The sequence below is a fragment of the Ambystoma mexicanum genome, chromosome 11 (assembly GCF_040938575.1).
Source record: "Ambystoma mexicanum isolate Mex_15411 chromosome 11, UKY_AmexF1_1, whole genome shotgun sequence".
Classification (NCBI taxonomy): Eukaryota; Metazoa; Chordata; class Amphibia; order Caudata; family Ambystomatidae; genus Ambystoma; species Ambystoma mexicanum.
In genome coordinates this window covers 358362004-358506182 of record NC_090934.1, presented here as the reverse complement: position 1 = coordinate 358506182, position 144179 = coordinate 358362004, and the positions used below count along the sequence as shown (strand labels likewise).

The 144179-nt window shown below is 46.0% G+C and overlaps 1 protein-coding gene and 1 long non-coding RNA gene across 2 annotated transcripts; both read right to left on the bottom strand.

Annotated features, from left to right (window-relative positions):
* Positions 1–12151: 12151 nt before the first annotated feature.
* LOC138504709 (uncharacterized) lies at positions 12152–12690 on the bottom strand. The gene is made up of 2 exons (XR_011279916.1): positions 12620–12690; positions 12152–12509 (listed from the first exon to the last, which is right to left on the bottom strand). It is a non-coding gene; the product is annotated as an uncharacterized lncRNA (long non-coding RNA).
* A 57342-nt stretch (positions 12691–70032) lies between these two features.
* On the bottom strand, positions 70033–122588 carry ATP5IF1 (ATP synthase inhibitory factor subunit 1). Its single transcript, XM_069623080.1, has 3 exons — positions 122431–122588; positions 82129–82208; positions 70033–70328 (listed from the first exon to the last, which is right to left on the bottom strand). Exons 1-3 carry the CDS (start codon positions 122521–122523, stop codon positions 70172–70174), a joined length of 330 nt encoding a protein of 109 aa, XP_069479181.1. The 5' UTR covers positions 122524–122588; the 3' UTR covers positions 70033–70171.
* Positions 122589–144179: the final 21591 nt, after the last annotated feature.

The window sequence follows — 144179 nt, the reverse complement described above, 5'->3', positions numbered from 1 at the left end:
GACCTCCGTACAGCTAATGTATAACTTGCCTACAGGCCACTTGTTAGGGTCGTGAACTGAGACCTTGTCCTTCTGTTGACCTGCATGTAAATGGATTACCTGTATCAACGGAACTGATCTATGCGCATACTGATGTATGTATTAGAAGATTGACCTGGCAGAGACCCTAGACCAGTAATACATTCATGGAATGGTTAACCCGCGAAGGGGTTGGACAACAGGCTGGAGAAATGTATAAAAGCCTGACTGTCCCAATGTACAGTCTCTCACTGAATACATCGAACCTCGTTGAAGTTCGTTGTGTTGTACTGAGGGCCGATAGCTATCTGACCTGTCATTGACTTTGTCATTGCTTGACCTTAAAATAAAGTACTTTGTATGTTCCTTTGTAACCAGTGTTTGGTGCGTTTCCTTTGGGTTTCCCGGCCTCATATTATTTTCCTCTTTTCACAGTTGGCGCCCGAATAGGGACCCTCAAGATTGATGCCGGACCATTGAAGGTTGACGCATGCTATCTGACCGGGATCGGACGGTGTGATATTACGGGCCCAACTGAACGAGACGCGACACCTCAACAGCGCTGCACGATCCGATCCTTGGACGATAGCCGTGCGGTCTGGGACGGCATCTTGACGAGGGTCCACTTTTGAGGCAGGCAGATTTTCCGAAATCACCAAACACAAGGTCGAATTTGTTAGGTAAGTTCTTTGATAAACCGTACGGGCCTCCTTAGGTTTGGTCAGGTGAGTCGTGACCCGACTCTTAATTTAACCCTGACAATTTGAATTTGGCGCATTATATCTGCAGACACAATTATTGACCAGGTAACACCAAGTTTTTGAGAAATGCCTAGGAAATTGTCTGGCTGCTTTAGGACATTATTCCACAGCGATCAACAATCTTTGGAATTTAGCCGCCCGGCACCTCAGGAGGGGTCGCCGGCATTTACTGTGTATTGTAAACATGGCATTGGAAGTGTAGTATTTAATGATATTTGGCACAGACAAACCAGACATGCCTCCGAACTTCAGTGGCCAATCAATGATAGTTTTGAGATCCCTCGTATTAAATACTTAGAGTCGGTCTTGTTAAAGAAAAAGGCCAGACCCGCAACATTTGATGTTCTACAGAATTGGAAAAAAGAAGCGTTGCAGCAGCTTAAGAGTAGGGAAAAACATGCACACCGTCATAAAATGAACGCTGAAAAGGCGTTGTTATATGATCAGGACAAACAGTCTGAGTCAGTTAAAAATGTGGATAGGGCTTTCTCACTCGGTATTCAGAAAATCCATCCTTCTAAAGACCTTCATGTTTCTGATGAGTTTCTTGACAAATTGTTAAATGAGCGAAGGCCTGGTGCCTCTGCACCACCTCCGTATGACCCTCTTCCTGTTGCTTTGCCTCTTCCTGCTCTCCCTGCTCAACCTGTTGCTCCTATTATTCCGGCTGTTGTTCCTCTGCCTGCTCTACTACCTCTTCCCATCGCACCAGTAATAACACCTCCATTGAATCTGCCTGCACCTCCACTCCTGAGTGGTTCTGTACCGACTATAGTTGATCGGGGTGCGGGGTCGAAGGTTGTTACTCGTAATACTGTCCCTACAGATAAAAAGCGGGATTTGTTTGCATGGGCTAAGCATTGTATGGAGAGAGATGATCGAGCTAATGTTTTTGCCGCACTGTCTAATATGGATAATTTTCCTGAGAAAAATATTTTTATTGAAGATTTAGGGATTCATTTATGCGTAATGTGGGGTAAATTAAATAATGTGGATCTCCCACAGGGGCTGAGGGATCTGAATACTTTAGCACTATCAAGAGATACTGTGGAGAAAGTACCTGAGCATGTCGAGAGGTTGTTTGAGTATAGGAGAGATTTGGAGAAGTTACGGAACAAGGGTGACGAAGAGGAGAGTATGTATGTACAGAAACGATTTCTTCCGTGTCGTAAATGGCCATCTGAGGAAGCACAAATTTGTACAAAAGATGTGACTAGATGGATTTTGGATTTATCGATAACTCCGGTTGAGGTATATGACACAAAGTCAATATACGCTAGAAATGCAGAGGAAGGTGATTCAGGTAATGGTAGAGTACCTGCAGGATGAATGTGTGAGGAAGAAGGTTAGTTGTCCCACAGAGTTACTGGGTATATAAGAGAGCTTTTTCACTTGACACTTCTTCGACTGCTTTAGCGCTCTACTTAGCTCTGTTGCTTAGTAAGCGTTCGGAGTTGCCTACATCTCAGTTGCCTATGAGAGAGGTACCTCTGACATTTGTCCCAAAAGTTGAGATTGCCGCTAATGCTGCAGCATGTATAGCTGCTGTGGACATTCCTGCACATTATGTATCACAGTTTGTTCACGTCCCGTTTTCACGACAGGAAGGGAACACTATTAGGCAATCTATTCCCGACATTAGGAAAAATCAGACAGGATTCTATAAAGAGATAGAGTCCGTCTTGCAGTCCTCAGTGTTCACCCTAGGCGATATTGACTTGTTATTCCCTGTACTCCTGCCCGTAGATTTGTGGAAGCAGGTTAGAACAATAGATGATGCACCTGGGTTGGGAGATACGTGGGCTAATATAATTAGACTTGACGGGGAAAGGCCAGCTGGTGAGAGACCGCCTCAGGTGATACTCAGTTTGCCTGACAGAATCATTGTGAAATTAAAAACTATAATTCACGAAAAAATAATTATTTGGGACAAGCTTACGGACTGTGTCCAAGGGAAATCTGAGGGTGCCACCGAGTTCTTTAATCGGTTCGAACAAGTATTCTCGGACTTCAGTGGACAGTATTTAGGCACAGAATCTGGGAAAAGGTTATTTGTGGACAAATTTGTGCGTGGACTGCTGCCTGACATCCAGTCACAGATTATGTCTTCCGAGAGCGCTTGGCAGGCGAAATCCCAATCAGAAGTACTGCACATGGCTCAGTACTACGAGAACCGTGTCAATAATGAAAGAGATAGAGTAGAAAAGAGAAAAGGAGACTTAAAGACTAAAGTATTGTTACAACAAATTGTTAGAGGCCCCAGAGGGGGTAGTTCGCAGATTAGAGGTCAGTATGTTCCACAAGGGAATGTGCCCTTGGGTCCTGTGAACATTAACCAGTGTGCCAATTGTCGCCAGGAGGGTCATTGGCGTGCACAATGCCCCGTCCTTCGACAGAGGTCGAATAACACATTTGCGAGTATGGGTAGACGACCCAGAGGTTGCCCCGGGGTGGGGGACCCTGGTAAAGGTCAGTTTTCACAGGATCCTCAGCAACCTTTTTCACAGGACAATCAGACTTCGAGTGTGGATACTAGAAACATATTCGATCACCCTTCTGCTGCTTACCTCTCTGAGGAGCTTCCGTCTGATGATATTCTGTTTCGTTAGGATTGCCCGACGCAGGGTTTGGAACCTACACCTATTCCTGTTAGTCAGAAAGGTCCCTACGTTGAAATGGTAGTGGGAAATAGGAAACATCAGTTCTTGATAGACACTGGAGCACAGAAGTGCTCCATTGATCATTCTCGGGTTCCAAACATTCCACTGTCAGGGCAAACCAATGTCTCCATAGGGTTTTCTGGCACACCAGTCATTTGTCCGGTTTCTTCGCTGGTACCTATTTCTTTGGGTCCCTTTACGGACCATTGTCCCTTTCTTTTGACTTTGAATTGTGGAGAGAATTTGTTGGGGTTGAATCTGTTGAAGGAATGAAATGTGGTAATTCATTGTTCATCTGATGGAGTGTGTTTGACGATTTCACCACAGCAGTTTTCTGTTTCACAATTTTTGACTAGACCTTTGCCACCAGAATTCAGTAATGTCCCAGAGTGTTTGTGGGCGGCTGATGACAATGATGTCGGTGTTCTACAGATTGAGCCTGTTAGAATAGTCTTGAAACATGGTATTAAGCTGCCAGGTATTCCACAGTATAAGATCTCGGTTGAAGGTGAGTGAGCTTTGAAGAGCATTGTTTCCGATTTTGTGCATCGTGGAGTGATTGAGGAGATTACAGGAAGTTTGTGCAATAGTCTGATCCTACCCATGTACAAAAAAGGCGATAATGCTATTCCGTTTCGTTTTATAATTGATTTGCGTGCCATTAATAGAGTTGTCGCTCCACACTTTCCAATTGTGCCTGATGTGACGACGATATTAACTATGATTCCAGCTACGGCTACTTACTTTAGTGTTGTGGACCTGAAGAATGCTTTCTTCAGTATTCCTATACACAAGGACAGTAGATATTTGTTCGCGTTCACCTTAGGGGGACGCTCGTTCACATTTACTCGTGCACCTCAAGGTTACACCGAGAGTCCTAGCATTTACAGAAGGGCCTTGAAAGAACAGCTTGATACTCTTGAATTACCCCCTACTTGTACGCTGCTTCAGTACGTTGATGACTTGGTTTTAGCAGCAGATTCTGAGAGCTCTTGTAAAGAGGGCAGAGTTGCTCATCCATCTAGCTAAGCATGGTCACAAAGCTTTGCTTAAGAAGTTTCAATATTGTTGCCAGGAGGTCGCCTATTTAGGCTACCTCCTGTCAAAGGAGGGAAGAAGATTGACACCTGAAAGAATAAAACACATTTCTGGCATGTCTGTCCCAAATACACAGAAGGAAGTCAGAGCCTTAATAGGTATGGCTTCTTACTGTAGGTTTTGGATCCCGAACATTTCACTAGTGATAAAACCGATGTTGGCTTTGACAGAGAAGGGCATTTCTTCGCCATTGCCATGGAAATCGGAACCTCAACAATCATTTGAGCTTCTCAAGACTGCATTATGCTCTGCACCGGTTTTGGGTACACCAAATTACAACAAGGCCTTTGTGTTGTTTGTGCATGAATGTGATGGATGCGCTTTGGCTGTATTAACGCAGGAACATGGAGGGAAGAATAGGCCATGCGGTTACTACTCTTCCGCCCTTGATCCTGTCGCATGCGCTTTGCCAAGATGTTTGCGAGCTGTCGCTGCTGCTGCCGCGTCTGTAAAACAGAGTGAGGGAATGGTCCTAGGCCATGATCTAACCCTGATGGTGCCTCACTCTGTAGATGTTCTATTGAACAAAACTCAAACGCAACACCTCACTTACGCACGATTGACGAGATATGAATTAATTTTGTTTGCTCCCCATATACAAATTAGGAGGTGTTGTGTTCTTAATCCGGCTGAACCTTTCCCGCAAAATACTGTTTGCGGTGATGATGAGTCACATGACTGCCTGTATACTACTGAACAAGAAACAAAGGGCAGAATTGATCTTAAGGACACTCCTTTGGATAATGCGCAAGGGGAGCTATTTTGTGATGGCTCCTGTTTCAAACTTCCGGATGGTACATCCACAGCTGCTTATGCAGTCACTGCATTGAGCACGGTTGTAGAGACCAAGCGAATTACACATAACTCCGCGCAGGCCGCAGAGATTATAGCATTAACCCGAGCTTGTGAGCTTTCCAAAGGGCTAACAGTGAATATATATATACTGACAGTCAGTATGCATTTGGGGTGGCTCACAACTTTGGGAGACTTTGGTCAGAGAGACCAAAGTGGGACCAAGATTCAGCATGGCCCCCTGATAGTACAATTGCTCTTGGCGCTTGCGCTCCCTAGTCAGTTAGCGATCATGAAATGTGCAGCGCATCGCAAGATCACAGACGATGTAGGAAAAGGGAATGCTTTCGCTGATCAGATAGCCAGACACAATGCCACAGATCTTCGCATAGAAATGTATGCTCTAAGAGAAACTAGGGATGTCTATGTAATGGACGAGGATATTGGATCTGGGCGGGATATCCAAGCTGATGCCACAATGGAAGAATCTAAGAAATGGGCTGAAGGCTTGGGGAAATTAGATGATGATGGGTGTTGGGTGGACACAGTTGAAGGGAAATGGTTACTTCCTAATGCCTACATAGTCATGATGGTTACTATGGGACACAGTCCCACACATGTGTGTGCTCAACAGATTACGAAAATATTAGAGAAAGTCTGGGTAAATGATAAGATTTTGAAAATTGTTCAGCATTATGTCCAGAATTGCATGATTTGCCTACAGCACAATGAGGGGAAGGGGACGGTAACTCCAAGGGGTAGCTTTGGGCCTCCTTCTGACCCGTTTGAAGTGATTCATTTTGATTTTATTGAGATGGAGCGGTGCAATAGTTTAAAATATGTCCTTGTGGTCATTTGTGCCCTTAGTAAATGGGTTGAGGCTTTCCCTGTCAAAGATGCTACAGCCATGACCACCGTGAAAGTTATGATAAAGGAGTACTTTCCGCGGTTTGGGTTGCTAAGAGTCATCTGGTCAGACAATGGTCCACATTTTGTTGCTGCTGTAATTTTACAGATATGTACGGCACTACATATTGATAAGCGATTTCATTTGGCTAGACATCCTCAAAGTGCCGGGTTGGTAGAGAGACATAACGGTATCCTAAAGAACAAACTCGCTAAGACGTGTGCCGGTACCAAACTAAAATGGCCGGACGCCTTACCGATCGTGTTATTAGCCATGCGCACTACCCCTCAAATTAAGACTGGGTTCTCTCCATTTGAGGTGGTGATGGGGAGACCTGCCAATATTTGGGGTCTTCCGAAACCTAAAGCACTGAGAAATGTTGAGAATGTATTGCTTTCAGACTACTGTAACCAGTTGACTAAAAATCTGTATTTCATTTATCATCAGGTACGATCAGCTTTACCTGTACGTTATGAGGGCCCAGGACACAACATCTGGCTTGGAAGCTGGGTCCTGGTGAGAGCATACGAGCGGTCTTCTTGCCTCGCGCCTCGCTGGTGGGGACCATTCCAGGTCTTGTTGGTCACCCAAACGGCAGTGCGGGTGGCTGGAAAGAAGAACTGGATACATGCAACGCATGTCAAGAAACTTCCTCACCCGATGCCGCACATTACAGAAGAAACAGAACCCCTCGCTAACGCTGCAATCGATGATCCTGAAGCAGCAAATAGCACTGTGAGTGAGTCGGAGAATCTCTCTGAGCCCGTGGGGTTTGGGTAACCATTCATTTTGTCTCCACACTCTTTGGAAAAGTCATTTCCGGAAACCATTGCTTCGAATTCTGCAACTTCCGTTGCCTCTGATACGTTGCTTCCCTCAGGGAGTGACGTTACCTTATTTCCGGATCAAACAGTACCGGGAACCACCAGATATAATCTTCGGTGGAGAAAATAGACCTACGGCACTGTTCGACTGTGCATTCAAAAGAAGGAAAGGATCATCAAGGGCTTGCTTTTGCCCAAATTTTGAGAAAGAGGTCTCTGTTGGCTAGGGTTGGGGAAGGACTAAGAAGCCGCGCGACCGGGGGTCGCCAGCAACGAACATTGGGGTTTCCATCCGAAGACTACGATGCCTGCCACCGCTACTGCCCGCATTGGACTTGTAAATAAGGGGGTGACCAACTTGAACAATGAATAATGTGCCTGGGCCCTGAGAACGTATTGCTGTGTTTTGATGATAATAATTGGGGTTTTCATAGTAACTGTTTTAGGATTCTGGTACGTTGAGATTTATCCACTAGAGCCTCTTTTGCCAACTGAAATTGCACCTACTGTTTTTACTCCTTTTGTACACCTGCATACTCTGTCACCTAGGGTCTCTCAGCATAGACAGAAGTATCACAATAATACTATGATGCTGATTATGAATTCGACACATGGCATTTTTAACAAAACCAATTGTTGGGTCTGTTCACATTTACCGCAACATGGGGATAAGGGGCTAGGTTGGTATATTCATCCTTTACCTTTGACGACTGCTTGTTATGCCTCTCTTAGAGCACTGTTCTTTGGCCGATGGAATGATAGCATCTCGGGGAACTTTGATGGAACTAATTTGAATGATTTTGAGAAACGTGTTCTGACTCCCCTGGGATGCTCGCTTTTCGCAAATAGGAGCAAACTCAACGTTGCTTCAATTAGGCCTTCTGATAGACTATCCCGTCCTTTCCAATCTTTAGTTTCCTTTAAAATGGCTCCGATAGGCAATAAGGATGCCGTGCCTCCTTCTTACTCTGTTAACCATAGCCCTGATTCAGTTACTTTCTGCATACAGAGGAATGGTATCTGGTCAATGGGAGATTTTAAAGGCTGTGCCAATGTTGCAAATTTGACTGGGGAAAACAGACCTTTGTTTGTGGGCGAACCTGTCTATTTCGTTTGCGGTAATGTAGCATTTCCATGGTTGCCCAGGGATTGGCAGGGAACCTGTTATTTAGGGATCCTGTTACCTGGGGTATTCATAGCAAGCACTTTGGAAGTTTCAAAGGCTCGTCCACTGCGGGACGAGAATGGTGATAACCCCGCACAAGTGATGGGAGATATAGCGAAATCAGTTGTGCCATTTTGGGGGCAGATAGCAAATTCCGAAGACATCAGGAGACTAGCGAGAGTACTGGAGAGAACCATCAACCGGACCATAGATATACTTTATAACATGACATTAGAGCAGAAAGCGATAAGATTAGTAGCACTCCAGAACCGGATGGCATTAGATGTCATTCTGGCTGAACGTGGTGGAGTATGCAAATTAGTGGGGTCCGCTTGCTGTGTTTTTGAACCAGACTCTTGCCCAACCATTTTCAAAGCAATTCAGAATCTGCATGTCCTTAGCTCAGAAGTGCATGTTCCCGAGGTGAACTGGAATCTTAGTGCTTGGTTTTGGGATTTCTTGCGATCTTGGGGTTGGAAGGTACTTTTCAGTTTTGGTGATCATTTTGGGAGTTCTGCTATTCCTTTGTTGGTGTATCCAATGTCTGCCTAGTATATGTTCGATGCTAGGGGGATGTTGTGTTCAGGCGATAGGTACGATAGGACACAAAGTATATGCCCCGGATAAAACTTCCAAGGAGTATGTGTTAAAAGAGATCTTAGTGAACGACCTGATGGCCATAGATATCTCTGACGGCGATTCAGGGTATATGGACGATGACGTATGGAGTTACTTAAAAGGAAATCAGAAGTAGTCTTAGCACTTGGCATAGACCAAAAGGAGGGTTTGTCAAACTGGATATTAAATTATACCTCCTATTGTAACGATTGTATGTATATTGGCCTACGCCAAGTTGCTTAAAACTATGCGAATAACTCTACGGCAAGGTCTTGACCTTAGAAATTGATGTAAGCCGCCATCTTGAATCAAACCGCCATTTTAGGTTCTCTTGCTGTGTAAAAGTCACCCTGTACATCAAAATGGTGGACAATGCCATTCTGAACAGAATCTGGTCGACATGACCTCCGTACAGCTAATGTATAACTTGCCTACAGGCCACTTGTTAGGGTCGTGAACTGAGACCTTGTCCTTCTGTTGACCTGCATGTAAATGGATTACCTGTATCAACGGTACTGATCTATGCGCATACTGATGTATGTATTAGAAGATTGACCTGGCAGAGACCCTAGACCAGTAATACATTCATGGAATGGATAACCCGCGAAGGGGTTGGACAACAGGCTGGAGAAATGTATAAAAGCCTGAATGTCCCAATGTACATTCTCTCACCGAATACATCGAACCCCGTTGAAGTTCGTTGTGTTGTACTGAGGGCCGATAGCTATCTGACCTGTCATTGACTTTGTCATTGCTTGACCTTAAAATAAGGTACTTTGTATGTTCCTTTGTAACTGGTGTTTGGTGTGTTTCCTTTGGGTTTCCCGGCCTCATATTTTCCTCTTTTCACAAAGCGGGACATTACATTGGCAATGAGGAGTGAGGGCCCCCGTACTGACGGTGGCGTGTTCGCCACAAGGAAAGGAGGAGGAGCCTGCCCGACCGCTGTGGCCGTCTGGTGCTTTCCTGGCTGGGCCCTGCAAGTGGTCTGCGGCGGGTTCGGTGAGGAGAGAAGGGGGAGGTGGATCTGATTCTCCCACCCCCTCACCAAGGAGAAAGAAGATGCAAAGCGGCCTCTGCTGCATGGTGGGAGTGGCCCGCTGTTGTGCTCCGGACACCTGAGCGAAGAAGAAGAAGGTGGGTGTGCGGCCTGACCCGGTGGCCCCATTGGAGAGCAGCGTGTCTGGCTGCGCCGCAGCGTGTCTGCTTGGTGAGGAGAAAAGGGAGATGCTTCCTCGCTCTGGGAGGGAGCAGACTACGCTGGTGAGTCCACACCCTGCAAGAGGCGGTACAGGCTTGCATGTGGCCACTGTGGACACATGTAGCTTCAGACGCCACAGATCTTGTTGTGGGAATGCAAGGTAGCACTCCAGTCTTGCAGCGCAGCACCGTGATTTTAGCAGATGCGCGTGCCGACACACACACTCACCCAATCACGTGGTGATGCCAAGATGCATCACCAGTGCAAATAAAGGTGGTGAATGAGCGCACAGGCTCAGTGTGAACGGAGGACAGCACAGGGGCAATGCGATTGGTCTTGGAAGCAAGACCACACAGAGCAACAGAGGTTCAAATCCCAGATCCATGCTTAGAAACCAAACTCGGGTACGGTATTAGGCACGTTAGAAAAAAACTATTAAAAGTTCTGGTGTGTATCTCCTTTAGTAGGTGCCATGTCCCTGCCCAGAGGGCATACATGTATACTGAAATATATATACAGACCTGAGACCCCAGGCCCTGGGTCACTGGGTTAAGGGATAGGACTACCCTGCTGGTACTCGTGAGCACCATCTCCCCCAAAGAACCCCACAAATGGCGACGAGGATGGCTTATTTCGAGGATGAGGTCATCACTTGCGTGGCTACTTCAAGGCAGCATGCGGCCATCAAGCAAGGGTGGTTGTCAATTCCCATCGAAGAGTTTGATATTGAGGGGACACCTTCAGCACTTGGGCCCAAATTGGAAACCTGGACCAAAAGATTTGAACTGTACTTTCACCAATGATGATTTTGATAATGACAGACGGAAGAAGTGCAGGTTCTGGCGTACACAAAATCTTCAAAACTCTTCCTACGCATGACGACTCGCACGACAGTGCCAAAAGAACCTTGGCTGAGTATTTAAATACAGAGGTGAATGCACATTTTGAGTACTTCCAGCTACAACAAGCGAGGCAGGCAGCGCTGGAGCCGATTAGCACATTCCATGCACAATTGAAATCCATGTGCGCTCTGGTGGATGAAACCAATGAAGTTAGAGCTCAGCTAATCCAAGGGTGCCACTCTAACAAACTTCAAAACCAGATCCTAAGGGAGCCTGGGATTCCACTACAACATATCCTGGAGCTGGGCCGGTTAAATGAACTTACAGAAGTCAGAGTCTGGAAAACGGAAGCAGCATTGCAAACCCTGGATTTCCAAGAGGTACAGGCCATCTTGAAACGTCGCCCTGGAAGGGCTGGTGCCAGCAGTCCACTGCAGAACAACGGCTGAGAGACAGAGCGGCAGCCTGTTTTCCCCACCACATGGTCCTGTGAGTACAATGGATGTATCCTATCGCATCGCAGTCGGTGCCCAGCCTCGGGTGTGTAGCGCAGCAAGTTATGCAAGGTTGGCACATCTGCAATATCATCCAGAAGCCAGGCAAAACGTCTGGCAGGTAGGCACCGAAGAATTCTGCGATCCCAAAGACTCGAACGACAATCGGGACATTTTTATCATCTCAGCATTGGGGCACAAACAATCGAAGTGGCAGCAGCCATGTTGCAGGATTCTGATCGGAGGGGAATCAATGCCGGCCATCATCGACACAGGAGCTTCAGTCAATGTCATGAGCTGGAATGAAGAGCCGCCCATCCATTGGGCCCATAAGAGTAGAAATCTTTGCATGCAGGGGCGAGACTCCCAAACATTTACAAGGGGTTGCACGGATGAAGTTCCAGCAGGAGGACGCCATGATACATGGGAAGGTCTATGTCACTGATATGAACACTGCCACTCTGTTGAGCTACAACACCACCAAAGAACTGGAACTTGTCAGGTTTGCTTTGGCAGTGCACATGGAGAATGATGACGTTTGCTAGAAGAGTTCACCAATATCTTTGAGGGGATTGGCTGCCTTCGCTCACATGAAAATACACCCCCACATTGATCCCACAGTCCAGCCAGTAGCGCTCAAACACTGCTGGGTCCCATTTCACCTAAGGCCACTGGTGGAACAAGCACTGCCAGATTATAAAGGGAGACAGAACTAGGAGAACAGGTACTGGTCACTAAAAGTAAGACCAAAAGTAGGACCTAACACATATACAAATTACCAAACATATTTTAATAGTAATCAAACAATGAGTTAAAACATGAGTACATTCAGAGGTCCACAACAAATCACAATACTTGACAAAAGAAACATAGGAATACGTACTAGGCAAACAAATGCTAACTAAAACAAATACACAGACTTAATACACTTCAAAAAACTTTTTGTGTATCACAATCCATCTGGATTATTATGCCATTCTTATCACACTCTGTTTTTAATCCAGAGGTATGTCTCGACATGTTTCTGTTCAAAACCAAGTCACGAACATTCATCAGGAGAAAACGATTTCAACGTAAACACCTAGTTCTTAAAGCGTCACAGACTTGATCTGAGTCAGTTTCATAGCACCTGTAAAATTTAAAAATACATAGAAAACCAAAGTGTAAGCTGGTGGGTAGCTAGTTGATTATGCGAAGTTCTACAAATGAACTATAACACAAGAAAGACAAGTAAATTACCTTTTGGTGTACTCGTGGGGGCTCACAACTTCAATACAGATCAGTTGGACGTAGGTGGCTGAATCAGTCCTACAGAAAAATAAATATAGGAAAAGCCACTCAGTCAGCTTAACTAAAAAAAACAATATCTTGACTCACAAGACAAAAATTGAACGCTAAGAGGACACGCAGTTGGAGATTAACATTCAAGTATGTCGTGAAGGAGCATTGACCTGCCCAAACCATTAGGAAACAGGTCCTCTAGGTCAAAAGTTTCAGAAGGGGTATCCACAGTACTCCAAGAGTGCGTTGCTACACAGGGGAGAAATTCTCCTATCAGCAATCCGTCTGGGTTCCTAGGGGCAAGCAGTGCTAGAGGGTCAGTGGCAAAGCACCGCTGACGACGCTTAACTTCATAAGTAGACAGGAGGGGAAGAAGCCAGGATAGTGAGTGCCTGCTAACACCAAAATGTGAACAAATAAGCAGTTACTAGTCCGAAAGTATCAGTAGATATTGGAGCACTACAAAAAGTAATAGGCACAAAAGGAAGTGTAACTAGAGTCAGTCTCAGAAAGTCAGAGGTGAAAACACTCTCTAACCCGTGTCCCAGAACACCCATAGTCATCGATGGACTAACAACCGATCAGCGTTAATCAAGAAGCCCAAAGTGAGACAGAAAGCATAAACCCATGCTGCAGACAGGTCCGTATAGCATAAGTGACTACAGCACCAATCATAGAAAATGGAACCTCAGTGCGCAAACATACAATGTAAAATGTAAAATGTAGCCCGAACATACCTCTAAATAAACTTCCACGGTACAAAAACCGGGCTATAATGCCACATGGACTGGAAGCGGCATCGTTCTTGCATTCCCGTGATACAAAAAATGTAGAAATTTCGCATAGGGAATCGGTAGCTAAAAAAGAAGTGTTATAATGGGGCAATCAAAAAAATGGAAAGCGTGAGAGCCAGGGTGGCTATCAAACTAGTTCAGCATCAAGAGAAGGCACACCTTAATCAAGCAGGTCGGTCCCGGATAGTGCTGTGTCATGCAAAGCAGTGCGGCGTCTGCGGGTGGACAGCCGGACTAGAGGGAGCAACGGACGCGTAGGCATGGAAACGGCTAAGTCTATTTTCCATGTCAAGTCGTCCGTAGGAAACTCGCCTACCAAGTAAAGAGAAAAGCGACACGTGGCGGCCATGTTGGAACAGAATTGTGCTCTTGAGTCGAAACGTAACTTCCCTATGGGAAGCAAAAAACGAACCATACTTAGACTACACTGTCATTACAATGAACCGATCAAGGTGGTGCAAAACTGCTGTACCCCGTGCCAGTAAGGCTAAGTAGAGTAGACAGTAATCACGGACCACGGGTGAGTAGGTGCTGCAAAAGAAGAGCATGCACTAGTACCGTACATGGGGAACAAATAGAAACCTCCAGTTAGAATGTAGTAAGCCACTCAATGTTAATGGTAGACCCAAAAGGGCACCACAAATCACAGGAATAGATCACAAGTCTTGTCCTGAAGGGCAAAGATGTCCAAAAGAATTTAAATAAGGAGCCTAATGTGGGAGAAACAACAACAAACCCCCCACATATATTAGTAGCCGCCTCGGGGGTGGGTACAGGAGCACAGGAGGGGGAACCAGAATTTAAAGCCCCCAGAGGAATTATGGCTGGATTTTATGCCATTCAACAGACTCGTTGAAGCCTGTGACATCACTACCCAGCATGTAAATCAATTTTTGTTCACATTTAAACAGCTTTTTTTGAAGTGCAGAGGAGTTGCACCCTTTCGGAGCCACTACAACAGTCCATGTGAAATCCTCGTGACTATGTTTAAGAGTACAAAAATGTTTCACCAAAGGTGCGTTCTCAGTTCTGTTTTTTAAACAGCTACGATGTTCCATTATACGTGTTTTTACTTTCCGGATGGTCTTTCCTACATAAAGTAAACCACATTTAAAATTAATCAAATAAACCACATGCTCAGTGTTACAATTGGTTAGGCTTTTCTGAATCCAGGGTTTGGAACCCCCTATGTCAATTTCTTTACTCCTAGTGGTAAGTTTACAGACTCCGCAAGACCCACACGGGTAGTGACCCATGGCTTCGGGTAGGCCCCACAGGGTAGTTAGTTTAGGGTTAGGGGCAGTGATCTCTTTCAATCTGCTGTTACTCACTCTATTCCCTACTGTCGTGCTTTTTTTGTAAGCAAAGATCGGTATTGGGAGAGGGGGAGAAGATGTGTTAAACATGTTCCAAATTTTTTTAATAATGTTCGTGATCTTTAGGCTCTGGCCCGTGAAAGTGCTTACACAGACTAACCGTTCATCTTTGTCTTTAGCCAATTTTGGTTCCAAAAGGGCGTCTCTGTTATTATTAAAAGCCCGTTTGGCGGCTTTCTTAACTGGCTGTTTAGGATAACCTCTTTGCCTCAATTTTCTAGTTAGTTCGACAGCTTCTTTTTCATATGTATCTTTATCAGAGCTATTCTGTTTTAAACGAATAAATTGGCCAAAGGGCAAGTTATCACGCAAATGTTTTACATGATGGCTGGAATAATCGGTTTATGGTAAGGTTTAACTTTCAATACACCATTATGGGAATAGATGGTAAGATCCAAAAAATTAGTTGATACTTTGCTTGCTGTCATAGTAAATTGAAGGTGAGAATTAAGACTGTTCAACCATGTGAAAAAATTGTCAGCCGAGGTCCGTGTAGCTTCCCAAACTACTAGAATATCATCTATATAGTGGGTCCAATTTTGATGTTATTAGTGAAAGGATTGTTAGTGCTATATATATATATATATATATATATATATATATATATATATATATATATATATGAGTTTTTTCAAAGGTTCCTACATATAGGTTGGCCACGCTAGGGGCCATCGTTTCCTCCTATATATTATGGAACAAGCACTGCGCAACCTGGAAGAGGTTGCTATCATTGAACATGTGGTTGGCCCTACACGGTGGGTATCTCCCATCGTCATGGCCCGGAAACCCAAGAGCCGTCACAAAGTTTGTATCTGCGTGGACATGTGCCTCCTCAACAAGGCTGTAAAAGGGGAGGGGCCTCTCACCCTACTATCAATGATCTGCTGACATATATCCCGATACTTCTACAAACTGGTCCTAAGAGCAGGCTATAACCAGCTGCCGCTACATGAGGAGTATTGATACATCACAACCTTCTCATCTCAGTTTTGCCATCTTCTAGGCTGCTGAGGTCTTCCAGAGCACCATCAGAGGAGTAATAGCCGGCATTCTCTGGGTCATCAACGTCAGCAAGGATATTCTGATTTTCACACCCACATACGATGAAAACAAGTTGTGGCTAAGCGCAGTCCAGTAGAACGGTCTCACTTTGAATAAAAACAAGTGCAATTTTCTGAAGGATCACCTGGAGTTCTTTGGTTTTGTATTCTGCAAAGATGGTATGTCAGCGGATCCACAGAAAATCAAGACCATCAAAGCGGCCATGGCCCCAAAGGACCAGTCAGCAGTGCAGAGCTTCCTAAGCCTGGTCAACAATTGTGGCTGTTTCATCCCCCCCTTGGCCTCCATCCCCGAACATTTGAGATGTTTGACAAAGGCCTTGACTCCATGGGTGTGAAATGGAGAACACCAGGCAGAGTTTGAGGTGACGAAAGATGCTCTAGCGGACAATGAAACCATGGTGTATTTCAATCCTGCATTGCCGACAGAACTGGTGGTGGATACAAGCCCCCATGGTCTGGGTGTGATACTAACTCAAGGGACGACAAAAGGGGAGATTCTATCCATTGCGTATGCCAGCAGGGCTCTGGCACAGCCAGAATCAAGACACTCAAAGATCGAGAAGGAGGCGATCGCCATACTATGGGGCTGTCGCCACTTTCACCTCTGCTTACCCAATGCTCTGATGCTAGAAGTATGTGCGATCTCTCTGCAGGATGAATGTTTTGGTGCAATCAAGGAGGCCCTCATGTCTGGGCACTGGAAAAACATTCTGCATGAGCAACGTCACAGGATGGAGTCGGCCCTTCGGAGGTTGCAGGCTCTTTTTTGGCGACCGGTAGAACTCTTCCTCTCCCCTGGGTGCCTTGCTCCACCGGGGCTCTCGGCTGGTGAATCCAGCAGAACTGACTGACAAAGTGGTGTGCTGGCTCATGCAGGGCATCAAGGAGTCTTGAAAAGGAAGTCTTACCTTATAAAGAAGGTTTGGTTACCCGGGACTAAAGCCCGCAATAGAGGCCATTATGTTGAGATGCATTCCATGCCTATCGCCAGGAGTCGGCGGGCCTCTGGCTTCCATCCAGTTGATGCCAAGTGGTGAATATCCGTGGGAGCCAGTCAGTGATGACTTCGGATACCTCCTGGATGGGAGATACAGTCTTGTTGTCGTGATTCATTATTGACCTACCCAGGAGCGTCGGCTATCATCCCGAAACTGGAGAAGATCCGTTCGGCCCATGGCCTTCCAGCTATTCTGAAGTCTGACAACAGACCCCCATTTCAGGGTTCGCACATGAAAGAATTTGTGGAGAGGCTGGGAGCTCAACATAGAAAAATCACTCCCGGCTGGCCTCAGGCAAACAGGGATGCAGAGAGATTCATGAGGACTCTGAAAAAGACTTTGCGCATTGCCTGGGAGGAAAATAGCGATACTGAGAGAACAATACACAAATTTATGAGGAAATATCGATCTTCACCCCATGCCGCGACAGGGTTTGCTCCTGCTCTGCATACTCAGTTACCTATGTGGAGGCCAGTGAACCTGGACAACAAAGTGTACCTGGCCAAGAGGCAACAAATTAACAAGGTCGAGAGTCAACAAAGAGATGCCTCGTCATCCTCGCTGGAGGTGGGAGATTTGGTACATGTAAATAACAGCAAGCTAAAAAGCAAGTTCACCTTACCGTTTGATCCCTCTCCCCTGAGAGTGGTCGCCTGGGATGCAAGGTTACAGCGCAGAGGGTCGCTGTCAATCACCAAGTATTTCTCTTATTTTAAACAGATGCCAGGCCAGCCAGAGGAGACAGTGAGAGTCCACGTGCAGCAAGCATTGTCAGGAGAGGAAAACCAGAAAGCAGGATTAAAGAAGTCGAGAGCAGCAGTGGCCGAGAGTTCCAAGCACTGCCATGGGAAGAAGTACAGATGACACTAGGGCGAGAGGTCCACACACCCTGCCAGCCAAGGAGGGCAGCGACAGCCCCAGCAAGATGGAAGGACTATGTATTTGACTGAGTAAGATGGGTTGCCATTTGGTGGAGCTAATCTTGTGGGAGGAGAAGGGATGCAGGAGCACAAGGTAGCTCTCCAGTCTTGCAGCGTGGCACTGCGAAGTCAGCGGGCACCGCGTGCCTACTCACACGCACGCACCCAGTCATGTGGTGACACCAAAAAGCATCACCAAGGCAAATAAAGGCAGTACATGAGCGCACAGGCTCAGTGGCACCAGAGATCCTATCCGGTATGTGTCTCCTTTTGTAGGTTCCGTGTCCCAGTCCAGGGGACATAAACATATACTAAAATGTACATACAGACCTGAGAAGCCAGGCCCTGGGTGACATGGCTAAGGGATAGGCCTGGCTTGCACACACCCCTGAAGGCCAGCTCCCCTCCAGGACCCCACACTTGGTAAAGGCCTTTGCTTCCCTCTGGCCTGGTGGGTTGTTACCAGCTGCTACCAACCACTGACTAAAGGGATATATTTGAACTGCTGTGCTCATAATTTGTTACACCATGTTCGGCAGTCTGTTTTGATTGATTGGAAGTGTTGCAGCATAGTACGTCCATCAGTTTTGGGTGGACTGTACTACAGCACTTTGTAACACAGCAAAGGCAGGAATGCATTTAGTCTGCGTATGTTGATTTTGCTGGTGATTGTGACCTGGTCTGTGCTACTTTTTTTGTCTCAAATGTCAGCACTAATGTATGGTTTCCACAGTCTCTAGGCATTGTTTGCATTGTTCTACTCTTTTGTGGCTATTTAGAGTGGGGGAGAGATGTTCCTCATTTGGGATATAGCAGTAACAGAGTCATTGTGGAAGTGTGAGCTAAGCCATTGCTTGGAAGCTCTTTTTCTTTGGTTGACATTTCCACTTATTTTTTCACTTATTATTTTTCATATGTCTTGGGTGACATCTGTGGTACATCAGCATTTGTCTTCTGTGGTATATGTGCCTCTTCGTAAGTCATCTGAGTGGTAGCGTGGGCACAGAAGTGTGATTTCTATGCTTGCATTAGTAATAACTGACAAGGAAGCGTTGTTACGGACTGTGTAGCAGCTTCCAAGCACAAGAGGAGACACAGCAAGGGATGGATAGCCCATGTGAGGGTTAATATGTTTACAATGTCAGAAGCACAGGTCCTTCAAGTGGGCACATACAACATGAGTATGAAAGTAAACTGCATTTTGGCAATTCCGCACCTTTCTGCCACAGGTTTCATTCAAGGAATGGTGAATTTCAGTGCTGGAACTCTCTGGCCTATAAAAGCAGGATTCTATTGAATGACACTTCCCGAATGTTGTTGGAGCCATTGATGGCATGTATGTGCAATGGTATGTTAATGTTAAAGGACATTTGTACCGCGCACTATCACCACCGTAGTGGTCCCTTGGCGCTCTGGCGGCTCTGAAAGAGGAGGGGAGGTTGAGTTAATGGGAGGAAGCAGGAAAAGTGCAAGAGAGCAGTGATGTGCTGTTGGCGGCCTCAGCCCGGTGGGTCCGTTGGCTGGGCCTGGGGTGTTTGCGGCCAGTAGTCGTTGTGTACTGTTGTGCAAGGCTATGTGTGTTTTTGTTTTGTTGTTGCAATGTAGTGAAGTTTGTGCAGTTTGTTGTGCTGTAGGTTTTGGTTGTGTTTGGTTTGGAATTTGAGAGGTGTATGCAGAAAGGGAAATTGTTAGTAGTGTTGGTTAGTTTGCGTCTCTATGGTACCATTCGGGGCATTGTTAGGAAGCAGGGGCGATCGTCCCAGGCCCCCAAGAGGATTCGAATGCGGTAGAGGCCGAAGACTGTGTTGTAGATGTCTTGGGAGCGCATAGGGGTGAGGGGACGCCAATAGAAGCTGCATTGGGGGTGTGGGCACCGCATGACTACTCACACGCACGCACCCAGTCATGTGGTGACACCAAAAAGCATCATCAAGGCAAATAAAGGCAGTACATGAGCACACAGGCTCAGTGACACCAGAGATCCTATCCAGTATGTGTCTCCTTTTGTAGGTTCTGTGTCTCAGTCCAAGGGACATAGACATATACTGAAATATACATACAGACCTGAGAAGCCAGGCTCTGGGTGACATGGCTAAGGGATAGGCCTGGCTTGCAGACACCCCTGAAGGCCAGCTCCCCTCCAGGACCCCACACTTGGTAAAGGCTTTTGCTTCCCTCTGGCCTGGTGGGTTGTTACCAGCTGCTACCAACCACTGACTAAAGGGATATTTTTGAACTGCTGTGCTCATAATTGTTATGCAATGTGCATGTTCACCAGTATTTGCCGGCACTCTTTTTTGATTGATTGGAAGTGTTGTAGCATAGTACGTCCATCAGTTTTGGGTGGATTGTACTACAGCACTTTGTAACACAGCAAAGGCAGGAATGCATTTAGTCTGCGTATGTTGATTTTGCTGGTGATTTTGACCCGGTCTGTGCTACTTTTTTTGACTCAAATGTCAGCACTAATGTATGGTTTCCACAGTCTCTAGGCATTGTTTGCATTGTTCTACTCTTTTGTGGCTATTTAGAGTGGGGGAGAGATGTTCCTCATTTTGGATATAGCAGTAACAGAGTCATTGTGGAAGTGTGAGCTAAGCCATTGCTTGGAAGCTCATTTTTTCTTTGGTTGACATTTTCACTTATTTTTTCACTTATTATTTTTCATATGTCTTGGGTGACATCTCTGGTACATCAGCATTTGTCTTCTGTGGTATATGTGCCTCTTCGTAGGTAATCTGAGTGGTAGCGTGGGCACAGAAGTGTGATTTCTATGCTTGCATTAGTAATAACTGACAAGGAAGCGTTGTTACGGACTGTGTAGCAGCTTCCAAGCACAAGAGGAGACACAGCAAGGCGTGGATAGCCCATGTGAGGGTTAATATGTTTACAATGTCAGAAGCACAGGTCCTTCAAGTGGGCACATACAACATGAGTATGAAAGTAAACTGCATTTTGGCAGTTCCGCACCTTTCTGCCACAGGTTTCATTCAAGGAATGGTGAATTTCAGTGCTGGAACTCTCTGGCCTATAAAAGCAAGATTCTATTGAATGACACTTCCCGAATGTTGTTGGAGCCATTGATGGCACGTATGTGCAATGGTATGTTAATGTTAAAGGACATTTGTACCGCGCACTATCACCACCATAGTGGTCCCTTGGCGCTCTGGCGGCTCTGAAAGAGGAGGGAAGGTTGAGTTAGTGGGAGGAAGCAGGAAAAGTGCAAGAGAGCAGTGATGTGCTGTTGGCGGCCTCATCCCGGTGGGTCCGTTGACTGGGCCTGGGGTGTTTGCGGCAGGTAGTCGTTGTGTACTGTTGTGCAAGGCTATGTGTGTTTTTGTTTTGTTGTTGCAATGTAGTGAAGTTTGTGCAGTTTGTTGTGCTGTAGGTTTTGGTTGTGTTTGGTTTGGAATTTGAGAGGTGTATGCAGAAAGGGAAATTGTTAGTAGTGTTGGTTAGTTTGCGTCTCTATGGTACCATTCGGGGCATTGTTGGGAAGCAGGGGGGATCGTCCCAGGCCCCCAAGAGGATTCAAATGCAGTAGAGGCCAAAGACTGTGTTGTAGATGTCTTGGGAGCGTATAGGGGTGAGGGGACGCCAATAGAAGCTGCATTAGGAGTGTGGGGGGTAGATTACAGTGAAATTGGGTGTAGCGGGTACTAAACATAGAGCACATCTTAGAAAACAGCAGCCATCTTTAAATTGAGGCCTGGCGCTGTGCTGCAGCTATGACAGTAGGCCCAAGCATAGAACATAGAGATATGCGTGTGAATGTGGGAACAGGCTGCAGCTTGGGCGGTAGTGGGGAAGGCCAAATCCATGAGGATCCATAACCCGTTCATTGTCTCATACTGTTAGCACATGTAACCAAGAAAGAATGCGCCCTGCAAGGCCACGAGGGGGCCGAGAGCTCCCTGCAAGAAATTATTCCATGAGAAGGAGGGCACAATCCTCTGACCTAGTCCGGCCCAAACCCTATGTTATAGGGACCAGCTGCCCCTGTCCCAAGACCCTAACATTCCAGAGTACCAGCCAGCCCAAGACCCGAGACCCATTTGTTGTAAAGATCACAGCAAAATATCCAAGGCCTCTGTGATTTCTGTTGCAAGGTGCCAGGCAGTGAGAGTAACACATTTAAAGTCCAGGGTGGGAAGACCTGGAACGCGCCGATGATTCTGGGATCGAGCTTGGGTTTGTAAGATAAGATGACCTCCAATGTAGCCTCTGCGCCAATATCTGCAGTACCAGGTGAATATTAGGCCACTGATAGGGCATGCTATGAGTTATATACTTAATTGCAAATTTTTGTGCCCGGCACCCGATGACGTGGTGATTAGAACCCCACATGGAAGAGGATGGGCTGGAGAAGCTGGGACCAGTGACCTGGCATCCCATATGGATCAGGCCGCCTATGTATAGGATCGCACCAACCAGCTACCTGGATTTGTACCATGTGTGATGTAGGTAATTTATAACACTTTGTTGATTTATAAGCCATTGTCCATGTTGTTTTCATCAGATCGCTCCATGGCAGCAGGGTCCTCTGCCATAGTGTCATTGTCTTTTTATGTGAACAAACCTTGTTCTCCTTGCAAAAGGTGTGCTGGGACTTTTTCCCTAGTGGGTAGTATTTTTTCTGTGAGAGTTGAGGGGCTTCTCTACAGCATGCTGGAAAAAATCAGAAATCGTAAAATGCACTATTCTTTGAATGTACACATTATTTGCACTGCCGACTTTGTGTTAACCTAATGTTATGCAAATTTCCCAGCATTAGCTTACATTTTTATCATACTATGCAGTAGCAATATTACAAGGACCATAATAAGCCTGTAAGATAGCCCCAACTATCTTATTGGTCACTGTCCCCCCTGAGCCCTTGCAGATCCCAGAAACTTGACAGTGCTTACCCACTAAAGCCATGGCTGTTCATGCCAATATGGGATCACACAAAAATACTGTACATAAATGATCGAATTTCGGCTGTACCAAAATTACATACATCTGAAAATGTTGAAGATTTTAACTATTCGGTTTTCATTATAGCGAACAAGGGAAGCAGGGGTCTCCCCCGCACCTTTGTTCGCTATAATGGAATTGGGGGGACCTAGGGGTTCCCACCGCATCCAAAACGAAGTTTTGGGGGAAAAAAAGAAAAGGACCATGCAGCGCCGGTTCCCATCCACAGAAGTGAAGGGAACTGGCACTGCAGTGATTCGGCAGCACACAGCGAAGTGTGCCTCCAAAAGGTAAGTAGGGGGTGGGGGGAGCTGGGTCTACAAATGGGATTTAGCTGTGGGGTGCTTATTTGGAATACAAACATTTAGAATACGACCTTTTCGTCTTCGAAATGTTTGTATTCTAAATAATGACATACATCCTCCAATACTATATCCACAAATCGAATCAGAAGAACATTACAACTTGTCACAATTAACGTGAGTATTTGGAATTTTTAAATCACGATGGGGTATCCGCGTATCATTGCTGTGATCTGTTATATCCCTCTAAGAAGGTGTGCCGCATCATAGTCTTGTGTTCCATGTCACATGATCGTGCAACAAAATGGAACACCCCCTCACAAATGGCTGTCACAATCACTGAATAATTAAATCAATTTCACCCTATATTATTGTGAAGAAGACCAAGGTTCGTTCAATGATGGAGGCATAGCACAAAGTTGTGGTTTAAAAAAAATAATAATTCATTAACAGAAGCTAACATGGGTTTGCTCCCTAAAATATATGATGATGGGCTACGCGGGATGTGGCTAGACAGCACGCCATGAAGACGTGTCTGTTGTGAGCTATGTCTCGGGAGGCCCGATTGCACTGATTTACACCTTGAAATGAATCCTGTGTAATTTAGCAGAAGTACCGTAAATAAGGTACCTCCATTCTTCTTACCGTGTATTAGGCAGGCTCAGTGCGCGGTACGCTTCCTAGCTCTGCCTGGTCCGGGAAGTGGTTGAACCCCAAATCTGTGTTTTCTTTATTGGAGCAGAACATTTGCTTCAGTTCCAGGGGGTTTAGGTTGGTTGAGTGAGGTGCGCAACGGAGGTCAGGAATTCCGAAGTTATAATTTGTGGTTCGTAATAGGGTAGAACATGCCGGCAAACATTGTCCTTTCAAGCTTTTTGTTTATAGGCATTTCTAAGGAGGTGCTGATTCACAGCGGGTCCTGCATTAGTCTGTGGGTGCCAATTCATTAGTTTGCGTCTGGTCCCGTTTTTGTTTTCGTTTACATCTGCGTTTAACATACGCGCAGCAGGATTATTAAGTCATTAAGGACAGTGCAGCAGGCTTAAAGGGGCCGCGCCAGTATTTGGTGTCTGTCAGTGCGGTGTGTGTTTCTCGCCGCCTGGGGGGCAGTATAATCCGTTTGTTTTCTCGGCCCTATTTGATTGTGGGCTTCTGGTTGTGTGTTTTTCCTTTGGGGCAGGTTAGGTGCTAAAGGGGGGAAGGGAGGTTTGGGCAGGGGTATTATTTTGGTGGGGGGTATATAAAAAAATGAAAAAAATAAAACAAATGTATCCTTTTTATAGAGTTTAATTATCTCTTTTCAAGGATATCAATGTTATAGCCCAAGTTTCTTTTCTGGGTTCCATTTAAGGGTTAGTTGCCCTTGGGTAGGTCCTGGTTTCGGGGGCTTAGTTTATCTAGTGGAGTTGCAAGGGGCATATATTTTGGTGCATTTCAGATTATTGGTGCATGATGTTGGGAAAGGGTACTAGTAAGAAGGGCATGGTAGATGCCAGGGCTCTGAGGGAGGCCCTAGAAATTATTAGCAGGGCATCTAAGGCTCAATTGCAAGGGGCGATGATGGAGGTCACGGGAGAGGGGGAAGTAGGTCGGGGTAGGCCGCAGCGTAGAGCAGTGGCAGATGGGGCTCTCACAGCATTGGTGGCTTGCACCCCTGCGGCGGGCAGAGGGGAGATCTGGGAATCCAGGGGCAGGAAGATGAGGAGGGAGATTGATATGAGAGCATCTAGGGGAGAAATGTTTCTGGCTGGGGAAGGAGACAGTGATGGTTTGCATAATGAAAGGGAGGAAGTGGGGGATGTCAGGAGTGTCCAAAAAGGGGGAGGACAATGAGGCAGGGATGTTTGGGGGTGATCGGGTGCAAGGTGGGGCATCAGGCCAGAGGGGAAAAGGGAGAAAATACCTGCAGAAGAGTGCTGGTGGGAGAAGGAGAGAGAGGTTCCCATCAATTAGTGATGATAGGGAGGGACGCGGAATGGCCCCGCCCCCAGCAAAAAGGAGGTCAGCGCAGGATGCTGCGCAGCTCCCGCTTTTATTGAGGATGAGGATGGAGAGGGTTTAGGAATGGCCCCTCCTCGGTCGCCGCGAGGACAGTCTAGAGGGCACAGCACGGCCCCTAGCGATGAGGACCACAGGGTGGAGGAGTGTACACCTTGTCCGAGAGAAGAGGACCAGGAAGGGGTTTCTGCGGCCCCGCCGAGAAGATGACAAAGGAGTGGCGAGGCGGACGCCCCAGGCTCTCAAGAGGAGGAGCTAATCAACCCGAGCATGAGCTCGCATCAGCAACGGTATTTCAGGGATGATGAAGTTGGGTTGGAGGAATATGTGGGGCAGTGGGAGGATGAAGGTTATAGGGTGGTAAGAAGGAGGGGGAATGGGAGAAGGGGTTTGAGTTGGGATCATGAAAGACAGGAGCAGGAGTTTGGGGGGCAAGAGGTCGGGGGAACAATTGGCTGGATGAGACTGCTGACATGTTTTGTCCCCGCAGTAGGAGCCCAGTAAGAAATGAGATGAGGAGCATCGGAGTGGAGGCTAGATCGCAGACAAGCGATGGCAGGTCGGAAAGAGGTGAGCGGGAAGGGGACTGGTCAACTGCATGGCAGAGGGGGGGATAATAGAACGGGGGCAGAAAATGAAGGGTCTGGTCTGCAAGTGGTAAGGAGCGAGATTGGTGTACAGGCTAGCTATCGGAGCATTGTTGGGTGAAGAGGGAAATTGCTCAGTGGAAGTACAAACGGACAAGGTAGTTGAGCTATTGGTGCTCGAGGTACAGGTTTCAAAAGAAAAAGAAGCTGAAGAGAAGGGAAAGGAGAAAAAGCTGCCTTACATGGGCATCACTAAACCTTTGGGGGCACACTTGATGGCAGCGACTAAGGATAAGATTCAGGCAGGGGAATTTGTGGACGTGTTTAAACTGCTTCGTAGGGAAGTGAGAGAAAAGGAGGGTTCTAAAGAAGAGGAGAGACAGTTGGCCTCGCGCCCAAGAGTACCAGTGACAATTGAAAACTGGACGTCAGCGTTTATTATTTATGCCAGTGTATATTGTGAGAAATTTCCGGAGCAGTGTGTGGCTCTGTTAAAATATATGGATGTGATCAGAAAGGCGTTTACAAGTTTCGTGTGGGTACGTTATGATGAGGTTTTCAGAGCAAGAATGGCTGAGGACAGTCAGGCTGTTTGGGGGGAGATAGACATGGATTTATGGTTGCAATGGATGGCGCCAACGAGGCCTGCCCCGACGTTGCACACAGCAAGTGGGCTGCCTGTGCCTTTCCGGCCCTTTCTTGGTCGCCCCACCCAGGAGGGAGTGGGGGAAAGAGGTAGAGGGCAGTCCTCAGCAGCGTGTAGGGCATTTAACAAGGATGGCTGCACAAGGAATTTCTATAGGTTTAGACACGAATGTAGCAAATGTGCAGGGAAACACTCTCGCACTCAGTGTTTCCAATAAGGAGACGGGGGGGGGGGCTGGCAGAGGGGTTGTGGGGAAAGGCTTTTACACCAGTTAAGTTGGATGTGCTGGTGAAGTGGTTGGATTTTTATCCGGACAGGGAAGGGGCTAAGATTTTGAGTGAGGGTTTTTGTCATGGTTTCAGGCTGGGTTATCAGGGCCCAAGGGTGCGCCAGTGGGCAGAAAATTTGAAGTCAGCCAAAGAAAATGTGGAGGTGGTAAGACAGAAATTGGGCAAGGAAATAGCATCAGGGAGGATAATAGGGCCATTTGATGATCTGCCGGAGACTTAGTTGTATCTCCGCTGGGTGTTGTGCCTAAGAAAGCTCTGGGGGAATTCAGATTGATACACCATTTGTCATGGCCCGAGGGCATGTCTATTAATGATTTCATTGATCCTGAAGAATGAGGGGTTGTATATGCAAGTGTAGACCAGGCAGTGGATTTGGTGAGGAAAGCAGGGTGTGGGGCCTTCATGGCCAAGTGTGACATTAAGGCAGCTTTCAAGTTGTTACTGATGCACCCAGAGGATTTTTGGCTGTTGGGTTTGCAATTTGAGGACAGGATATACATAGACAAAGCTTGTGCAATTTCCTGCGCCTTGTTTGAGCGTTTCAGTTCATTCTTACAGTGGGTTTTTTCATACAGTTCCGGTTGTCAAAGTGTGCTGGATTACCTAGATGATTTTCTGTTTATTAGCGGGGTGGAAGGAGAAAGGGAGTGCGCAGGGATGCTAAAGTTGTTCCAAGATTTGATGGGGGATTTGGGTGTGCCTCTAGCGGAAGACAAAACAGAAGGGCCTGCAGTGGTGTTGACATTTCTATGGATTGAACTGGATTCAGTAGCGATGACCTCACGCTTGCCACACGACAAGGTGTGCAAATTGGTAGGATTGCTGGAGAAAGCGGTGGGGCCAAGAAATTGATGCTAGTGGGAATGCAGAGTTTGTTGGGGCATTTGAATTTTGCATGCAAGGTGGTGGCCCCAGGGCAGACCTTTTGCAGAAACATGGCGCAGTCTATGGCAGGAGCAAAGTACCCACATCATCGGATAAGAGTATCAGGTGCAGTGCGGGAAGATTGTAGAATCTGGGTGTGTTTTTTGGAGAGCTTTAACGGAGTGTCCATGTGGCTGCAGGGAGATCCGGTGTCTTGGAAAGTTCAGATTTTCTCAGATGCAGCAGGTGCAGGAGGTTTGAGTGTTTTGGGGAGGAAAATGGTGAGAAGAGAAGTGGCCAGCGCTTTGGTTGAGAGAGGGAAGGAGCATTGCATTCCTGGAATTCTTTCCTTTGTTGGTTGCATTGGAGTTGTGGGGGAAGGAGTTGCAAAACAAGAAAGTCAATTTCAACATCGACAATGAATGTGTGGTTCATGTAGTGAATAGGCAGTCAGCGAAGGATCAGAGGGTGGCGAGGCTGATGAGAGTTTGTTCTGCTTTGCATGGAATGGAATGTGGTGTTCAAAGCAACACATCTGCCAGGGAAGGATAATGGCATCGCTGATGCATTATCTCATTTTTAATGGCAAAGATTCCATGGATTGGCTTCAGATGCGGATCAGGAGGGGCAGCGGATTTTGGAGGAGCTGTGAAAAATAGGAGGCTGAGAGCACTTGCATTGGTGGAGGGTTCTCTTGCTCGGGCATCTAGAGAGGCCTACAGGAGAGCTTGGAGGACTTTATAGGAGGGGGAACTTGTAGTTGGAAAGGATAGGGGGACGCGGAAGAAAGGAGAAGGGACGATGTCACAAATTTCCTCTTGAGGTGCATGGATAGGGGCTGGTCTAGGGCAACTATAACAGGGAAATTGGCAGGGATTGCTTTCTATGGGAAGTGGTTTTGGGGTTTTCAGCCGAGCGGTGGAGAAATGGCAAACGGGATGTTGGAAGGGTGGGTAACGGAAAGTAAGAGGGAAAAAGATAAAAGGAGACCGGTATCGGCGGAATTGCTAACTAGATTGTGTCAGGCGGTGGGGGGGGTTTGTTGGTCGGTCTGGGAAGGGGAATTGTTTGCAACCTGTTTTACTTGGCTATTCTTTGGGGCCTTTAGGGTTTCTGAGCTGGTGGGGGGAAAAAGTCGGGTAGGTGGGCTGCGATGGGAGGATGTCCAGTTTACCGAGTTAGGTTTCAATATCAAGATCAGGAGGTCTAACACGGATCAAAAAGGAAAGGGCTCTTGGGTTTTGCTGGGTCGTGGGAATAAGGAGCTATGCCTGGTTCAGACAGGTTTGTTGTGGAAGGAACGTTGTGGGGGGAGGAAAGGTGTGGTTTTTCAGCATGAGAATGGGGAGCCAGTATCGGTGCCACAAATTTTGGGGGTACTTCGAAAGGTTCTGGTAGCACTAGGGGAAGAGGGGGAGGAGTTTGGAACTCATTCATTTAGGATGGGCGCATCATCTGAAGGTAGTAGGTTGGTATTTTCAGAGGAGAAGGTGAAAGGTTTGGGGCGTTGGAGGTCAGGGAGATACAAAGAGTATGTCAGGGATTTGGGCAAAGGGGGTGTTTGATAAACATTTTCAGAAGTCAGCAGGAAAGTTGCATTTATTAGGTTGTTGTTGATTTCTAAGTGATTTTGTAAATTCTTTTTCAGATGCTGCTCGGTAGCCGAGTAAGATCGCACAAGTCTGGATTGTTGGGCGTTCTGTTGTTAAGTGGGCGGGGAAAAAAGTGGAGAAAAGGGTTTTTGGCAGGCAATTGGGTTGCAGCTATAAAAATGTTTTGGTAAGATGGTCCGGTTTAAGGGGGCTTCGATGGGATCAGTTGCTTCCTATGTTGGCTAGGTTGAGGGAACGCTATGGGTCTCCAGATGGGGTGATTATTCATGCTGGGGAAAATGACTTGGTAAGAGATACGGGTGTGGCTCTTCTGAGGAAAATAAAAAGAGATTTGTTATGGGTCCGAGAAATGTGGCCTCAAGCATCTGTAGTGTGGACTAAGTTGTTGCCGCAGAGAGGTTGGAGGGGAGCGAGAAGTGAGGGAGCGATAGAGCTGGCAAGGAAGGGAATAAACAGAGAGGTGGTAAAATGTTGTTCCTCTGTGGCGGTACAGGTTTTGGACCACAAGGAAATAGTTTATGAAGGCTTCATGATATTTAGAGAGGATGGTGTACACTTGTCGGTTTTTGGGAATAGTAATTATCTGGCGGACTTGAGCTCATTGCTGGGAGATATGTTAAAGAGTTGGAAGTAAAGAGAACTGGGGGGGTGGGGCAGAAAGAACAACTCGGTGGAGTGTTTTTCTGGTGCCGGGGCATGGCCCCTTTAGATGTGGGAGGGGGAGCATAATGGGGGAATGGCGCGGGAAAGGATGGGGGTGGTGCTGTTTGCACAAATGGGCTACCCTGTGGGAACCGGTATTGAACCTGAAGGGGCATGGCCCCGGGGAGAAACGGGACACCTGGAGCAGTGGTAAGGAGACGGTAGAGACCAAGGGATGGTTAGGGAGGAAGCAGATTTATTTATTTAATTATTTAATTGTTGGGGAAATGAAAGTGTTAATTATGAATTGGTTTGTTTAAAATAGTTTGTTAGTTTGTAAGGCCAGGGAGCCAGGTAAGCCGTTATTTGTAAGCTTTGACATGTCACATTAAAGCAACCTTTTCTAAACAAGTCTGGGTTATTTTGACGCTGCACAGGCCAGCGTTGTGGCCTGCGCGCGGAGCGCCCCTCCCCTTTACGAGGACCATGAGCCCCTGTCCTTTGTAGAATGTAACGGAAAGGTAAACTGCCCGAATTGGAGGGGTTCCACCATGCACAGCTCCAGCACTGGTTGACTAACACAGCCGCCAGGGCCCCCAACAGGAATAGAACTTCAAATCCTTAAAGGACAAAAGACGTTCAGACTGGCCACATGTTATAGGCGCCTTGAAAGCGCCACAGTGGAAGAAAAGCTCACCTATATGGCAGCATGGGAAAGTGAAATGGGTGTAGAAATCTCGGTGTTACCCAAATTGACCTTTTACAATTGACCTTTTGCACAATTGACCTAATCATAGTGGTCCTAATTGACCTTTATATTATTTTAGTTATTTTATATATGTATTGGGTTGGCTTTGGATTATAAATAATATAAGGGGATTGGGTGCAATGTTACAGGGGGTTTTGGATTGGGTAGAGGGTTTCGGGGGGTTTTCCCCACGCATTTATGTCCTAATTGACCTTCTACTTTAGGTCAATTCTCCCGAGGTCAATTGTGAAAAGGTCAATTAGTATACAACCGAAATCTCAGGGGAATCCTGGCAGAGGATATACACCAGAGTCCGAAAATTCTCCCACTGTACCATCGTGAAGGTGGGAGCGCTTAAACTCTGTTTCCATTGGTATTTGTCCCCACAGCGACTGCACGCGATGAATCCCGCCTACCCCGATCGATGCTGGCACGGGTGTGGGGAGCGAGGCGACTTGGCCCATATGTGGTGGTACTGTGGCATCATTCAGTCGTTTTGGCTGGAGGTTCGTTCCAAGATTAAAGAGATTACCGGCACCTTAATCCTCATGGACCCACAGGACTTACTACTGGGAGATGTCCTCGACGTGGGTCCTTTCCTATGACAGGTGCTAGGTCCGAACTGATCTCCTAATTGCTCACAGCAGCGCAAATAACCCAAGCACGCTTCTGGAAGGTCGTGGACAGACCACATGCTTCTTACTGGTGGGTGAAGGTGTGGGAGTTGTTGGGGATGGAGAAACTCATAACAGTTGTATGCTTACAAAACTGAAATTTCGATGTTATAATGCTTGCATCCGGACCACTGTATTAAGTGATATCTGTTTCATGCATATCTGAATTTCAATAAAAAATATATGTTTAAAAAAGAAAATATGTTATGATGGATTTATGTTCACGAGGTTTCAATCATTCCTGTGCATAGATGTAACGTGTTTTGGTGCTTTATCTACTACAGATCATATCACTGCTTTGCATGTATTTGTCACCTTTTTCATATTGAACCATTTGCATAGACACATGTGTTGAAAAGTTTCCCTTGTTGGTCCTTTACCATGCACAATATTCGTGATGCAATCTGCAGCCATGTTTCAAAGTAGCAATATGTAATGGTATGTTCTACATCAGTATGTTATGCATATGGTAGCTTTGAAATAATTTACAAACTGTGGATTTCAACCCATTTGAAGGACCCCATACATGATCATCAATTAGCTACTCAATGGCACGTCAGGTGCATTTTAATATGTATACTGAGCCTGTGTACAGCTTTATTCAATATTTGTGACTATAATAATGGTATGAAAAGTATTAGATATTCATAGAGTCTCTGCAACTACTCGAGATTGTGTGTAGAGGTGCAGTTAAGACACACTCTCAAAGAAGTTCATATAGATATGTATGTCTGCCATTTAAGGTATGTGTATGTATAGGACTTGTGACATGCCATTAACATGAACAGACTACCAACAGGGTCAGACTGAGACAAGAAATAGGTCCGGACACCCAAAAAAACAGTGGTCCACCCCTCGCCTCAAAAAAGTGGCCCTCAAACCATCATCCGTGAATCGCGTCAATTCACGACTTTACAGAAAATGCTACTTATGGAGGGTTCATGTGTCTGTTACATTACAACACAACTCATAAAATAACATAACTTTGTATACAGTTCTGTGACAGGGTCAACAGCTCTGAGGCGCAGGAGTGGCATGAACCTACCACCCCCACTGCAGTTATGGGACCTTCTGCAAGTCAATGCTTATACAAGGCTCCAAACCCCAGCATGGAAGGAGGGTTAGGGTGACGATGGTTGGATAGGAAAGGGTGTGGGGTGGAGTAGGGAAACCGGAATGAGGTTTAGGGAGAGGTTATAGCATTGTTCCTAAGTACACTATGAAAAATATGGTTATGATCTCACTAATGTGATATACATTTTATACAAAAATGGATCACCATATGTATCATTAATATCTGTGTGTATAGATCCATATTATCAAATTACTGTGAATGCAAGCAGGTCCAAGGCCAAATGCTATGTTATTGTATAGCACACTTAAGCTCTTTTTTGTAGAACAAATATGCATACAATATCACCCAGCCTTTGTTGGTACTCATTGATCGACCTCAGAAAGATGAAAGGCTGAGATGGCCTTTCTGGGATTCGAACCTGCAGATCACACACACATTGCAGCAGTGAGCGCTCAAACCACTGAGCTATCATATCGGCCAAAGTAAAATGAGCAATTATTCTGTAGTGGATACCATTAAACTGGTAACTGAGATTTAACAGCACACCAGTTAAGTGCATCTGCAGGTCTGGTGCAAATGTGGACACATGTCAATCCTGCGTGCATCTACTTTTCAGGCTTCAGAATCAAAGGTTGGCAAAATAGGGAAAGCAGCGCACTCACAGGACATCCCATAATCTGAGCACTCGTTACCTCATACATGCAAACAAACACCCTGAACATCATGCCAGGGAGATGGGAAAGACACACTTTACAACAAAGCATTCATTGTGGCACAACAAAGTCAATGTTTGACCATAGCACATCAAGTGGCCCGGCCACCTGATGTGCTATGGTCAAATATTTCTATATTGTACACGAGCTTTTAGGCACAAGGATTTTGTCAAGTGACCGACCGAGGGCCATCCCCCGGTTGCTGGCACTCTCACGTGTGGCCTCTATCACGCTCTGACCCGCTGCAGAGACGTGACAGCAGGGATCTGGAGTGATGGCACTGACTCTGAGGTGCCTGGCCCTAGAGTGAAGGAATGACAGGGTTAGGAGGCTCACAGGCTGGCCTGTTCATGGTGCGCAGGGGTGCAGCATGCCAGCGACAGCACTGCCGCATTTGGCCAGAGCGACTCCTGCTCTTGTGGTGGCAGATGGAGGGGCTTCTTTTTAACATTCTGATGTTTACATTTTCTGATTGGGGAGCAGAGGGCTCCCAGTATGTGCATCAGGCACGAGCAGGCAGGCAGGTCGGCTTTTGAGCACTGCTTGAGAGGCCCTCATCTTGAAAGTGTCCGAGGCCATGCGTGTTTGTTCTCTGGCAGTGTACCAGTAACTGCCTGATTGCTTCTCTGTAAAGCAGGCTGTCTTCTCACAGACAATGTGCACCTATGGTTTCTGGAGCGTGCACACGCAGGAGGCCATGTCTGTGATCGCCAATTATCCGGAGGTGTGTGCACGTGAGAAGTCATTTTAAGTTAGTGTGCATATGTCAGCACCGTGACTAAAGTATTCTGCATTGTGCACGTCAGAGGCCACATGTAAGGTGTTCTTCACTGTGTACACATGTGAGGTCTGAGGACACCGAGCTGGAATGTGTGATGATCGTAACAGACAACGGCAGAAAAAAAACCATGCTATACCTGCAACTTGCAAAAAGCAAAATACATATTGCAAAATGAATGCTTACAGTGCCGGGCTGTCACTACCCTGGCGAGCTGCTTTCTTCCAGCCACAGATGGCCCTGATGCCAACCTGGGGGGTGGGGGGACCATTCTGACAGATCACCATCGCCATTCGGACAAAGGCCAGCAGTTCTTCCATCTTATGCCACATGGCCCATTGACCAGAGAACTGTTGAAAGCTCTTGGGACTGGGGAGCCTCTGCTTGCTAATGCCTGCCCTCTTCCTTTCTAGAGAGAAACGCTTAACATAAATCTGCACCTCCCCTGCCGCCTCCCCCATTTCTGTTACTTTCTCGCCATGCCACGTGACACGTCTTCATTGCTCTTTCAAATTGGCCCGGCGCCGGCAGCCCCCAGACACAAGTTGCTTTGAACTTTGTAAAGAAGCAACAAATTTGTTGCTTCCTGCAAAGTTGAAAGCAACTTAATGTGCGCGCTGGCGCCACTGTGCTATGGTCCCAGCCCAGCGTGGGCAGAAACCGGCCCCCAGGCAGGGACTGGACCATTTTGCATCTGCCACTGGCTGATTGGCCAACAGGCCAATCCGATGCCGACTACCAAGGAAGAAGTGGTTTAGTGCTGATACATAAACATTGTGAAATTCAGCAACTAAGGTCACGTGATGTCACATGCACACCAGTGGTGGCTCATCCATAATGGCTGAGGGGCACAGACACGCCAGTACCCTTGCCTATTATGAAGGAGTTGAGTCAGCCCAGTTTAAACACGAAACACTCTCTAAGCTGTTTTCTGTAGCTGAGGGAGCGCTCATGGGCTGAGAAACTCTGAAAGGGAAACACAGCTTCCCTTGAAAGGTATTGTTCCCCAGTGTGCATGTCCAATGGAAAATTAAAAGCCGGGGACGTTATGCTTTCCCAGTCTTGCATGGCTCATCAGGGATTTAGTGCGGGGAACTGCACCTCTGAATGTGCGTAGAGAGCACTCGCAGGACCCCTTTCATGTTCAGACAGTCTGGGCCTGTGCCTTAGGAACGTTCTTGTGCCTGCGTGCATGTGAGACGATTTGGAACATGCAAGTGCTAGAACATGCAAAAAGTGGAACGAAGGAACAGAATCCTGGTTTGCAGCCGAGCATGGGTGAATCCTTGCTTGCAGCTGAGCAGGGCTCTACGGGCTGTGGTGCGAGTGGACCAGAAGGAGAGGCTCATACCAAGCAGGAGGCTAGCAAGGGATCACTGGGAGAGGTTTGTCTCTGTTTTGTCTTCATGTTGCTGGGTGTGCTCACCCCTGGTCGCACTGGCTGCCCTCGCTGTGATGGGCTACGCAGCAGTGCTGATCCTTTTTTGTGTATCCTAAGGTAATACCTATGTTCAAGCATAACCATTCAAAAGACGATGGGCCTGGTTGACGTGTTTTTTACTTGAACTCATTGTGCATCAGTATGTTTGTTAAGGGAGAGTGTGTGTATTTGCTCCCTAAATATAATCTTAAACGTGCTTGAAGTTGAACATTTTGCAAATCCATCAAGTCTCCACCTTGGATATGTGCCCAGTGGGGAATGGCAGGGACGGGGCAGAGGATCAACTGTGTGCATGTTTTGGCCAATTATATATTTATACGTTGAGGGTGTCTTTTTTCACACAAATAAATTGCAGTTAGCCATTCATTTATTGAGAATTTGGTGCGCGAAATGCGACAGCATACCAAAAGTCACATTCAAGTGAATAATATCTGCAGTAAAAAGTGGTTGATGAATATATATATACATATATATATAGTATACATTACTAACGGTAATCATATTTCTGATGCTTGTATATGCTTAGATTAACATACTGTGCATAAGCCGACCTCTAGTGGAAGCTGTGGAGTATTACAGTTGTTGTTTCCGAAACTCGAAAAGGGACGTCGACAGGGCCAGAAATACTATCCCTAGTGAACGTCCACTGTACCTATGATCCCTCACGCGTCGGGATCCCTCAGATTGTTATTTTTCTGACAAGGAGGTAGCATGAGGTGTAGCATGACTACAGTTGTATCCAAGCAGATACGTATCAGACAAGCTCATAAGCATCCATTTGCCTTCTCTCCAAGGGGATGAAGGGTGGGTCGCATGTGAATCTAAGCAGATACAAGAATCAGAAATACGATTACGGTGAGTAATGTATCCCTTCTGAGGCTTGTGGAATCTGCTTAGATCACATGCTATGCATAGAATAGCGAGCAGTGGAAGGAGGAGGTGGGATGTGAGAAGATTCATGAGCGAATAAATGTCTAAGCACCGCTTGTCCCACTTGTCTATCAGTCTTGGAATGAGTGTCAATGCAGTAGTGCTGAGTGAAAGTATGGATTGAGCTCCATGTAGTTGCTTTGCAAATACTGTCTAAGGGGACATTTGCAATGAAAGCCAGAGTGGCTCCAGTACCTCTTGTGGAGTGGGCCCTTGGCGTAAAAGGCAGTGTTTTATCTGATAGGGAATATCACAGTTGGATACATCTGACTATCCACCTAGAGATGGCATTCTTAGAGATGCCGTCACCTTCTCTGTCTGGCGCTATGGAGACAAACAATTGATCTGTTCTCCTTAGCGGTCTGGTCTTGTCTACGTAGTAGATGACTGCTCTCCTCACATCTAGTGTGTGGAGCTTTACCTCAGCTGAGCGGTTGGGTTCTTGGAAGAAAGCTGGTTTACATGAAATTTGGAGATGAATTTAGGTGAGAACCTAGGGTGAGTACGTAAAACCAGCTTGTCTTTGTGTACAACAAAGAAAGGATTGTGCACTGACAATGCTTGGTTTCACTAACCCTTCTTATGGAAGTGATAGCCACTAAGAAGGCAGTTTTATAAGTCAGGTGTTTAAGACTAGACTTGTGCATAGGCTCGAAAGGGGGTCCCATGAGCTTAGCGAGTACCACATTGAGGTCCCAACCTGATGGCGTGTTAGAAATTGGAGGGTGGAGTCTCTTCACTCCTTCCATAAATACTTTGATTACCGGTACTCTCCACCATGAGACCTTATTATGAGAGGATGTGTAGGATGACAAAGCCACCAGGTGGACCTTTAGGAGTTGAATACTAACCCTGCATCTAGCAAATGGAGCACATAAGTTAGAATGTAGGGTGGAGTACATTCTATGGGGTTGATCTGTTTAGCCTGGCACCAAATCACAAATCTGCTCCATTTGTCAAAGTAACAGTGCCTAGTGTTTGGTTGTCTAGCTTCTTTCAAGATATCATGCATCTCTGTGGCAGGTTGAGCGGTCTGAACTCTGCGACTTCAGGAGCCATGCTGCCAAGTTCATTGAGTGCGGCTGCGGGTGCACTATTAGTCCCTCGTGCTGGGTGAGTAGGTTGTACTGGCACAGGAGTTTGATAGGATCGCACATCGCCAGTTTGCGCAGATGTGGATACCATGCTTGTCTTGCCCACATAGGAGCAACTAGGATTAGCGTCATCGGTTCATTGTGTAACTTGTTCACAACTTTCCCCATGAGAGGTGTTGGGGGAAAAGCATAAGCAAATTTCCCTGACCAGTTCACCCATAGGGCGTTCCCCTTGGAGCCTGGCTGGGGGAACCTGGATGCGAAGTGTGGGCATTGACTGTTTTCGCTTGTGGCGAATAAGTCTATAGTTGGGAAACCCCATTGAGAGAAGAGTTGTCTACGACTCCTTCGTCTAGACGCCACTCGTGTTCTTCTGGTAGGTGATCTCTGCTCAATGAGTCTGCTAGAGAGTTGAGTTCCCCTGCAACAGGTTGTGACGACAGGAACAACGTTTGAGTGCCCCTTTTCCAAATTTGCAGTGCAAGTCTGGATAGATTTGGAGAATGTGTACACCCCTGTTTGTTTATATAAAACTTTGCTGTGGTGCTGTCTGTTAGGATCTGCAGAGATAGGTTTGCTACATGGGGTTCGAATGCCTGGAGGGCTTTGAATACTGCTAGAAGTTCCAGCAGATTGATGCGGTCCTGAGCTACAGTGCAAACAGACCCTGAGCTGTGTGGTGAAGGTAGTGAGCCCCCCACCCTGCCAGCGAGGAATCTGTTGTGACAACCGCCTGTACCTCTGGATCATAGAAAGTTCTCTCTTTCGTTAGATTTTCTCTCATCCACCAGCGACGATTTTGTACAAGTGTTGGCGTAACAACCACTAGATCGTCCCACTGACCACTTGCCTGAGACCACTTTCGCCAACCACTCCTGCATGGGTCGAACGCGCAGGCGTGCATGAGGAACCAGGTAAATGCAAGATGCCATCATGCCTATTAAACACATAGCTTTTCGCACCCTTATCTGGCGGCCGGCCTGATAATGTGGTATTTGCAGCAACACATTCTTTACTCTTTCCTCTGACGGAAAGACCAACCCATCTTCTGTGTTTAAGACAGCTCCTAGGAACTGTGTTGAAGTGCTTGGCAGTAGGCTTGACTTTTTCTCATTGATGAGAAGCCCAATTGAAAGAGGGGGTAGATTGTTCTTTGAATGTTTTGTGTGCAAATCAGGAGTGATTCCCCTGTAATGAGCCAGTCGTCCAGGTAAGGGTACACTGGGATTGCCTCCCTGCACAGGTGCACTGCCACCACCGCCAGTACCTTTGTGAATACCCTTGGAGCAAGGTTATTCCTAAGGGCAGCACCTTGAATTGGTAGTGCTGGTTCGCTATCTTGAAACGCAAGAATCTCCTGTGCGCTGGGAACATTGAAATATGAAAATAGGCATCTTTCATATCCAGTGTTGCCATGTAATCCCCCATTTTTAGTATAGGGATTACCTCTTGTAGCGTAGTCATGCAGAACATTTGTGGCTTGACATACTTGTTTGCAGGACGCAAATCTAATACCGGGCGCATTGTTAGATCTTTCTTTGCCACAAGGAAGTAAGTTCAATAAATAACCCCGTTTACCTGGTCACCCGGGACCACTTCGATGGCGTCCTTTAATAGAAGTGTGGCTATCTCTTCGAGAAGGATACACTGATGTTCTTCTGAGTGGATTTTCTGTTGTGGGGGTGGTTGTGGGGACGTTGGAGTCATTCTATACAGTATCCGCCTGATACTGTCGACATCACCAATCTGTCTGAGGTGACTCCCTCCCATGCGTGGGTGAAGTTAGAAATGCGTCCTCCTACTGGAGGAAGCACGGGAGGGCACCTGAAGCGGAATGTCACTTGCTCTGAGGTGGTGTGCCCCCTCGAGCAGGGCCTCTGCCCTGACCACAACCTCTGTGTTGTCCTCTGGGATAGCCCTGGAAGGACTGGCCTTGATTATTTCCCAAGGAGGAACCTCGACCTTGATTGTAGCTTGATCCTTGTTGAGAGTTTTGACCTCAAAAACCGCAAAAATTGCCATTACCCCTCTATCCTGCGAGCTTGTTAGTGAGTTCACCTAAAGATTTCAGCGTGTCATACTCGTCCTTTGCTGTTTTAAGGGCGTCTTCTACAGCCTTACTGAAGAGCACATTAGGTTCAACTGGCATGTTTATGAAAGTGGCTTGCATTTCTGGTCTAAAACTGACTTGCGCAGTCATGCATGCCTTTTAATAAATGTCCCTTGCGCAATGACTCTCCCGGCATTGTGTGCCATGTCAAAATTGGTTTTAAGGAAACTAGACACTGCCCTCCCATGTGCTAGTTGTGATTTGAGTGACTCTGGGGCAGACGAAAGTAAAGCAGACATTTCCTCCCACTTGTGGCTGTTGTAACTAGCCAAGAGTGTTGCGTTGTTCTCTATTCTTGTTTGATAGGCCACAGAGGAGGCAACCTTTCTGCACATGGCATAAATCTTTTTGCTCTCCTTATGGGATGGAGCCTCAGAGGAAGCAAGGTCCGTGTGAGATTAGGGGCTTCTAAAGATGGCTGTATTCTGCGCTGCACTGACTTCAGTAGTGGGATAAACTGTGCCACTGTCTTTTTGTCCCCAAGGATTTGTTCTGCAAAGTCTTCATCCTCCTCTACCTCCCGAGTGTCAATCTGAAAGTGCCGCTTTGGCTAGTACTTCATTAAGGAGGAGTTGATTATCAATATGAGAATTGACAACCGGAGTGTCTTGGTTAAGAGGGGAATCTATGGAGTACATATTGGCCTCTTGGTCTGCCAATTGGTACAGTACAGTAGTATGGGACCTTTTAGAAGGGGGTTGAATAGGTAAAGCAGGGGCTTGTGAAAGAGAGGGAGCTGCGGTGGGGGGAGTGGAGTGAAAAATCTGAAAGTAATCAGGGTATTTCTCCTAAAAATTGGCCATAAAGGCCATTCTTCTCATCACTCTGTCAATATCTTGATAACCCCATTCTTTTGAACTTGGGATCAGCACTGATCAAGGGGAAAGACCCAAGTCCCCATCAGTGGGAGGTACCACCTTAGGCCTAGAATCCTTAGGTTTCTCTATGGGCCTGGATTGTTTAGGCTTCTCCTTCTGAGGTGTCTTTTCCTTATGAGGGGTTTTTGAGGTCATTTTGTGATGTTTCCCCACCCCCCCTGAGGCACAGAGGAGTGTTTTACAGACTTCTTGGGGCCTGTTACCTTATCTGATACCGAGCGTCGAATTTCAGATGTGGGTAGGGCATAGGCCTGGTCTTGGGACGAATCGACCTTCGGAGGGAGTTTTGTGAGTGACACCCTTGCCGTCTTTCGACGGTTGGGCCCTGTCATGTGGCGATCTCGAGCGAGATTGCCCAGATTACCGGGACTCAGCTGACCTTTCCCTGGGTGTTGAAAGTTGTCGATCACTCGACCCATGTGTCGAGTCTCGACCTGTGCTTAGTGGTGTGTGTCTTTGAAGCACTACCACCACCGGTTATAGTCCCCACAACATGGCCGCCGGCCTGTCCTACGGGGTCGGGGACCTGCGCTTGAGTAGCTAGAGCTACTCCGTCACCCTCGCCGTCAGAACGGATGGTGTCGCTGCCATTGCTAAAGACGCCCTCTACCTCCATGGCCTCGAGTTGCCTGGCGTAGTGGGCCCAGCATTTCTGGGAGCCGTCCTTTACCGTCTTTGGCTTGAAGAGCCTGCACACTCTTCAAGACGTTTCAATGTGGTCTCTTGGAAGACACAAGTTACAATCTAAGTGTTTGTCTAACCACAGAAATGTGCAATTACACTTGGGGCAAAATTTAAAAAGGGGTATCTTTTATGGTTATGGCAGCTGGGCGAACAAAGTGTAGGAAGGGGAGTATATGCATCCTAAAATGGCCTCCCCCTCTCTCCCTACTGTCTGGGCCGAGGCCCAGGGCGGCCTTCCGAGGCCGAACTGTCCGTCGCGGTAGTCTTCGACAGGCAGTTCTTCCATCTTCCCCGGCATGGTGTTTCGGAGGTCGGTGAAAGGACAGAATAAAATACTATCACTAATTTTAAATAGTCAATTGCTTTACGTTGAAAGGAACTCCGCTATATGCGTCTGTCTAGAATGTCGGAAAAAAACAAACAATCTGAGGGATCCCGACGCGTGAGGGATTATGGGTACAGTGGACGTCACACTAGGGATAGTATTACTGGCACACCCCGTCAACATCCCTTTTCGAGTTTTGAAAACAACAACTGTAATACTACGCAGCTTCCACTAGATGTCGGCCTATGTACAGCATGTGATCTAAGCAGATTTCACAAGCCTCAGAAATTATATATATATATATATATATATATATATATATATATATATATATATATATACACACACATACATTCTAGTATTGATAACTCTCACAGGAGATTAATGGTGTCACTAATGACAGTACTACTGACTAGGAACAGGTTCATTATGGGAACTCGCACACAGTAATGTAGATGTGTTGCTTGTGTGTGTTATGATAACCATACATAGAACTGTGCTATGTTTACGCGGGAAGCCTGCACCCCCACCATCACAGGCTGAGCATCCAGGAGCCAGGCTGCGCTCTGTGAGATCAAGCCGAGCTACAGCAGTTCCCAGGGTTACAAAGGCCTGAAGGATGAGTCTGCAGGGAGCGAGGCTGTCTTGCCCTTCTATTTACCTACAGAAGCTACTTGTCCGGAGCACAGATATGGCTGGGGAGCGTGGCCAGCTCCTATCTCCCCGAGAGCCCCCGTTTTGCTTAGAGGCCATATACTTCCCATCTGAGGACCTGTGAACATTGAGCCTTGCTTGAATGGGTGCTGATGGGGTATGCAGGATTATAGAGAGAAATGCCTAATTGTCTACAGAAGGTGATCTCCTTTTGCCACGCAAATGCTCTTACAAGGATAAGGAGATGCAAAACGGTCTAAGTTGGCGAGCCAAACAACCTCCCCTGCCCCATCCTGGACATACTGGTTTTAACATACCCACGAGGTAAAGTTGGCCACTTCTCATGCAAGGTTTCAGGGCCTACTTCCTGGGAGACACATTCAATATGCATTTTTCCTGCATATTACTCTTGAAACTCGAATAACAAGTGCTGACAAAGCTGATAGGTTTGCCTTGAATGCTACTTGCAGTCTCGTGCCCAGATACAGCCATGATATGCCCAGGGAGTGTCTCGCACACAGAACTGCTGTAGTCCTATAACAGATACTAGATGCACTCTCATACATTGAGATACTCCTCTGATACGATAGGTGCAGTATCGATAGCCTAGATGCAGCCAAATACACTGATCTTCAGTTAGGCTTTGCCCAGGTGCAGCATTGTGTGGCACGTATAAGTGTCACATGCCAAGATGCAGCTCATATGCCAGATACAGCCGTGTACCCAAGGTGCAGCCTCAACATGCCAAGTTTTCATCATATACCTAGATTATCCAAAACACATGCCAGAATGCATGCTCCTTCACAAAGCACACAGGCACCTCAGCACTACTTTTTATTTCTATAAGGCCTTTCCTTGATTTACAGGTCCAAAGTTGATGAACAACCGAGAGGTCTTCTGAAAATTCTTAGTAAATGTCACGTAGAACTTCATGGCCCAAGCAAGGTCCAGCGAATGCAAGGCCCTTTCTGCTGGTGACTATGGATTTTGGAAGAAGACGGGTAACACCAAAGGCTCATTGAAGTGGAATTCTGAAGGCACCTTAGGCATGAAGGTGGGGTGTGTACACAGTAAACCCCTCGAAGATGGGAAAGACAAGTAAAGCTGCTGGCAAGACATGGCGTGAATCTCCCCAACCCTCCAGGCCGAGGTGATAGCCATTAAGGAAAGCGGTCTTCCACGAGAGAAACTTGAATGGGACCCGATGCATAGGTTTGAAAGGCACTCCCATGAGCTTAGTTAGCACCACATTGAGCTCCCACTTGGTGGGTCAGGGGGGACTTAACCAGCGGGAAAGTCCTGAAGAGTCCCTTGAGGAACTCCTTGACAAGTCTGAGACCACAGTGAAGGTCTGCCTGGAGCCGTGGTGTACATGGATATGGTGGCGAGATGTTCCTTGATAGAGGCATGGGCCAGCCCCACTTTGGCCAAGGAAAGCAAGTATGGCAGAAGCTGAGGGACCATGATCCGCAGCGGGATAATCTTCGGAGTCCTGCACCACACAGAGACGTGTTTCCATTCATGGCCATAGCACTTCAATGTTGACGAAGACCTGGCCCTGGCCAGGGTGTTCTTGCATTCGTCAGAAAGAGCATAGCCCTCAAACTCTAGGGCTGCAGGAGCTATGCCCTCAGGTTCAGGGATGTGAGCAGAATCGCCCCCCACCCCCTTTCTTTGGCGAGAAGGTCCGGGGACAGTGGTAGCCTAATGGACAGGGCCACTGACAGACACAGCAGGTCCGGATACCAGATTTGTCTCGACCAGGCTGCAGTGACGAGTATCATCCTGCAGTGGCACTGTCCGAGCGTGTTGAACACACGTAAGAGGCGGGGAAATTAAGTAAAAGTGTAAAGGAACCATCCCTCCCATGGGAACGAGAGCGCTTCCCCCATGCTCCTCAGTTGAGGGAACCTGCTGGCAAACCTCTGGCACTTGGTGTTTGCCACTGTCACAAAGGTCGATCTGGGGTTGTCCCCATTGGTTAAACAGAAGATCCACCTGGTCCTGTCAAAGCTCTCATTCGTGGCAAGAATGCAGTTCCATGCTGAGCGAGTCTACAATGGTGCTCTTGACTCCACCAGGTGAAACAGAATAAGGACCATGCCTTGACGAATGGCCCATTGTCACAAGTCCTGGGCCTCTTTGGAGAGTGCCCGTGAGTGGGCCGCCTCCGTTTCCGGATGCAGAACATGCTGGTGGTGTCTGAAGATCCTCAACACCTTGTCCATCAATGACAGCAGAAAAAACTTGAGCACGAATAGGGCCCAAAGTTCCAGGATGTTGATGTGGAGGTTGCCAGAGGCCTTTGGCGTGCAACTGTCCGGTGGGTGCTCCCCATCCCCATCCCTCTAGAGAGGCATCCGAGGTGACCATCTTCAGATAAGGAGGAACTTAAAATGGAGCTCCCAGGATAAGATGCTGCCAAACACCCCACCACCGTATCACTTGACGGAACTCTCGTTGAGGGAGATATTCTCTGTAAACTTCCCAGACACTTGCATCCACCTCGCATCCAGGAACTCCTGGAGATGTATCATGCGCAGTCTGCAGAGGCGAACGAGGCTGATGCCCAGAAGCAACTTGGTGGACCATATGTTAGGGGGAATTCTCATTTCTGTGCCAATTCCCTTCAACCCTAGAGACCCCCAAGCTCTTTTGCTGCCCTTAGGACATTTTAATTTTAACCCTGGATTGATTGAGACCTTTTTCTCACTCATGTGTTTTGACCTGATTTGGATTATGTGTTTTCACTGTTTTTGGAGTCTGACAAACTCCATAGGCATCTACTTTTTGTATGGTGACACACAGCACCTCTAAATTTCTCATAACGTTTAAATACCTTTTCTTGTGTGAACTACCATTCCCAAGAATAGTAAAGTGAATTTGGCTTTACTTACCTGTTCTCTTTGTAGGTCCAGCACACACCATCTTATGTGGAGTGCTGGAGGAGGGTGGGGTGTGGGGTGGGGGGGGGTTACCTAGTAGCCCCTTATCCTACCTTCTCATGTAACATTGTTACATTACCCTCACTATTTTAAATGGCTGGTGGCAGTGCTTAATTTTTTCCTACCATTGTGCTTTTCTACCACAGGCTGAACTCTCAGCTGCAGTACAGCACCCATGGGTGACTATTGTGTCAAAATAGCCCCGGTCTTTTTTAGCCATTTTCTGTTTCTGAGGCCTTTCTTGGGGTTTACTCTGTGCGTCGAAATAGATAGGATCCCTTTGTTTGTCTTGCCTTTGGCAGGATTCAGCCCTAAAGGCCGCCTCTGGCTCCAGTGTGCCTGGAAGGGCAAAACGTGAGGGAGGATCCCGAAACTCCCCTGTCCTTTGTTTCTAGGAATGCCTGAATGCAACCAGTCCACGTTGGCTCTGTGATTGACAGCCTAGGCTGTGCATGAATGGGAGAAACCTGCTTAAAAGGCAAGAGTTGACCACTGGGAGAAACACCCAACGAAGAAACCGTGAACAAAGCTTGCTGCATCCTCCTGAACCTTTCAATCGCCCAGTGAAGCTCTGCTGCTGTGCAACTCCTTTTTCAATTCAACAGAGAAGCTCCCGAAGGGATGACTTTTTCCCTTGGGTTAGTGGAACCAACTAACCCAGAGACAAACTCCACTGGACCATCTTCCTCGACTGGCTATACTTCTTTGCTGCTGCAAGAACCAAGTGCCAGGGGTCGACTAATCCATAGTAGAGTGCAATGTCTGGAATCCGGCTAGAAGCACCAGAGTCTCCTAAGGACCCTCTAGAAGCAGTACAACCAGATCTCAAGTCCCCGTACCAGAGTGCAGGACCCAAGGAGTGAAGGAAGCCCATCCGGTATCAGAGATCTGCGAAGGTGCTGTTTGCTATGCGCTGAAACCGCAAAGTGTTGCTTAACCGAAAAGAGCCCATAGGTCCAGACGGCGTCCCAAGTACCACCGCAGGAGCCCTCTAGGCATCCTTTCTCTGGTCCCCACGACTGAAGCTCAGGAACACTGGGTCTGCACCGCTGTAGCAGGACAGAATCCAGATGGATCACTTCTTCAAACCAAAAGGCACAATTAAGACGTGGGGTACTTACCTCATTGTCTTTTTAGCTGTGCTCCTCTCAGTTGGGAATTGCATTAGTTTACTTTTAAAGTTAAGTCCAACTCTCTTTTCACAGGCTTAACAGCTTGTGACCCTAAACGTGATTTTCTTCAAACTCTCTAACTATGTGCAAGACTGTTCCTAATCTAAGAAGTGCTTCAGCTCCATAGACTGTTTTCCAATTGACTTTGGCTGTCCTGGCTCCCTGAAGACTCTTCTAGTCCATTGACTGATATTCTTTGTCCCTCATAGGTGGTAACTTGTTTTAGACTGTTACTGCTGAGAAAGGCTTGTCTAGATTTCATTGGGAGATTTATTTGTCCTCACATTTACTGAGAACCCGTTTAACCTTTTGCCTTCCTTAAACCTTTCCTTTCTGCAACCTCAGAATCTGCAAAGTAGCTAGTGTGATATATACATGCCATTACTGTCCTTGTAAATTAAGTCACCTCAGGGTCTAGGCAGTGTGTAAGAAGCATATCTAAAGAGTATCCACTAACTGGTTCCGATTCAGAAAAGTAATTTTAAAGTATATTTACATTGTTACATGAATTGTCTTTTTAAAGAACGTTTATTTAAAAATGTATGTAAAACAAAAATAAATAACAATTTATAAACAGAAACAACGAGTGCAAGAGTTACTTGGCTACTTGGATTTACGGATTTCATTTGTGCAACTCCACAGCTCACATTTACCCCTCTTGAGATAGGCCTGGCTACTCAGTCACACTACCAATTTGAGTCTACCAACTTGTGTAATACAGACATATACCAAAATGTGGGTTACCTAATACCAAGCAGATAAGTGTTGTGTAGTCTCACACACTGACTACAATTCTTACTTAACACTGTACCATCGCCGTCTGGGCAGACGAAAAGCGCTACACCTTGCCTTGTACAGTTTTCACCCTCTCCTCCGAGGGACATGCCAAACATGTCACCTTGTTGAGTAGTGTAACTAGGACATCCTGAGATGGCTTCATGCAAGACTTTAGGTAGTTTGTAGAGAACCCTGACTGTCAGAAGACCTATGGTCTTCAAAGTGTGCTCGCTTGCCAGAGTTTGAGAGTGGGAACTCACCAGCCAGTCGTCCAGGTAGGGGTATACGTGACTGCATTGCAGATGGAGATGTGCCACCACCGGGGCCAGGACTTCAGGCCAAAAGGCAGAGCCTTGAACTTGTAGTGCTGACCTTGAACTATGAGCCCTGGAGCCACTGGGAAATGGGTTCCATTGCCCCTTTCAGTAGCATGGCCCGCACCTCATGAAGAGGCTGGTGCCTGTGTAGTTCCTGTCGCTGAATCTGATGGATAAGAGGACACCCGTGTTGGAACTCCAAGGTGTGCCCCTGTCCGAGAGCGTCCAGTACCCATCTGTCCGTGGTGATCTTTTCCCAAGTGTTGACAAACTTAGCCAGCCGCCCTCCCACTGGGGTGCGTAGGTGGGGGCCCAAAGCCACGGCCGGTTCAGGTCCGATTGGGGGTATGGGCTTTGCCCTGCAGACGGCGTCGCCGCTGGCATCCGCTGCCTTAAGAGCTCCCCCTGTACGTCTTGAGTGGAAGAGCATGGAGGCTGCCTGTATGGGGCACTTTAACTCTGAAGATCTCCTTTATTTCCTCTGGAATAGCAAAAGGACGATTGTCGCTGCTGCAAAGTTCCCAGGGAGTGTGCCGTCTCGTGTCTGTATTGATGACCTGCAAAGACTCGTCGACTGCATTTCTGAAGAGGTTCTCCTGAACGGCATATCCAGCACCTTAGTCTGAGCATTTTAGCAGAAGTCTGTCGCATTCAACCAACCTTGATGGCACAGACACAGCCCGTTTCCCATCTGCCGAAACCACACGTCAGCAATGTCTAACCCCACCATGATGGCGTGATCTGGGGCCACTTCCACTTGCTGAAAGTTCTAGTGCCTCGACCTTGTCTTCTGGTAGGCAGTCGAGGATAGGGTCCAGCTTGTACCAGAGTTCCCAGTGTTACACCAGGTCAAAATTGCTAGGGCGTTCACTGCCTTGATGGTGGAGGTGGTTGTGTAAATTAACCTCTTGCCCATTTTATCCAGCTTCTTCCCCTCCTGGTCCGGTGGTACCATGGCTGCCAAGGAGTAGTTTGCAGAGCATTTCCTAGCTGAGAACAACAAATCTGGCGAGGGCTGAGACCTTGGGCACCTGGGAGCTGAATCCAGCACCCTGTACTTCTACTCCAACCTGTCCAGATTGGTCAGAGCCATGCCCAGATTTTTCATTAGGGCTTTGCCTTCCTTCCAGATGTCGTCCAGGAAGGGAATGGACATTGTTCAGGTATACCAGAGGACCGGGGTTCACACTGCACATTGACTGTTCAGAGCACCCAGGGCCCAGCAAAACCTCCCCAGTATAGTCAGCCATGGGCAAGTTAGATCGATCCTTATTTTCCATAACAGACAAGGACCATACAGGAAATAGGAAAATCTCCAGCAATCACAGTTCCTGAATCCCCGTCAAGGGCTTTTGTTGTGGTTTGTTGTGTCAAGTCAGGGCTCTAACCCAAAAACATACGAGCTTACACCATTCGGTGGCTGAGGTGGTAGTGTCTATAGCTGGCACCTACAGACGTTAGCCGACTGGCCCTCTTCTGTCAGGTGGCTTTGCCTGAGCCTTCCCCAAAAACTATTACATTGTTGCATGATTATCATTGGCCTTTGCGCTTTGCCATCCACCACTGGATTTGTGTCCCCCAATTCGCTGGAGCGGGTCTCCTCAAGCCTGGGACCCAGCTCAGTTCTCAGCGCTCCGTGTACCTTCTCAAGGTGATGAGAAAGACTCTGTCCCCATTGTTGCTACTGGTACAACCAGTTTGCCTTAGAGAGTGCCTGCAGTTCGCAATGTTGTAAAACACCACATGTATCAGAACTGCTCCTCTTCCCACTGCGCGTAAATGGTCATTCTCAGCCGGACCACGGGGGTGAAGACTGCAAAATTGAGATTTTCTGTCTGCAATTATGAGGATTTAGTCTGTTATTTTGCATGTGGCTCCTTGTCTCTGGGGCCAGGAATGTTCTGTTCATCGCTGACCTTGACTGCGAGCAGCAGCCCTGGACAGTGTGCTGTTAACTTTGTTTTCCTTCGTCCCAGATTCTAAGGCCTGTGGCTTCATGTAATTCTACTATAGTTAGGATAGGATTTCTATATGTCTATATTGTATTCTTTTTCTTATGGGTTAGTGGTACCTGGTGCTTCCAGGTTCCTGATATGATCCTGTAGTTCCATATGGTTACCTGCAATAAGCGGCTGCAGGCTTGCTCTGCATCTCTTGCGTTTCTGCGTTTGGCTAATGAGAGAAAATAAGAAAGGCTTTCGACAGTATGTATATGCATCTGTCCTCGATCTACAGAACTGTGTAAGCATGTTCTTCGTGTGCCTTTGTGCAGGGATGAGAGTTTGCTTTGTGGCTAGCGTTACTATGTCGTGGTGTCTGGAATGACATCAGCACAGCTGGATATTTATCAGGTCCAGTGAGGCACCTGCGTGCATGATCAGTGTTGAGGCACCTGTATCCAGGTAGACGTCAGCTGTATAAAGTTTGAATGGTTGTCGAAGAGAATATGTTTGCATATGTATATGTCACTGGTCCTCCTGGGAGCTGGCCACACAGTGATTAGAATCTTGCATTTCTGGCTCTTCAGGCTGTCATGCTTATGGGGGGTCAAGAGGGGTATTCCAGGGACCCTCTCTGCAACATGGTATTTCTCCTTGATTCGCGTTGTTGGTACAGGAAACCCTCTTTGTCTCCTCAGGAACCAACTGAAACAGCTCAGAGGCCCTCAACATGACTGAAAGGATCCAACTTACTCTGGATGGGGAAGCCCCTTTGGGGCTCGTCCATGTGTGGGGTTTCTCCATCAGCAGCGATGAAATAGTCATCCTTGTCGGTACTTGTAGCTATGGTAGCTGTGTCTGTGTGCAGATCTGGGGCTCCGGATTAAGTCTTCTCAGGATGAGGTGGCAGTGGAGTCAGAGGATGCTAAGGACCATTGCCCCCATTTGGACTTTCATGTGGGGGGAGTTTTACCTTGTATCTGTCAAGGTTTCAATGTGGCTGAGATTTGTTGATTTAGAGGGCGTTGACCTGAAAGCCATTAGTAACAATGGAAGCCGCAAATTCCAACTAAATCCTGCTTCAGTAAAGTGGCTGCCATTTGCGCACTGCAGTCTGGAGCTGGAATGCACTCCCACCATTTAGACATTAGACAAATGACTGTCAGCATGTACCTGTTTCCCCTTGCTGATCTCCTCACGGGCGCCAATATAATCTACTTGGAAACCAGACCATGAGAGTGTCAAACCCCTTTTTATTAATGGTGCTCTAGGAGCTGGTAACGGAGGCTGAAACTATGCACACACTGAGCACCCTCTGGTGTCTAGCTCAACATCTTGAGCCATGCACGGCCAACAGGCATAATCTTTTAAAACTTCCAAAGTGTTCTGTGAACCTCTGTGTCCTGCAGTTATGGCATTGTGGGTATGATGCAACATCAAACGCCGAAATGACAAAGGCACTATCCATTGGATTTGGCCTGCCACAGATTTTCTAATCATCAGTCCATATTGTAACAATTATCTTTTTGTTTTTTAATAACACCCTCAATTCCGCTTTCCCTTTGCAGTCCTCTTCAGTCAGTGGATTTGTTCTGCATCTAGCAAATGGTTGTAAAATGGGTCTAGAATAAGATCCTCTTTTTGTACCTTAGTCAAGTCTTCATCTAGAGTATCAAAACTCCATTGTGCTACAGGCTGTTCAACTGTTTTCAGAGTCTTGGAGCGTTTTATCGCACCCACCTGTATTTCACCAAATGGGTGTTCAATAGATAATTCCCCCATTACAGCTCAAATTTTGGATAATTGATCTGCCTCATCGGGTCCTTCCTTATCCTCACCTGGTTTTTTCAAATGACCGCATAATTTCCTCCAATGGATTATCAGGTCATTTTCTGACAAGTTTGTCTATAGCTTGAATCATCTTGCCATGTTTAAGTGGCTTCCTGTTATAGGTGAGCATACCTTTAACTTTCCAGCCAGGTAAATACTCAACAAAACTATTTCACGCATAGTCAAAATCAGTGAATAAAACTATTTCTTTGAGTCGATTTTCTAATGCTGTAGATATTGCCTTATAAATAGCGGCCAAATCTGCCACTTGACTGCTTTTGGGGCCTATCCTCATGCTTACTCTTGGAATGTTATCAGATTTAAACCATACATTGCCTATTCCTGCTAGGAGTTCTTATTCAGTATAATTTTCAACATGGTATGCACATGCATTTACATACACAGTTGGTAAATCCCTACATACTTTATTGAAAGCCGTGTGCGGGGATTGCTTAAATTCATTCAAACTGGTCTCTAGCTCTGGGTCATCGGGCGCACAGACAGCTGCACAATCATGCAATTCTGCTAGACCTTGAGCAACTGGGCATTTTTTATTTTGTCCATATCTCACTTCTACCGGAATTCCTTCTGTTCATGAGGTGGTTCTTGACTGGGCCAAAATCCCCAATCTGATCATCTTACTTTGCAAAAATTGCAGAGGCTGGTGATTTGTTCACCAGCTCTCCATGAATTATGGGATGGAAATATTGTAATGCCCAGTGGTCAGAAGAGCTTTTTCACATTCACTAAATGTTGCCTCTACCTGTGACAATGCTTTGCTAGCATATGAAATTGTTTTATTTATATCATGTTTTTGATAGAACACCGCTGACATGCATTGATCTGTGAATCCTATTTCTATAAATAAAATCCTGTTTTTTTATTTTTTTTTATTGGATATGCCAAACATGGTGCTTTCATTAGGCACCATTTTAACATGGCCACTGCCTCACTTTGTTCCTTTTTCCCCCCATTTCCAGGGTACACCATTTCGTTGAAGTGGCTTTTCAGATCTTCATTTTGATTAGCACATCATCCACATGGACTGGTTTTCCTCTTTCAGCTGCATCCAGGAGTGCCTTATTTGGGAATATCCCAAACTCGCTCCCGCTATTGACATACCCAGAAAGGGTCCGGGACCAGGCATATTGTGATTTGTCAAATGAAAATGCAAATACATTTTTAATGTCTTCATCTAGTGCCACACACCAGTATCCAGCTGTAAGGTCTAAAGTGGTAAATACCTTTGACCCGTGAACCTGTGCAAGACCCTGATCAATAAATAGAAGATGTGACCTTGAAACAGGTACTGTTTTTGTTCAATTCTCGTAGATCTGCACACAAGAGCCATTGGGTTTTAGCAAACCTAATATAGGAGTAATTGATGTACTATGAATAGGCCCAATGATTCCTCTAGATTCTAAATGTGGTAACCTATATTGTGGCACAAATACTTGCTCCCTACCATGTCCTTCTGGTAGTGTGGTCACATGCAAATCAGTCAGCCCACGGTCATAGGCATCTTTGGCAAAAACATGTTTGAACTCCATAAATATTTTCCTCGATTGGTCTTTTTCCTCTTCATTTGTGCAAGCTTCTGCAGCTCGAATCTACTCTTCTACCATTTTAGAAAACGCTGGAAAATCCTCCAAAGGCGCAACCTCTGTACTTTCCTCTAACCATGTGGCAGTCTCTCTTTGGAGAGTCGATATACTGAAATATTTTGGAATAATGACCTCCAGTTCAACATGCTGCTTTTCTCTTTTAGAATCGCCTAAATTGAATAGGATGCAATCACCCTGATGGCAGCATACAATTTCGTTTGGCTCATATTGGTACACAGAGTGAACTTTAAAGATTCCTTTAGGCTTAGATTCCAATGACTCTGGATATTCACCCTGTGCAGTCACATATCTTTCAGGGATGTTCCCAGTCACTGGGTTACTGAAATCAGCCATGTACTAAGATTTCTGTACTGCCATTCCACATGCAGAATTCTCTTCCAAATGAATGTCCCCACACCTTTTATTGTCCACCAGGATATGAATGGGTCCATCCCCAATCTCGATCAGTAGTGTATGTTCGCATTCTGATCCTTGTTGCTTTATGGATTCATTTATGCATACAAATGCATCAGAATCTGAAATGATTGTTCCTTCCTGTATTTTAATGCTACTATAAATTGTCTGGTAAATGCGGAAATGGTAACATCCTTATTCACCTGAAGCTCATTTGCATATAGTTTCATTTGGGCACAATGGTAAGCTTGTCTTTTGTCTTAAAATTAAGATGCAGTTCCACCCAACCTGGACCAGACTTTTTGATTTAGAAAGTCTAATACCATTCACATTTTATGCATGATGTCATTTCCCAAATAAAATGTGCGTTGTGTCCCGCTCATGAGCCAAACATTTGGATGAATGCTCTTAGAGCCAATTGTGATCTTTAACATGCATCTTCCTATAATTCTTTGTCCCATCTCCGGGTCATCTAGGCCAGAGCTGTATTGGTTCTTCATTTTAAAACTTTGGGATCTTCTCTCAATTATTTTCCAGGGTACCTTTTCATTAATGAAACTCCTTTCATGTTCAAGTACCAAAGTGGCCTCAATCATTTCAGAACGCCCATTCGCATGGATAGGGATCCATGCCTGCCTTCCCCCATGTGCATTTCTGATTTAACTCTGGAGTAATATTTGGTTTGCATTTTTCTTCATTTCTGTTTGCCAGTTTTTCTTAGGGTTCAAAAGAATCTCTAAAGACTGCTTCTCATTTTCTCCTCGCATTTCATCCTGATGCATGAGAATGACAGTGACACTAGGCACACAGCCATTCAGAACATAGACTTCCAATGCACTTTGATTTAACAATGGTGTGGCATTCTTTCACACTGTCGCTTTGCGTCATTATTTTCTTGGGTATCAATGGCTTTTTAGCCAAGGACCACAATACTCCATTTACCCCATCGATGAGGGGCGATAATCTCTTCAGTCAATTCGTCCCTATGAGAAAGGGTATTTCATTAATGGGTGTGACCAATACTTCCCGTCTCATCCGATGATTCCCAAACTTTATGTCAACCTCAGCGACACCTTCGATGGGCATTTCTTCCCCATTGAAATTGTGCACATGGCCTTCATTTTGCCTTACCTTTGCATGATTTTGTGGGGATCCTCCTTCATTGATGCTTCTCACCAGTTCTTTTGACATTATTGTTGCTTGGGCACCTCTGTCAATTGCAAATGCATTACATTGTCTTCAATAGTGATAGGAGCATATAGTCTATCTTCAACCTCTTCTAGTATGAATATAAAAATGAAAATTCTTTGGACTTCCCTTTCTTAGCTCTTTTTTACTTTTTGCTAGGCAAGTGGGGATATGAAATGACATTTACCCTCCTTTTTGGCCACTTCATTTTCATCTTTCTTTGTCTATTCTCCTGGGCTCAGAACCTATTTGGAGTGTAGCCACTGATTGCCCCTCTGACCTGGGACCACTAGCATTCAGACTCCAATTTCCCATTGTGCCTTTTCCCACTGTCTGGGTCCCCTCTACTTACTTCCACATTGCAACCTATAGGCTGGGCATTTTCACAAGTCACAGCACATCAGTTTCTGGCATGTCACTTATCTGCATTTTGTACAGAGCCTGCCATTTCGGTCCCTTGGAATATTCATGGTTCAAAATACTCCTCAGGTGACTGACCTGCACCCGCCTTTTGGCCAATTGTTTCCTATGTGTGGGTATCAAAAGTATTTTGATCATCAAGTAAACTGTTTATCCTAATTCTTCATTTTGTGTTTCCTTTTCGCATTGGATATTCTTTTTAAATCTGCTTTCTCTGTGCTTTATATTTTCCCCTTTTTGTTCATCTTCACACACTTGAAGGTTCTGGTTCAACTCTAAATTGAACCACACTCCCTTTCTGTGTGCATTAAAATTCCCAGTCTCACTTTTGTTTTCTCATTTTTAAATCAGCAAGCAATTCAGTATTTTTATTCAAGGGTGATTCATGGGCATCTGTGTTTTCATCAGTACAGAGATGATTATCTAGTCGCTTGATCACTCCTATGGCCTTCGGCAGCTTCACTTGGCTGTTGCTTTTGGACTGCACAAAACATTCCCATCTGTTCAGACAACATTTTGACTTGGGCTTCTAGGCATTGAAAACTATCCATGTCTCTGAATTCCTCCATTTGTGGTCTGGGCCGGCAGCGATTGAACTCGCCCGAATTAGGCCTATTCCGATATCTTTCAGGAGATTGATTTAGATTTGTGTTACCTCTGAATTCACACGACCCAGGAGGTGGAGAACGAGCATTGACCATCCTTAGACCATGGTCGACCAGTGGTGGTGACCGATTATATTGGCGAGGTACATAATTCATATTTTGTCTTTCATTTGGTAGGAACTGTTTCCTATGCTGGTTTCTATTTTCAATATATCTATCCACAAATCTTGGTCTTTCTTGGTGGCCATACACCATTGTATTAGGGTCAAATCTACTCTGGGCCCCTAGTGCCTGGTATGGGCCATTGTACATTTGATTTTGATTGTTATTTAGTCCTGGCATATCATGATGAAATCCCATTCAGGGAGAACTACCAAGAGATCTAGGGTTTATGTAAGAATTTCTATCGCTGGGATCAATGGATTGCAACATAGGAGTTTGGGGTGATGTCCCCTGTGGAGGCACGCTCCTTTGATTATGTATCATGTCGTTCTTTGCCTGAGTTTGGGCTGATTCTAGTGGCATCTTGACAGATTTTACCTCCAAAATGGTTGGTGTGGATTCCTTAGACTTTGGTTATGCCTCTTTATTCTTAGGCCCCTACTCTTCCTAACCAAATATCACTTCATAGTTTGGTCACCCCATTCTATTTCCCATTCTAGTGGGTTTTCTCTGTCAAATTCACAAATTAACTGGGAGACAAGTTCTTTTTGGAGCCCATAAAATTTTGCCGTTTTGAATTCTAAAGAGTTGGGATTAAAGGTCACATCAAAACGTGAAAATGCTCTTTGTAAGTATTGAAAGAACTGGCAAGGTGACTCATTTTGCTGCGCCTTCATAGTATAAGTGGCTTTCATGGCTTGCTGTATGAACCAGTAAGGTGAGAATTGATGTCTAATCTCCTTCTCAAAGTCTGCCCATGACAAATGTTCCTGTTCATTGAGACCACGAACACTAGCAGATGCTGCATCTAGAGTGAGGTGAAAATACCATCTATATTGTTTGCTAGGGATCTGAAGAGCTTTGAATATATCATGAACAGCCTCTAAATGGTCTTCCATAAAACACTTGCCTCCCCTTTTGAATGGTTTAATCCAAGTCTTGACAGATTTAATAATTTTTAGGACTACATGGTGCATTCTGGTAGGTGTCATTTTGTTATTCATTCCCGTTTTCACATGGGCAAGAATGCGTGTGAATATTTGTAGGTGATTCAGACCCTACCATTGTGTTATAACCAGGTCTGGCCAAGGAGACAGCTGCTGGTACATTTTCTTGGCTAGGGCTGTGATGGAGTTCAGCTCCAGTGACTGTAGTACTATGTCGCTTTTCCTGAGATTTTAGATTAAATATTTGCTGTTCCAGGTTCTTGCACTGCCCATGAAGCTTTTCTGCTTTATGACAGAGGGCAGAATTCTCATCCCTAACCTTATCGATTATTGCTTGCAATTCATTGATCTGTGTCTGACAATGATCAAGTGCTTTGGCTTTTGCTTTCATTTTTTCCTTATCTTTCTTTCCTTTATCTTCTCTATGGGTTTGAATTTCAGAAACTGCAACATCTTATCTGGCCTTGTATCATCAGATATTGTTTTCAAATGGGTCAATTCTTGCTCACTCATTCATTTGTTTCTCTCTCGGAGCCAATTGAATAGCAAGGTCGCTACATTAGGCTTGCAGTTCCATGTCTAGCTCCATTTGTTCTAATTCTGCTTTCAATTACTGCACCTGATCACATTCATTGTCCAAACTGCACCGTAATTTGCTAATGAATTCCCCGCCTTTCCCTTGCATCTTTATGGCTCTGTGAATCAGAAACCAAAATTTAACAGTCTTATTATGCAGTTCTCCACTGTGCGTTATGCCACTCGTAACAGCCTAAGGAGACATACCTGCACAATGATTCCTTCCTCAAAAATACCTTCAATGTCTTTCTACTTCTGTGCTAATCCTGCTTTTCCATGTTGTTACATTTTACGGGGACCAATTTGCAAGAGCATAAAGCTTTGCCTCGAGGTAATATGACAATTCTGAAAATTCAGCCTGAATCTGGGCCATGGCATTACTATTGCCAATAACAATCAATTCTGCACACAGTACTACAGTACTGCACTACCTCACAGCTCCAATTCAGAGAATGAGTGCCCAACAGGGTTATGCTTAATGATGCAAGGCCATGCCCAGCAATTATTTTGCCACTTCCAGGCCACCACACCAAAATTATCTCTTTTTGGGCTGCATTTTGTGGTATTTTGTTAGTGGGGTTTTTTCTTCGCTCTTGGCAATATATTGTGATATTCTTATAGTGGTGAGACTCATTTCAGAACACTGCCTAATATTTATTTTACCAGGGTCACTAACTGTAAACAAGTACTGGACTTGGTACACTGAATAATTGGCTCATGCCCTCCTGTGGTATTTTAACTACAATGCCACTCTTTTATGCCCTGCAAATGAAATATAAAAACATTCTTTCAGCCTCTCAAAGAAAACAATTTACTGTGACTAACTTTGCTTTGATATTTCTCTTACTGCACGTTTTACATCTCTATGTATGCTGATCCAATGAGACGGAGTGCAGAATACATACACTGGGACTAAATTACCTTCTTGAATTATTATCAGAAACTAGAACTATGCAAGCTACACAAAATGACATGTGCACCCACATTGTAATTCAAACATAAGCAGTTTTTCCTGCAATGGATTTCAACACTATCTGCGATAAAGTCCAGAGTTCTGCCTGTAATGAACCGTGAGCTTTGCAACAAAACTAGCAAAGCCTCTGTCACTCTGACTTTTATCGCAACGGGAGAAATATAAACACAATTTTACATGCACGTTTAAATTATTATGCAGCACCTCAACATGAACTGACTTATTTAATCTATGCTACATAATATCAAACAGCCACTAACACACTCCTCGATTACAGCATAATTACCTAGATTCAGCTAGCGATATTCCCAGATTCAGTCCTTCTGCTTGCCACGCTCAGGGTCAACCCAGATAAGGGTTCGAGACTGCAGCTCTTCTAGGACTGCCAGCCCAGTAAAGACAGGCAGCCCACAAGACAATCCGCAAGAACACTGAAGACTCAATCTACCCAGGAACCAGCACTTCTGCTCCCTTCATCAGTGAATGACCAGCCCACTCTGCTTCAAACCTTTTTCTAGAACCCATGTGTCACTCAAAAAGAGCCTCCCCTTGACAAAATCAGCCCATTAAAATAAAGCATGCGATTTCCTCTGTGCCTTTGACGGAGCAAACTGCAGCTCTGAAGAGAAAAGGTTACATTCCTCCAGTGCTTCCTGCCCTGAAACAATGCAATGACTTTAGCAGAACGGATGTCATACTCCACACAGCGCAGCTTTAAGCCTGCACATTTAGTTTATTTCATGTCCATCAATCTGTACCCAGTTTATATCATGAACTGGTCAGCACTAAATGTTATTATGGGGTCCGTTATATGTTAAATTGGTAAGGCAAATTAGTATGTTAGTTTCATTTTTAGTGCAACTCAGCCCACAACTGTAGTGTCATGGAGCAAAGTGATTATTTTCTAGCACGTTTTCGGTGCATTGGCATCTACTTAGATTCAGACCGAGTCTCATACCCTTGAGTCACATGATTCTCACGCCCTTGGCCGTAGTTAAAATTCAAACCTTCACTAAAAAGTGGATGAAATGCAAAGCGACCCATTTCCCCTACACCTCCTTGAGTCAAGGACCCTAGCACCTGGCACCCTGCCTTCCCCCCCCTCCCCCCATTTCCCAAAGGGCCCGCCCTCCCTTCCTGGAGAAAACTGAGTTAAATATTGGCATGAAAGAAAGGTTGTCAGTCCCACCTTCTTGACCAGGACGTCCCATACCTCGCTCACCAAGGCTGTGATCTTACTCCTGTACATGTTTTCTGGCCTGTCAGTCCTAGGGCACCATAGTACCCCAATCCAGCAGCCTTCCGACCACTGCCCTATCCACGTTTGCCCATACCTTCGCCTGGTCCAGCCTGAACCAATCCCTTATTACTCTAACCTGCGCAGCTAAGTAGCATAGATAGAAGTTTGAAACTGGCAAGCCCCCCTTGTGGGAAGGTGTCATTAATAGCCCCATGGAAAGACGTGGCTTTTTGTTATTCCAGATAAACTAGCTCGCCGGTCTCTATAATTCCTTAAATAAAACTTGTGGGGTACCTTAACTGGAAGAGCCTGAAAGTAATAGAGGATCTTGGTGATAATCACTGTCTTTGACACATTTATTCTCCCCAGCCATGAAATCGAGAGGGGTCCCCATTCTCTCAGCAGTAGTGTTACCTTCTCCAGGAGCAGTGGATAGTTTGCCTTGTACATCCTCCCCCCCCAGTGATTCTGCAAGCTGGACCCCGTTATAGTCCGGTTAAGCAATACAGATTTATGACTTATTTTCAGACCTGCCACCCTGCCAAACTCCTCCAATTCCTTCCCTATCCAAGGTAACAGTCTCCGGGTTCATAATAGCCAACATGTCGTCCGCGAAGGCAATCACTGTGTGGGTTCCTCTGCCATAGGTAGGCCCTGTGATCTCTTGGGGTTTCCCCCAATACAGCAGAGTAGGGATTCCAAATGAATTGCATAAGGGAGTGGGGAGAGCAGACACCACTGCTTCCTACCCCTGGATATCCTTAGGCTTTGAGAGTTGGCCATTTATTGCCAGACGGAAGATCGGATCTTTATAGTTGGCCCTAATCAGGTCTATAAACCTTTCCTCCCCTCCCCCGACCAGATCGCCTCCATAATGTGGAAAGGAAACATCCACTCTACCCCTAATCTGCGTCTAAAACCAGGACTACAGCGGGCATATCGGTCAGTGTGGCTTTCTCTATAAGGTGGCACAGCCTACACATGTTGGAGGTCTGCCTTTTTTTTTTTTAATAGAACCCGATCGACCTTGATCAGCTTCAGGAGTACCCTCTCTAGTCAGGTCGGTAATATCTTGGTGTATATTTTCACATCTAGGATGATGAGGGAGATGGGACGGTAGAAACAGCAAAGATCCAGATCCTTACTGAGTTTCAAAAGTAGGATCACTTTGGCGGCCGCCCAAACCAAGTTATAGAAGGTCACTTAAATAAAAATTGGTATTGTAGGGGAGGATTGGTCCAGAAGACCCCCCCCCCTTGCCTACATCCCCTCCCCAGGTGAGGGCCATGGCTCATCAAGCGTCCCCTCTTTACCACCAGGGCCCAGGTGGTGGATGGCTCACCTGCTGAAGGCATTGCCCAAACATATTGAATTTAGCCAGGCCTCAGGAACCATTTTGTCTAATAAAGATGGTGTGAGCTCGGCGCACTGCAGCGCGGCCCCCACCTTTAGAGTTTCAATTATCCCTGTGGCCACAGCTCCCTGGCAGATCCGCTGTGAGGCCGTTCCCACGAACAAGACGGACATGAGCTAGTGTAAGATACCAACACTAACATTTCACCTTCTGCAGTGTATCACTGCTCCCAACATGACCCGGCCAGCAGAGCCTGGGTGGAAAAAGAACTGTAAAATGGCCCTTGGATAAAAGCAAAAATTCCCAAATACTAATGCCAAAACTACCTGCGATGGGCGCATTTTCTCCACAAACCTCTTTGATTAGAAAACCTGTAAAACGTATAGATATGACAGAATGCATGTTCACATGGCATTAGCAATGAAGCACCCACACCACTGCAGTTATGTACAAATACTAGAAGCGTCCCGGGGGGTTATTTGTTATGCCTATCATTGAAAGGTTTACACCCCACGGTTCCGCGCCATAACCGAACTAATGCTGTAGAGTGCAAAGAAAGACAAATGCAACCATACTGAGGGCTCGTGTGAAGGACGTGCGAGAATGCACCCTTCATGTGTGTATGTCCAAGCCCCTTATGTGCCACTACCGTCACGTACGGTGGCGAGTCGTTTTCTATGTGCTCCACCAACCTCACTACTACCTCACTTACTGTAAATGTATATGCATATATTAAAATGTTGTAGTTGTTAAAACATAGTGTACAAATAATGTGCTCAGACTGGCTATATTTGAGAGGCATTTAGCAAAGTTAAAATGTAATCTTTGGAATGATTCAATGAGTATTGTATAGTATTCAAATGTTTATGATGCTTTCACCTAAAATCGGCAACACGAGGAAGATACCTTTGAATATGTGCAAGGCCATTCCCCCCTCCCTCCCTGAGAAGCCTGCCAGACGAGAGAGCAGAGGCCCGCACCACACATCTCCACCTCCCCCCAACTAGGCTGGAGCCACTTCAAAGATTTGTAGCTCCCTCTGCAGCACCCAAGGCCACGACCCGCCACCTGCATTATTTACAGCCCAGCAGTAAACCTCCGCCTGAATACACAACTCCAGAGGCGCCCTCCCCTACACCCCACAACCCACCGGATCACCTTAGGTTAATGGCCCCTGTAAAATTAGGTCACCCAATATTATGGCAACATTACAGCAACACATTCATAACGACTTCTAACAAGACAGGAGGACATGTACCGCCTGTCCCATCCCTGAGACCCAGCCCCACGGCCTATGGTACCCGGTCAACAGGACACTGGTAACCATGTACTGATGAATCGCCATCAAACCCCTCTCAAGGTGCATTCCTCCTGTGTTGCATTAACCTGTAGTATAACCTATTTGGAGAATTACTAAAAAGAATAATATTGCAAATGACTGAATGACTGGTGTGCATGGCCTAGGGCAAAGAAGTCAGGAAAAGACATTCATCTCTGACACTGGCCACAGTGGTACAACAACACCGCCCGGATGGACCCAGCTGACGCGCCAGGCCCAGCCCAACCCACGAGGTTGACCAGTGACGTCCTCCAGCCAAGACCAACCACATCACAGCAGCACCTATAGCTAGTCGTCGCCACCCAATCCCATTGAACTTGTGCCCCCTATAGTGTGTAGGTTTTGATGACGTTTTTTGTGAATATATACGCCTGTCTTTGCTATTGTCAGGCAGATCGCTCTCAGAGTTTGCAGAGTTCTTTGCATGCCCTATTCTGATTGATAAACTCCCATTTACGCTCAACCGCACTTTGTCTTGGCCTTATTCCCACTCTGGGAGAGTCTATCACTGTCTCTCATTGCGGGGAGGATCGTGCTGGTTGGGGACGCTTGCCTTCAGTATCAAGATAAAGACTTCCCAGAATATTTTATAGAAGAGGGACCGATAACCGTCCGGCCCCGGGGCTTTCCCCTTCAGCAGGTACCAGATCACGGCCCTCACCTCCTCTGGGGGGATTGCCTCCTCCAGGGTAAGGCTTGTAAGGGAGGACCTTGTCGGGTAGTCTCTTTGGGGCCCCTTCCCCGGTGAGCCTGTTGCATAAAAGCTTCAATAAAATTCCCTGAAAGCATCCAGAATGTCCTCATTAGTGGTGCATTCCCCGGACCCGATCTTAAATATAGTCCTGGAACCCTCCTTTTTCCTTAACCATCTAGCCAGTAGCCTATCTACCTTGTTGGCTTTAATTTAATATTTATGCTAACCAAGTCACTGCTCGGCTTTGAAGAGCGTCTAGTTGCCCCCCAACTTCCCTATACTTAAGGGGCTATACTATGCATACTTGAACATAGTTGATTTCATCAAAACCGCATAGCTCACTACTATTCAAGCCTGCAATATCACGTGCTCTTAAAGGGCATTGACATAGCTACCCTGTCCAATTTGCCTCTGTCTAGCATATGCTGCCACTGCTGCCCATGGTCATTGCTAAAATGTTTTGTCTCTGCACATATTGCCACTTTGCCTCTGCTAAGCATATTATGCCATAGCCAACCTGATCGTTGGCCACCGCTATATCTGTTGGAAACAGCCTAGCTGTCGCTGTGCCAGTGCGTTCTGTACTAGCCATATTGCAACCTATACTTTACTCTCAGTATGTGTTCCCTGCCAGTCCTCTACATTGAACTGTATGTGCCCACTGTTGAAATGTGTATTGCTCGCCCTCTTCTAACAGCTACCACCCATTTCAAAATATATGCTGCCCTCACTTAACCGCCCAGTGCTTACATCGTGTAAAACCACCAGTCAAGGCGTACACAGTCCTAGCTAACCTCTCCAGTCCACTCAGCAGCACCCACGCCAAATCATGTCCCCCCCCCCCCTTACTTCCACAATGCACCACCCACACCCTTCCTACCAGCACTACTCATAGGCACACAGACATGCACACAGACATTAGAATATACTCCAGCACTCCTAACTTACAAGCAGTCTCATAGCAACACGTCACACAAGCCTGACTACAGCACAAAAGCGAAAACTCATCCCATGGAGCCTCACATGAGAAATCAAAGACTAGGCTCCAGATCTGCCCACTGCTCAACCACCTCCAAAACACACCCAGTAAAACAACTCCACCACCCACCATCACAGACCGCCACCTTGATGCCCAATACTTCCAAAATGGGCTTGCCTACCAGCACCCATACTAAAACTAAAGCAGAAACAAACAAGGTAACTCAATTCCAATGTGCACTTATTAATGCACGCTCCTTGCCAGCACATACCATAGAGATTCACAACCTCATCACCGACCTAGATCTAGATATCCTAGCCATTACCGAGACTTGGCAACACGAAACCTCTGGTCCTGCCAACTGCCAAACACCACCATCAGGATACATCATCCTGCGCCAGGACAGAACCTCCAGCAAAGTTGGGGGGGTAGCATTAATTCTCAGGGAATCTGTCAATGCCAGGCAACTAAAAACCACTGAGTCGGACAACTTCAACCTGCTATCAGTAAAAATATCACCCTCGCCAAATGATAATATAACACTCCACATTGTTTACCGTCCCCCAGGCCCAACAGACTATTTCCAACCCAAAATCACCCATATCTTAGGAGAAAACCTAAAAATTAACACAAGAGTCATGCTCCTAGGTGACCTCAACCTGGGATTCCAAGACCCCAAAGACAAGAAAGGCAAAGCCCTCGCCAAAGCTCTCCAAGACTTAGGCTTCACCAAACTAGGCAACGACCCGACCCACACCAAAGGTTGCATACTAGATATGATTGCAGATCACAACTGTGCCGCCGACCTCAGCTCTAACACCCCACACCCATGGACTGACTACTTACTATACTACTTCATACCTTCAAAGCTAATAGTGAACCCAAACCCACCCGCACCAGCCACCTTCGCCAGATCCAAAAAATTACTCACAGCAAAAAGAATCCTCCCCCCTCATTCAGACCTCTCCGCTCGCTCATCCCACATTCAAATGACTCCACAGAACTAGTCGGAATTTATAACACCAGTCTCAAAAAAGTATTAGACACTATCGCTCCATTAGAAAAGAAAAAAGCCACGCACACTCTTCATGCAAACTCATGGTTCGCCCAAGAACTCCTTGATGCCCGAACTGCTAAAAGAGCAGCACTAACCTCTTGGCGAAATAACTCTTCCACTACCACAAGAGACACCTACCGCATAGCCACCAGACTTTACAAAAATGCCATCACCAAAGCTAAAGCAGCCATGTACAACTCTAGAATTGATAAAGCTAACTCCCAATCTAAAGAGTTATTTGCCATTTATAATGAGCGGACCATCCCCCCTACCGCCACACAACCCATTGAGAAAAACGAAACCTGGTGTAATATTCAACACGCATTGCTAAACAAAATCAAAACACCCCAGAACAAAATTAAGACCCAATTTGACAATCTGCCTAAAGCTTCTCCACCTACCCCCAAGGCCTCGGCTACCCAATCAGCCACAGACCACCAACATGGCACAAACAAACCTACACCCTTTACATTGAGGGACTTAACAATCCCAGCAGTCCTACTAATCATGAAACACATCAAACCATCTCTATCTAAAGTTGACACATGTCCAATTACCACCGTGCCATTCCTGTTGAAAATCCTGGATAAGGCTGCCTACTTACAGATCCAGTCCTAACTAGAAACCCAAAACATCCTAGGTAAAAGACAATCTGGATTTCGCCCTCGTCATGGCACAGAGTCAGCCTTTCAGGACCTCAAGAATCAACTACTTGAAGCCATGTACAAAGGCAAATCCTCACTCCTCCTACTCCTGGATCTTTCAGCTGCCTTTGACTTGGTTGACCACAAGATCCTGTGTAAACATCTCACTGACACCGCCCACTTCTCCCAAGAAGCCACCGCTTGGATAACCTTCTTGGAAGGCAGAGCGACGAGTCTTCTCCGACCATGCCTCAGCCACTCCATCCCCCATTAAGTGTTGAGTGCCACAAGGATCATGTACCTCCCTGACCCTATATAATCTATTCACCCTCCCACTGTTCAGCGACCTAGAAGAATTCGGCATAGCCTTCACCAACTATGCCGACGACGCACACACATTCTTCTTCCCTTTACAGAGAACTATGAACAAGACACACTCCAGAAGACATGTGCACGCATCCAGGCCTGGATGGCAGCCAATGGTCTCTGTCTAAACGGGGGAAAAAACCAAAATGCTACTGATAGGTCCCAAAGAATCCTTAAAAAAAATAGACAAGTACAGTTCCTTCAGTATTGAGAATACGGTTATCAGAGCTTCCTCTGCAGTGAAAACCCTTGGGGTATACCTTGACACCACCTTATCAATGGACAGGCAAGTCAGCGCCATCTCTTCTTCAGCTGCACTTACAACGAAAATCATAAACGCAGTAAAACCTCACCTATCACCAACCAACTGCCTGAACATCGCAGGTGCCACTATCAGCGCAAAACTTGACGACTGCAACATCTTACTCTTAGACACCTCCGCGAAAAACATTAACAAATTGCAAATGGCACAAAACAGCACCCTCAGAGCCGCCCTTAGCATCCATAGGAGAGAACACATCTCACTGGCGAGAAAAGTTGCCCACTGGCTCCCAATTAAAGAACGCATAACATTCAAAGCACTCACAAATGCATTGCCCGGACCGCCCCTGCCTACCTGACTGAAAGAATACACCATGCTCCGGCCCACAGACCAAGACGGGACCGATACTCCCACCTACTATCAGTTCCAGTATTCAACAGAGCCAAAGCAGGCGGCTCTAGTTTTGAAATACTAGCCCCTAAAGCCTGGAACGCACTCCCACCCAGCCTACGACATGAAGAATCCCCGAGTTTTCAGAAAGGTGCTAAAAACCAATGTATTCAACTAACCACGTCTACAATGCATTTAACCTGTACTACTGCCTATGTAAATGTAGCATCGCCTATGTAAATTTCTGTCCTAAAACTGTATCACAGCTGAAAATGAACCTGCACTAAGTGAATATGCTAACAGCGCCACAATGCCTCCGGGCCGCTGGGCGCTTTATAAATTCAAATAAATACATAAATAATCCGGATAGTGTTGATTGGGTCATTCTCCACTCTGGACAATATCCCCTTTAGTGGTTCTTCAAGGTCTTGTTGCAACTAAGTTTTGTCCATCTCCCCCCAAACCCCCTCATGGTGGCCTTAGCATCCCAAACTGTCTGCACCTCCATTTCCTGCCCAAGGTTTGTTGCAAAGAAGTCTTTAATCCATCCCCTCAGCTCCTCAGCTCCTCGCAGTCCACCAGACCCATTAAGGAGGTGCTCTGGAAGTGTCCATCTCCATAATCCTGGAACCCCTCTCCTTTGAAATGAAAGGCCTATGGGCGCATGGTCAGATAACGCCATTGACCCAAGCTTGATCTCGCCCACCTGTCCCAGGAGGGTACGGGCAACCCAAACGTAATCAAGTCTAGAAAAGGACCTATGTATATGGAAATAAAAACTGTATAACCACTCCCCCCCCCCCAACCCCCTTCAGCTCTTTCCATGCGTCCACTAGGCCCACTCTCTCCATCCCCCCCTTTAGGCTTCCTGGTTGGGGCCCTCTGGTTGTGATGAATCCTTGCGCTCCCATCTTAATCCAGGTTCCATGCCATGTTAAAATCCTCTGAGTACTATCCTCCCCTTTGCAAACCTCTTGAGCTCTCCTAGTATTGTCATCAAGAATCCCTCTTGCCCTATATTGGGGCGTATATTGTGGCAAGGGTGTACCCCTCCCCGTCCCAAGTAATTTTGGCCATAACATAACTACCCCTTCATCTTTATAACCCATAGGCCTGGTTGTGCTCAGAGGCCCAAGAGTATCCCCTCCACTTCCCCCTGGTCATTAGGCTGGAACGGGCATAGCCTCTCAGCCGGAGTTTGTCTGTCTGCCTTCTGTACATGTTCCCCTTGGAGTGCTACCCAGTCAGCTTTTTCCCTGCTCAGGAATTGTTCATCCTTTTACCCAGCGAGTTAAGGACCCTCTATACATTTAGTCTGTTAGGACCCACTGTCTCTTGGATGAACATCTATCCCCTCTGCACCAACCCCCCTCCATCCCTTCCCATCTCGCCTCCCCCCTTTCCTCTACACCCCCTTTGGTCAAGCTCAGCCAGCCTATATTACTCTCTCCCCCCACCCCTCCTTCCAGGAACTCCTAACAACCCAGAGTAAAACATGCAGGTAACCTTACACTCATGGATAATCCAAGAGGACCCCTGCCCCCCACCCTCCTGCTCCCACTCGTTTCTCCAGGGTGGTAACTTTATAACTCACATAATCCCCTATTTTCTCAGAGTGGCCATGTCCCCTGTGCTTCTGGCTGTGACTTCTCGCCTTCTCCATCATCTCCGATCGAGGGCGTCACCGGGCCTCAGAGCATTTGTTTGGCTAGTTTCTTGGAAACCTTCGTCCATTCCCAGATTACACTTAAGTGGGTAACTCCTCCCTCTTTGCTCGCTTCTTGGAGGCCCCTCTATCTGTAGGATCCTCAAACCTTCCTTGCACTTAGGAATTCTTTGCTGCTTCCCCTCCCAACCGAAGAGAAGGCCAAATGGGAAGGTGCACTTGTAACATATGTCTGCTTGGTTGAGTGCCCGCAATATTGGCCCCATCAGTCTCTGCTTCATCAGGGTAACCTGGGCCAGGTGCTGGAACAGCTGGATTTCAGACTCATTGCATTTGATCTTTCCCCTTCCTTGCGGCCACCAGATAACTCTCCTTCTGCCCATACTGGCGTAAGGTAACCAAGACGTCTCTGGGCCCAGGCTCTCCCCTCCAAGACCCCACTCTGTGAATGCGGTCTAGCTCGATGGCTGACCAAACTTCCTCACCATGAAGGTCTGCGAACACCTGCTGAGCCAGCATTCGTTAAGTCCTTGTGTGCCACCGCCTCCCCTAGGCCTTTGATTCCGATGTTGGACCTGAACGAACGATTCTCTAGGTCTTGACTCAGGGCCTCCAGGTTTTTGCGTATCTCTAGCGAGCCGCTCTACTAGTTAGTCTATTTACCAGGTGTCTTCCACCACTTCCTGAAACGCATTTTCCGGTGCAGCCACCACCTCTTCCAGCTTTGACAGATCTCCCTTTACCTCTCGCAGGGCGTGGGAGAGCTCTCATCATTAGGCTCAGCTGGTACTGGATAGTGCCTGCGTTCTTCTCCCCAAAGTCTTCAAAATAGTGCCAGAGGACTTATGTAACCACCTTTTCTCTGGCCTGTGGGGGCACCTGGCTTCACTCGATTACCCCTTGTTCCCCCCCCCCACACACACACAAACACACTGTGCATCCTCGTCCCTGCACCATAGTCTCTGCAAGGTGCCCTCTGCATCATCTTTGCAGATTTTAAAGCCCATCGATGGGTCCTTCCCCTTGGATTTAAACATGTTGGACAGAGTTGCCCGGGGGGGATTCACAGCCCCCTTTACTTAGCGGCATCCTTCATCACCTGTTGCTTTGTGGCTGTAGCTGCTCCACAGATCTTTTTATCCCCGATGTTTCCCGAAGGGGTGTAAGAGTCACTATTTATCCCCCCCAGCCAGCCGGCCACCTTTTGTAGCACGTGTCCGTACACTTCTTTTCAGCCCCCAATTCTCTTCTTGGTGCCAACTCTCGACTCCTGTTCAGTGCTGGCCTCCACTCTGCGGACCCACCCCCCCCTCCCCCGAGGGGGATTGGGGGGGGGGGGGGGGTTTGAATGTATATGTGGCCCCTCTCCTTACCTCGATCTGTAGACCCCCGACAGGCCTTTGCTCCTTCATGTTTTCATCATCTTCTGGTATGGGATGAAAGGGGGGGGGGCAGCTGCCCTATCCTTCACTGGGCAGGCACTCTGCTTTCCCAGGGGGAGCTGCCTGCTTCAACACCCCGGGCCATGCCTCGCTTCTCCCGCCATTCCGCCTCCTCCATTTTACCAGGCTTCCTGCTTCCTTACTGTTGGGAGGGTGGGGGGGGGGGGAGAAGACTTGACCTGCGGCAGTCACACCTCGGGCCGGCAGATTGCTGTGCTCGTTTCCGGGACACTTGTCCCTCACAGTAGGCTCCAGGCTATCAGTTTCTCCTGCAGTCTGGCAGCTCAGCCCGCCTGTATCCGTTGCGTGTCTAAGCCATCACTTCTCCCACAGGATCTGGACCTCTCACCTTGTGGTTCAGAACACCCCCAGTCCCTCTCACTCCAGCCAGTGCCGCTGCACTGCTTCAGTTATCCCACTAGGGCTTTCTCAGCCTGGGGAGTGCTCTTTGTAATTTCCCAATTGTCTTAAGCCCCAGGGAGAGGAGGATGAGCGTGCACTTAACACAACTCTCCCCTCGGCTGCCATCTTGGAATCCCTAAATGCATTTTTAACATGCAGAAGACTACCAGCAACAGTTCCCAGACAAGCAGCGAAAGAAAAAAACAGTAGGATGAAGAAAAGGTTGCAAATTTGTTCTCCATTCTGTAAAATAGGTTTCAGCACAAACCATGATGTGGAAAATTAGGTACCCATATACAAAAAGGAATTTAAGCAGAGAAAGCTGGTAACAGCTTTGGTTTTCAACGTCATAAGAAACCATCTAAAGGAGTGACATTTATGCACCAGGAGTTGGACACAGAAGCAAGCCAAAGTACAAACCCATTCTTTACTTTGGCAAAAGGTACATATGAACTTTTTATTCCTGTAAAAATGGCAAACAAACACAAAAGCCATCCATACAACGCATAGGATAACTTCAAGTGCATTTTTATTCGACCATCTTTAGAAACCAACACATCAAGTATGTTTCAACAATGTAAAGGAAACCAGTAAATAGACTGTTTGTGGCATTAAAACAAAACTATTTGGTTTCCTTGAAGCAGCCTTATTTTAGTCATCAGATTTCTCATCATCAGATTTGAGCATCTTCAGCTTTTTCTTACGGCGGTCAATTTCTTTATGCAGCCTTTCTATCTCTTGCATGTGGTGAGAGATTTCCTCATCGTGATGTTTCTTCAGAGCAGCCAGTTGTTCACTTCCTTTTCTCCTGTGGAAAAAAAAAAAATCAGCTAGTCAAGGATTTACTTTCAATCTTGTAACTGGAGTCCAGAGGTCAACCATTCGAAATAACACTAGCAATCAAGAGGTTGCTGTTCTGGGACAAAGACACCCACTCCCGCACCCAGTTTATAGAAATGTTAACTAACACACACACACACACACACACAAGCTACACAAGGTAGACCAAATGTGGCAGGTTACAGCCCTTTTAAGAAATAACTACTGATTGAGGCCACTGTGCTTGGGAGCAGCAAAGTAAATTTGTCAGACGGACAGACGATGCACTGTTTCTCTAATGAATGTGCTGCTCCCCCCAACCCTTCCCCTTACGTGGAAGTACTAATCTAGGAGAGTCCCAGAAATAATTATTTGCACCCTTTCAAAGGGTAACTTAAAAGTATACACTGCCTTTGCACCACCCTGAGAAAAGCGCAATCCCGGGGTCTAGTAGTCACCGGCATGTTTGGTTAATACATAGCAGCCATACAGACAATAGGAACACACCTCTGTTAATGCCCAGAGTTTAAACTAGTTGGTGCCCATTTGGCTTTACAGAATGCTGCTGGCATTTGTGGAGACAGTGTCAGTGTACACAAACATTGATTCAAGCGAAGAACATGCTGTAAAGAACTTTAAGACAGCAGAATAACAACATTTTTTGTACAAAAGTCAAAGAGGAGTCTGATCTATAAAAGCATTTTTAAGTCGATAGCATAAAACCCATGCGAGAATCTACACCATGGAAAATCATTTTAAGTCCGGGTGTTCCAGATAAAAACAATTTGTAAAATACTTCTACAGGTACTCACTAAATTGCATGGGGGTGAAGAAACTAATAAAATACCTAAAATCCAGTTATCCCATTAATTGATAAGAGGAACTTCTGTTAAAGTCCATTTTGACTACAGAAGCAAGGGGGAAGAAAATGTGAGCATTATACAGTAATTGAACTTGTGCTTAATAGTTTGCAATTCTAAGCAGATAGTCTAATTTCCAAAGCAATGAGTAAAACGGTGTTGTACAACAAAGTACAGGGTCACAGCCAAAGAGACTGTTAGGACAGTTTTTCTGAAGTCCAAATAAGGGCTTAGTAAAACCATTCAACTATGGCAGTACAAGATTCCACTCTTAGAAGGCTGTACCATCCGAGTTCATGGTACCGTAGAGAAAGCAGCCAGGCTCATCAGGAAATCACATAGTACGGCAACTGGACAATATACTTTTCAGATCTAATGAAACAGATTCTAGGAACAATATAAACCTGTAACACCGATTCAGCATAACAGTTATTCTAGGAGAGTTGGACCTTGGGGTGTAATATTCAATTACAGTTTTTCTGTTCACAGACTAAGGGAAGCAATAACCAACTTATTTTGCGAGAACAGTTCTACACCAGGTAAGTAAAACCCATACACATTTTACAGGAGCTACTTAAAAAGGCAGGTGTAAACCTAAGACTCTTTTTGTGTCAGTCTAAAACGGAGCAGGGAAAGCAAAACCCAGTGTTACACTTTATGAATTGTTGTTGGGGAGAATTTTCATTTCTGTGCTAACTCCCTTCAACCTTCGAGACCCCCAGGTTCTTTTGATTGATAGGACTTTTTCATTTTAACTCCTGAGTGAGTGGTACCCTTTTCTCACTCCCTCATATGTTTTTCCCTGATTTGGATTTTATGTTTCAGTTTTTTGGAGTCCGACAACCTCCATAGGCATCTGCTTTTTGTATAGTGACACACAGAACCTTCAGTGCAGTGTCACTGAGAAGTCCTTTGGATTTCCCTCAAAGTTTAAACACCTTTTCTTGTGTGAACTAGCGTTCCCAACAATAGTAAGGTGAAATCAATCATACTTCCCTTTTCTCTTTGTAGGTCCAGCGCACACACCATCTTATGTGGAGTACTTGGGGGGGCTGCGGGGGGGGGGGGGGGGTTTACCTAGTAGCCCCTTACCCTACTTCTCAGTTGACATTTTTGTTACCCTCACTACTTTAAAATTGCTGGTGGCAGTGGCTTAATGTGTACTACAATTGTACTTTTCTACCGCAGGCTGAACCCTCAGCTGCAGTACAGCACCCATGGTTGTCCATTTTGTCAAAATCCCCATGCCCCCCCCCGGTAATCCTTTTTCGCCATTTTCTGTTAGAGGTCTTTCTTGGCTTTTACTCGGTGCATTGACAGATTTGAGCCCTTTGGGCGTTTAGCCTTTGGCCGGCTTCAGACCTGAAGCCCGTCCCTAGCTCCAGTGTGTCTGGAAAGGCAGGAAGTGAGGGGGGGGGGGGGCTCCCGAAACTTTCTCTAGGAAAGCCTGATAGCAACCAGTCCCGATTGGCTGCACCCTGCTGTGTGATTGACAGCCTAGGCTGTGCATAAATGGGGAAACGTGCTTAAAAGGCAAGGTTTTTGAAGCAGAAGCAGAGTCGACCACAGAAATATCCGAAACAGAAATCGTGAAGAGAAGCCCGCTGTAACCTCCTGGACCTTGAGGTACTGGTGAAACCCTGCTGTTGTGCTGAATTTCGAATCGACAGAAGCTCCGGAAGGGACGTCTTCTTCCCGTGGTTTAGTGGGAGCAACTAACCCCGAGACGAGCTCCACAGGTGCAATCACCGACTTGCTGTGCCTCTCTGTTGCTGCAGAAGCCCAATGCGAGGGGTAGAGAGTCCATAGTCAAGTGCAACGTCTGTCGCAGAACAAATCTGGCCAAAAGCTCCAGGAGCCTCCTAAGGGCACTCCAGAAGCAGGAAATCCCGATCCAGAGTCCCCCTCACCAGGACCGATGGAGCAAGTAAAGTCCAACCAGAGATTTGTTCTGCATCAGTGCTGTGTGTGAAGTGCTGAAACCGCAAAGTGCAGCTGAAACGTTGGGAGCCCATAGCTGCCGACCACCTTCCAGAGTACGGCCGCAGGAGCCCTCCAGACGTCCTCCCTCTTGTCCCCAAGACTGAGGCAAGACAAAATCCAGCGGGACCACTTTTCTTCTAACCAGAGGTACTGTTTGCGCTTGGGGGTACTTACCTTCGTCGTGCTGTCTCACCTGAGATTTCCACCTACTTAAGCCTGTGCAAAGGGAGTTGAAATCAACTCAAAGTTAACAGCTTGTGTGCCGCCTACAGCGATTCTCTGAACCATCTACCTGTTGTGAAACACATAAGAAGTGCTTCAGAACTATTGATGTTGTCCAAATGACTTTGGCTGTACCTGCTCCCTAAAGGCACCTTTCTGAATCCATTAACTTTGGCATTGCTTGTCCATCGTAGGTTGAAATTTTTTTAACACTTACTGCTGGGAAAGGATTACCTAGACTTCATTGGAGGATTGCAATTGCCTCAAATCATAAGTAAATGTTAAGAGTATTCACAAGCTTTATTGATTTTGAAAAGTAACTCCAAAGTTCTAAAATTGGCTTTTTTAAATGATGTACTAAAACTGATAATAAATATTTATAACTGAAACCTTGAGTGTAAGGGTTACTTGTATTGACATATTTCATTTGTACAGCTCACATTTACCACTTGAGATAGGCCTGGCTGTTCAGTCACACCAACTTGTGTAGTACAGACCTATACCAAAAGGTGGGTTACCTAATACCAAGGAGATAAGTGTTGTGTAGTCTGCACCAATTCTTCCCTAACACAAATGACTCCAGGTTATTCTAGGTAGGAAAAACCTAATGAAGACTTATTCTGGACAGGCTAACAGCAAGTCAGGGGAAGAAAGACCCAGTTGGGAGACTTGCACACTAATTTTCTGAAAGAAACAGTCAGAATATATATTATATATAAATATAACACGGCCACGTAGTGGCCGTGTAGTTATGGTTACGTGGCCGTGTAGTTATGGTTAAGTTGCTGTTGCCATAGGAAGAGCATTTTTTCAGGGGCCTATAACTCTGAAGGCCATGCACCCAAAAACAAAGTTATAAGCACTGGAGTTATAAGCCAGTGCACATCCACACATAAGCACTGGAGTTCTAAGCCAGTGCACATCCACACATTGCAATTATATCTATGGACAAACAGCTAGGAGTGCAGTCTCTGGCCAGAATAAGTGAAGCATACCACACCTATCAATACACCGGTACTACTGTACATCACTGAGGTGGTTGTGGGCAGGATGTAGAGTTTTGCTTCCATGGCTGCGGCCCGTAGCACATACATCATACTCTTAAAACCCTAGGCCCTGGCCAGACACACCACATCATATTACTGCAGTGCTTACACTCGTCCTATAGGTTAACATGTCAGATGGTTCTGGGGAGGGTGTACAGTCGTGGGTGCATGGCCAAAGCCCATGCACCCAGAAGCGACCTTGTTAGCGTTGGAGTATAAGCCAATGTACACCTATATATTCAAAAGTACGTGGACATATATCTTAACCTCTAGGTCCTGCCGTAACACACTGCAGCACATTAGGCAGGCACGTTAGTGACTGTGTTGCTTTGGCGGAGTGGCTGTTTCCTTAGAAAGAACAGTTTTTGGCTGCCTTATAACTGTCCTACCCTTGGACGAATCATCGCCAAACTTTACAAAAAATAAATATATGAGACACTTTGATTTTGTTTGAAAAGTTTGGTGATGTTTGGTGCAGGGGGGGGGCGACAGTTATAAGGGGGATGGATTCTCAAAATGTCTTTTTCCCTTACACTGAACGGGGGAAAACGGTCATGCTTACGCCCATGTGGCTCTTTCCCAGATTGGTTGAAGAACAGTGTGAAGTAAGGCAGCTTTCTTAGGTGCCCCCCCGTATCTTTTACTAATGTTTTAGTGTGCGCGGATATCTCCAAAACGTGAGAGAATTAAACTTCTCACACTCAAGTAATAGTATTTCAGAAGGTGACCTTTGAGAGGGGCCAATGAGCTGTGGAAGCACAAAGTGAGAAAGTGGAGTTTTCTTGTCTACAAAACGATACGTTTCAGTGGAAGTTTGTGCTCACTGCACCACAACCAATTACAGCGTGTGGGATAAAATGTGTTTTGGAATAATATTTCCCTCACATTGGCCTCTTCAGTTTTGAAAACTAAGGCCATCATCTGCAGGGATTGCTTGTAACAGCACTTCTGGAGGTGTATGCGAGTAGAGGTTCTCACAATTGGATTTCAATATGTTGACTCAAAGCAAGAATGTACTTGGCTTCTGAGTGAAGGCCACTTGAGTTGCTTTTTGGGTTGACCAGTCAATATGCCCGTGCACCCGAGTGAATGTAAAGGGGCAATTGTTTTTTGACCTTGAGCGCAAGAGAAACTTACTCGCTATTCACGGAATGAAAGGGTAAAAATTGATGAGGTTAGGTTTTAAAAAGTTTGTAAGGGACATGCAATATCAGTCAACGAAGATTCTTCGCTGCGAACACATTTGTGACTGATTTGCAGAAAAAGAATGGAGGCAGTAAATATTTTGTAAGTTTACTTTGGACAACTGTACAGCGACCCTTCCTTTATTTGTACATAACTGCACATCTAATTGTGCTAATGTAATTGACGTATTATTTTTCTGCCCTTTTACATTTTTCCTGTAATGTTGCAGAGTGCACACGTTGCTCATTTGCAGGGTAGGACTGCACTCAAGCTTTTTTAGCATTAATATTTCTTATTTGAAACGTTTACTTTGCCCACATAGCTTTGTGTATAACTTTACACGTTTTTTGCTCTTCTTTGAAATGAAGACGTACATTTTTTTTATTTGGCCACTTTTTTTTCTTAACTAAATTATCGTCTTTCTGTATACTTGGCTTTTTGTTATCAGTGTAGGCAAAATGTCGGCGTTTGAAGCCTGCAACTATAGGTACACATGGACATTACTAAAATGTCAACTTTCAGCATGTACTTTTGTGTAGCACTTTGCTCATATTCTGTGTGTTTTTTAAAAAGAATTGGTACAGGTTGGTTACTAACACGTATTTTCTGTAACCCTCCCCCCCCCCCTAGGTATATATTGCCGTACTGTGCGTGCCATGGGTTTCACATCCCGAGTGAGGGCTTCTTCGGACGGCAAATACAACTGATGGTGAGCGGTTGCCTGTCCATAACAATAATGTGGAATGACACTGTAAACCCGATTTGTCCATTCGCTGAACTCACTATTCGGAGCAATGTGACATCACTTATGGTGCTGTAGCTTCAACGTCATGACGACTTCTAGGAAATCACTGTGGAAACAAAGCGACTGCTTCAACGGAGACCCCAAAATATTCGAGCAAAAAAAAAAAAAAAAAAAAAACTGGTTCCTGATCTTCAACATTTGCAATGCCTACCTTACAAGCATTGTAATCATTGTATTGATTATGGGATTATTCCGATGGGGTCTACCGGTTTGTTAAATAAACCTACTTTGTAACCTGTAAAATGGTCACGTGTTCTTTAAAATTCCACTGCATTATTTACAAATGTAAGTTATTAGCTTGTACGTCGCTGAATGTTTATTTACAGGTTCTGCGTCACGCACTTGTATTTTTTGTAACCTACAATGGAAAGGGAAGAGGGGCAATGTATGCAATAACCGCCTTCCATTTCTATGGCGGCCATCTTGAAAGAGGATTTTCTTTTCTTCAAGTAAGCGTCATTTTTAGTAGCACACGTTACTGCATTACTAATTTAGACCATTACTGGCAAATATTATCGCGTCCATGTACTTTACTTTATGATATTTGTGATGTCATCTTTGATGTCCTGGGTGTTAGTCTTAGCAGTACATGGTGGTGGCGCGAGTTATGGTTGCCTAGCTTACCATAACTGGCGAATTTCAGGGGGTTTTCGGTTTTACTGTGAACCATAAAGGCACGTTTGTATTATGTCGCATTAGTGTAGGTTTTTTTTTTTTTAGAGAATCTGACAGGTGTGTACTAGCGCAACTTAACCATAACGTCCCCTTAAAGTTTTTTTTTTTTTTTTAACTGTATATATAAACATATACACACACTTTTCAGAAAAGGTAAGTAATCATTTTTGTAATTGATCATAGTTACCAACCAACTCTTTTACAAGTAAGTAACTTTTAAACACGTATTCTCTTTTCTAGGCAAAAGGCCCAATCCTTTAAAGTCTTTCCCTTATTCTTGGAGCATGAGTGTTGGCAGTGGCGAAAGGGGAGGTCACTAGGGTCTAGTGTCCAACAGGGAATGTTCGGATAGGTTCTTAAAGAGTTCCTAACGAAGACTTGTTCAAACAGGTGTATATTTACTTTAGAGTTAGTCGGGATCTAGGGGCTTCACAGAAGACACCCTAGGACGACTCTAGCAGGGGCCTGGGTGCACTGGACTAGAGGACTCCCAATCACAGAAAACACCCCCAAGCTACACAGGAATCACAAGGGACTTAGTTAAGTAAATCCCCAATCCAGCACAGTACCTTCGCACAGAAGATTTTGCAGCAGGACGACATCAGGCTCTGCAGCCAAAAACCTGGTTGTTGAATTCCTTCAGTAAGAAGACTGAAAACAAGACACTGAAATGACTTTTGCAGCCAGGATCACGGGGAAGGCTGTAGGCAATGGTTTGCCTCTCGGCTGGATGCGGTCCTGTGGATTTGGCGCCTTTTCAGGAGCACAGGAGAAGACAGAATATCACTGGTCAGATTCTCATGGTTAAAAGAGGTCCAGCACTCTGGTGGGGGGACTTCTCGGATTTTAATAGCGTCTCTGGAGTTCCAGCGGAATACCCACAAAGTTTCAGCATGATTCGGAAGATCATGCACCGCACAATGGCTCGAGGTGCCAGGATATTGGGGTATTGCAGCATTGCAAGGTCGCAGCACGGCGTGGGATGGCTCAAAATGCAGGGTCTCACCAGGCTCTGGGTCATCGTTTTTGGAGTCCCCAGGTTGATTGGAAGGAAGGGCTACAGCAGGCTCCGGTTACAGAGCAGGCTCACCAATCACTGGAAATCATCTCGGCTGCTTTTCTTTCATCCTCCTCTTCGGTTTTGATTCCAGTGGTCCACTACCTCTTCAGCTTCGCAGAAACCCAACCAATCAAACAGCCTTGCTGCATTCAAACTTGGGGGTTGGCAATCCTTCCAGGACAGCCAGCCTTCCAGTTTTAACTGGAATCTCACACTCAGGCTGCAGAGTTTTGGACTCCTACCTCGCTTCCTGCCTTCAGGCACACTGGAGCCTGGGAAGGGAGTCCACAGGACTCCTGCCGAAGATAAAAAAATATATAAAAAATAAATAAATAAATCACACAAAGTAATTTACGCCCTGAAAGTCAGGGCAAGAAACAAGAAAGGGGAAGAAACAAGAAAGGACAAGGAACACCAACGTAACGAAAACACAAGACACGGGCCATTTTGGTAAAATGTAAAAACAGCCTGCAGTGAAGGTTTCCCCCGAATTAATAAAAAAGTTCACTTCCACCAGCCATTAAAAGGTAAGTTTGTCATTGAAACATAAATGTTACATTTAAAATGAGAAAGAGTATACTCCGTATCTCCCCAGCACACCACATAAGGTGGGGGGTTTTGGTCTCTCTTAATAAAATGTAAAAAGGGATCCAAATATTCTTTCTACCCTTGAGAACTGTAGTTCTCACAAGATAAGCCAGAGAAAGTTAAAAAGGGAAGTCCCTAGGGCAACCCTGCGACTAGAGGCACTTATTGCCAAAATGTTGTCAAGAAGATAACTTTTAAAAAGACAATATGGAGAGTCTTTTGATACCCATAAAAAGAGAATATTATGTGTGTGTGGATAAAGGTTCCCACTCAGAGGCGCAAGGAAAAATAATCCACCAGTAAAGCATACAGTTCTGGTGTGGACACAGGTCAGTAAGATTTATCATTACTATGAAATTCTTACCAAACACTCCCTGATGAAATTGCTGGTCAGCATTGCTTAAAAGACAGTGGGACACACATTGGCAACAGAAATCACTTTGGTTGACTGAGAAAAATGATCTCCGTTTAGGTTGAACAATATTTACTCTATGGGGAAAATTTCTAATATTGCTGATAAATTGTCTTCAACGATTGTGACTCATGAAGCCCTTATACAGTTGACTGTTACAGATCAAGATTTATGGATAGATTATAGATCCTCTCTGGCATAAAAGCCGGTCAGATAGCGCAGCGTGTTGAACACACGTTCTGACATCTATACGTAGCCTGCGGACGCAGGTTCGAATCACGGCAGGCCCAACTCAGCCTTTCATCCTTCAGAGGTCGATAAATATAGTACCAAGCAGTGTGCTATTAACCCTTACTGCAGCAATCAGTTACCTGGAGGTTTGTAGCGCTATATAAAAACTAGTTATAATCCCGGTCTTAAACTGGCATATAAAATGTGGTATTGGCGTAGTTGGATTTCGAAAAGAATTGGAGATAAGTGATGTATTGGGGGAGGGACAATGAAACAACCTGAGAATTTTGAGAAACTGGTTCTCACCTGCAGTTATAGTGAGATTAGAAAGGCCATCAATCAGCCAGCAATATGAAAAGACTTCGCCCAATAGGGATTATTACTTCAAAAACGATAACCGCCTCTCCCCAACATTCAAACAAAGGAAAGCATGGCACCATTGGACAGCCATTTTAATTGACTGTTGCTTTATAGGCAGATGTCACTTGGGATTCATAAAATATAACTACAAGTAGCGGAAAAAAACGTATCCAATAAGGAGAATCCGGATCTCTTAACTGCCTATGCTACACTGGAGAACCAATTTATTGTAGTTAGATTGGGACTGTGCATCAGATACTGCATTTTACTGGTTTCCTTCCTTTTAAAAATCAATAGACCTGATTGCGCTTCTTTAAATGACACCTACAAACATCCTTTCAAATGGAGTGTTCTGCAATGCTCCATAGCTCCCCTATTCATTGGCATATTTCAAACCTTTAAACGATATCTTGGCTTGGTAACAAATTCCACTGCTATGCAGAAAACCAGCTACAATGGTCACAAGACAATTTCCTTGGAAACACTCACCTTGCCAAAGTGCTTCAGACTTGCTTAGCTGCACCGGCTACCCATAACAAGCGAAAATGGATTTTAAAATTGCTTCCATTATGCAAAAATGTTTGCCGGGCATAGCCCCCCGCCCCTTTATCCAGCCCACTGAAATCCGCAAGATCTTCATTTGCACAACGGGCTAAAAATTTCAAGTTGCAAGCAACAAGCCAAGAATGAAATAAAAGTCACCATCATTTCTTTTCCCTCGCTGAGAGTCAATCACTAGCTAGTGGCAAGTACACATTTTGAGCCCTGCCTCCTCAGCTTTTTGAGGTCCAGAGATTGAAACAATTCAGCTGGTGGGAGTAATCTTGCTGTAAATGAACTCACTTTGAACTATATTCACTCCCACCCTCCACACAGAGCTCAAATCAAATGCACACAGCGTTCAGGTGTAGATCAATCTTCAGATAAAGTTACGTGGTACATCTTCGGCAGGGTTGTCTAGGGACTTTGTATAAGCCCTCATTCCCCTGCAGGTCCTTAAAACATTAGAAATACATTTAACGTAAATTACATTACCTGAGTGTGTGGCCCTTTGACAGAATGGGATTGTGTTTAGAACTCCTGGTACCAAGCCACAACAGTAGAGACTTACTTCTGGAGGTTTTGGATGTTCTTACAATCAACAGAAGAGCAATGGCAGGCGTTGTCCAACTGTTTGTGTATAAGACAACTATGCCAGACATCACACTTACTGCTGCCTCATGCTCACAAAACACAGAAAAGGGTTAGCAAGTTTCCCCATTCAGCACAAAATGAACAGTTGCTTCAGCATCTCAGTGCGTTCCAAAGAAGATATTTAAGCGGTTGTGTAGCAATCCCTTTCAGTACTGATCAAATAACATGCATATTTACAGTTAAAGAAGCACTTGGCAAATCCAGAGGGGCAAGGAAACTAGGCCTTCATCTGCAGTTTAGATACCAATAACGAGGTGTAGTGTCAGTGTGCTACCAACAGCGAGGTGAAGTTTCAGGTTGCTACAAAGTTATGTTAGTGCTGGATGCTAGGGGTCAACCAAAGGTAGTCAGTCTCTCTCCTGTCTCTGTATTGTGGCGGGTTAACACTGGGTATTTTCAATGCACGATTAAATCCTATTTCAATTGGTCTGATTGAGTGATCCTTTTGCAAGGTGGTGCGGAGTGTGGCCGGTTGGTTGCCCCCGCCTCGCCTTCCTGTTGGAGCATATGCATCAGTGTGCGATAGCATGGCTGTAGATAACAGACATGTGCGCGCGGCCTGGGTGGAACATTATCCTTTGCAGGTTTGTTGCCCTCAGCAGGTTTTTTTGTATATAGAGAGACCGCTAGATGGCAGTTTCGTCCATCCAAGACGGTTGTATCCAGGAAACGTATGCTCTTCTTGCAGTAATTCCATGGTGAACTGGATACATTGGTGGAAGCCATTTAGTGATTCTTGGCTTTAAGAGATTAGGCTTCAGCCCAACGAGGTAATCGATGTAACACAGGTATGTTATTTGTTTTAGGGATTGTTGTAAAAACTCCTGTTCGAGAGCCATGTTTGTGCCCATGACCCAACACCTGGGTTACATTACCAGGAAAATGAAACTATAAAATGCAGCAGAATATGTACACACACACACAAATAGTTATGGTGGGTTTCAAAAGGTTTGGAAAAAAAAACCTTTTCACCTGAAATGTGAAAGTAGGAAAGTCCATTTGAGCCAAGTCATATTAAGGTCTGCATTTGAACCAATTTGCATACCCACAATGCCTTTCTGTTGTGGCTCAGAACTGGAGGTGAACTTTCAGCGATGGCTACTAGGTGGCGTTGTGGAGTGTGTGGCTTGGCTCAAACGGAATATAACCAATAGGTACAGGCACTTACCTGAAATATCTTTCCTCTTCTGCAGCTTCTCTTTTTGCAAATGAGCCACCTCCTTCGCGAATTGATCCACTACCGCTGAACTGGAAAAACAAAAGACACGGTCAAACTAGGACCTCCTGCCCCAAAGTAGTTTATTCTTTCCACTGCAAGCCAACAACAATACTGTGCCCCTCTTGACATTTCAGTGTTTTAAAATACTTTAAAAAAAATAAAATAAATAACCACCTATAATTTGAGGAATGCATTCCCCCCATTGTAGAGCTACTTTCCATTTAAACAGATTTGAATTTAAAAGTTTTTCTTTATTGAAAGGAAAGCAAACCCGAATGTACACCAACACATTTCTCTAGACTGTTTTTCAAATCAAAATATGTTTTACTAAAACGGAGCAAAAAGCACATTGGCAATAAAGGTTTTCATTTCTAAAATCAAGGTCTTAAGCTGCCCATAAGTATGGCATCCTGGAATCCCAGAGAGGGGAGGAGGGAAGGATGGATGATCTACAACGTTAAAGGCAGCAGAGAAATTGCTTAGAATGAGGATAGATATGTGGAAGTGGTGTACAGTTGCAAAAAAAGCTGGAGCAGATGCTTTTAGAAAATTATTTGCATGGCTCTTGTGTTGGCATTTTCTACAATTAGTGGGCGAGTTGGGGTCTAATTTGAAGAAAACAGTAAGGTTGAAGAAGAAAATTCAAATTCATGAAAAGTATTAAAATAAATGGTGTCAAGTCAGAGAGAAAGCTGGCCTGCACCTACCTCAAAGATCTGTGGGATGGAGGTGTGGTATACAGAACAAAGAAAGATGACAATTTGCCAATTATTGTATGACATTATACAAGAGACTAGGTGAAAGCATATTTAGCAGGTAGAGATTATAACCAACTAGGTCCGGTATTCACTCAACACCAAAATGGCATTTGGCCCAGATAGTTGGGGATTTTGGGGAGACCTTTTGAAAGCCTTTTGCAAGGGGCTCAGCTGGATTAGCTAGGGCTGAGCAATATAAACATGAAGTTTGTGTAAATGGGAAGAGCTTGGAGTTTTTCATCAGGTTTGGGGCACATGTCAAGGTTGTCCTCCAAGTCATATGTATTGGTCACAGCACTTGGCTGTCCATCTCAGCAAGACTAGACCGATCAAGGTATTTTGATCGAGTGTGAAGTAAAGCATGGTCAACTATGCAGACTATTGCAAGGCCTATAATCAGATCACGATGCATATTACCTGCTTTTGCTTAAGCAAATTAAAAGGGAGGTGCTAGTGGTTGAGAATGTACTCAAGACGGAACCAAAAGCACCTGATGCCAGAGGCAAGCAGTACCAAGAAGTGGTTGACAAAACGGTTTACGGTTGGCTAGAAAATACTTGAACAGGTTATCATGCCATGTTCTTTCTGGAGAGGAGCGCCTGCTACCTTTTTGAAATATCTGGGGTATTGCTTTACAGGCTAAATGATTATCTTGCAACTGTTGGGAAGCAAGATTAGAGGATCTAAATAGATTAAAGGATTTAAATCACTGGAAGGGGTCTCAATGTCAAAGCTAGGCAGGCTCAATACCAATGTACGTCTGAGACTTGCACGAGAAGTGATATTGTCCCCCAGCAGTTCCCTTTCTAGTGCTCCCAGTCATGGTTCCCAAGTCATCCTTTCAGGAGTATGGTTGTGTGGAGCGGGAAACTACTGCATATTGAATATCTGATCTGTGCCCCCTAATGAAAAGGGGAAGGGGGATCATTGGCCTCTCAGATTCTAAGGTCTGCACACAGCCTTGTGGACGTTTAGGAATAGAACAGATAACACAGGACTCTCCACTTGGCCTTCGCATCCTCCCAACCCCTGTTGCCATTCGGTACGTGAGGGAGCTCACCCCACAAGGAGGAGTATGCTGCTGTTTTGTAAGAGTAAGCTGTGGAGGAATGGCAAATTGATTTAGACTAGTTGGGGGTTATGTGCCCAGGGTTAATGTTGCATCCCTTCACTGCCCCACCCCAGCTACAGATGGAGTATTTTTTTTATTTTTTTTATTGGTTTATTCAACCTTTAAAAAAGACGGAGTATTACAAAAAAGGGGGGTGGAGAAGAGAAGACGGAGGAACCTGGATGAGTGAGTAAGCAAGGTATGGGTCAAATCCCCCCCCCCCCATCAATATCACTGTTCTAGAACAGAGCATGCCATTTTGAAAACGGTCCAAAAAACAAAAACAAACAAAAACAAACAAAAACAAACAAAAACAAACAAAAACAAACAAAAACAAACAAAAACTCATTTTATTCTAAACAGGTTTTTGGAAACCCATTTTCAAAGTGTCCAAAAATATAGATGGGGACATTATAAAGGGCGCAAAATGCAATGAACACAAAGGGGAAAAAATAAAGGATCCATAAACTGGATTCAATGCAACATCGTAGGTCCTTATACAACAAAGAATCGGATATGACAAAGTATGAAAGGTGGTGAGAGGACATCCAGAAGGAGGACCATGCTATGAGCATAATGTGGTTACCTATGTGAGTGATATAGTTCAGTCGTTTAAGTACTGCAAGGAAGTCGTGGTATCAACACTTAAGAGACAAGTGACCATAGTTCAAGGGTGTTTCATTGTGCTTCAAATCTAAAACTAAATTTAAAGATGGGAGCAAGCTACGATCATCAACTAATAAACGCAGTCCAAGCCGTGTCTTGTAAAAATAAAAGAGCCTATACTAATAAACCTATTGCCAATCCTTGCCTCTAAATACAAATAGTGTGGGAAACAATGTTATGTAAAATAAACAAGTGTCCAAGAAATGATATGTCAGGCCGTTGGCCTCCCTTACCTGCATTTTTAGCACGGGACAAGGCGGCACACTCTAGCTTGATAATTTTTAGCACAAGTGTTTCTAGGCGGGACAAGGAGGGGGGAACAGAAGGAGGACAAACAATCTTACTAGGCCTTGTGTCATTCAGACCGTACAAGTGTGGGGAAGAGGGGAGAGGGAGATGTGCCAAGGAGGGTTAGGGGGTGAGGAGAAGTGCAGGTGACTCCATATGTGCTGCCAGAGGGTGGCTCTCAAGTGCAATGAGAAGGGAATGTAGGCTTACTGATACAGACCCTCAAGTGCTGAGGGAGCCTGGAGGCAGTGCAAGGGGAGCCTGGGACAGAGTTCAGGGGTGGACAGTTCACCAGTGTGCGGAGCTATGAGGGGTGGCAGGGGAGAGGAAGAGAGAAAGTGGAAGTGGACAAGGAAGGTCTAGAGTTGCTTCCGGAACCTGAGGTGGTTCTGCTCAAGTTTGAGAGAGGCAGGGAAACGGTTCTAGAGGAAGGCCCCAGCCGAGGAAAGAGATCTGCCACCCCCTTCAATTCTCTGCTTGGAAAAGCATCTGACCCCCAGAGAATTGAAGGTGGATGAGCGAGAAAATTGAGGAGGAAGAGAACATTGGAGGTAGTGTGGTCCCAGGCCCCAGAAAGACTTGCAGACGATGCAAAGGGTCTTGAATTTGATCCTTGCAGCCACATGGAGCCAGTGCAGAGATTTCAGAGCTGGAGATATACAAGCCCTGGGCTTGCAGTCCTGCTTTGAATGAGTTGTAAAGGTTGAAGAGTAGAGACAGGAAAATTTAGAAAGAGGCTGTTGCAATAGTCCAGCCTGGAGAGAACCAGGGCTCTAGAGACAGTGAGCTTCTGGGGGGAAAGTGAGAAAAGAATACCTCAGAGGAGGTGCAGCTGAAAGCATGACTTCTTAGAGACAGTTGTAAGGAGAGGGTGGAGTCGAAGATGACACCAAGGTTCTAGGGCTCAGGGTGGGCGGTCAGAGAGGAAAGGAGGGAGCAGGTGTCCTGATGAGGATCTTGGTCTTACTGGCACTAAGGCAAATATCATTGGCAGCACACCATTCCTGAATTGCGGCCAGACAGTCTCGTATGAGAGAAGGAGCACAGGTGGCTGAGGGGAGCCCCGAAGGAGAGCTGGGTGTCAGCCGCATAACACTGAAAGTAGGAAGAGGAAGTAGCAATGCGGTGGGCCAGAGGTGCCAGGCCATTAAGACTGCATATGGAAACTAAGGCACAATAACCATATACTGAAATGACACGTCAGACGTGAGGTTCGTTTTCCAAACAAGTCTGGTTTATTTCAAAGTATTCTCAGTCGGCCGACTGGGTCTCTCCGCCTCACGACGTGTGTTCCCAAACACTGAGATGCGAGAGAGAGCGAACAAGCAGCATATTATATATATATATATATATATATATATATATATATATATATATATATATATATATATATATATATACACACACACACACACATATACATACATACACATACACATTAGACATATCCATATCCTTTGTTAAGGCAATTCGACCCGCCCTCATACATGTCATGCAGGCTAGGGTTCAGTGATTGACAATTATGACAAGTCTTCATTCAGCCTAAACAGTTATTTTAGCAAAGGCAGCAGAGACAGCTTTCTGTTACGAGGAACATGGAGCTCTGGCTCGGCAAGGATATCGTGTTCTTAGCAGGGAAACATTCCTTACTACGTTATCTGTGTGTTTTGGCTCATGAGCTAAGGGTCAGATAGTTCTAAGGCAGAAAATACCACTCTCCGCGAAGGAGCACCGCTAGGAGAATATAATTAATGTTTAAATGCCTTTTACAACAGCGCTTGCAAGGCAAACCGGCACCTGGACTACCGATTAGATGCGGCTTCTGCTCGATTGCAACGACTTAGTGAGAGAGAAAAACAATGTATTTCTGCACAGTTTGACATTCCTGTGTTAGTATTAGAGCTTTCAAGCCGTGGCCTTGCACGGTGTGCGAGTTTAAAACATAGAATACATTTGCAAAGCGTTTTGACATAAAAGAAAAAGCAATTGGTCGACAATTCACAAAATGGACACCCTTTGGTTACATTGACGATTCTAGTATTGCGATGTTTGTCACAAGATGCGATTGGCTTCTGGCCAACATATTATACATATCATTCGACTATAGGATTGCGTTTTCTGGTCTAACAGTGGTTGAATAGCCAGGGAGAAAGGTTAGACCCATGGGGAACACCACAAGTAGAGTGAGAGAAAGAAGAGGAAAGACCCCAGTTGTACCTGGAAGGGTCGATCAACCAGGAAAGGGCCAGACCAGTGATAACTAGGCTGTCACAGATGCGATTGAGCAGGATGGCATGTTCAACTGTCGAAAGCAGAGGATAGATCGAGCTGAATGAGGACAGCAGGAAGATGAGAGTAAGTCACCATAAGTGTTCAGGAGAGCAGTTTGTGCTTCTGGCAGCTCTGAACCCAGACTGGTGGTCGTGGAGAAAACCAACAGATTCATTGTGCACATTACGCTGGGAGATGGCCAGCTTTTCCAGGAGTTTGCCCAGGAAACGGGTGATGGAGATCAGGCAATAGTTAGCCAGAGAGGAAGGATTGGCAGTGGGCTTCTTAAGAAAGGGGGTGCACAAGGGAGTGCTTAAGGGGGGAGGGGAAGGTTCCAGTGGCCCTCCACTTCTCTCAGCCACCCTACACTGAGTTTAAGAGTGGCAAGGTCAGAATTGTACCAAGAGTTGCACTTGGAAGTGGGCTTCAAGCGGATCCTCATGGCAGTGGCAAGGGCATCAAGAGTGTTGGAGATAGAAAGGGCTGTGTCCGAATGTGAGTCAGCCAAAGGTGTAGGAGGAGGAATAAAAGTAGCAACGAAAGCCTCCACTGACAAGCTTCATGGGTCGGATGGGTAAGAGGGTAGGTGGCAGTGCTGGGGACGGCTTGACCTTGGGGTTAGAAAGGTGGAGGTCTGAGATCAGAACATCTAGGGTGTGCCCTGCAGAGTGAGTCAGGCCAGACAGAAAGAGAGAGAGTTGGCATCCAGGTGGATGTTCAGGTCTCAGAGGAGGAGATGTTGAGAGGTAGAGGCAAGGATAGGGGGAAAAGGTCAGCCCTGTCGATAGTGGCCACAGTGAGAGAGAGAGAGAGAGAGAGCCTGCAAACCAGGCATTTAAACGAGGAATAGTCCTGCGTAGGAATGACAAAAGCAGAGTGCGGCAACAGCGTGTGGGTTTGTTGTGAAGCAGCTCCCATAATAACAAGCCAGCTCTGTAGTGTGGTTCATAAGGTGTATTGCTTCCAGTTACATCAAGTTAATTGGGTACAATCAGGTGGCATCAAGAGAGATACTTGTAGAGAGCCCACTGGCTCCCACCACCCAGGCCACACATTCATCAACTGCCTAGGTTAGAACCCCATCCACAAAACACACTACTCAGGCACACAGGGTTCCACGCTAACATTCCACACTGACATCACCAGACATACATTCAAGGCCATGCCTCTGGTTTAACACCTCCCCTACCCCTCCGTTACCAAAAGAAATATGAAAACGTCACACTCTTATACAACACACCTCCCACCGTTGCCAGATGGAATGAGAACACACTCAAACGTCACACTCACACTAGTAATTCACGAACACCATTAACGACTCCTCAAAATAAGTACCTCACCAGGAAACAACGGCACCCTACCAGGAGTAGCTGACTTACAACAGAAGCTAGCATCACAACTAATCCACTATACACCCCAATAACCCTCAGAATACCATAGCTCCTCCCGTCCATTCCTGCCACAAATGAACATGTAGGCAGCCACCCTAGAGTACTAAGCTGCCCGTCTAAGGGCTCCTCAAACACGTTGCTCCGCCACCACAACAAAACCAGACACCTTCCATCCATCTCTGCCACAGACGGACCTCCAGAGCACTACCATGCCCCTACATGGGCTAATATGCTGTCCCTTCTGTGCCATCAAGGAACTGTACTAACTTGCGAAGATATCCTCTCCAACTATTCAATTCCCACTAACATGAAGGGGACATAACACACTCGACACACACACGCACACACACAGATTAAGCTAAATGGGAGCCAACACAGGGAACACTGTGCACATTCAACATACAGCAATTTCAATATGCTGTCCATGCACCACTGAAATACATCACAAAGGTACTAAAACATTTACCAACCTAGGCTCTCAAAAAGATGGATAAAAAAAAAACCAACAGAAACCAAACTGCAAACAGGACCCCAATATAGGTGATGCATTTGATCTAAATATGCTCCAAAACATTTTTTCTTTTTTTAAAAACTTTAAAAACCAAGCCATGACTTGAAAACTTCATATCCACTAGCCATAACATACTTCTAAAACCACAACACACATGTTGGTCAGCGGGCGTCCCTAACAGAACCCTTACCTCTTTGCTGGTGTGTGTGAGAATACTATTAAAACTCTACTATTAAAACTCCACTGCGCATTTGTTGACCACTTTCACAGCAGACTAAATATCCTTACATATGACCACCTCATCCTCATTGATCATTAAAATTTAGACCAATGAGTTAACCATAACTCCTAACCAAACCATGCACGAATCGTAAACCACAGATTTCACCAATGCCGTACAGTAAAAACATGTACCATCTCTGTACCTCAGCTGGATACTAAACCTTGCACATGTCCACAGAGTCCACTAACCTACACAGTATACAACAGGTAACAACGATCTAACATCCATTTCGCACATAACTTGCAACAACCGGCATCATGCATTATAACCAAAACCATAAGCTTGAACCTGGTGCTCATCTCACCAAATTTGGCATATTTAATGGGTTGCAAAACCCAGCCATTTCGCACACTCAGCAGTGCACCACAAATCTGTATGCAACCATCCAGAGTCAGCACACTACGTGCACCCCCAACATAATCTGCAGTACAACTCACTTTCTGGAAATATGCAAGTATAAAATCTATTTTGGGTTTCATAACATACGTTTACAGCAACTTCCCAAAATTTTGTCTGCTCTAACCCAGTATAAATACTCTGGCGGCATATAGATAAACTATGGGGTGGCAAACATCTAAAGTAGCAACATTTCTTCAACAAAAAAAAAAAATTCATTGTCCAGTGCCCCTAAAATAAGACGCTTGTCACACTGTTTTACACCTGTTGTAGGGTTTCTGAAATTCCTCAAAGTGGTTACATACTAAGCAAACAGTCATTGAACATACCAAAATGTATCCACATGCTTGCTTGCCCCAAGCACTGTAACCACCCAACTGACTATAAGCGTCTACTTACCATGGGACCTTTCCAAAAAAAAAATAATCACTAACGTACCATTTTGCATCTGTAAAGAGTACAAATAATTGCACTCATCGCACCATGAGGTACAATGCACTATCATACTAGACTGTCTACACAGCAGGACAGCAAAAATTACCCAACCTAACTCACGACTCACTGTTCTCACCACATAAATTCTAATGAGGCATTCGAACCCACATAAATATCTGTGCCGTTTTAACAAAGAAATGCATTAAAAGTATTTTGACCGCACATTAAGGACCTTGGAGTCTACATACAACACATTTAAACTTAAGCACATTTAAATCAATATACCCTGAGGTGGAGTGGACTAATTGCATGTACATGGCCTTGAACAGTTAGCAAAGACGCACTTAATAAAAATAAAAAAAAGTTATAGTTTCAATTAAAGTCACTTGACCTTCCGGGCCGGTTGCTAACATCGGCCATCATAACAAGCAATGTGAAGCAACTGCACAAGAGGTAAACCTGACTCACAAGTCTCACCAACTTCATTTAAGGGGTTGTATTCCTTTGGTCTCTCGTCGCAGCCCGCAACAGAGCTTTCCTTGTCCTGCCATTTAAATACGTACTTGTAACCACACATACGTTTCTCCCCTTCCGCGCAGCATTGCTACATAACACAAATTACTTATACTAAAGGACGTGGTTTTGTACGTTCCTCCTTCTCCACGCACTGGGTTCTTCATGATTTACTGCCTGCTCCGAAGTCCGTTACTCTGGAGCTTATAGAATGCAATCCGTAAATCACGGAACGCGACAGCTCCTAAAGCCTCGTTAGACGACTCCTGCAGCCACACTCCGACGTCACCATTGTGCCTGCAGACAGGAACCTCCAGGCTCCAACAGCTGTAACCACAGCTAACCCTCACTCGACCCGACATTCATGAAAATACTTTCTGCTCGAACCTCTCGGCTACTAGCTGCGACATACTTCCAGTAAGCGGTTCAAGCACCCGAAAAGACGGAGTTGCAGTGAACACATTCTAAAATGTGCTTATTCTTCATTTGCGCCCTCGCATCTCTTCTGTTTAACTCCCTGGCAGAAACTCGAATAAGCACAGCTTTTAACCACCGAATAACAGTAGGTCTGGGATTACAGCACCACTGTTCTCCTGCAGTTTATCAGTCTATTCTTCCGCATTGCCCAGGCTGTTCCACCCACTGACTCCCCGGATGGGAACTCGTTTGGTAAATAAAGGTCATATATCCCAGAGTGCAGGAGCACACTCACTGCAATGCCACAGACCCTTCTTATCCAGTTCTCAGTAAGCTTCAAGCCCTGGGTGGTGGGACCAATCTGATGGGGCAGCGGGTCTCCCTCACTTTAGTTATGGTCTTCGTAACTGCACCCCCTGCAGCAGTCACTCATGTACCTTCTCATGCTCTGATGCCCTGTACCAGTTGCTCTTCTCCTGTGTTTCTCTGCTTAACTGCATGGCTTCTCTGATTTTCTCGATAGGTCACCGTTTGAGACCAGTCCTTGTCGCCAATGTTGTGAAGCAGCTCCCATAATAACCAGCAAGCTCTGTAGTGTGGTTCATAAGGTTTATTGCTTCCAATTACATCAAGTTAATAGGGTACAAATGGCATCAAGAGAGATACTTGAGATACTCACAACAGGTTTGCTGAGGGAGTCGTGGAGTTAAAGACTTGCTGTGGCTGACTCAACTGGTATTGTATCAGCGACATACTTTTTCTCTTTCCTTTTTTTTTGCAGAGTCACGACTGTTGGCCAGTCCAGGACTGAGTGACTCCATTTGGATTTAAACCACTCTGGGTTTCCCAGGTGGGCTTTTTTCAATTCCTTGAATCACTGGGTTGTGAAAAAGAAAATGTTATTTTCTCTATTCGGCAACCTGTCATCTTTTTTGACTTTAGCAGTAACTGTGAGCTAATTCTGCCTTTGAGCTGCTAATTTGGAAACATTAAGCCCTCTGCCCTCATTTTTATCTTTTGTCGGTTTCAATTTTGCAGCATGGGTTTGCCACGCCTATTAGTTACATCTATTGCAAGCTGAAAGTTATACTCTGTGTGCCATTAGAAAAGCCCCAAATATGTCCTGCATATATAATTGGAGAAGCGAGGCGTTAGGGGATGATCTACGTGCACCAGAAATGAACACCATATTGGTGAGAAAAAATAAATAAAAATTTGGTAAATCTGCCTAAATCTATATTTAAATCCCAGCTGTTGGATTGATACTGTTATAATCCCTCCGAAAGCAACTTTGCTGTGGACGATCAAATCCCCACAGGCTCAGGAATTAGGGAAATTGTGGCGAATGGCATGGCTGTAGCAACAGTATCAAAACCCAACCATTTGGCTCTGACTGAGGCCTTAATGAATATTGAATAGATTGTCGTGGCTTTAGACTTTGAAAAGCACCATATCGTAATTCTTTCCAGTTAGACGGACTCAGAGTTTGAACAATGTTTTACAAGTTAAAACCAGTGCTCTCGATTCTGAAACGAGGGAAAAAATTCAAATACTGAAAATCAACGTGAGCCGCATGCACGGAATAAAGAGAGGGAAGGTAGTCTGTATTCCCATACTCAATTGGACTCCTCCTTCGAACGAAATGCTATTCCTTGTATGAGACAGGAAACAAAGGGGAATCAAAATCAAAATAAATTATGGGAGAAAAGAGTTGCCAAACAAACCGCTCTAAGGCTACAGGGGCACAATGTAATTGCAGAATCTACTCCAACTTAATCCGCTCTGAATTTCGTTTTTACCTCTCTGGTATAGGTCTTTCAGTCGTTTGGAGGCAAAGTCCAACAGCATACAGGAATTCTATTGGCAATGACTAAAGATATGGACGAGAATTAAACTATGCTGATGGGACTAAAGTCAGCAAAATACAACACTTGGGGAGACCCTGACACAGATTAAAACAGAGCAGGCTACAAACAGAAAAGTTTGCAGGGGCACTGGGAGGGAGTGAACGCTAATTTGTTCTTATTGAGTGACACTCTGGGATATAAACCCAGAGGGTCTGTGCCCATGCCATAACAGGTGTACACAGGGAAGCGATCAACCTCCCAGGAAGTCTCTGTGAACCTGGACGACACACCGCTGTCAGTACCGACAATGGAGGAATTTGTTGGCCCAAATTGCAGAAGGTGGTCTTGGAGAATAAAAAAAAAGGCTTGCTCAATCCTGCCTAAAGAGCAAGATCCAGCGAAGATCCCCAAACTTAATGGAAAAACGAAAAAGCGCAAAAAGATTTGCTGGGAGAGATGGCAAACTTAGACAGGGGAAGAAAATAGAATCCAAATATCAAAGCAACAACAAACTAGGAAATCTGAATTAACATTTTATTCGTAAAATAAAACAGTTCAGTCCAGCGGAAAGGGCCTTACCTCAAAGAGAAATGGAAGGGAATGTGTTGGAGCTGCAGAAAAAGGGGGGGGTCGGGTAAGAAAAAGGGTAAAGAAGCAAACAAGTTCAAAATAGATGGCGCAATTAATGTCCGTGTCCAAACGGAAACACTGTGAAGCAAGAGATTGCTCCAATTTTTCTGAGGGGGAAATTGGGGATCAAATCCACAAAGGTTGAATCGACCCCTTCGGGAAATCAGGTCCAAATCTCGAAGGAATCAGCTGATAAGACCTCTGTGGGTAATGCATGTCAATCAGAAAATGGCCACATTAAATATGGAACTTTACAGGTTTGTCGAACTGCCCCGACTTCCCTTGATAAAGATAAGAGCAAGGATCTTGCCATTGCCCGGGTTCCTTTGATAGCATCTAAACTAGGACCTATTACCTGTAATTGCTATACCAATCAAGACTGTCCAACAGACTGTTCAACATATTGTCGATCAAGAAAGAAGGCAGCAGGGTGCTTATCATAGAAAGGTGCCCAAGCTGTTTAAGCAACGTATGGCAGAGTCCAGAGCTAGACGGAAGCCACTAAATAGGAACACAATCCTGTATATATTTAAAGGTGTCCCTGATCTGGATTATCTATCTACAGTCGATTTGGAATACAACCCTTCCCCTGTCCAATGCATGGTCATCGTTGAAATTGGTGTCAAATCAAGGCTGGGTGTCAGTGCAATCTTGGATGCAAGTAAGGAATTGATGGACAGGCTACAAAGTTTCTTCTGAGATGCTGTTCAAAGAGGATAGTAAATCCATTAATAGATCAAAAGGAGAGTGGAACATAAAGAGGATCAGACCATCAATGACCTTACTGGCAAAGACAAAAACACAAAAAGGGGCCATCCAGTTGAAACCTGAAGTAAATACAATTTCTGGCATTGGGGCTAAAACCTTTGTAACTCTGGACTAAAAAAAAAACAAAAAAAAAAAAAAATGGTGCCGTTAGAGAAATCTCTCTAGCCAGACAGAATATCAAATTATTAGGGAGGAACACGAGGGGTTCCAGCTCTTTTAGAAAATAAATCAAGGAGAGAGTATATTTTTTAATCAGTTTGACTTAGTCATTTATCATCAGGAAACCTGGTTGAACACAAGCTTTAAAAAGGTGGACGGTTTTTCTGTTTATCATCAGTTAGCAACTGGAGTGGGGGTGGCGAGACCACCAGGAGGGCTACCGACAGCCTGCAGAAATTCTATATTTGGGTATGCAGTGATGCCATCCAATTCCATCAAAGGTATTCTTGTGGTAAAACTGGGGATAGGCACCACACACAGAACCTGGATAGTGGCGAATATTTATTGGAACCCCTCCTTTTCTCAGCTAGTTGATTCCTTGCCATCGGTCAGATTTATTATTGAACATCTCTGTCCGTTTCTCCTTCTATAGCCTCATTGTCACGGGGATATAAATACTTGGTGCATTCAATCACCAGGCTTATGGGCAATACCGAGCAAGGAACCGTCAATGAATGGGAGGATTTGGTGTAATTTCCTGTCTGAGTGGGGCTACTCATGGTTAATGGGAACATTGAGGAGGGGAGGGGGGGGGAGGGGTTGCCCCCCAGCTCCGACATGGAAGAAAGATGACCAACTTCATAATTGACTTTTCTTCTCTCCAAAGACTTGTTCAAGCAATGCAAACATTTCTCTCTGAACGGTGGGTTTCCTAGTGATCATGAAATCTTAGAAGGCGGGCTAGAAGTACCCATTGATATTAAGGAGGATTTATATCCACATGCTGTATGTGTTAATAGTGGGAAGTACAAAGTGTCGATTTTCCAGAAAGGGGCTAGGGATCTGATCAAGTTAATCAATCATATTACTGCTCCAATGAACGACACAAACCAAAAAATAAAGACATTTTTTTTTTTTTAAATCAGCAATCCAAAAAAAATAGGTAGATTTAGTTTGGGATGTCAATTCCCCGGGCGGCGTAGGTTATCAGGCCATCCCTAAACATCACCATCGATTTGATGAAAAGACCTGGTATATTAAAAAAAAAAGGGGGGGAACTGAGGAAAGATTTGAGGAATGCATGTGCATGATTATTGGAGGGAAGTAAAAATCCTAAGAAATAATTATAGAAATTGGTCCACATCAAATAGGTATTTGTGTTTTCAACAAAATGGGGAAATCAATGTTGAGAGGAACTGCCCAGAAGAATTCCCATAATTTCTGATCAATAATTGATTTTACAGAATTTGTTCAAAGTACCACTCAGACTGGGTTCATAAAGGGAAAGTCTGGGTGGCCCACTTTTTAAAACCCTATAGGGGAGCGGACTCTGTGAAAGCTGCCACCCTGTGAAAGAGTGGTGTGGGAGCTCAATATCTCGAAAGAAGAGATATGTGATTTAATTAAAAAAAAAATAATAATAAAATCAGCTTCCCGGGCTGCAGACCCAAATGGATTAAGCAATCAGATCCTAAAATCGGATCCTCTTCTTTGGTCTCATCTACTGCCGCACTCTTTCGAAAGATAGTGACCAGTGGGCACCTTCTAGAGACATGGAGGAGGGCAATCATTATACCCATTTAGAAAAAAGGGGGATAGTTTAAACTCCTCATACAATCGTCCAATTTCACTGTGAACGCAGATGGAAAAATCGTTCTGGCCTGGTTCCAAAAGATCTGGAGAATTGGGCATTATCGAGGGATAGTTTGTCAAAACATCACATTAAATGGCCTGGTACTAAGTGCAGCTTGTAGTAAGACATTCCAAAAAGGTGGCCCTCGGCTGTACCTTTCCAAGGCCTTTGACTGCATGAATAGAGAATCCATGTTGTAAATTGAGGAGCTGAGGTCTCCCAGAAAATCTATTGGCAATAATGGTGCAAATGCAGAAGGGCTCAGTTCTCCAATAAGTTCCCCGTTTCATCTAGTCTTGTCAGGTGCAATTGGGATAGAGAGGGGGTTGGGGAGGTAACGACATGGCATGTATTGTCGCCCCTTTCCTTTTTAATTTGTACTTAGCAGATCTAGCAAAGTGGTTGGAAGAGCCGACATTGGCAAGTTCCAAGATTCGGAAGGCTTAAATAAACTGGATTGCCTATGCAGACGATTTGGTTTTGTTTATACCCAGATTGGTCTGTAGCACCTTCTGAACGCCCTTGAAAATTATGCAAGATCTAATGACTTGAGAATTAACCCTGAAGTCCAAAGGTTGTTTGAGACCGCTTAAACCCATCGAGCAATTTTCTTGGCGTTTAGATGAACAAGCGATTCTGATCGCTGTTGAAGTAAAATACCTAGATCTGTGGTTTGTTAATATCCCCCATTAGTACCCGGCACGTGCTGCGCACCGGGAATACAACGTGTGGATTGGTTCTTTTCCGAGCCATACCACACAGTATTCCCGTGTACGCCATGCGTGCCGGGTACTCTGTTCCCGGCGAGGGGTGCGGCAGCCTCTTAGCCAATGAGGAAGCTCGAAACGGGGCAATCCCCGCTCCGAGCCTCCCATGGCTGGAGGCTGCCTTTGTCCCCCGCCGGGGACTCGGGTTCGTTTTTTTTTTCCCTCACCCCTCCCCCGCAAACTATCCCCAATCCCACCCTACTTATCTTCTTTTTTCTTCTTTTCTTGGAGCGAACGCGCTGAAAACACTTCTGTTCCCAGCGCGTCCACTCCTGAAGGCCGCCATGGAAAGGGAAAACTGTTACGTTTTCCCGGCAGCCGTTTTTTTCAACTTTATTTTTTTTTCTGTTTCGAAACGCAGCAGCGTTTCGAAACAGAAAAAAATGGCATTAGTACCCCGGTCTAACGGGCCCGAGTACTAATGGCTATAAGACCCTCAGCTGCGGGCCAATACCACCCACGGTAATGCCCCCGGGGCTTTGTTGAGGCCCTAGATACGCTCGGGCCTGTAACTACGGTCCCCTGGGGCAGTATTGGCCCGCCGCCTCAGGTCTTATTGCCACAAAAGTACATCTGACGAGGAAGGGAAAATTCTCCAATTGGGTGCACAAATGAAGGAATTAGTCAATACATTTTGCAAATGTCCCCCCTATCATGCTATAAAGAATTATATTGGGAAAGTAATTCCAGTACTATTTTTTGGCTTGGAGGCAAACCCCCAGGCATACCATATTGATGGGGTAGATTGGAAGGCTGATAGTGAAACTTGCTTTATTTTATTTCTTTCATTTGTAAAGTGCCTACACCCTCGGGCACCAGGGCGCTGTTGCAGACCAGTTACATTTATGTACAATCTTGACTCTTAACAGGGGTATAGCAGTAATGCAGTGGGGTGGACATACAGTTAGACAGTTGGTACATACAGCGCGAGGAGAACAGGGTAATCAGTAGATGGGGTGCATGCAAGCTGACATTCTGGTTGCTGAGAGTTTTAAGAGCCAGGTTCTCAAGGTTTTTCGGAAGCCGCAGTATCAATTCTCTGCTCTTAGTTCTGCTGGGAGGGAGTTCCAGTGGATAACTAACTGTTGGGAAGCGTATCCCCCTCCTTGGGCTCTTTTCACTCTTGGTATGGCCAGTTTGTGGGCATGGATGGATCTTATTCATCTGTTGGATTCAATTTTTTGGGACAGGTACCAGGGTGGTGGGGGGTGGGGTCAGTCTTGCTCAAGCATTTGTGGGTGATTGAGAGGGTCTTGAAGATGATCCTTTCTTTGATCGGTAGCCAGGGATCCTTTTTTTCCTGGCAGCTGTGAAGTGGTCTCTTCTGAGGTTGTTCAGTGCTGCTCTGAGGGTGTTATTCTTTAACCCAAAGCTTTCAATTATTTCCCTCATTCGGGCTCAGACCAACTTTATCTACTTCGTCATCAACTTTCTTTACTGTATCAACATCGAAGACTTTGGATTATGTACAGGATTTAGTTGGACCCGTTGCAGGACCAGTTCAAATTGTTTTTATTTTTTTATTGTGATACAACCAAATTTTTTGTTTACACAAAATATTACAATACAAAGCAAAAAGAAACATGACATGCCACAATCCTATTTACATCACAGTCAACTAATTTAAAACGCGGGAAGAAAAGAAAACCTTAAAACTTATCCGATAAAAAAAAAAAAAAACAAATGTATGAAAAAAGACAGCATCAGGAAAAAGGTACATAACTTTAACAATATTTCTATGAAATAAACCCAGTCACTTGAAGCACTATCACGTTCATTGTTAGGGGAATTTCATGTCCGGCTATCATTCTATCCCAAAGCATCTCCGTAGTTAACCACTCTACTGAGATTGTTAAAGGTCCCAAAAACCTATCTGGAAGGCCTTGCGTCCTCGCAAAACCTTAGCAAGTGTTCGATTGTTTGGGTCTTTACAATTCAAGCACAACGACTATTTCATCTTGCTGTCCCCATCTGGTCAGCACTGATCCGATATGGATCAGATTTAGTCGCAATCTAAAATGTTCTGTCACTTTCTTGCATGGAAATTTTAAAGGAGGATGTCCCGTTTTTTTATTATTTTATTTAAAATCGCACTTTGAGAAGGAAGCTGCCGCTGAGGAGGACCTCATTTGATCAATTGTTTTTATCCAATCCATTTTATTTAGGTCCTTCTTTGTTTACATTGGATTTGTTAATGGTGTGTCTTCGTCACTACTACAGATTTCTAGACCACTTCAATTCATAATCCTTTGTCACTCTTTCGCTTTGCCACCTCTGGATACCTTACAGAGACCTTCGAATAAGCATGCATGCTGTGCCGGACCACTGTCAAAGGTATTGTATCTTGGTTTCAAAGTTCAATCACTTATCTGTTCAATTTTACTCGCCTTGGTTATCACATGCGTTCATACACTGTTGCTTCAGTGCACCATGCAATGTTGCTGCTTGCAACCTTAGCTTCAACACAGACCCGTCTGGTATCAGCCTCCCCAACTCACCGGCTGTATTGGATTTAACTGGCGCTGCTTTGTTGTGGGTGCTAAGGACAGTACCACGGCAGCAGGCGATTCTCCTATCGACATGTGAGGGCACCGGGTACCTCTGAGACACAATGCAGGATTCTTGAGCTTGGTTTCCTGGTGTTCCGCTGTGGAAGTATGGACTTTGTTTCCTAATACATCAAGGATCTGGCAGTTTTACTATGGGGGCACGCACCTGGACGTGTGGCTTTGAGAGGGCCGAGGCATACAAAATCCCTCACGGAGCATGCGCAGTGTGCGATGCGTGCTATAGCAGGCATGTGCAGGATTGTTCATTCACGGGAAACCCAGCTAGCCTGGGGAGTATGATTTGTTCTGTGGTGTGGAATTGTGTATAATCCACTGCAGAGCTTGCATGTACAATTTACGAAGTGGGGTCAAGATCTCTATGCAATCATTGGCGTCTCCAGCAGGTATGTAGATGGCCATTGACCACCCGCTACCACTAACCCGGTGTAGGTACTTCTGGCACACCTAATAAACCACCCCTAAAGCCACAGAAAAGAACTTCACTTTTTAACCCAGTTGCACAAATACTGATCGCGGGTACTTTAGCCTGAGTTCCTAATACCGAGACACAACCCTCGCCTTCGACTCCAGCTCCTACCCATACTGAGCCGCTATGACATCTTATTTAGTGTGCCCAATTAAAAGTCAGAGCAGGATTCTATTAACAATACACCCGACTAAATGCATCAACACTATTCCTCAACTAAGGCTTATGCATTCACTCCTGCCCCGGTACCCCCTTGATGTTTGTCCATGTTACTCAAATGCATCATCTAAATTAACGAGCATGCTACAGAGGGACATGCAAGCCTTTTAACTTAACTCAGGCAATTCCTGCGTGCTCTGGTATCCTTTTGAGGGTTTAATAACAGAATCTTGCATTCGCTCGACACTACTTGAATCCTGTGCGTTCAAATTGGCGCATATTGGTTTTCAAAATAAACTGAAGGAGTTCCTCGAATGGAAACAGCCGGGTGGTATTGATACGGTTTCCAACCCAAAATTAGGTGATGACCTATTAAACGGCCCCGGCAATAACCAACTCCCTTCTAACAGCTCCAGCATCATCGTTACTAGCCCGTCCACCCCTCCCCCCCCCCCACTAGTTGTGGAGAAGCTGACAATTCTATTACTAAGAGAGCTAGTTTGGCAATTGCGCTTGAACAAGGTCTGCCTCACAATTTTTTATTTTTTTATTTTACTTGTTACAATTTACAAAATATTTTTACAAGAAAAGAAAAAGAGAATATAGTACAATTCTCAGCTCCAATTGTCCCATCACTTCATCTATCGAATAACATCAGTAGTTTTAAGTAGTCCATAGACGGATCTTTTTCAGGTCACATCCCCCGAATGATTCCACCTTGTGTTTACAGTTTTAAATTCATGAAGAACTGGGAAACCGCTATTACGTAACTGATGTTGTCTCCCTCGATTAAGCGGTTCCACCAGTCCTCCTTGTTGCACGTTCTTGACTCCTTGAATAAATGGCCCAAGTGTGCCATTCTCAGCCTTGTTAAAGCACCACACACTAAGAGTAAGTGCCGCAGTGTCTCTAGTTGCATCTTGTTTTTCCAGAATCGGCAACTATTGTCAGATGTTAATTTCCTGATCGCTTTGATCTCGTTTGTTGGCAAGAGGTTCATTCGCACTCTTAGGAAGGTTTCACGTAGAGTTTTACTTGGAAAGTTTTTTAAGTAGTTCGGTAGGTCGTTTAAGCCTCTCGTTATTGGTGGCAAGTGGCTTATCAGTTTACTTCTTTGGTCCAAGTATGTTGTCTGTATCCAGTCATGTTCCTGCAGTTTTCGTTTTACTTTATTCGGATTCAAGATAAGTTCTTCCGCAGAGCTGTTTATTTCCACCAGTTTTTTTTTCGTGTTCTTTCGTCCAACACATCAGAATTTTGCTTTTCTGTGCTTCAATTTCCATGTGAATAATAGACATTACATTCGGGCAGGTGCTAGTCAGTGACTTCCTGTATAGCATTAACTGGTTTCTAGCAACCATCGATTCCAATGATTGCAGACAAAGTTCCTGGCGTATGGTCTTTGCCGCTGTGGATTGCGGTAGGTTCAAAGTATGTTTCCAAAACAAACCTTCTAGTCGTTTCCAAAAGTCTGAGGGTATCGCCAGTAGTGCGTCTGCACCGTAGATCAAGGACGGGACGACCTTCCCTTTGTAAAATTGAATAAGTGGAATTGCTGTAAATCGGCCAAATCTTCTATCAATTATTTTTTCTTGACATGCCAATTTTTTTGCCTTCTCTAATAGGTGAAGTTGCATAGGGTGCTCTTGTTTGTCATTGCTGAGGATTACCCCCAGATATTTGAATTGCACCACTTGTTCTATTTTCTCACCTTCCAGGGTCCAGCTAAAGTTCTCTGTGCGGGTAGTTTTTTTTCTCCATGATCATAACTTTGGTTTTGGCCCTGTTGATCTCCAAGTTGTTCTTCTCTATATATAGTGCCAAAACGTTTAGTTGGCGCTGGAGACCAATCGGAGTGTAGTCCATTAAAATAAGGTCATCCGCGTAGAGTAATCCTGGGATCTTGACCTTCCCTACTGTAGGTGGAAAGGACCGTATCTCCTGGCCGCTTTCTTCAATATCCCAGAGATAGGAGTTGAACAATGTTGGTGAAAGAGGGCATCCTTGCTTTACTCCTCTCGCAGTGGGAATTAACTCAGTTAACATCCCTCCTTGGTTTAAACGCACTCTAATGGAGGTGTTCTGGTGTAATGCTCTAATGGGCCCCAAGATGTTTTCCGGACAGTTTCTCGCTATTAGTTTTCCCCAACGTATTTCACGATTGACCTGGTCAAAAGCCTGGACCAGGTCAATAAAAGCAAGGTAGATCTTTTGGTCTCCTTCTTGTATCTTGCTTTTTAGGGTGATTAGTAGGAGAATGTTTGGTGCCGTTCCCCCCATCTTTCACAAACCCTGATTGTAGGGGGTCCTCGTGTCCCAATTCCCTAGACCATTTTTGAAAATTTTCTAACAACAGTGAGCCGAACACCTTCCCAACAACGTCTAACAATGCGATCGGTCGGTAGTTCTTAGGTTGGTCTATCGGCCCCGACTTATAAATTGGGACAATTGTTGCTGTAGTCCATGACACGGGTATCGATCTTGTTTTGTTGCATTTTTTAAGTACCTCATATATAAAGTTTGACCATTCTACAGCATGTTCCTTCAGGTCTGCGTTAGTAATACCGTCGGGCCCAGGGGCTCTTGAGTTGTTCAGTCGGACAAGTTTTCTTCTTATGTCCTCCCGATCCCATACATTTTCCCAAGTTGAATTTGGCAGTTCTTGGTTATAACACAAAAATCCATGTTCTTTGTTGGGAAGATCGACATAGCCCTCTTTCCGGAATACTTTCGTGAAGTGGGTTGACCATGCTTCTTCTCCCACGTAATTATTTATCAGGTCTTTTTGTGAGTCTGACGTATTCCTGATTAGGGTCCAGAAATCTCTAGTTTTCCTACTGCATTTTGTCTTCAGCATACCTGCTGCATCGGCTTGGTTCACGCTTTCTCTGTGTTGTCTTAGCCAGTTTTTATAGGTCCTTGTTGCTATTTTCATTTCAGTAACTAATTCAGTAGTAGGTGATTTCTTAACTTGTTGCTTTAGTTTCCTCATTTTTTTCCTTTCTTCCACAATTCTTTGTGTTATTCGTGTTGATGGATTTTTGATTTATCATTTGGCCGGAACTTTCTTTTGACTTCATATACTTTTAACAAAGGTTGATAGTCAATATTATTTTCTGTGTTTGCTCGGTTGTTTACTCTGCTGGTATTTATGTATGAGTCTGTTAGCTCCACAACTGCACTGGCCGACAGTCTTAATTTTGTACCGCTACTGTCGGTCTCAATTTTTGCTTCCATGGTTGATTTTATTCTTCTTGTGCATGCCCATTTTACCTTTAATAGGTTGTGATCACTGTTGGCCGTTCTCACAACCTCGTACTCTGTTATGATTTTAAGTAACTCATCAGAAACAAAAATGTGGTCTACGTTTGCTGCAGAGTTATCTCTCTCCCATGTCGGTATTCTCGGATTGTCTCTGTGTACTGATGTTTGTAAGCTCTGCAGATCCCAGGCAGTCATTGCCTTAATCCAGAGATGCCCACGTACCATGTTCAATGGCACCTTCTTACCAGTCCCGTATTTCGAGTTGGGTTTTGGGCAGATCGCGTTAAGGTCTCCACATAAAATGACAAATTTCGGTGTCCATTCAAGATGTATCCTTTCCAAAATGTTGTCTGCCATTTCCAGGTAGTCCTCGTTTTTAATCACTGCGGGATTCCAATATGTGTTCAACACAATTATTACTTCATCCTTTGCAGTGTTTTTACTGTTTACTGACAGTTGATTCGACCAGTTCAAAAGAGACCCTTGGAAATGGCTGTTTGAGATCACCAATTCGACGTAATGTAGTCCCGATCCAGATCTAATGACGGTCAGCAGGCCTGAAGAGGGGCGTCCTTTATTTGAACGATCCGCGGGGGCTAGATAGGTTTCATAACCCACCAAAAATGGCTTCTTAGTTAGCCACGTCTCCTGCAGGCAGATGACGTCAAACTCTCCTAAATTGACGTCACTCTCTGTCAGGCGGTGGCTAAATCCCAGAGTATTCCAACATGCCATGACGATGTTATCCTCTTCCAAAGGCCTCACGACATTGGTCCTGGGTCCTGCCTTGATATCCTTCTGTGTCTTGCATGGCTACCTTCTTTTTCCTGATGCTTTAGCGGCAGCCGTCTTAAGATTCAGATCTTCTCCGTCTCCAGGGTTAGTACTTGCTGCTGGTTCATCGTTGACCATTTCACTAACTTATTGAACAAATGTGATTTTTATCTTCCGTAGGGGACCTTTTGGGTATCTATCGTTGTTCACAGCATCATGTTCAGTGCTTACGTCTTCGTTCACGTTGTTTGATTTTACTCTTTGATCATCTCTATCTAGGATGCTTGTCTGCTTCTCCATCTTTGTTCCTTCCTTTCTCCGTGTCCGCTCTTTGGTTGAACCAAAAGTAGTCTCATCCTGATTGTTAAATGAATCCTTTTGACTAACTCTCAGATTTACGTTTTGTGACTGTTGTAGTTTCGCACCAGCTATTCGACAGTCCGATAAGTCATAGCCAAACATTTGAAAGCTTTCTTGTTCTAAAGTCAGCATTTGTCTGATTATCGGGGAGGGAATATATAAATAAACAATCTTTTACCCGTGGTACTGAACTCCACGATCTTAATGTCATCAGTGCTGATCTGCCTTAATTTTGGAATGCAGTTCACTAGGGCCATGATGTTTTTCCGATTCAGGATCAAATTATCTCTGTACTCCCCTACCCGTTCCAGTTTAAAAGTTCTTTCGCTGCCTAGCTTTTTGCTGTACGGAGTGTGGGTGTCTTGTTCTTTGACTCAAGCTTGTTTTCTATCAGCCTTTGTATTGTGCTCCTTAATTTGATCCAATATGAATCTGCTCTTTTCCTCTTTGTTGTTGTGAGTTTCAGATCGCGGCTTATCCTCTATACGGGAGTTCGTTTCTCCCTTGATGTGTGGGGCTATAGACTTTGGATTTATTGCTACGGCTGTCCTAGTGCTCCTTTTGTGGTCTTTCTCTGAGTTCGCCGATTCCAGAGGATGTCGATTCGAAAGTTATTTTCCGGCGTATGCCTTAGCTACTTTTTCCCGTCTTTCTGCCAAAGTAAGGAAAGGGCTCGAGTATTGGACATCCGCAGTCCTTTCCCGGAGCACTCACTTTTTGCCTCTCTGATAGGGATTCTAGTTCTGAGTTTTCAACCGAGTATACCGGCAAATCCAGTAAATCGATACTTTCTGCAGACTCATTTATTGATCTGGTAGTTCTTGGCTGGGTTGTCGGCCAAGCTTGTTTCTTCTGTATTCAATGGTTCCATATCCTGGAATACCACCGCTCTGTTTTTTGGTTGTTTTCCCAGACTTTTGTTTTCTGGTTTTCTCTTTGATCCTTTCCTGCTACTACCTTAGAGGGTTGGAGGTCCTCAGTTGTTGCATTTTCCCCTCTTATTCGGTGATCTTTTTCCCTTTGCAAAGAGCCGGTATAGTTTCGTGGTCTTCCCTCGATTGTCGAGTTCTTTTTGATCCCTGGGTCCGGGATTATTTGATCTCTGAGATTTACTTTTTGGCTCTGTTTCCGGTTCCTCCACAATCTCATCTATAGTGAATGAGTCGTTTTCTGCAAACGTAGTTACACAGCCATTTGATGGTTGCTTCTTGGATATAGGCGGGGCGGCGAGCCTCTGTTCTTTGCGTATTTTTGTTGACTGTGCTTTTTCCAAGGTTTCCTTAACTTCCTCTAAGGGTTTTGATTTGACTACTTCGTTCTGTTGTACCCTCAGTAGCTGCACGTCTTCTATCACAATTGTATCTGAGGCTACTTTTGTAGGTGTCTTCATTTGTCCAGCCAGCGTGACTTTCCCTGATATCGTCTCATTCTCCACTACCACGGCTAGATTGTCCGGGTTTCCTGTAGCATCACCCTGTGGTTTATTAGATGGCATAGTTCTCCCATTTCTCATTTCTAATGCTGTGATATACCCTTCAATAAATGTCATTTTTATATAGAGCATTGCCACCAAAGTTGTCTGGTCCTTTAATGCCTCATGGATGGATTCGTACAATTTGCAGTGGATATCAACTTGTTTTGTGGAGGTTTCTTTCTCATTGTTCGAGTCCATGGTTGAAGATCTCCTATTCCTCGATGGGGATTGTAGATGGATATTGTGCAAGGCGTTCGACCCCTGTTCTGTGTTCTTTGTGTGTTTCTCAGCATCACCGATCACGTCCCGTGGGACTCCCGATGGTTCCTTCCTTCGGTCCACACCAGTCCTTGGCGTTTCCTTCGAGCTGGGCCTCGAGTTTGTTAAAGGGAAATCTTTATCAGATATCATTGTATGGAATGCTTCTTGTCTAGGGGTTGATTCAAAACTCTTGCCTATGTTTGCCTTAATAGTTTCACTCAGGGCCAGAACACGTCCGTTTGGCATGCGATTTTTGCTCGTCCCCGGACTGTCAGTCCGGGACTTCGTTGAATCCTCCTGTGATTCCTTAGTTATTCACCATTTAGATTGTTGGTTCCCTTTCAGTTGTAATTTGGGGTCTTTGAAATACCGAATTCCTGTTTTTTAGGAGTGGACCGGAAGGGTACGTTTTAATTCCTGGCCAAACACTCCCCCCTAAGTGGGGTTTCATTTGTAGACATGCTGGTCCCATCTAGTAAGTCCGCGTCAGACACTTCCTCCAGCATCGTTTGATCCTTCCTTAGCGTGTTTTGGAAAAAATCTTGCCATTGAATTTGAGGCTGCAGTCTTTGCTCTCCCTCTCAGGGTGGTTTTGCGGGTTACTCTCCTATTGCTTAGCTTAGAGGATTCATGAAGGGACGTTTTGTGCGTCAATTTAGCTGTTCTTTTTATGCTGCCTTTTCTGGCAGAATTTTCCCTAATGTGTTTTCCTTTAGGGGTTAAAGTCATTGGTTTATCCTCTGATAGCGGAGAGTTGTTGCTTTGTTCTGCTTCTTCGATTTCATCTCTATTGCAATCTCCTAATCCATCTTCTTTGTCTATGTTTGTTCCCTTTCCATCAGTGAACTTTAGTACTTGAATGACCCCTGGCAATATTAGATTTTCTTTTCTGGGTTCTTCACTTGGGCTAGTTAGGTCTGGTCCTGTCGTTTGATGATGAATCTGGATAATAACGTTTGACACGTTATTCGGGTTCACTTTAACTGCGCCGACGCTTGCAACTCTTGTTGCCGTGCCTGGGGTCTGTGCCGCCCCCTTCACGGGCTGGTCCGGCGAGGGCGTCTCTTGGGCCACGACCCCCCCCGACTCCCGGCGACAACGGACCCTGGAGCTCTGCCCCTCCTGCCTCGTCGAGCAGCTCTGCATAGCCCACTGTTTGGTCCGGGCTCCTCTCTCCCTCCATACCCCCTCCCGTCGAAAACCACAGCTCCGGCAGCGGCTCCCGCAAAGAGGGTGAAGACGGCTGCTCGTCCTCGCCGGGGACCACCCCCCCAGCCCCTCCCCCTCCCCCCTTCTCCCACCCCCTGTGCCCCTCCCCCTCCTCCCACCCCCCCCAGGGGGGGGGGGGGGAGGGACTAGCTCATGAGCGTTGTCCACGTTCTCCTTTTCCTCCTCGTTTTCGATTGTGGAGTTTAGAAATGTTTTAATTATTTCGGATGTTTCATCCACGAGTGGTGGGGAAGCACAAGGGGCTGTGTTGTGGAGCGTTGATTTTGGAAAAAGAAAGATGTTCTGTTGCGTACCTGACTCCACCTGTATGTTTCTAGGTGACGGTGAGACCAGTCGTCGTTGGCGCAGTCTGGGTAACTGCTTCAGCGGGCTTCTCTTGTCCAAACCAAAGTCCTCACGACCAGATAGTTTGGCTCCGCGTGCTTCGTCCTGTGTCCTCCATTTTTGGATGCAAGCAGACGGGCAGGCCACCCCCGTGCAGCCCCGGACTGCACCAGACTGCTTCCACCTCAGCTTCCAACTCTGCGTCCGCTCCGCGGTGTGTGGTGGTTTTTCAAGGGTGGGCTCCTCCTCCAATAGCAATGGACAACAGACTGCTCAGCACAGGGGGGACTGCACCAGACTACTTCCACCGCAGCTTCCAACTCTGCGTCCGCTCCGCGGTGTGTGGTGGTTTTTCAAGGGTGGGCTCCTCCTCCAATAGCAATGGACAACAGACTGCTCAGCACAGGGGGGACTGCACCAGACTGCTTCCACCTCAGCTTCCAACTCTGCGTCCGCTCCGCGGTGTGTGGTGGTTTTTCAAGGGTGGGCTCCTCCTCCAATAGCAATGGACAACAGACTGCTCAGCACAGGGGGGACTGCACCAGACTGCTTCCACCTCAGCTTCCAACTCTGCGTCCGCTCCGCGGTGTGTGGTGGTTTTTCAAGGGTGGGCTCCTCCTCCAATAGCAATGGACAACAGACTGCTCAGCACAGGGGGGACTGCACCAGACTACTTCCACCGCAGCTTCCAACTCTGCGTCCGCTCCGCGGTGTGTGGTGGTTTTTCAAGGGTGGGCTCCTCCTCCAATAGCAATGGACAACAGACTGCTCAGCACAGGGGGGACTGCACCAGACTGCTTCCACCTCAGCTTCCAACTCTGCGTCCGCTCCACGGTGTGTTATGGTTTTTCAAGGGTGGGCTCCTCCTCCAATAGCAATGGACAACAGACTGCTCAGCACAGGGGGGACTGCACCAGACTACTTCCACCGCAGCTTCCAACTCTGCGTCCGCTCCGCGGTGTGTGGTGGTTTTTCAAGGGTGGGCTCCTCCTCCAATAGCAATGGACAACAGACTGCTCAGCACAGGGGGGACTGCACCAGACTGCTTCCACCGCAGCTTCCAACTCTGCGTCCGCTCCGCGGTGTGTGGTGGTTTTTCAAGGGTGGGCTCCTCCTCCAATAGCAATGGACAACAGACTGCTCAGCACAGGGGGGACTGCACCAGACTGCTTCCACCGCAGCTTCCAACTCTGCGTCCGCTCCGCGGTGTGTGGTGGTTTTTCAAGGGTGGGCTCCTCCTCCAATAGCAATGGACAACAGACTGCTCAGCACAGGGGGGACTGCACCAGACTGCTTCCACCGCAGCTTCCAACTCTGCGTCCGCTCCGCGGTGTGTGGTGGTTTTTCAAGGGTGGGCTCCTCCTCCAATAGCAATGGACAACAGACTGCTCAGCACAGGGGGGACTGCACCAGACTGCTTCCACCGCAGCTTCCAACTCTGCGTCCGCTCCGCGGTGTGTGGTGGATTTTCAAGGGTGGGCTCCTCCTCCAATAGCATTGGACAACAGACTGCTCAGCACAGGGGGGACTGCACCAGACTGCTTCCACCTCAGCTTCCAACTCTGCGTCCGCTCCGCGGTGTGTGGTGGTTTTTCAAGGGTGGGCTCCTCCTCCAATAGCAATGGACAACAGACTGCTCAGCACAGGGGGGACTGCAGCAGACTGCTTCCACCGCAGCTTCCAACTCTGCGTCCGCTCCGCGGTGTGTGGTGGTTTTTCAAGGGTGGGCTCCTCCTCCAATAGCAATGGACAACAGACTGCTCAGCACAGGGGGGACTGCACCAGACTGCTTCCACCTCAGCTTCCAACTCTGCGTCCGCTCCGCGGTGTGTGGTGGTTTTCCAAGGGTGGGCTCCTCCTCCAATAGCAATGGACAACAGACTGCTCAGCACAGGGGGGACTGCAGCAGACTGCTTCCACCGCAGCTTCCAACTCTGCGTCCGCTCCGCGGTGTGTGGTGGTTTTTCAAGGGTGGGCTCCTCCTCCAATAGCAATGGACAACAGACTGCTCAGCACAGGGGGGACTGCACCAGACTGCTTCCACCGCAGCTTCCAACTCTGCTACATTGATACGGCCTGTGGCAAGCCTTTGTCCCTACGGACCACACGACATAATGAAACTTTTATTTGAAGATGAAGTGACTTATGAGCCAAAAACAGAATACACAGAGTGGGAGGACCTTCAGGGGGACCCAGATAGTTGTGGAAGCAGGCCAGGACAGGGCTAGAATCCTGGATAAGGCCAAACGTAGTGGACTGGTCGGGTCGACTTGGCGAAGCGCGTGTCACTATTTTTCAAGACCTTTCATCCATGGCCCTCGCCCTAAGGAGACTGTCACAAAATGGTTAAAGGAACACGGAATCCGCTACAGATGGGGCTATCCCTTTTCCCTATCTTTTGAGAATGAAGGCAAAAGGAGCGGTTGCAGTCCGATAGGGACATCAAGAACTGTATATCAGAACTGCTGGATAACCGGGATGAAGAAAGAGACCAGGGAGAGGAGAGACAAGGTGGAAGATAATGGCGCATCCAAGGACCAAGAAGAAAGCGTGTTAAAGGCTCAAGGAAATTTCGAAGAGGGAGCGCCTCACCGGAGGAGGAAGGCTGATCATACCAGATACTTTAACATAGTTCCCCAAGGATCACACACCACTCAACTATAAAGGGGCCTTGGTGCATAGACACAGTATTATTGAGGTTGGCGGGAACGTTGGTCCCATCGCCACAGGGGTTTTCCCCTGCAGCCTCGGCCATTCCTTTTGGAGTGATGCTTGATCCATAGCCTCAGGAATCTGGGGTTCCACGTGCCTCAGAGGGTGAATGGCCCGGGTACAGGTATGATTTTATCTATGTGGGCGTCCCCCAATGGAGAAGAGCATGTTATAGTGGCTGAACTTGTTTGGGAAACATATGTTTGTCGCAGGTGTTACGGTTTGTGTTATGAGAAGGGGGCAGGGGTAGGAGGAACTGGGGGCTCAAATGTTAGTGATTTTTCTATGCACTTGGCTGTGAGGTAACGCTCTCCAACAGTGGTCCGGCCTTAGCCCAGCAAGTTCAACTGGATTGGATCGGACGCCGACAGGGGAGGAAGGTGGTCAGGGAGGAAGGGGGGGGGGGGGTTGAAAGGGTAGGAACACAATCCAGTGCCGATTCGTGGAGCACTTGGTTTCGACCATTGCCGTGGAGTCATTTGATACACACTATGAGAAATGGCGGTTGATTTAGATGCATAGAGAAGCAGTCGCCTCAGAGTGGGGACTCGCACCAAAGGCCTTAACTCCTCGACCAAAAGATCCCTGGTATGTAGGGAATTCTGTATAGCGGGACTCAACGTCCTGTTCCCCCACGAAACTAAATTAAATTTGCCCGCAGAGAAGAGCGAAGGATTCTTAGCACGAGAATGGGGACAGAGTACTGGGGGTCTGTACCTCTTAGGAAGGGTGGAGTTGGGATTCTCATTAGTAAAGGATTAGACTTCACACTTTGGAAGATATGGGCCGATTTAGACGGGCGTGCCTTGCTTGTAACAGGCTCTATAAGTAAGGTAACAGTCACATTTGCTACAGTGTGCTCCCGAATTCGGGTCAGTCCTTATTCCTTACAAAGTTACAAAGACTATTTCCATAATTATGTTGGAAGCAACGGGACGCATCCTCCTTGGGGGTGGGGGGACACTTCAACCTGTGGGCTGACCCTGGATTAGACAGAAGGGCGAGTAACCCAAGTGGAAAAGAACCAGTCGATTCGGTGGGGGGGGGTCACACAGAGGGGATGGACATAATGGAAATGTACCGGTTACAAGATGCATTGATGGTCCTCCACCCCGGGCAAGCAGGGTACACCTTTATTCTGCACCTCACAATACATTCACCAAGTTTGACTATATGTTCCTGGCCAAAGAAATAAATTATGCTGTTAAAAGCTCGGAGATTATCCCAGTTACCTGGTCAGTTCATGACATGGTCACGGTCGACATACACTGGAACGACCTACCAAAAAAAGGGGGGGCGGACTATGGAGGTGCAACAAATCTCTTTGGAAAGACCCTGTCTTTAAGACCGAGATGGAACACAAGATTAACGAATACTTTAAGACCAATAATACAGGAGAGGTTTCCACATCGACGGTGTGGGAAGCTGGTAAAGCAACGTGGAGGGGTATCCTGATCAGAGAAGTTGCACATAAAGAGGGAAAGTGCTCTGGTTGAAGGCATGAGGAATGAGATAGGTCATTTGGATGCGGAAGCAAGGGGGAACTGAAGAGGGGAGGTCTGACAAGATTCTAGAGGCCAAACGGAAAAGGGAAGAGTTCTGACTCCTTGAGGAGGGGCAAATAGTCCGAAAGCTGCATCTTCTGAGACGACAGATGTTTTACGAAAAAGGGGACAAGGCGGATGCTTTGTTAGCGGCCAAACTTAGGGAACAATGTGCAGAATGAAGGATTGCGGAAATAAACCAGGGGGGGGGGAAAGAGTCCCCAAAGTGTAATAGGGGAGACATTCCAGAGGCTTTCGCTATTTTTTTTATGAGACTATACAGATCAGAGGCAGACCCCAGACAATCGTGAACGGAAGACTCATCTCAGTTGAGACGCCGAAACTCTCCGGAGAGGAATCGCTCATATTGGAACCCAGAAAGAGGAATTCAAAAATGCAATTAAGAGGCTATCCCTTGGGAAATCCCCGGGCAAGGATGGATACACTGCTGGGTTTTACAAATTCTTCCTCTCCCCCCTTCTCCCATTTATGGTTGAAATCTTTAATGAGATCCTTGACTCTGGGAAGCCCCCCCCCCCCCCCCCCCCCGACTCATTTGTTCGAGCCCTCGTCTCAGTGATCCCCAAAGAAGGGAGGGATCTCAAACAATGTGGTGGCTCATACCGCCCTTTAATCTTGTTGACTATAGATGCAAAGATTTACACCAGAGTCCTTGCCGCAAGATTGGAGACGCTCATGCCGCGCCTGATAAATGCTGATCAAGTAGGATTTATACTGGGCAGGCAAGGTGCCGACACCATGCAAAAGACTCTAGATTTGATTAATGAGTCTAAAAAAATAAATGGCCAATGGCCCTGCCCTCCTATCGGTCGATTCTGAGAAGGCCTTTGACAGGGTCAAATGGGGCTTCCTGATGGCAGTCCTCCAAAAAGGTGGGATAGGCCCGACATTTAGGAAAGGGATCCAAGCGGTATACACGTCCGGCCAAAGCCTCAGTATTCTTGAAGGGGGAATACTCCCGTTGGTTTAGATTAGGCAGAGGAACGCAACAGTGATGTCCTCTTTCAGCAATCCTCTTGGCACTCTCCCTAGCGCCCCAAGCCCAGAGGCTGCGAACTGACCATCAGGTGCAAGCACTCCAAATGGTGGGGCGGGGGGAGTATAAGGTGGCCCTATATGCTGATGATCTACTCCTGCATATATCTAACCCCACCTCGTCCATACCCAGCGCAGTCCAGTTAATTGAAGAATACAGCATGCTCCCGGGCTTCAAAATAAATAGAGCCAAGTCCATCTTGTTCCCCCTGCACGATCTCACGCAAGAAGACATGTATAGGTTCTTCCCATTGGGTCTTACGGTGGAAAAGGTCATGCTGAAATACCTAGGTATATATGTCACAAAGGACATTAAAGTATACAAGGCCAATTTCCCCCCTTTTATCAAGATTCCATTCGGATCTGGCTAGATGGGAAAAACGTACAATATCATGGCTGGGTAGGGTCAACACAATTAAAATGATATGTCTCCCCCAATTCCTTTACTTGTTCCAAATGCTCCCTATACAACACTTTGATGAGGCTAAAAGAGCAATGTTGAAGTTCTTTTGGCAGGGGAAGAAAGAAAGGGTTTCCTATGAGTCTTTAGCATTAATCAAAGATAAAGGAGGAGTGGGCCTCCCAGACCTAAGGAAATACTATGAGGCCGCCCAATTAAGAATCCACATTCCTCATTTAAGGAATTGCAAGGCACCCCAATGGATTGCCCTAGACAACCACTACTTCGCCCCTGCAACAGTTTCTGAATGGCTTTGGGTACCGAGAAACAAACTCATACGGAGGATAAATGACCACCCAATACTGGGGACCATATGGGACATATGGAGGGAAAGGAATGTGATGCAAAAGATCACTTCGTGACCATCTCCCCTGAGCCACCTATGGTTTCCCGGGCATCAGAGAGGACATTCCTAATTCAGCAAGATTTCAGTCCTTTCTGCGGCTTAAGGGCATTTTGTCCAGGGACAAGTGGAAGGACAACGTCAGTACAGTCCTCACCCCATTTGAAAAATTGTTAAAACTCTAGAACAGAAATTAAAGGCCCGATTTCCACCATGTACAGAGAGTTAATAGACGCTGGGAAGGGATTTACTATGCATTTGAAAAGCAGGTGGGAGACTGACCTTGGAGAAGGGATTGATTTAGATATGTGGGGCAAGATATGCAGGGCTGCTTCCAAAGTCTCGATAGCAAGTCAATATAAGCTGCATGCCATTAAACTATTACATAGGTGGCAATATGACCAACCCAGACTCTCCCAGATGTTTCCGTTGACTAGCCCACTATGTTGGTATGAATGTGGGGAATTGCAAATTACTGGGACATGTTGTGGAGCTGCCCCCGTATTAGAATGTACTGGGATGAGGTCCTGGGTGGATTAAAGACCTCAATGGAATTCAATGGGTGGCAGAACCCCTTCTGCTTCTATTTGGGTTCGAAAGATGCGAGGATGAACGGAAATGGATCACAGGGCTGGCCACACCCTCTTGGAACGAAGTGAAAGTCTAAGTGTACCAAGCAAGGGAGAGTGGGTTAATGTAGCCACGAATATCTGTGTGATGGAGAAGATCACTGCTGCCCTGCATGCCAAATCTATGCAATGTGATCGAATGTGGGGAGACTTTGTAAATAAATACATGCCTGGGACTGACTACATGAGGCCAGCAGTAAAGAGAAACGGATGTCCCTACCCGCCCTGCCACAGTAAACATGTTGCGCACACCACTGGAGGAGACCTTCATATTTGTTTCAAAGAGGACACAAGGAGGCAACCATGCTTAATGTCTTTTGAAGAATACAGACACTAAGAACTAATCACAACCTTCAGATCTATTCCAACGTACACAACAAGAGGAGACTGCACCGTGAGGGGAGGAAGGAAAACTGTTTGAAATGTTCCATGCATAAACTGTTGGGGTGGACTTAGGATAGTTGAATGCCTAAAGTTTTAATATGTCCCCAATATCAATTTGTATCATTTTTTGAGATGCTGTGAAAACTTCAATAAACTCAAATTTTATATATATGCCCAAAATATGGGCAATGATCAAAAACATGCATTAAACATTTTTCCTTTTAAAGACATTTCTTATGTAAACTTTTGAGCAAACTAAGCTCAAAGCGTTTATATGGGAGCATCCATTTTGCCATTTCAGCCAGCCTCCTCTGCTCATGTTTAGCTCTGCCCTGGCAGCACTAAACAAGGAGCAAAAGCCCCGTATTGGGTTGCCTACTGCAGCCAGAGCGTAGCTGTACATGCAGGAGGCTGCCTTCACTTTCATTTTACGTTTTTGGTGCTCCCCAAACCCAGGGAAGCACAGGAAACATAAAACAAAGGCGCAGCAATTCTAAATACAACGTTGTTGTATTTGCGATTGCTGTGATTAGAAAACCACGGAAATAAATGCAGTCAAAAATAAAACCTTGTGACGGCTTTCGCTTAGTCTTCTGCGCTCCCGAGTCGGGGGAGCCCAGAAGACTCAAAGCGAAAGCTGACACAGTCAGAAATACAACACTGTTGTATTTGTAAATGCTGTGGTTTTCTTTCTACGTTTCCCGGGCTCCACAGAGACTCAAAGCTGAAGCTACGGCAAACAAATACAATGTTATAAATGCTGCGGTTTTCTTCATAAGTCAGAAAGAAAACAGCAGCATTTATTTTGCAGTGCTTTGAAAAAAGAATGAAATTTAAAGCACTTACTAGCAGCAGATTGTGTTGATCTCTGCTCTCCGACAATAATGAAGCAAAAGCCACTTGCTGGTAGCTTTGTCACAAAATGGATGCCGCCTAGTGCTTGAAATGTGACACTGTGCCTCTTTTGCTCAAAAGTTCACAGGAACTTTCTTAATAAATATTTTTTTATATATTTATCATGGCCCATCTTTTGAGCGAAAAACATTTTTGAGTGAACTATTCCCCAAATACCTCAATGAGCATATTGAAAAACTGTCTTGAAATGCACTATGGCTGGGATGAGCCTAGTTTGAAGTCTAAACCTAGCCAGCAGCATTACACTGGCAAGGGTGTGAATGGGGTTGTTTTGTTTTCCAAGGGTCCATTCAAAATTCTTGTGGAAAGCCTACTGCCAGAAAAGCAAGATATTTTGCTAAAGCGATCCAATATAATGCGACTCCTAAATGAGGTTCCCAACGTTCGACCCAGCTTGAATGATCACACTTCAAGCTGAGAAGGAACTTCAGTAACATCCATTATTAGTTTATGCTTTATTATCCTGGAATTCCAGAAGCCACAGTAACTTGTTTACAAACCAAACCTGCTCTGGGTGAATTGCAAAAATCATGTCACCTTATTTTCTTACAAGAAACATGGCTGAAGACAAAACCCTCATTTGATGGGTATATTTCTAATTTTCTAGAAGCATGGAAGGGTGTACTCGGTGACCATCAAGGGGTTTATCGAATCAAATGTGAGAATTATTGCTTTAAGTTCTTCTGAGATTGTAGTGGCATCGGCTTCTCACGTTAAGCTGATTGTGACCAGAATCGATTTTCCATGTATACTGTATACTGGCAGAAAGGGATTATAGATCTTGAGACCGCGTTAGCCAAACAGAATGTTTTTGTTAACAGTTGATGCAACGATACGAGAGGGGGGGTAATCGCGTGGTACTGGGGACTTAAACTCAATATGAATCTGAACGCAATGAGCATTAATCATCCTGCTTAGGCTGAGTCAATCTGACACTGGCCTGGGAATGGGTTGAAATGGATGAAAACAAATGGGCTAGGTCTTAAAATGTTTAATGGCGCTGTTCCCAGTGACATCCCTTCCAGATCCACTTGGGAAATTTACTCCTTCGCCATCTATTTTTTCAGGCAATTGGGGCTTTAACCGATGCATTTCATTAATAGCACTGCCAATTTTGTTGAGTGATCACAGTATGCTGCTTGCGGAGATCGTTGCGAGGAAACCGCTGAATATTGAGCTGGTAAACTATGTAGTTGCCCAGTAACAATGTCTACATCTTGGAAATTGAAAACGTTCTCAGTGGATTGGTTTGAATCCTTTCTGAATGGCTTTCTTAAATACACCTTTGGCCTCTCGTTGTAAGATCTATCAAACATATCCACATCTGCAACAGTGAGGTGGCCAACAGGAAACGTGTTAGGAGAGTGCGTATTAAAGTCTTGAAATGATTGCTAGAGACACAGAAATTAAGAATGTTAAATCCCATTATAAGGATTGGCTGAGGAATCATCAAGCCTTGTTGCTCCAAAAAAGGTTCTGTGAACATGCTAGAAAAATAAAACTTCAACTGAATTCTGTAAAATCACCAATTATGATGTTAATGTATTTATATAGCGCACCTTCACCAATGGAGTTGGTCTCCAGGCGGTTCTGTAAACAAAAAGGTGGGGGCTGAATTAGTGGGTGAAGAGGGCGTAGGAAAGTGAGAGGTGGTGTACTCATGGCAGATTCAGTTCGGTTTTCACTGTGCGCATGTAGAATCAAAGCGGGTCCTCGCATGCTGTTGTTGCGGTGTGGTGAAGTCTGTGCGGTTTGCTGAAAGAGGTGGTTGTGTGAGTTTTTGTGTGAAGTATGCAGAAATTTGAGGTATTGGTTAGTGGGTTGTACGTCTCAATCCTTGTAGTTTGTTTTATGCATCAGGTTGTCACACTGGACAGGTGTATTCTTCCTCTTGGTTTACTGTCTAGTTTCTGGCCGATACCGTGTCTGGCTTCTAGCAAATTTATTGGGCTTAGTACCCCTGGTTCAGAGAGCATTAGCCCCTAGTTTGATAGTGGCGTTATATTGTCATTCACCAGTTCCTTTCTATCTATTTACTGTTGGCAGTTCATTGGGTGGTATATTCTTCCCTTTCCCGATGGTCTAGTTTCAGGGGCAGTGGTGAGGCTGGCCTCCAGCTAAGTTATTGAGCTTACTAGGCGGGCATTATCCTGCTTAGGTAGTGGTGTTCTATTATTACCTGCTCCTTCATATCCATTTACTGTCAGTGGTCCATTGCTGCCTGTGTTTACGACGTGGGCCAGGTTTTTTTTGTTTATTTGGTAATGTGCGCCAAACCCTTAGGTAGCTGGTGTTATTGCTGCGTAATACCCTGCTCTCCCCCTTCCGATTGATCTGTGTTTGTTTTGGCATGATTGGAGGTTTGTCTTTTAATTGATAAGTGGATATGTTGCAGAACTGTGTATCCTTAGTTTATAAGGGTAACCTGACAAGCTAACATTCAGTTGAATTCGGTCTCAGACTGGTTGTCTCATTTCACGCATGTTTTTCAAGAGGAAGATTTTGGTGAACCCATTAGTTTTGTTGGACAGTGAATGCTCATGGCGTTTGCCCGTGCAAAGTCAGTTGAACGCAAGTAAAATCACCTCAAGAGCCCATGGTCCCAATACATTTTCCAATGTTCTGTTAAAAAGTTCAAACGTACTGGTTTATCATTTTATTTCAGCAGATATTCTGCTAGTTATCAATTTCCTGGGACGTGTGCACATAGTTCCCATTTACAAAAGAGGTGCCAGGGACAACCCAGGAAAATGTCGACGGATATCCATACTTTATGCTCACAGCAACGTTTTCGCCAACCTGTTGCTTGAGCAGCTCTAAATGTGTGGGGGGAGGTCACAAATCTTGCGCTGTAGTTAATTTTGCCAGGGTGGGCTCACAAAAGCTCTGGCATGATGGGGCTAGAGCGGAGCAACAGCTTCACGTGGCCATCACAGACCACGCCCCCTTGTGGTCTGTAGCCCATCTTTTTTAATCAATTTTTGAAAACTAATTTATGCCTTGAAACCCAATAATCAAGAAGTGCTTATTCCTCCTGCACACAATAGGATTCTGCCATTCCTCTCCTTCACACACAAAACACTTACCATCATCTCACTCATGACTAGAATAGACTACGCCAACAGCCTTTAACTCTGAATACCTGCTCAAGAAATTGCAATGCAGCCAATATGCAGCAGCCAGACTTCTTAAACTATTAAGAGACCACATCACTCCAGCGCTAAAGATGTTACACTGGCTGCCAATAAAACAACGAATCACGTTCAAAACTATGTGCATAACGCACAGAGCAATCCATGGCCAAGGAGCAGAGTTCCTACAAAAGCAAATTACAATTTACCAACCGACAAGAACACTCAGATCAACAACACCCGCCTTGAACCAAAACCATACACAAGAAAAAAAAAACTTGAGGGATCATCTTTCTCCTGGCAGCAAAAACCTGGAACCTTCCAGAAAGAAATACACAATACGAAGGACCACCTAAAATTCAGAAAACTACTTAAAACCTGGTTCTTCTCTTTATAACTAGATGGAAATAATGAAAACACTGGTACCACACAAATTATAACACCAATCAACAAGCATGCGCAGAGGAAAAAGTGGGGGAGGGAGCCCAAGATATATCGATGCCCATGTAATATCCCCTGAGGCATCCTTAACGGGAAGGGTACCTTAAGCCGCAGAAGAGGGAGCATAACCTAAACAGACATGCCCCAGGAGCCCCCTAGATTTCGAATGGGCGGGGCGCCTAAGCCCTAGTAGCCCAGGGAGTCAATGGCAGGCACACCTAATTGATAGCTGAAGATCAGACCCGCTAACGTTCCCACTCGAGGGGTGGGGAAAACATCACCACCAACTTGTCCCACAGTCCACTAGACAACTAAGGAGACAAGCCACTACTATGCAGAGAATTCGGAGAGCGACCCACCACACAACGCATCAACATGCTTCATGGGAAGACCCCTAAAACAGATGTCCGAAGCAAGAAGGTAAGATGGAATGGAATGACCCACTAAAACCTCAACTCTCTGCATTCACCTCTCAAACGCTAAACACACACAACCACATCTGTTGCACAGCAATCCCCATGGACTTCACAGCAACAACAAAACAAACCACAGTCTTGCACAACAGCACATGGCAGACCAACGACCCAGAAATCGCACCCGTGCTCAGTGAACAGCGTTAACCGAACTGAAACAGTCAACAGCACATCACAGCGCTTGCTCTGCCCTTCTCCTCGCTATGCCCTACTAACCTATCCTACACTCCTTCCTTTCAGATCCACCAAGGGACCACTCCGATGGTGACAATGCATGGTATAAATGACCTTTAACATGAATTGAAGGAGGGATAATCACAAAGACTGCACATATGTATTAACATGGAACATGAACAAAGATGTTCCTCATCAAGTTAGACTGTTAATGCTGGTACCCTACACAGGCAATGTACCCGTCTCCAGTTGTCTCATCTATGCTACCAAGCGCATACTCCATTCAACGCTAAGTGCGGCGTGAATACTGTAAAACGCTGATGGAACACAGGGAAAAGACACCTGAAGCGTTTTGGGGTACAGGCGTTGACATCCATCTCATTTGCTTTTGAAAAACTATTTGTAAATTTTAAGTTGAATATTCAAATACTCTGAAGTCTTTCACTTTTAAGTGTGCTGCTAGAAAAGGAAGGGAAAAGAGTGAATGATGGGGCTCTTAGCGTCTGCAGTTAGGTGTCGCTAGAGCAGTGGTCTTCAAACTTTTTTGGCCTGGGCACCTCCTGAGCAAAGTTTGGGCAGGCCGGGCCCCCCCAAAAGTGCCAGATGGACAGTATGTAGAAATCGCTATGAACTTTTGCGTGCCGTCAGCGCACCCTACTCCCAGTACAGACCCTGGGCTCTCCCCACCCTACTCCCACCACTATCCCAGTGCTGCAGCCCATCCTGCTCCCACCAGAGTCCCATAAAACAAGCATACACATTCAAATAAAAAATAAATCTCCATAAGCGTACCTTCTGCAGGGGCCTGAGCGTGGTTGCCAAAATGCCCCGCTCCAGGTTGCTCTGCCCGTATGTGCGAGACAGCACAGGAGCATCCCCCCTCACACATGCATACATGCAGTGCCCCAGCCAGCATTTCCAATGAGCTATGCAAGGCTGGTGAAGCAAAACACCCACAGCGTTGCATGGCTCAGTGATCATGTGCGGCCGGGGAAATGAACTGTCGAAGGCAAACAGTGCTTCTCTTTGACAGTTCAGCCAGCCCAGGAACACTCCCTCCCTCAGCTGGAAAAAGCAGCTGAGGGAGTACTCAGTGTTTCACTGGGCTGGCTCCTTGGATCCTCCATAATGGGTGAGGTGGCCAGTGGGTGGACGCCCCCCTCACCCATTATGGATGAGCTGGCAGGCTTGGACTGGCCTGTAGGGCAATAGGGCGATGACCGTACCAAAAATGCAAAATGCTAGTGTAGGCCAGTCTAAATGGGCCACTTATTTGGCCAATGTTGAATGTGGGCCAGTTTGAGGAGTTACTTCACTATGCAGCTAGTAGTTTTGGCCATTGTTGCTGAAAAAATATTCTTTAAATATCACCATTTGAACAAAAAACATCCCCTTGGGTACTATTCAAACAGTCTGTGACTAAAGGACTGAATATCCATTTGCAACTGCTGGCCATTTTTTCATTGGTGCCTAAGACCGTTTTATGGTCCAGTCTGACCATGTGAGCTGCCCCTTCCCATTTCCTCCAATCTAAATTTTTTTTTTACTCATTTCATATTTCATGCTGGGCTCTGGCGCCCCCCCCCCCCCCTCCCTCCCTGGGATGCGGCCGCGGCCCCCTGGGGGGCGGGGGGCGCGCCCCACAGTTTTAAGACCTCTGAGTCTAGAGCGTCACGGGTGTTGGGCAGTGTCACAGGCCATCTTGACAATATTACTTGGTTAACTCGGTGTAGGCATGTGGGTGCATGCTGGGCACCGATGACAGTGAGGACCTGGCCAAAGGCACAAGACTGCCCATGCTCCCCATATAATCTGTGTTGCTCCGAATAAACGGCTGGGGGACCCTGGACTACGGGTCATACTGTCATTGCTTTCATGTTCTCCACGGGGGCAACGTGACATTTTGATTCAACACTACCCGGCCGAGCCAACCAGCCAACCCTTGCACGATTCAAACCATTGCGTGCGTACAGCCCCCCTCCCATCATTCTTATGCGCGGCGTTACAGCCTTCGTCCTTTGGACATGATCACACACTCCAACCCCGAGAACCATGTATGTCTATGTAACGTTTGCGTGGGCCCCTCACGTGCATCCACTTGGCCTGGCTACAGCGCACACCCGCAACTAACAAGGTTGATTGGTCTACTCTGCGCTGTTTTTATACGGCGCTGCTCATGTTGGTCCAACGGGTCCCTCTCCCTCAGGAAACATAATGAATCCTTGACCCTTCCTGGCAGCCGCTCGCAATCCCGACCACATACCTGGGCACTCTCGGGTTTATCGGCAAAGGCCCGACTCTGCATGGCAAGCATTGGACGCAGCAGCCTTCCCGCAGACCTTCCAACCAGCGCCATGTTGAGAGTGTGACTAAGCGACGCACGCACGCAAGGCCGCTCAGGGTGACCTTACAAAAGGGGAGGGCCCACAGTTACAAGGTCTGAATTACAAAAAAACAAGCACAATGCCCTCTCAAAACAAGCAGCGTAAAAAGACTAAAACAAACACCACCTTACACAATGCACTTAAGAAGTTACAAAAGAATAAACATTTGCTGAAAGACTATGCTATTTATTGCATTTGTTTATTGTGCATTTGTAAGACGCTTATACATCAAGTGAATTGTCTTTCAAAGCATGTTTCAATGCTCCCACAGGGCAACAGGGAGGGAACGTGGGAATGATAAACACATCACGGCTCTAGACTAAGACATTACATACCAACCTGCGCCTGGGAGGGAAATCGGGAGACGTGCATTTTCCCATAGGAATGCACTGGGGCTATGGATATTTTAGGCAGGAGACTGTGAAAATTAGCAATATTTTTCACTGAAATACAGAAGTCTCCCGCCTAAATCGGGAGGGTTGGCATGTATACATACATGCTAACCCTCCCGATTTAGGCAGGAGACCCCTGATTTTCTAATTAAAAATCAGGCTATTTTTTACTGTCTCCCGCCTAAAATAATTATAACTCCAATGCAATCCTATGGGAATAATACTTTCTCCCGTTTGCTGTCATGAAATCTCCCTCTTACGGCCTGACAAATGTTGGCATGTCTGATGTATGCAAAGAGGAGGGGGCTGTTCCATAGGAGGGTGCCTGCTGAGGAAAGAGATCGGCCACCAGCTCGCTGTTTAACAAAGCACATAACACACAGAGAGATGGTGCCAGAGGAACGTAAAGATCTGGAGGGAGCGTATTTAGTGAGAGCAAGTTGTAGATAGCATGGTCCCAGCCCTGGACAGCCTTGTGGATGATGCAGAAGGATTTGAATTTGTTCCTTGCAGCAACCGGGAGCCAGTGGAGAGTTTTTAGGGCTGGAGAGATGTGGTACCTAGGCTTGAGGCCAAGGATAAGTCTTGCAGTCCTATTATGGATTAGCTGGAGGGGTCATGGAAAAGAAGAGGGTAGATTAAGCAAAAGGCTATTCTATGACAAGACAGGAGGCTCATATTATGCATTACAATCTTTACTCTGAAACCACAGCAGCAAAGAAAATACTTTTACAAACAAAAAAAAGTTTCTGTTGAGTTCAGGGTCTGGCCATAAATGACTCTGACACTCCAGTGAACTGTTGAGTTATTTACTTAAGTTCAGGTACATCAAATACAGTTCTTGGAGTCAGGTAAGTAAAAGGGGACATAGGACACCCACCGGCATCCTCTCTCAGGGCTTACATCCTTGCAACTAACAAACCTGGAACTCACTCATAGATAAACATTCTAAGCCCTGCATTCCATCTCAAGATTCTAGTCACTTGCACCAGATGAATGCAAAGTTAATCACAACACATCTTTCCCCTATAGGGACAACAACAAGAACAGTAAAGTATCGGTGGCAAGATCAATATTTCATCAAAAAAATGTGTCCAGTAAAGTCCCACCTGAAAAACAAAAGATTATTCAAAGCATTTCATATATAACCACAACCAACTCCAAAAGGTTTAGACCCTGTCACCACTTCAAAATCTATTAACATTAACATCAATGTCCATCTGTGGATTAAAATTAAAAGTCCACCTGTGGAGAGAACATATTAATATGCCTACATAGAACAGCTAATGATGAACACTGTTATCAACTTAATAACTCTAATGAAGATCTAATAAACACTCAAAACCTTAATATCTTATTTCACTCACACATCACCGCATACATGTCTACCAACATATGCCAAAACAATGGCACCAAAGTCTAGGAACAACATTTCCCTTTTTATACAGACAGTGTAATGGACAGTAGTCCGCTCAATGGTTCACCACAACCATTGCACCTTTTCACACATGCAACACATGTAATGGACAGTAGTCCGCTCAACGGTTCACCTCAACCATTGCACCTTTTTACACATGCAACACATGTAATGGACAGTAGTCCGCTCAACGGTTCACCTCAACCATTGCACCTTTTTACACATGCAACACATGTAATGGACAGTAGTCCGCTCAACGGTTCACCTTAACCATTGCACCTTTTTACACATGCAACACATGTAATGGACAGTATTCCGCCTGTGGAGAGAAATATGTTAAACTACATAACTCAATTAAAGAGAGAGACATGTACCTACAACATCACTCTAATAAACTAATATATATCAGCTCTAGTATCTCAACTCTAATCGCCAGCACCTCTGCATTCTCTCCTACTTCACCATTGCATAGAGAGTAACGGAGGAACACAGAGCTCCCATCCCCATCAAACTTCATAACTGAGTCAGGCCTCCCGCTGCAGCACTCATGCCGAACTCCAGGACTCCACTCAAGCCAACCGCAGCAACCTTCGGTTCCAGTCAAAGGTAAGCGCTGACATCGGATAACTTTGTCAGTGATCTCAGCTGCCTTCACTATGACCAATAGCTTGTAGCCTTGGCGCAACAGATGTTTGCACAGTCCATGGGCCCCAGGCCCCTCCTAGATCCATTAACAACTTCCAACTCTTCTGAATGTTTGTACAGTCTCAATTCTCTTAAATGCTTTATGAGAGACTGCCACCTTGAACGTCACCATGCCAATAAATGAATGAACCTTGCTGCTCCAATGAACTTCACAGCTCCTTCTAATAACCATAAGTCTCACAGAGCCCACTGCACTTTACAGCAGACCGTTGTACCTTTCAACACTAGAACTTCTTGTCCCCACTGCCCTTTGCAGCACACCCTTGTCACTGAAGTGCCTCGTCACTCCCTATGCAGTGCCTCTTCACTGCCCCGTGCAGCACTTCACTGCCCTCGCAGCGCCTCACCTCTTCACTGCACCATGCAGCACTTCACAGCCTCTGCAGCGACCACTCACTGCCTCTTGCAGCGCATCTTGACTGCCTCTTGCAGCACCTCTTAACTGCATCACGCAGCACCTCTTCACTGCCTAACGCAGCACCTCACTGCCCCTGCAGCGCGTCTTCACTGCCTGTTGCAGCACTTCACTGCCCTTGCAGCACTTCTTCATGCAGCGCCTCACTGCCTCTGTAGCATCTCACTGCCCCTAGCAGCGCTTCACTGTCTCTGCAGCGCCTCTTCACTGCCTGTTGCAGCGCCTAACTGCCCTCGCAGCACCTCTTCATGCAGCGCCTCACTGCCTCTGCAACATCTCATTGCCCATTGTAGCGCCTCACTGCCCTGGCAGAACCTCTCCACTGCCTCATGCAGCACCTTTACATCCATAGCTGCTCTGTTATTCCAGTGCCTTCGTAGCGCCTCTGTCTGGGCCTTTCTTGCCCCCTCTGCCTCTGTAGCACCTCTGTCTGGGCCTCAATTGCCCTCACTGCACTTGCAGTGCCTCACAGCCATCCAGCGCTCTTACCTGAGAGAGGATCACTTCTCAGAGGGGGGGCGGTGGGTGTCTCCCTTTGGTGCTGTCCCCCCAGCACAGCCAGATCCCATCCTCGTCGCCAGTGTTGAGTTCAGGGTCTGGCCATAAATGACTCTGACACTCCAGTGAACTGTTGAGTTATTTACTTAAGTTCAGGTACATCAAATACAGTTCTTGGAGTCAGGTAAGTAAAAGGGGACATAGGACACCCACCGGCATCCTCTCTCAGGGCTTACATCCTTGCAACTAACAAACCTGGAACTCACTCATAGATAAACATTCTAAGCCCTGCATTCCATCTCAAGATTCTAGTCACTTGCACCAGATGAATGCAAAGTTAATCACAACAGTTTCCACAACACAACTAGATAGAGTTCAATGTCAATGTATGGGGAACTCCCCAATCCATCATGGAGGACAGGTCATGCCCTGCCGGGGACCAATGAGCAGGGACCCTCTTCTATATATGTCCATTACTCTAACCCCAACCCCTCTTTCTTTGCTGCTGAAATCCACAAGCTAAGTCACTCCTCCTAGTTCTTGACTTCGTGTTGAATTTATGGAGTTTAGAGTGCTATTTATTTATGTTATTAATGTTATTTTGATGAGTTTGGGGTTTTATTACACTGTACTGTGGAAATGGTCATGTATTTTTCATGTTCCGTTGGTAACTGGCTGAGTGCCGTGTTCGTGTGCGAACGCTGACCTGCAGGTCACATTCATGCTTTGTAATGCTCCGCTGGGAGCCTTCTGCTTCTGCAGTGTTTGTTTATATTTCTTCAGCCCTGAGAGGCCTTCTAATCAGGCTGCGGCTATGTGTGAAATTCTTTCCCTCCAGGCAGTGTTATTTTTAGCAGCTGCCCCAGCCCCAGAGCCAGCGCACGTTTCCCACAGGTGGTTTGGGAACGCTTGAAATTCTTTTCGCTTGAGAGGAAGTTTTGTTTTTGTTTTTCTACAAGTTCATTATGTAAGCGGCAGTAGGAACCTGCGCGCATTTTTTCCATGACTGTAAAGGCTGCAGCTTCTTTTACTCATTAACTTCCCGCACTTCGCGTGTGTGTGTTTTTATGTTTACATGCGCATTGTCATTAGTTGCATACAGGCTAAGCCTGTCCTGGGGATCCGGCTGGGGGGGGCAGTTTGCTAGGCCCTCCTTTGATGGGAGTAACTTCCATGAGCATTCCTGAAAAGGGCAGCTGTGTCCTCTTTTTAGAGTGAAACGCTTGTATTTCTACATTTAATTTATATAGTTCTATGGTGGTGAGGGATGTTTCAGCCCACAAGAGGCATAGCTCAAGGAGAGGTTTGCAGGTTTACCAGGCCGAGGGGCCTCGGTTCGCTGCCCGCCTTTGGCGGTATACACATGTGGATGCGAATGTGTATTTATTTATAGGTATTCACATTAATGTTTATATTTATTCATATAATATATATATATTTAAAATTGATATTTTATTTTATGTTTAAATTGATATTTTCAGTATATATTAACACCAGTTCGCCTACTGAAGGGTGCTTTGCCTTCTTGGTAAGTGCTATACCCGGTTTAGCTTCAGGTTCTGCCTGAATTCTATGGGGAGGTTAACCCCTCGTATACTGCTGGTTTCCACACCCTGCGGGGGTGACCAGTTTCAGGTACTCTGGTGGTGCTCTGGAATGGTACCGTCACCTGCTCGGTGGCAGGATTGGCTTGTGTTTCTGTGAGGTGATCCCTCGTATACTGATGGTTCCACACCCTGCTAGGGTGAGCAGTTGAGGTACACTTCATCAGTGTATTCCTCACTTAAAGTTGGCAACTTTGTCGGTGTGCTGCATATGGCGTTGGTGATTACCTTAACGGTTTGTGTGCCATAACCTGTTTGGTTTCAGGTTTCTACCTCAGTTCTAATGCAAGGTTACCCCTCGTGTACTGCTGGTTATCACACCCTGCTCGGGCAAACAGTTGAAGGCACAATTGCTCAGGGTATTCCTCCCTTATGGTTAGCAGTCTGTTTAGATGCTGCATATGGCAGATGTCATTATTTCGGTAAGCACACCGTAGCCTGCTTGGTTTCAGGCTTTGCCTGGATTCTGCGGCGAGGGACCCCCTCGTGTACTGCTGGTTGCCACATCCTGCTAGGGTGAGCAGTTAAGGTGCACTTGCCCAGTGCTCTCTTTTGCTAAATATTATGTTTAAGTGATGAATGGAACACATTGGAGTGTTCAAAATTGTCAGTGGCCCGGATAGCTCGGTAAGTAGCAGCTTATAGAAGGGCCGGGGGGGTTTGGACCCCTGTGAGGGCGTAACCCCTCTTCTTTGGATATTTTATATGTCTATTTTATATAATTTATTAAGTACTTTAAAGAAAAGAGTGTGTGGAGGTTGTGGTAAAACAGACCCATGTGGGGGGTTGTACCTTCCTCTATTGACACTGGTGTTAACCTTCATCTTTTAGTTAAACTTCTGTCGCCCTTTACCGTAGTTAGTTTCAGGACAACTCAGTCCTTCCTTAGGTCTTGCTTTCCCCGATATCAATTGCTCCACCCAACACATGTGCTGATTAAGCTGCTGTATTTTCTCCCATCATGAGGAAGAAACAGATGATGCGTTATGCCTCTGTTGAGGTCTGCAGGGCTGGAGGCTCTCTATAGTGGGGACGGGGTTTCCCTTACTATTTGTCCCATTGGACATTCTTTTTACTTTTGAACTGTTGGTGGAGACAGGGTCAGCTCGTGGGTAACTGTTCAGTTTTGTTGCATGGCAAATTGAGCAACCGTGTTCTACTTGGAGAAAGTGTTTGGGAAACACTTGATGATATCAGATATACGAGTTGCCAAACAATAACTTTAGGGCGCTTTCCCCATGGGTTTCCTCCCAAATCATGGCCTGTGGTTCAACTAACCGTCTAACAGTGTGTTGCACTTTCTCCTCTGCTCGAGGAGTTCAGGCAGGCTTTTGTACCCTCAAGAGCGTTGCTTAATCTCTTTTGTTGTGTATATATATATATAGACATATACATTTTCTACAGTGCACCGATTAGGGTGCTGGTTTTTTCTCATCCGTACTGACCCTACTGATACAGGTTCCTAATTTTGGAGCGGTCTAAATAAGTATTTTATCCTGATGAGATCGATAAGTGAACACTTCACGTCACACACCGTTCGTAATAGTGATATGCACCACTCATATACCTGAGGGTTCGTAGTACTGTATAAGTACTGTTTGCTATGGACAATGTGCTTCATTTTCTTTTTTCCCTGATTCCCTTAGTGGCCAGTCAGCCTCACACGAATACAGAGACTCAGATCTCGGGTTGCATGCTCGTCATCCTTGGGGGATATTGTATCATGATATACACCACGTGGAGTATCGCCCGATGGTTTTTCCGGTTTTTCTTTACAGGAGTTCAGACTCAGGGCCAGTGCAGACTCGCACTAAGCATTTCCCTCCCGTCAGTTACTTTCCTTTGCGCTATTCCTGGTATTTCAACAGGTTAAGCGGAGCCTGTCCACGGTCAGGGGGTTGGTTAGAGTGTATTTATTTCTCTTAAGGGTGTTAAAAGCGGGGTTGTAATGTGGTCCTCAGGGTAGCCTTCTTCTGGGTTGCAAGGTTTTTTTCCCTTGGTTAAGTGGGGGAAGGTTCTCCTCATTTGTGAAGGCTCAATATCCCTTGGTGAGATAGAGGGGTCTGGGAGTGATACTAATCTCCCTTCCAAGTTATTATGACCCTCTATCACAATGTGTTCCAGCGTCTCTACATTAACTGTCAGAAGGTGTCTGCCAGTACGATTCCCAGAGGGCTGGGATATTTATATTCAGTTAATGACTTGATTCTCCTAGTCACCTGCATGGCAGGTGGCCCTTTGGGTTTTCACAAGAGTTTGTTTTTACAATAAGGTGCCAGCTCAGGGTGCTGTGAGCTTCAAGGCTCTCCAATTTGACTGAAATAGTGGTTAGTCCTCTTCTGGTGTGCAGCTTCAGTTTAACTATTTAGTGATCGCTTCTTTGCAGTTTAGAGTCTTGCTAAGACTTGGAATTGGATGTCACTATGATGGTAGCGATTGGATGTAAGACACATTTTTTCTCCTCGTCAGGTTTGGCCTCTTAAGGATCAGGTTTGTAAATATCTGCTTCTTGTCATGGTTGCAGAGTTCTTCTTCAAGTGTTCGGAAGGTCTGACGGTCTCCGGTTGGCGGTTTGACAGGTTTAGCTTCTCAGGGGGGCCCCTCTCTTCCATTCTGCTTCGACCTCCAGAGGACATCCCTCCTTAATATACACATATGTCTGAAGACAATTGTGGGTTAAGTCTATGGCTTTTCAGCTCTGCTCAGGATGGGTCATCCTGTTACAAATTTATAAAATGATTTTTACTCCCATTTTACCTTTTGAAGATTTGTCTTTCCCTCTTGGTTCCCCAGTGTAGTTATGTGACATGCCCTTATCCTAATGCAATATCTTCCTTTAATGCATGGGATGGAACCTAAAAGACTTTCCCCCTTTGGGGTACTTTTTCTTTATCTCCAGGAGAGCTCTGTGCTTATTTTCTTTGGTTTGCTTTCTAGGATCCCAAAGATGATATTAATTTAAATGTTTTAAATGTTTTATTGGACAACAGAGGCGTTTTTACAGAGGAGTTTTTGTCCTATCCTATTAGTAGGAAAACTTTGTTTAAGGGTTTTTTCCCCTCTTTAACCAGTTGGTTTTGGCGGCCTGTAAGGAACACTGGAATTGGCACAATTTCCTGTTTTCTTGCATTTGACGATGCCTTATAAGACAGTTTTCGGGCAAACTAGTCTTGGTCAATTCTCTTGCGATCAGCTGATTGATTTCATGAAAGCATAAAAATGTTTTTTCCTTTCCTATTATCTTATTATATTTTATTATATTGGCTCTATTGTATGGATCATGTTGTACTAATAAGATGCAAGGGCTTTGAACTTGCATAATATGAGCCTCCTGTCTTGTCATAGAATAGCTAATCCCCCACACTAACGTGAGATGGGGGTTTAGATTCTATTAAAGACAAGGAGGCGATTATTATCCCACCCACCCACCCTGGATATGATGTGATATGACAATTGTGACACGCATGTACACAGGTGGTTCAAGAGAGAACATTCTTTGGTTTGTTGTTTTTCTCAACCACCCACCCTTCTTGTTTGTTGTTCTTACAGCCACGAGTTGAGGTTCTCATCAGGAGTGTGGCTCGCAGTAACAAGTTGTGGAGTGCGTGATTTTGGATGAGAAGTCCTATCCAGAAGAACTTCGGCATAGATTCAGGCTGCGAGAAGGTGGAGATCTCCAGTTTCGTTGGATTCTTTCTCCGCGCAACGCAGTTCAACCGTTTCATTGGACTTCTGGTGCAAGACAGCTGCAGAAAGAGGGGTTGGGGTTAGAGTAATGGACATATATAGAAGAGGGTCCCTGCTCATTGGTCCCCGGCAGGGCATGACCTGTCCTCCATGATGGATTGGGGAGTTCCCCATACATTGACATTGAACTCTATCTAGTTGTGTTGTGGAAACTTTTTTTTGTTTGTAAAAGTATTTTCTTTGCTGCTGTGGTTTCAGAGTAAAGATTGTAATGCATAATAATCGACTCCTTGTCTTTAATAGAATCTAAACCCCCATCTCACGTTAGTGTGGGGGATTAGCTATTGCAGTAGTCTAGCCTAGTGAGAACCAGAGCTCTGGAGACATTGAGCTTCTGGGGTATGGTATGGTATTGTTTATTCATATAGCGCCTATACACAAGCAATTGTTTCAAAGTGCTCAAGGAGATTGATAGCATGGGGAAAAACAACAGTCACTCGAATCCCTTGAAATTCTGAGACAATAATAGTCTGCACAGGCAGAGTAAGTGCGTAAAAATACATTTAGACAGTCTGGGGGAAAGTGAGGAAAGGAAGAATTCCTTTGAGTGGGTGGAGTTGAAAGTGGGACTTCTTGGCAAGGTCCTGAATATGAGGGATGAAGGAAAGAGGAGTCACAGATGACTAAGGTTTCTGGCGTCAGATGAAGGAGAAGGGAGAGAGCCCATAGAAGCTGGCCAGAGAGAGGGACAGAAAGAGGGAGCAGGAGTCCCAATAGGAAGGATCTCGGTTTTGCGTTGAGGCACAGATCATTGGAAGTACACCAGGACTAGATGGCAGATAGGCAGTCAGGAATGATGGAGGAAGTACGAAGAGGATCAGGGAGAAATTTGAAGAAGAGTTGTGTGTCATCTGCATAACACTGGAAGTTTGTGGAGAAGGTGGAAATGAGGAGTGCAAGCGGAGCAAGGTAGTTGTTAAAGGGTCAGAGAGAAAGGTTGGAGCCCTGAGGGATGCCACAGGTGGAGATGGAGGGGGGAGAGCCCAGAATAACCTGGGGCAGACCGTCAGTGAGGAAGGAGGTCAGCCAGTCCAGTGCCCCCTGCGAGATAATTAGGGTATTGTCGAGCCGTTTTATGAGGATGGAGTGGTTGACCATATCAAATGCAGAGTAGGGATCAAGTAGGATGAAAACAGCTGGAGAGTTGGAATCAAGAGATGTGTGCAGTTCCTCACGGGTGTTCAGAAGAGCAGTTTCCATGCCTCTGGATGCTCGGAATCCTGATTGATGTCGTGGAGGCAACCAAAAAGTTCAGTGTACTGGGTCAGTTGAGGGAGGACCAGCTTCTCCAAGAGTCTACCAAGGAAGGCAGTGGTAGATATGGGGCAGTAGTTGGCTGGACAAGAAGCGTCTGCAGAAGTTTTTTTCAGGAAGGGGCACACAAAGGAGTGCTTGAGGGAGGAGGGGAAAGATCCGGTAGCAACAGAGTGATTGCAGAAATCAGCGAGTGCAGAGGCAAGAGATTGTCCTCAATGTTCTGGAGGAGCAGGAGGAAACCTGTTTGGAGGAGACCTTCATGGAGCAGACATCTCTGGTGACCTCATCAGGTGTGATAGGCGGGAAGGAGGAGAGACAGGCAGAGGGAGGATGGGAGGCCATAGGAGGAAAGTTGGTGGGGCAAGGGGAGGGGGAGAGGGATGCAAGGGTGCTCCGGATGTCCTGAGTTTTTCCATTTAAATGTGTGCCCAGTGTGTTACAAATGGCCTGGAAGGGAAGAGGTGAGGAGGAGACTGCAGAGGGGTTGGCTAGCTCCCTGCAGATTTTAAAGAGTTCAGCCATGTTGTTGGATGCACCAGAGATGCGAGCCTGGATGTGGGTCCTTTTCTTGGTGCGGATGGGGAGTCTGTATTGCCATTGGAGCAGGCAACAAACCAGTTTTCCTGAGGTCTGCCACTTCCGTTCCACAGCTCTGCACCTGTGTTTCAGGGCTGCAAGTTCGGAGTCGTACCAGGTGTTACACTTAGAGACATGTTTCAGGTGGATCCTCATGACTGGGGCAAGAATGTCAAGGTATTAGTAATGGCATGATGGAGGTTGCTGAGAGTAGAGTCTGGAGTGGGGAGATGAAGGTAAATGCAAAGGCAGCAGCTGACACTTGTTTCATCGGACAGATGTTCGTGAACAAGGTTGACATGGCTGTCAGGGGGTGGGGGAGTGCAGTCGGAGGACCAATATGACCCAGGTGAGAGGAGAGGAGACCCTAATTTAGTAAGGAGTCTCCTGTTTCTTTAGACAAAAATCTTTGATATTTTTAATTTCTTATATCTAAAATAATCGAAATGCACATGAAACACACAGTAATTTTAGACTGTGGTACAGTAAATACAGATGTCACATGGCATTAACATACTGTGGTGTTATGCCCCTTTAAGGACAAGAAGCCTCTCTGAAGGGATGACCATGTGACCACATCAATAAAGAGATGGAGTAATGAGGCTCAAGCCTTGGTATTGTGTGAAACCTGCAGGTTTCTCCCTGACTAGGCCCAGGGATCTGTCATTCAGGTGGCCAGGACAGGGCCATTGCTATTGGATCTAGTTCCTGGGGGTGGACCAGTGAGGGAGGATCACCTGGATGTGGACTCCTCAGGGAGTGGAAGTGGGACTCTGATGATTGAGACGTGGTATCCCCCTTCTTATCACACCTTTTCCCCAACCTATCACATAGGATACTCAAACACTGTGCCCCCCTTTTCCGACGCGAACACTTTTGCATATCTTGAAGGACGACGGACTAACACCGGAGCCATTTACCTGACATGTCCCAATACCAGGGTCAGGCAAAGTCAGGCAATTGACCAGGATCACACATACCCGACGGCTCTTTCCCTTCCCCACAGGGATAAAAGGTGGAGCATTAGAGCACAATACAACCAAGGCAGACCGCACAACGGGAGAGCTAACTCAGCATGGCTGTTCAAGACGAGGAGAAAGACAGTGTGAATGGAGAGGGTGACAAGAAGAGAAGTGACCTTGCCCTTTCCAAACCCGGCCCGTGAAACCTCCACAGAAGGAATCGTAAGATCGCTAAGAATAGCAAGCATGTGTTTCAGTAGATGTCAACGGTACACAGGGCCCTCCTGTGCTGATTACCAAGCAGGCAAGAGACGCTTGACACCGTGGTACCGGTCTTGACTTCAAAAGACAATGAAAGCTAAGCCGTTTGTTGTAACTTGTATTATGGCGCATGTGGAATGTTGTTCCATGTTCATGGATCAACATTCCACAAGGGCCAGTTGGTTGCTTCTTGAGTGCCCGGTGGTGGCTTGCCTGCTCTGGGGTCCAGAATAAAGTAGTAAACTTTTACCTCTTGCCTCAGTTTACTTCATTGGCGACAAAGGACATCTGGTCCCCTCCATTGCCCACGCGTGCAGGCTCTGTGTGCAGTTTTGGTCAAGCCGGCGGGAGCAGGAGCTTCGGAGCGCTCCAGAGTCAGGCTCGGCATCGTTTCCCCAATATGTGCTCTCTGGTGCGGAGCGAGACGCATATGTGCTGGCCAACCTAGGCCGAGCCCCTGTCCCTGTTCCTTTGAGGTGTGCCATGACCCGGGGCCAGGTTTTGCGTTCCGGTGGTTGCGGCTGGACTGCTCCCAGGAGGGAGTGGTCCTACTTGGGGCTGCCGAAGCGGTCCCTGTAGCAGGGGGACTCAGATCACTGAGGCTGTTCCCAGGTGGGCGGGCGGCTGCAGGAGGGGTGGCTCGTGCAGGCGTCGCCGCATCGACTGTTACAGGCAGCGGCCACAGGAGAGTCTGCACTGCCCCAGCGCACCTCAGCGGCCACAGGAGAGTCTGCGCTGCCCCAGCGCACATCTTCCAGCACAAATTGGTTTGGGGTCCCCAGCGATTGCATCGGATTGGATCGGGGGGGGAGCCACAGCCGACATGGATGACGAGCGTGAATACGCTTTTCCGGCTTTACGCCCACAGGAGGGGCGGGACACGCAAGGGGAGCGCCGCTGCTTTGCCTTGTGTGCACCATTCTGTTCACATCCTGAACGTACTGGACAGATGTACGGTGTTGGATTAAATACCCTGGTCAGGTGATGTGCATCTACGTTCTGGCTCATTAAGGCATTAGGGCACCGTGACATTTTATGCAGTTGCATGGATCAAATACCCTAATCAGGTGATGTGCATCTACATTCTGGCTCATCAAGGCAGTAAGGTACTGTGACATTTTATGTTGTTGCATGTGGTGTGAAGTGGTCTAGGGGGAGCTGCCTAGGGGACATCACTTTTGGGTTTATGCATAAAACTCTCTCTCTGGGGGCATCCGCCTTGCCCAAGGAACATAATTACTGCAACTGGGCCTGTTCTATTATAAGACATGTTGCACACTGCTGCCAGACCCCCTCCTGCGTTTCTACCTACTCCTGGTGAGCCAGCACCCCATAGGACCAGTGGATTGACTCATTCAAGGTATATCTGAGGGCGGTTGGGGGTGCAAAATTTGATGATGATGAGAAAGAGGCAGCACTTCTAAACTGCATTGGTACTGAGGGTTTACAAGTCTTTCGCCATTTGCCAGGGGAGGAAGTGACAGTGCCTGGCAGTGCTGAGGGCGAAAGGGTGGTAAGCGCATATGAGACTTCATTGAAGAAGCTGGAGGTTCACTTTGGAAGAAGGATAAACGTGGTGTTGCAGCATTACAAGTTCTTCTCCCGAGCACAAGGGTCAGGCGAATCCATTGATTCTTATGTGACAGCATTGCGCGCTTTAAAGGCCACCTGTAGATTTTCAGGAACTCTTGATTAGTACATTAGAGACCAGATAATGATGAAGACGAGTAATCAGAAGGTTAGGGAAAGACTCTGGATAGAAAGCGACCCACCATTGTAGAAGGTGGTAGAAATAGCCAGGGCCATTGAAACTTCTAGGGCAAGTGTACAAATTGTCACAGAGAGGGAAGGATCAAGAGATGTTGTTCAGGCTGTTTTACCGCGCGGGAAAGGGGGCGGTGTGGACAACAAAAAGAAGTTTGATAAAGGTGACAATCAAGGTGGGAGGTTGCCTAGAGGCAATGAGCCTTGCAGGAAATGCATCTGGTTGAGCCATCTGACTGGTTCGAAGGAGTGTCCTGCTGTTAATGTTGAGTGTAGAAAGTGTAAATGCAGGGGACATTACGCCCGCATGTGCAAATTCAATGGTGTGGTTGGTGTGTTGTCGGATGGGTGTGTTTCAGATCAGGATGCTGTGTCCCTTGTTACGGCTGAGCAAGGTGTAATATTACATGTGGAGGGGGCTTCACGGAAAGGTCCATGGGTCTTGGTGTTGGTGGACGGCCATCCCATAGACATGTTGGTAGATTCGGGCTCACCATATACCATAGTGTCTCCTGAGATTTATGTGGGGAAACTGGGGAAAGAGATCTCAGCTTTGTGTGCGTCTGACATCAGCCCAAGTGCTTATGGGCAGAATCCCATTAGTGTGTTGGGTTATGATCAATCTTGTATTGAATTCAAGGGTCGACAAACCACGGGCAAACTGTATGTTGCGCTTAAAGGTACCAGTGTATTGGGATGGGATGAACAAGCTGCTTTGTGCATTGAAATCCACCCAGGGAAGGCGGTCCCTGTGCTGAGCATTCAGGAGGTTGAGGATACATGTAGGCATGTGACGTCTGAATCACTGAGGTTGAGTTCCCAGAAGTATTTTCTGATCAATTGGGGAAACTCAAAGGATTTTCCCATCGTATCATTCTAAAAAGGGGTGCTGTGCCCAAGGTACACAAGGTGAGGGGTGTCCCAGTTTTAGCAAGGAATGGCCTAAAGATAGAATTGGACAAGCTAATGGCGGCAGGGGTCATTGAACCTATTGAATCTTCAGAATGGTTGTTCCTGGTGGTATTGGTTAAGAAAGGGGATGGGAATCTCAGGACGTGCGTTGACCTGCGGGAGCTTAATTCGAGTATTTGGGTAGACCGCCATCCTTTGCCAAACATTAATGAATTACTGCTCACCCTAAGTAGGGCTAAATGTTTTTCTACATTTTACCTGTCCACGGCATATAACCAAATTGATTTGCATGTGGATTCCAGATCTCTTACCTCTTTTGTGACTCCATTTGGAGCCTATCGTTTTTGCCGCATGCCTTTTGGCCTTGCATCGGCATCGGCTGTTTTCCAGCGTTTGATGCAGGAATTGTTTGGTGGTTTGTCGGGAGTGTGTTACTTCCAGGACGACATTTTAGTGTGGGGTGGTTGTAGGGAGGAACATGACATCACGGTTCGTGAGGTTATGAAAGTGTTAAAAGAAAAAGGCTTGACAGTGAAATTGCCAAAGTGTCAGGTGGGTGTGGATAAGGTGACGTATTTGGGTCACACCCTTAGTGCTGAGGGAATCAGTCCCAAGGCAGAGCTAGTGCAGGTGTTGAAGGATACCCCGGCACCCACTAATAAAGATCAGTTGAAGGCATTTATGGGGCTAGCAGAATACTATGTGAAGTTCATACCCAACTATTCTGAGAAGACCATCTCCATGAGAGCCTTGTTAAAGAAAGGTGTCAGGTTTGAGTGGTCTAATAAGTGTTGTGAAGAGTTCAAGGTGGTGAAGAGTGATGTGGATAATGCCCCGTGTTTGAGGTCTTTCGACCCAAAGTGTAAAACCATGCTCACTGTGGACGCCAGTGAGGTGGGGTTAGGTGCCGTTTTGGAGCAATGGAGTGAAGGGGAATCCAAACCAGTGGCTTTTGCATCTAGGACTTTGAGAGGGGCCGAAGGTAGATATTCCATGATTGAGCAGGAAGCTTTGGCTGTGACCTGGGTGTCAAAATACTTCAGAATGTTCCTTTGGGCCATTCCATATGTGGTCAGGACAGATCATAAGCCTTTGGTGCATGTGTTCTCTACTCGGGGTGTGGTGGACATATCTCCAAGGATAGCCAGGTGGTCTGTGGAGTTGCAGGAGTACAACTTTACCATGGAGTATGTGCCTGGGAGACAAAAGTGGTCGCCGATTGCTTATCGCGGTTGCCAACTTCAGAGCCAGTGAATTTTCAAGGTAATGGCGTGGGAGAAGAGGAGGAGTTCCAGCTCGCATGTGTCATTCCCGCCATTGATAAGTCTCTTTGGACCACTGAGAATCAAAGTGATGCTGAATTGTGTTGGGTCAGGGAGGGTCTCAGCAAGGGTTGGGAGGTGGTTACGGACAGACCAGAAGGCAAGGGTTACTCCCAAGTATTGGATGAGTTGGCTGTTGGTCCCTGGGATGTGAAATTGGTTCCGCCTATCAGCTTGAGGGATAGGATTGTGGCGTTGGCTCGGGAGGGGCATTTAGGATGATCTTTGACCAAGAGGAGGTTGAGGGAGGAGTATTGGTGGCCTTCTATGGATCGTGAAGTGGAGTTGGTAGTGAAGGAGTGTCATGCGTGCGCCATGAGCAATAAGAGCAAAGTAGCTTGCCCCCAGCCTGTCCATGCGGTTGACATCCCCAGCAAAGTGTGGTCCAAGGTAGCCTTGGACATCAAGGGTCCTTTTGAATGTTTGCAGCCAGAGTGCAGGTTTTTGTTGGTTCATGTGGATTATACATCCAGATGGGTGGAGGTTGCGGCATTTGGCAGGGTGACAACGGAGTGTGTCATAGCTTTCCTAAAAAATGTATTCGATAGGGAAGGGATACCTGCCAGTCTGGTCACGGACAATGGGGTTCAATTTACCTCCAGACTCATGAGGGAATGTTTGGGGCAGTACGGCATAGAACACTATCCCACTGCTCTGTACAATCCAAGTGCCAATGGCCTGGTGGAAAGAGTCAATGGTATGATTAAGAATGCCATTCAGTTGGCCTTGGCAAATGGGCTCGAATGGCAGGAGGTGGTTTCAGAATACTTGTCGGCCTATCGCAGGACTCCCTCCGTTAGCACGGGTAGGACACCTTTCGAGTTGATGAGGGGAAGGAAACCAGGAACAACCTTGAGATCCATGGCATTGGGTGGTGCTAGTCCGTGCGAGTTGGACCTTGATGGTGTCCAACGAAAAATTCTGCCACACTAGGAAGCTGTAAGATTGCACCAGAAAAATAGGAAGGAGTTGCAAGTTAAGGAGGGTGACTTTGTCTGTGTAAAGAATCCTAGATATGTTCAGAAAGGTGGTAGCGCATTTCTACCTGCCAAGAAAGTTGTCAAAAGTGGTAAAGGGTATGTGCGGTTGGAGGATGGTTCAAAATGGATGGAGTAAGAGACGGGTGGTGGTACTCGATGAATCTAGAACTAATACAGTGGTATTGGGTGACAATGACGAGTTGTTAGGGAGAATTCTCTCTTTGGGCTGAATTTCCTAAACTAGTGAGTCCCCCAGCAGCTTTGCTGGATTCCTGGGGTTTGTTTTTTTCTCCTGCCAAGAGTGAGACTCTTTTTCTCCCACTCTTGGACATGATTTATGGTATTCCTTTGACTGGTCTCATGTGCTTTTCCTATGTGGGTTACACAGCACCCTCCGTGCAGTAACACAGGGGTGTCATAGTGACACCCCACCACAGACCCCATACCCTGGGACTGACTACTGTCTCCCAGGGCATGTAAAGTCACCATTGGCTTTACTAGTCCCAAATTATTAACAGAAACCAGTACAAACCATCATATTGTGGACATACTGGTCGGGGCAATTCGATTGCCCTGGGGTCTGTTAGTCGAGGGGGCACGTCTCCGTCCCCCCTGATCGAGTTTTGACTGGTGGCAGTGGAAACTACTTTTTATATTCGACCGCAAATATTTTCCTATGGGATTTTCCCATTGTTCGAGGCTACCAACTTTAATTATTTAATTCTCATAGCCTCGAACATACCGCCGGTTTATTTAATTAATATTAATTCTCCGGTTGGTATTTTTTGCCAAGACTCGATTCTAAAATGGCGTTTGTGTTCTCTTCTGTGACTCCAACCCAAGTCGAGCCCTTTGTTCCACTTTTTGGCGGGCTTCTCCACAGAAGCCTCTAAAAGTGGTGCCACTCTGTCTGGGTACCACAGGGGGTGTCGGAGGGGGTTTAGGTACCCTGGACCGAGTTACCTTGGTAACTCAAGTCGCACTCTTGTGTGATTGGCCCAAGTGGTGAGCCGGCCGGCACTCACCGCCGTCTGAAAATAAGTGGAGCTTTACTTAAGACTTGTCTAATATTCTTTTAAGGGAGTGTATATCTTTTAGCGACCGTGTTTTTGAATTGCTTACTATTAGTGCCTGTGTGTTTTTCTAGATGTGGTTTTAAATAAATAATTATATCTCTTTTACACCAAGCCCTGGTCAGTGTTTACTTGTTCTACTGTGTTCTCTTGACCTATTGTGAATACTCTCTATACTGCCTAACTCTTCTTGAGGGAAGTCTGACTGCTCAGCCACAGCTACCAAGTGAATCTGTGTGGTACAGACTGCTACCAAGTGGGTTTACTGCCAAACACCTTTAGTCCTAAATCTTTTGCAGTGGTCCCAGAGGGAACTGCACAGGTTTCTGCCTAACACTGGTGTACAGCGGTGGGATTTGTATTGAGTATACACTTTAGAGTGCTTTTTGAACACTTTAGGACAACTAACCACAGAGTTTAGCACTAAAAAGCTGATTTTCTAACTATGTCTGCTATGGAGAGTTATACCCTTGAATCATTGTCTGCCAAAACTGCTGATTGCTTAAAAGTATTGTGTAGACATAAGAATCTCTCTAAGAAGGGCAAGAAAATGGAACATATAGAAAGATTGTTAGAAAACCAAAGCCTGGTTGGTACAGAGGAATCTACCTCCCCAGCAAATGTAGAAAACAGTAATGGTATTAATCTGAATCAAAGTCTTCAGAATGAGTCAGAAGAGGAAAGTGAACCTAATGAAGTTAGCCACTCTGAGCCTCTGTCTGCCTTACCTACTGTACCTACCGGGCCTATACCACGTCCCACATGTAACCCTGCTTATTATGAACTTGAAAAAATGAAGCTTGACTTAGAGTATAAATGTTTTTTAGCTCAATCTGAAAGAAACCAAGAGCTAGAGTTCAGAAGAATGAATGCCCAGGCCGAGCAGAAGCAAGCTGAGTTAAGACTCAGAGGAATAGAGCTTAATCATGAATTAGAAATGAAAAAGTTGTCTGTGGAAAATGCTTCTCTCTCCTCTGGTTCTTCTAGGAGGTCCAGTCCCAAAAGACCCCAGCTGCCTAAGGAATTAGTGGGTATGTATGAACCTAGATTGGATGTGTTGGATTGGTTGAAAATGTATAATCATGGGGTCCAGAACATCACAGGGAATGAGTTACTTCCCTAGTTGTTCTCTAGGCTTCCCCCTGTTGCAACTGATGTGGTAATGGAGTTGGGGGAGGTGGATAAGAAGGATTATGAATGTGTGAAGCTAGCTTTGATAGCTAGATTTGGGAAGACCCCTTCCCAGTACCTTAAGAGGTTTAGGACCCTCAGAAAGCATGATGGTACCCCTTGGGCTACCTGGGTGAGTGAAAGTTTGAAAAACTTAGAGGGATGGATTAAGGGTTACAGAGTTAACACTTATGAAGGAATGAAGCATCTTGTAATGTTGGAGTCAATTTATGATGCCTGCTCTCCTGAGCTCAGACAGCACTTGGCTGATTCAAGGGAATTAGATTCCAGGAAGTTAGCTAAGGCTGCTGACTTGTGGGTTGCCAACAGGGCCACTCACAAGGATTCTGGGGCTACTCAGAAAAAGGATGGGGAAAACAGCCAAAGAAGGACGCCAAAGAAGGACTCCAAAGAGAATTCTAATAATTCTAATTCCAAAGAGGGCTTCAAACAGAACCGAAAGGGTAAGCCACCAGGGAAGCCAAATCAGGCTAGTGTACCTCCTGGTGCCAAACCAGAAGGAGGTCAGAACAAGCCACCATTCCATAAAGCATTCGGTAAACGCTTTGTTTGTGGCTCTACTGACCATGTGAAAGGAGATCCCAGATGTAAGGGTAAACCTTCAGGGGTCCAGCTTGTCTCCTTAGCCTTCGCTTCAGAGGAGGAAGTACAAATGGCAAGTGGAAACTTTCTATTACTGGCTGATGAACCCATTGGAGTCTCAGCTAGTGTTTCTTTAGTGTCTCTGGGTCTGTGGGAACAACAGAACTTAGATGTCTATAATTCTATCCCAGATAATACTAAAGAGTATTATAAGGACAGTGTCCAGGTGAATGGTCAGGAGACTCCTGCCATTAGGGACACTGGGGCCAGCATAACTGTGGTGGACAAATCGTTTTTTCAGGCTGAGGATGTTGCTAAGGCACCCAAATGCCTCACCAAGTTAGCTGGAGGGCCGGTGCAGATGCTTCCCCAATTACGAGTTCTCATCCAGTGTAATGACATGACTGTCAGCATACAAAGTGAGGTGCCAGGAAGGGTTCTGCTGGGTAATGACTTGAAAACTCTTGGAGTAGTGTCAAATACCCCCAGACCTCCTAGTAAAAGGTTACAGGAGCTCACCAGACCTGCAAGGGAGAGAACCATGAGAGGTACTCCCACGGAGATGATGAAGAAAGAGATCACTCCTGCTCCACTGGAGATGTCAGCTGCTGTCTCTAAGAAACCAGAAGCAAAGGGGAAACCTAAGACTTCTAACAAGAAACCAGCAGTCAGCACTCCAGTGCAGCCAACAAGGACTTCCCCTAGGTTGTCCAAAGTTACACCAGTAGCTGAGGCTGAGAGGGAGGTACAACCCTGTGTGGTTGAACTAGACTCTGAAGAAGAGCTAGTGGAAGGCCAGGAACTCATTGGAGATCTGGATCCTGTTGACCATCCTGAGCTGCAGTCTTTACTGGCAGAAGGTGGACCCAACAGGGCAGACTTCAGTAAGGGACAGAGAGAATGTCCAACTCTGGAAGGTCTTCGCCACCAGGCAGATGCGCAGGCTGAAGGGCAAGAGCCTGGGAAATATAGATTACACTGGGAAGATGGCCTCTTCAACAGTGAACCAACCGAGTCTGCACCTGGGGACAACAAACGACTTGTAGTACCCCAAGAGAACAGACCACAGTTCTTGCAGTTAGCCCATGAGATTCCTTTGGCTGGTCACTTGAGTTTCAAGAAGACTAAGGAAAGGCTCTCACTCTACTTCTATTGGCCAAAGATGGGGGCCGAAGTAGATAAATACTGCAGGAGCTGCCACACCTGCCAGACTTCTGGTAAGGTTGGCTCCAAGAATGTGGCACCTTTAGTGCCTCTCCCAGTTGTGGGAGTCCAATTTGAGAGAGTAGGGATTAACATTGTTGGTCCCCTTGATCCTCCAACTTCCTCAGGCAACAGGTTTATACTTGTTGTAGTAGACCATGCTACTAGGTACCCTGAGGCAATTCCTATGAGGACTGTTACAGCTTCGGCTAAGGCCCTCCTTGGTATTTTTACCAGGGTTGGGTTTCCTAAGGAAGTAATCTCTGACAGGGGGTCAAATTTTATGTCCCACTACATGAAAGCCATGTGGAAAACCTGCAGAGTTACTTACAAGTTCTCAACCGCATACCACCCTCAGACAAATGGACTGGTTGAAAGGTTCAACAGAACCATGAAGAGCATGATAGGTGCTTTAGAGGACCCCCTTAAAAGAAAGTGGGACATTCTACTGCCATGCCTTCTCTTTGCTTATAGAGAAGTCCCTCAGGAGGGAGTAGGTTATTCTCCCTTTGAACTTCTCTATGGTCATCCGCTCAGAGGTCCATTGGCCCTGATCAAGGAGGGGTTGGAGAGTGCTCCTTCCCCCAAGCCAGTCAGAGTGACTGACTATATGATAGGTCTCCACAGGAGAATGTCACAAATGATGGCAGAAGCAAGTGATAACTTGAAAGCTGGACAAGCATTGGTCAAGCACTGGCATGACCAAAAGGCTAACATGGTTGAGTATACTCAAGACCAGCTAGTTCACGTTATGATTCCAACAAGGC

Bases quoted from the DNA above. Each gene is read 5' to 3' on its own strand.
- ATP5IF1 (XM_069623080.1), bottom strand. From the start codon at position 122,523: ATGGCGCTGGTTGGAAGGTCTGCGGGAAGGCTGCTGCGTCCAATGCTT. The intron at 82,209-122,430 runs GTATGTGGTCGG...TTGTTTTTCCAG, and splicing joins ATAAACCCGAGAGTGCCCAG to TTCAGCGGTAGTGGATCAAT. The intron at 70,329-82,128 runs GTAAGTGCCTGT...TTTTTTCCACAG, and splicing joins GAAGAGGAAAGATATTTCAG to GAGAAAAGGAAGTGAACAAC.